The 107,823-nt window shown below is 43.0% G+C and overlaps 2 protein-coding genes across 4 annotated transcripts in view; one reads left to right on the top strand and one right to left on the bottom strand.

Annotated features, from left to right (window-relative positions):
• Positions 1 to 31,411: 31,411 nt before the first annotated feature.
• EMSY (EMSY transcriptional repressor, BRCA2 interacting) lies at positions 31,412 to 99,630 on the bottom strand. Of its 3 annotated transcripts, none has more exons than XM_060771243.2 (22): positions 99,528 to 99,630; positions 84,776 to 84,884; positions 81,067 to 81,166; positions 80,178 to 80,252; positions 79,665 to 79,846; positions 77,989 to 78,141; positions 75,089 to 75,348; positions 73,347 to 73,641; positions 72,860 to 73,168; positions 70,632 to 70,781; positions 65,830 to 66,003; positions 64,179 to 64,214; positions 62,216 to 62,352; positions 59,843 to 60,040; positions 56,988 to 57,186; positions 53,747 to 53,911; positions 52,341 to 52,496; positions 48,160 to 48,219; positions 46,401 to 46,555; positions 42,712 to 43,260; positions 36,418 to 36,933; positions 31,412 to 33,184 (listed from the first exon to the last, which is right to left on the bottom strand). In XM_060771243.2, exons 2-22 carry the CDS (start codon positions 84,843 to 84,845, stop codon positions 32,993 to 32,995), a joined length of 4,131 nt encoding a protein of 1,376 aa, XP_060627226.2. In that variant the 5' UTR covers positions 84,846 to 84,884; positions 99,528 to 99,630; the 3' UTR covers positions 31,412 to 32,992. The 3 variants fall into 3 exon arrangements, 2 of the variants coding, with proteins under 2 accessions (XP_060627226.2, XP_060627227.2); XM_060771244.2 differs by having other exon boundaries at positions 59,843 to 60,016; XR_010909618.1 differs by lacking the exon at positions 31,412 to 33,184 and adding an exon at positions 40,504 to 40,598 and having other exon boundaries at positions 36,845 to 36,933.
• A 7,378-nt stretch (positions 99,631 to 107,008) lies between these two features.
• The window catches only part of THAP12 (THAP domain containing 12), a 17,314-nt gene continuing 16,499 nt past the window's right edge, over positions 107,009 to 107,823 (top strand). The window contains exon 1 of the mRNA XM_060771246.2: positions 107,009 to 107,153. Within this exon, the coding sequence (XP_060627229.2) occupies positions 107,065 to 107,153 (89 nt within the window). The 5' untranslated portion in view covers positions 107,009 to 107,064. The remainder of the gene's footprint in view (positions 107,154 to 107,823) is intronic.

Genomic DNA, 107,823 nt, shown 5'->3' with positions numbered 1-107,823 from the left:
GAGTGAGAAGCTCCTGAGCAGGAGGCCTTGCGTGTGATGCGCGCAGTTGGTATTCACTTTCTGTTAAACACCAAATTCCCTGAAGTTTTATATGGCCATGAATCACAGCGAGATATCTTCAGCAGACAGACTTCTCCAACTCCATCACAAATGCCAAGATTCCTGAGGATTAAAATACTGACCCAGGCCAAACGTCGGACAGAATTCATTTGTCTCTATCTCTTGAATAAGCTCTGCTTTGGGTGCGGTTGCGTGTTGCAATGAGCCGCAATATTGTGATATAAAGGATAACAGCACGTTAGGCCCAGGATTCTTCCATTTATATGATCATAGAGCTGGAAGAGACCCCCAACGGCCATCCAGACCAATTCTGCCATGGAGGAAGACACAACCAAAACACCCCTGACAGATGTCCATCAAACCTGTGTTTCCACAGATATATAAACCCCACTTGCCTCAGACCCCTCAACCTCTGAGGATGCCTGCCATAGATGCAGGTGAAACGTCAGGAGAGAATGCTTCTGGAACATGGCCAGACAGCCCGGAAAATTCACAGCAATTCAGAGACACCAACAGCCCTTACCATCGGGAGGTTTTGCTTTGTGTTTAGGTGGAATCCCTTTTCCTATAGTTTGAGTTCTATTTACTTAGGTGATCCCTCGTTTTCTGAGGATGATTGTCTTCCAGTATTCTTGTGGGTCCGTATGTGGCTGTGGAGCCCTATTCTTGCTCTGCATCTTCTTCCGCAGTGAGGGCATCGGTTTCCAGGTGGAAGGCGGTCTCGGTCGGGGTTGGCTTGACGCGCCTTCTTCTTGCCATGCTTCTCCCTTTCGCCCTTCATTTGTGCCTCTTCAAATTCTGCAGCACTGCTGGTCACAGTTGACCTCCAGCTGGAGCAGTTAAGGGCCAGGGCTTCCCAGTTCTCAGTGTCTATGCCAAAGTTTTTAAGGTTGGCTTTGAGCCCATCTTTAAATCTCTTTTCCTGTCCACCAACATTCCATTTTCTGTTCTTGAGTTCGGAGTAGAGCAACTGCTCTGGGAGACGGTGGTCAGGCATCCGGACAATGTGGCCGTTCCAGCGGAGTTGATGGCGGAGGACCATCACTTCGATGCTTGTGGTCTTTGCTTCTTCCAGCACGCTGACGTTTGTCTGCCTGTCTTCCCAATAGATTTGCTGGATTTTCCAGAGGCAGCGCTGATGGAATCATTCCAGGAGTTGCATGTGACGTCTGTAGACAGTCCACGTCTCGCAGGCATAGAGCAGGGTATAGCACAATATTTTCTGTTAGTCATGGGGATTTTGTGTGGGAAGTTTGGCCCAATTCTATCATTGGTGGGGTTCAAAATGCTCTTTGATTATAGGTGAACTATAAATCCCAGCAACTACAACTCCCAAATGTCAAGGTCTATTTTCCCCAAAGTCCACCAGTGTTCACATTTGGGCATATGGAGTATTCGTGTGAGTATTTGTGCCAAGTTTGGTCCAGATCCATCATTGTTTGAGTCCACAGTGCTCTCTGTGAACTACAAATCTCAAACTCAAGGTCAATGCCTACCAGACCCTTCCAGTGTTTCTGTTGGTCATGGGAGTTCTGTGTGCCAAGTTTGGTTCAATTCCATCGTTGGTGGAGTTCAGAATGCTCTTTGATGGTAGGTGAACTATAAATGCCATCAACTACAACTCCCAAATGACACAATCAATTTGAATACTGCAACCCCAGCAGTATTCAAAGTTGGGTGTGTTGGGTATTTGTGCCAAATTTTGTCCAGTGAATAGAAATACATCCTGCATATCAGATATTTACATGACGATTTCTAACATTAGCAAAATTACAGTTCTGAAGTAGCAACATAAATAATGTTATGGTTGGGGGTCACCACAACATGAGGAACTGTGTTAAGGGGTCACAGTGAAGTCAATACGGACTTCAGGAGGGTCTCTCCAGTAAGAGAGACCCCTAGGACCACACCAAAGAGGGTCCGCAACTTTGGCGAGGACAGAGAAGACGAATTCCGGCGATATTAAAATAATAAAATTCCGGGGTCCCCTGACCAAGCTCTTCCCCGAAGTCCCCTGGGGGAACCGCATCAAGTCCTCAGGTCCAGAGCTGGGCAGAGGCGAGAGGCAATGGGGCGCAGGGAAACAGCAGCAATGGAACCGGCACATTTGACAATCAGCTGTTTCTAATAAAATATATTCTTAAAACTTGAGAGGTTATTTCCTGAGCGTAGGGGTCCAAAATAAGAAAAGCGAGATGGCAGATAGGGTTAGAATTTAGTGCAGAAAAATAAGTCATTAAAATGGAGCCGTTCTGCCATTTTGCGAATACGGAGATCTGAAAGGAAAAACTCCGTATCCGCGGTTTCAAGCAGCGCAGATCCGGCGTCCCTGGAACGCCACAGGGAGGCATTCCGGGCAGGCTCGCAGTCCCCCGCGTCCTGGAAAAGGTTGAATTCATGCATTTAGTTAGGGAAGGGCATGGTTTCACCCTAACTTTCCACGTAAAGCAATGTTTACCAACCTTCCTAAGAAGTGACACAAAGTATCAAGCTAGAAAGTTAAAAAGTTGCAATTTCAAGTATCTTTATTAGGGGAATAGTTACAAAGTTAGGGCTTGGGGGAAAGTGAGAGAAAGGCATAGAGGTTTGGTACAGTCCCTGTTTGAGCTGTCTGTTGGGGCACATTTCATCAGTTTGTCCCAATTTGGGCTTCCAGGAACTGTGGAACTCTCCGCTGCGAGTCAGACCAACTTGAAGGCGGGGGCCTCTGCTGCCCTCGATGACAACAGCATTAGGAAGGTTGGTAAACATTGCTTTACGCGGAAAGGAAGGGTGAAACCATGCCCTTCCCTATAGGCTCAGGCTAAGGATTCTCGAAGTTGTAGTCTAAACAAGAGGACCATGTTAATATTTATGACGTATAGTTCCTCTCTGAGAGAGCAGAGAAGGACTTGGTTTGAAGGAGCTTGACATCAGCTCGTCTGATGTTAAGCTGGTTTAGTGGCGGAGACGTCATTGTAGCCGAGTAATCTCCAGTTGCAGGATTTAAAAACCCATCGCCTTGTTTGTCGTACCTCTTTAGCAAAACAAGCTTCCCTGAAAGTTAGATCTTTATCCAGTTTCGGGATTTGTGGCGCTTACCCTGACGCCAACTTCCACCTTTTCACAATACGGCTATTTTCAAACCAAAGCAAACAATGACACAGGCTAGTTAAACACAGGCCGGCTACCTCGGATCAACGGGGTTGCAATGAGGGATGGGGCGAATGCCAAAGATGGCTTATAGAGTCATAGAAACATAGATTTGGAACAGACCCCAGGGTCATCCAGAGCACAATTCAGAGGCCAAGGATTCTGGGACTTGGAATACCCCTTCTGGTTCTTCTGCCCACCCGGAACAGAAGTATTTTTGAAGACTGTCTTCTTTCCGACATGCTCTGCTCGGCATTTCCTTCTGAAACCAAACCTCTTCATGTGGTTTCCCTTCTCCGCCGCCAGTCCCGTATTCCATTTCCCGTCATGCCTCTCCTGCCGCCTGTGACTCAGGTGTGTCTGTGTGCGCACGAGATTTCATGCGCTTGGCCCGTCTGTTTCACGTTGTTGTTTCCAGACTGTTCCTCTGATAATAGGCCCAGAGGGGAATTCCCTCTGTGATAGAATCATACAAACTTATGCACCAGCTGTGCCCGTACCTTGGGAAGTCTGATCTGGCTACAGTGGTCCACACTCTTGTTACATCCCAAATAGATTACTGCAACGCACTCTACATGTGGCTGCCTTTGAAGACTGTTCAGAAACTCCAACTAGTCCAACGGGCAGCAGCCAGATTATTAACTGGAGCGACATACAGGGAGCATACCACCCCCTTGCTGTGTCATCTCCACTGGCTGCCGGTCCACTTCTGAATGGGCCGAAACTAACAAAATGAAGTTTAACAGTGACAAATGCAAGATACTCCACTTTGGCAGGAAAAACGAAATGCAAAGATACAGAATGGGGGATGCCTGGCTCGAGAGCAGTACGTGTGGAAAAGATCTTGGAGTCCTCGTGGACAACAAGTGAAACATGAGCCAACAATGTGATGTGGCGGCAAAAAACGCCAATGGGATTTTGGCCTGCATCAATAGGAGCATAGTGTCTAGATCTAGGGAAGTCATGCTACCCCTCTATTCTGCTCTGGTTAGACCACACCTGGAATATTGTGTCCAATTCTGGGCACCACAATTCAAGAGAGATATTGACAAGCTGGAATGTGTCCAGAGGAGAGCAGCTAAAATGACCAAGGGCCTGGAGAACAAGTCCTATGAGGAGCGGCTTAAGGAGCTGGGCATGTTTAGCCTGAAGAAGAGAAGTCTGAGAGGAGATATGATGGCCATGTATAAATAGGTGAGAGGAAGCCACAGGGAGGAGGGAGCAAGCTTGTTTTCTGCTTCCTTGGAGACTAGGACGCGGAACAATGGCTTCAAACTACAAGAAAGGAGATTCCATCTGAACATGAAGAAGAACTTCCTGACTGTGAGACCCATTCAGCAGTGGAACTCTCTGCCCCGGAGTGTGGTGGAGGCTCCTTTTTTGGAAGCTTTTAAGCAGAGGCTGGATAGCCATCTCTCAGGGGTGATTTGAATGCAATATTCCTGCTTCTTGGCAGAATGGGGTTGGACTGGGTGGCTCATGAAGTCTCTTCCAACTCTTTGATTCTATGATTCTATGATTCAGGCTAAACATGCCCAGCTCTTTAAGCCGCTCCTCATAGGGCTTGTTCTCCAGACCCTTGATCATTGGCCAAGTGTCTGGGGCTTCTGGGAACTGAAGTCCCAAACTCCTGTACTTGAGTGTCCCTTTGGGTTGTACTATCGCCTTTCAGTCTTCTCTTCTGTGGTTAAGCCAGATATGCAGAGATTTTGGTTTCTGGAATCCAATGGTAGATAGATAGATGGATAGATAGATAGATAGATAGATAGATAGATAGATAGGGGTGGGTGGACGGGTGGACGGATGGACGGACGGCCAGCCAGCAAAAAGCAGTGGAAAAAGCTGCCCCAAATGAGACGGAATGGAGAAAGGGATGCTAAATCAATCCTGAACTTCCAAGAAAGTTTATGAGTTCCTTGGGTCTGAGCAGTCGTGCAGCTATTTTGTTTTATGAGTCCATGACACTCTTGCAAGCAACAGTAGCTTGAATTCGGAGACCTCTATTTTTGGACAGGCTGTTGAGGTTCAGACTGCTGTTGTTGGATGCCTTCGAGCTGATTCCAATTTATGGCCATCTGAGGTTTTCTTGGCAGGATTCATCCAGAGGAAGACTGCCCTGGCCTTCCAGTTGGGCTGAGAGAGTGTGGCTTGCTGAGCTTGGTTGCTCAGGGTTGTCACAGATCAGAAATAACATGGGTTGCATCTGTGCTGTAGACTTAACGGCAGTTTGGCATCAGTTTAAGTGCCATGTGTCAATGTTATGCAGTCTTGTGAATTGTAGCCTTCCCTGCCAAATAGTGCTTGTGTGTCTCCAAATGGCAACTCACAGGATTCAATAGCATGGAGCCATGGTGTCAAACTCCATTATTTCTATAGTACAGATGCACCCTTAGTTGCATAGATGCTCATGATAATTATAATATATTACAATACATTATAATATATTATAATATAATTATATTATATTATAATTATTATATTATATTATATTATATTATATTATAATTATTATATTATATTATAATTATTATATTACATTATATTATTATATTATGCCGCATTATCACGGGGTGCCTGCACCCTACACCACTGGAGAAATTACACTGTTTAGCCAGTATTGCACCACCTGACATCCGCCGGGAAGTAGCAGCCAATAGTGAAAGGACCAAGGCAGAGACATCTCCAGCTCATCCCCTGTTTGGGTATCAGCCAGCACGCCAACAACTTAAATCTAGAAATAGTTTTCTAAGATCTACAGAGACACTCACCGGAACACCTCAGCAAGCGAGAGTCCAAAAGTGGCAGGCTCAAACCCAGAACCTCAACCAATGGCTGATACCCAATGAGAGACTCCCCGCTGGGCACTCAGAAGACTGGGCGACTTGGAAGGCGCTGAACAGACTGCGCTCTGGCACCACAAGATGCAGAGCCAACCTTCAGAAATGGGGCTACAAAGTGGAATCCTTGACATGCGAGTGCGGAGAAGAGCAAACCACTGACCACCTGCTGCAATGCAACCTGAGCCCTGCCACATGCACAATGGAGGACCTCCTTGCAGCAACACCAGAAGCACTCCAAGTGGCCAGATACTGGTCAAAGGACATTTAATCAACTACCAAACTCACAATTTTCTTATTTTGTCTGTTTTTTTGTTTTTGTTTTTTTGCTTTGTTCTGTTAGAAATGTAATATAATCGACTGGTTGCACTGACACGACAAATAAATAAATATATTATTATATTATATTATTATATTAGGGAGCCCTTGGTGGCACAGTGGGTTAAACTGCTGAGCTGCTGAGCTTGTTGACTGAAAGCTGGCAGGTTCGAATCCGGGGAGCAGCGCGAGCTTCCACTGTCAGCCTCAGCTTCTGCCAACCTAGCAGTTCAAAAACATGCAAATGTGAGTAGATCAATAGGTACGGCTCTGGCAGGAAGGTAATGGTGCTCCATACAGTCATGCCAGCTACATGACCTTGGAGGTGTCTATGGACAACGTCAGCTCTTCGGCTTAGAAATGGAGATAAGCACCAACCCCCAGAGTCGGACATAACTGGACTTAATGTCAGGGGACAACCTTTACCTTTTATTATTATTATATAATATGTTTGGGTTTTTTTGTAGTGTCAGGAGCGACTTGAGAAACTGCAAGTTGCTTCTAGTGTGAGAGAATTGGCCGTCTGCAAGGACGTTGCCCAGGGGATGCCTGGATGATTTGATGTTTTTATCATCATTGTGGGAGGCTTCTCTCATGTCCCCGCATGAGGAGCTGGAGCTGATAGAGGGAGCTCATCCGCCTCTCACCGGATTTGAACCTGTGACCTGTCGGTCTTCAGTCCTGCTGGCACAGGGGTTTAACCCACTGCGCCACCAGGGGCTCCCATATAATATGATAATAATATTATATATTATTAATAATAATATAATATAATATAATAAGATGAAACCATTGATCCTATCCTCAGCTGCTGCAAGAAAATTGCACAGACAGACTACAAACAGAGACACAACTCTGTGGCTCAAATGATTCATTGGAACTTATGTCACAAGTACCACCTGCCAGTAGTAAAGAACTGGTGGGATCATCAACCTGCAAAGGTCGTGGAAAATGAGCATACAAAAATACTGTGGAACTTTTGAATCCAGACTGACAAAGTTTTGGAACACAATACACCAGACATCATGATTGTGGAAAAGAAAAAGGTTAGTATTATTGATGTCTCCATACCAGGTGACATTCGCGTTGAGGAAAAACTATAGGAAAAACTCAGCCATTATCAGGACCTCAACATTGAACTGCAAAGGCTCTGGCATAAACCAGTACAGGTGGTCCCAGTGGTCATTGGCACACTGGGTGCCGTGCCAAAATATCTCAGCCGGCATTTGGAAACAATAAACATCAACAAAATCACAGTCTGTCATCTGCAAAAGGCTACCTGACTTGGATCTGCGCGCATCATTCGAAAATACATCACAGAGTCCTAGACGCTTGGGAAGTGTTCGACTTGTGATTTTGTGATACGAAATCCAGCATATTGAGGTCGTTAGCTGTGATATACTGTGTTTTTGTGTCAATAATAATAATCATAATCATAATCGAAGTATGGATTGTCGATGCTGCAATCCCAGGTGACAGCAGGATTGAAGAGAAGCAACTGGAAAACCTGACACGATATGAGGATTTAAAGATCGAACTGCAAAGACTCTGGCACAAGCCAGTCAAGGTGGTCCCAGTGGTGATCGGCGCACTAGGTACAGTGCCTAAAGACCTTGGTCTGCACTTAAACACAGTCGGGGCTGACAAAATTACTATCTGCCAGCTGCAGAAGGCCACCTTACTAGGATCTGCATGCATTATTTGCCGATACATCACACAGTCCTAGACACTTGGGGAGTGTCCGACGTGTGATCCAATACAACAGCCAGCAGAGTGGCTGCTGTGGACTCATCTTGTGTTTCAAATAATAATAGTTTATTTATAACCCGCCCTCTCTCCTCGAAGGGTCTCATCATGCTGATGTTTTCCCACAAGGGATTGCAAGACATGGAGATTTCCCACTTTGCTGCAAGAATTCAATTGGAATCCAGGGAATGAGGCAAAGATGTGTCAGAACTGACTGGTGGTCTAACCTCTGAGTTGTTCCTTTTCACCTTTAAGCCAGCTAGAATTCAAAGAATTCCTGTAGACATCCAACTGCAAGGTGTTGCTTGGAAAAATGGACTGAACAATGAATGTAGTTTTGACACCAAACTTTAACTGCCAAGACTCAATGATATGGATTTCTGGGATTTGTAGTTTGGTGAGGCACCAACACTCTTTGGGAGAAGTTACCACCATTCAAGGACATTGATTTGATCTCGCTGCATGGCAAGATGTGGTTGGACTGGATGGTCCTCTGAAATCTTTTCCAGTTCTCGGATTCTGTGATGCTCTGATTTTGCCTCCCCATAGTTACAGCCCTGTTACAATCTATATAAATAAAAAATGCATCTTTAACTGTAGTTTGTGAAGGAGATTGCAAAAGGCCTCGCTGTTAAACTACATTTCCCACACTGCTCTGCTGCTCATTAGCCAAATTGGCTGAAGGACCCCAAAATAGCTGTCTGTAGCAGTCTTCATCAAAATATAAAATAAACTGATCAAATCTGCAAAGATGTCTAAAGAAGGGAGCAAAGCAATAAGCAACTTTTGCAAAGCCAAAAGAACATAAACTGTTTAAAAATCAATCATTTCACTTTGGCTTGATTGCCATGAACAAGGCACTGGAGAAGCCAGCCACAGCCAGCCAGCCCTTTACGTCAGTAAGTAATGATAAAATAAAATGATTGATTGCACCTGCAAATAGGAATAAACAGATGGATGTGTCTTGAGAGTCCCCTCCAACTCAGGAGAGGAAGCAAACGGTTGTGAGGAGAGTTTGGATGGTTCCTTTCTGCCCAGAAGAAGGGGGTCAGTCTAGATGTCCCTTATAGAATCATAGAATCAAAGAGTTGGAAGAGACCTCATGGGCCATCCAGTCCAACCCCCTGCCAAGAAGCAGGAATATTGCATTCAAAGCACCCCTGACAGATGGCCATCCAGCCTCTGTTTCAAAGCTTCCAAAGAAGGAGCCTCCACCACACTCTGGGGCAGAGAGTTCCACTGCTGAACGGCTCTCACAGTCAGGAAGTTCTTCCTCATGTTCAGATGGAATGTCCTCTCTTGTAGACCCTTGATGGGGTCTGTACTATGATTTCTGTTCTCCACCAATTTAACACAGTTTGTGCCACACAAACAAGATTTCTGGAGTAGAACAACTACTTTCAAAGTAAAGACCACCCAATGAAACAGGAAATAACACTTTCAAACCAGGAACAGATTTTCTTTATTACTAAAACAATGTTTTTTAATTAAAAAATTGAAAATTCACCAAAAATCCCTGGAGAAGTCAAAGGTTATGATATTTGGTGAGCTAACAGTGGTCCATGTGTTCTACCACTGTAGCAAGTTTTGACAGGATTGGTCCAAAAATGAGGGAGGGGAATCCATTGAAGTTTCCCCAGTGCCGGTGCTGTTTTGTTCCTACTGCGCATGCGTGTCTGCATGAACAAATCGATTTGGAAGTTTCGGAAGTTTTGGATAGTTTTGAAAAAAAATTGGGAAAAATTCAGAAGTGACTTTAGAATTGAACCACCAGCACCCTCTACATCAGTGGTTCTCAACCTTGCTAATGCCGTGACCCCTTAATGCAGTTCCATATGTTGTGGTGACCCCCAACCATAATATTGTTTTCGTTGCTACTTGATACCTGTCATTTTAGTACTGTTATAAATCGTAATGTAAATATCCGATGTGCAGGATATATTTTCATTCACTGGACTAAATTGAGCACAAATACCCAATATGCCCAAATGTGAATGCTAGTGGGGTTGGGGGGGGGGAGGATTGATTTTGTAATTTGGGAGTTGTAGTTGCTGGGATTTATAGTTCACCTATAATCAAAAAGCATTCTGAACTCCACCAGCGATGGCTTTAAACCGAACTTGGCACAAAGAATTCCCATGGCCAACAGAAAACACTGGAAGGGTTTTGTGGGCATTGACCTTGAGTTTGGGAGTTGTAGTTCACCTATATCCGGAGGAGCACTGTGGATTCATGCAATGATGGATCTGGACCAAACTTGGCACGAATACTCAGTATGCCCAAATGTGAACACTGGTAGAGTCTGGGGAAAATTGACCTTGACATTTGGGAGTTGTTGTTGTTGGGATTTATAGTTCACCTACAATCAGAGAGCATTCTGAACTCGACCAACAATAGAATTGGATCAAACGTCCCACACAGAATCCCAATGACCACCAGAAAATACTATGTTTTCTGATGGTCTTTGGTGACCCCTTTGACATCCCCTCATGACCCCCTCAGGGGTCCCGACCCCCAGGTTGAGAAACACTGCTCTACATCCAAAATGAGTTTTGAACCATTTTTTAATCAATCAAGCCTATTAAACTGCATTCATTCTACAGTGTAGATGAATTCACAGGCACTGAAATCATTAGAGTTCCAATTGAAAGTGGAATGGGTGGGAACTTGAGCCATCTGCGTTCTTCCAATATTCACATGGCTTTTTCTCCACTCAGTCTTCAAAGCTCTGGCCCCAGACAACGGGTCAAGAAATATGGGAAACTGCTGCCAAATCAAGGCTTCCCAGTCCCGCCTTTACAGTGTCTTAAATAGAAAATGAACGGTCTAATTTTTCTCAATTTGTTCATGCTTTTCCCCAAGGGGTGCCCATGAGTCTGTTGGAAATGTGGGCTAAGCCTCGAGGCTGGGTCCCCTCCCTTTCTAAGATGCGTTCCTCCACTCCTTGGGGATGCGTTGTTAAAGCAAACAACCCAGCAACGTGATCCTTTTCCTTCCTGCAACATTGGAGTGGGCCGAGGTCCCTTATCTGCATCAACGAAGCAAAGGGGAGACGGGGTGAGACGAGGCTCACATCCTGTGGGGGCACATCTGGCTCGAGTCATGGAAAGAGGCGCTACCCAGGAGCATGACCCATGAATCAGCAGCGCATTAGTGCGCCGGAGACAGAACAAGGCTGCTCCTGGCTTGGAAAGCTGTGGATCTGGGTCAGAGTGGCTGGGCAAGGAAAGCTGGACGTTTGAGATCCTGAAGAGCAGGCATTTCCATGTGAAGCTTTCCGGGTGCACTCTTAGAACCATAGAATCCTAGAGCTGGAAGAGACCTGGTGGATCATCCAGTCCAATCCCCTGCCAAGAAGCAGGAAAATCACATTCAAAGCACCCCCGACAGATGGCCATCCAGCCTCTGTTTCAAAGCTTCCAAAGAAGGAGCCTCCACCCTACTCCAGGGCAGAGAGTTCCACTGCTGAACGGCTCTCACAGTCAGGAAGTTCTTCCTAATGTTCAGATGGAATCTCCTCTCTTGTAGTTTGAAGCCATTGTTCCATTGTGTCCTATTCTCCAGGGAAGCAGAAAACAAGCTTGCTCCCTCCTCCCTATGACTTCCTCTCACATATTTATACATGGCTATCATGTCTCCTCTTGGCCTTCTTTTCTGCAGGCTAAACATGCCCAGCTCTTTCAGCCGCTCCTCATAGGGCTTGTTCTCCAGACCCTTGATCATTTGAGACACCCTCCTCTGGACACATTCCAGCTTAAGAGTCAACATCTCCCTTCAATTGCGGAGAGATTTGTGCCCAAAGTTTCCATGGCTGAGTGGGGATATGAATCCAAAGTCCTAGTCCAAGGCTCAAACAGTTATGACATCTCGGTTCTCAAGACGCTTTCAGAGGGAGCTTAATATTTCTGTCTGCTGAAAATCAATGGATTTGCTTGGCAAAATGTGTCCAGAGGAGGAGTGCTTTTGCCTTCCTCTGAGGCTGAGAGAGTGTGACCTGTGAGTTTCCATTTCTGGGTTTGTCTATATCAGTGCAGTTCGACACTGGATAGATTTTTTTTTGTCGTGTCAGGAGCGAGCTGAGAAACTGCAAGTCATTTCTGGTGTGAGAGAATTGGCCGTCTGCAAGGACGTTGCCCAGGGGACGCCCAGATGATTTGATGTTTTATCATCCTTGTGGGAGGCTTCTCTCATGTCCCCTCATGAGGAGCTGGAGCTGATAGAGGGAGCTCATCCGCCTCCCCCCGGATTCGAACCTGTGACCTGTCGGTCTTCAGTCCTGCCGGCACAGGGGTTTAACCCACTGTGCCACCGGGGGCTGGATAGATGTCGGACTGTAACACATGGATTGAAAAAACAACCATCCTTTCATTGTTGAAGGCTTTCATGGCTGGAATCACTGGGTTGTTGTACATTTTTCAGGCTGTATGGCCATGTTCCAGAAGCATTCTCTCCTGACGTTTTGCCTGCATCTATGAGACTTCACAACCACTGAGGATGCGTGCCATAGATGCAGCCAAACAAGAGTAGAGAATGGTTCTGGAACATGGCCATACAGCCCATACAGCCCCGTATGAGGAGCTGGAACTGATAGAGGAAGCTCATCTGCCTCTCCCGGGATTCGAACCTGCGACCTGTCGGTCTTCAGTCCTGCCAGCACAGGGGTTTAACCCACTGCCCCACCGGGGGCTCAGTTGTGGTGCCCAGAATTGGACACAGTGTGATTCCAGGTGTGGTCTAACCAAGGCAGAATAGAGCATGGGGAGCATGACTTCCCTGGATCTAGACATTTTCTTTCTTTTTAAAGATTTACTGTTATTCCATGGAATATGAGTCTGATTCTATAGGTTGGAAGAGACCCCCAAGGGACATCCAGTCCAATTTCATAGGAACACACCATCAAAATGTTCCCATCCAGTCAATTTCGAAGCCTCCAGAGAAGCAGACTCCCAAGCATAAGCATATTCCATTGTGAAACAGGTCTTACCACCAGGAATCATTTTCTAATGTTTAGATTAAGTATCTTTTCCTGCAATTTCAACGCATTGCAGGAATGTTTTCTCCTTCCTTAATATTAGGTAAAGGTAAAGGTTTCCCCCTGAAATTAAGTCCAATCGTGTCTGACTCTGGGTGTTGGTGCTCATCTACATTTCTAAGCCGAAGTGCCGGCATTGTCTGTAGACATCTCCAAGGTCTTGTGGCCAGCATGACTGCATGGAGCGCCGTTACCTTCCCACAGAAGTAATAAATTATTACTATAAAATAGTAATAATTTATATTATTACTATTCATATTATAAATAGTAATAATATAGAATAATAATATCATAGTACTAGCCGTCCCCTGCTACGCATTGCTGTGGCCCACATGGGGGTTCTGTGTGGGAGGTTTGGCCCATTTCTATCATTGGTGTGGTTCAGAATGCTCTGTGATTGTAGGTGAACTATAAATCCCAGCAACAACAACTCCCAAATTTCAAGATTCTATTTCCCCCAAACTCCACCAGTGTTCACATTTGAGCATATTGAGTATTCGTGTAGAGTTTGGTCAGATCCATCATTGTTTGAGTCCAGAGTGATCTCTGGATGTAAGTGAACTACAACTCCAAAACCAAAGGACATTCTCCTCCAAACCCTTCCAGTATTTTCTGTTGGTCATGGGAGAACTGTGTGCCAAGTTTCGCCCAATTCTATCGTTGGTGGGGTTCAGAATACTCTTTGATTGTAGGTGAACTATAAATCCCAGCAACTACAACTCCCAAATGACAAAATCAATTTTTTTGAGTGAAGGACATACATTGGGTTGTTAGGTGTCTTGTGTCCAAATTTGGTGTCAATTCGTCCAGTGGTTTTTGAGTTCTGTTAATCCCACAAACCAACATTACATTTTTATTTATATAGATTATTAAAATAGCAATAAATAACCCAATAATCCGGGTATTACCATCCTTCCTCTACTATTGATCTACTCACATTTACATGTTTTCAAACTGCTAGGTTGGCAGAAGCTGGGGCTGATGGCGGGAGCTCACGCCGCACCCTGGATTTGAACCTACGACCTTTTAGTTTAGCAGCTCAGCAGTTTAACCCACTGCGACACCAGGGGCTCTTCCTTAATATTACATTCTTTTTAATATTTAAACATAGCTATGATCCTCCCTTAACTTTCTCAATGCTTTGGAGTCTCTCTCTTGGGAGTTTTTTTGAACAGGCTGGATGGCCATCTGTTGGGAGTGCTTTGATTGTGTCTTCCTGAATGGGGTTGGATAGCCCTTGGGGTCTTGTCGAACTCTAGGATTATACATAAACCCCTTTTTTCCCAGTTTCCAACAGACCTCACTACCTCTGAGGATGCTTGCCATAGATGCAGGCGAAACGTCAGGAGAAATGCCTCTAGAACATGGCCATATAGCCCGAAAAAACCCCACAAGAACTGAGATTATACATATTATTTGGTCCTTGCTTTTTTTCATGCATATGCATGAAAAAAGCATACTTATGCATCAGGACCTGATGGGGTGTATGCATCAGGTCCAAGGAGACGGCTCATGATGTTTATATTACCCATTCCATATTATTTTTGCAAACTGCCTCACCACCAGCTTTCTCCCTGGTCTGCTGGTGAAACACATCATGAAATCATTGGCATGATATAGGCTGAGTCAACTGGTACATGCGTGCAATTGCTGGGAAAAAATGACACAGCTAGAATTTTGTGCAGGATTTTGCAGACCTGACTCAGGGGTCACACTGACATCATTGCAACTTCAAAATTGTGGGTTGAAACACCAGAAAAGATTGGGGCACTCCCAAAGCCCTTCCTATACTGGCATTATATTTTCTTTCCTTGAGTTTTAAAAAGATATAGACAATGAAAAAGGGAAGGAAAAAAATGGAAAGGAGGAAGGAAAAAGGAAAAGAAAAGAAGGAGAAGAGAACGAAAGGATGGTTAGGCAAATTCTCTCACACCAGAAACGACTTCAGTTTCTCACGTCGCTCCTGACACGACAAAAAACAAACAAACTGAAGAGAGATATTGACAAGCTGGAATGTGTCCAGAGGAGGGCGACTAAAATGATCAAGGGTCTGGAGAACAAGCCCTATGAGGAGCGGCTTAAGGAGCTGGGCATGTTTATCCTGAGGAAGAGAAGGCTGAGAGGAGATACGATAGCCATGTATAAATACGTGAGAGGAAGTCATAGGTAGGAGGGAGCAAGCTTGTTTTCTGCTTCCCTGGAGACTAGGATGCAATGGAACAATGGTTTCAAACTACAAGAAAGGAGATTCCATCTGAACATGAGGAAGAACTTCCTGACTGTGAGATCTGTTCAGCAGTGGAACTCTCTGCCCTGTAGTGTGGTAGAGGTTCCTTCTTTGGAAGCTTTTAAACAGAGGCTGGATGGCCATCTATCAGGGGTGCTTTGAATGCAATTTTCCTGCTTCTTGGCAAAATGGGGTTGGACTGGATGGCCCATGAGGTCTCCTCCAACTCTATGATTCTAAACATTGCCAGTTTTCAAGGTAACTCTTTCACCCTGAGATTCCTCCCACTGAGCCTGAGAATCTTGAGGTCTGGGAGCTTTAATCCCCAAGGGTTGTTCTTTGGTCTCAGGCATTGGTCCTGGTATCTCAGAGCCTGGGATGGTCCAAGTATGGCAACTCTTCTCAGAAAAGTTGAACGAGTTCTGGTTTGACAAACAACATGGACTGCACTGGGTATGGAAAAGCAGGAGGAAATCTTCCCATTTGGAGAGTCAAGATCTAAGCAAAGCAAACATTTCTCAAAATAAACACAACAAGCCTGGGAAACAAGACATCCGAACAGGAATTCAGCTTCCTAGGGTGATGTTTGTCATCTGCTTTGAAGCCATGAAGTCACGTTTATTCTTGGGCTGAGATTTACGGCCCTGGCCGAGTTCCTGAGGCTATTTATACAATGTGTTCTTCAAGGCAAAGGACAAGTCCCATCCAATGGAAGGTGCCTTCAGACAAAGGATTTTCTTCTCTAAAGTAGGACACATGGAGTGGGCAACCTATGGTCCTCCAGAGGTAGTTAGACTTAAATCCCATCTCCCTAGACAGCGACGTTAATGGTTTTGGACTGCAGTTCAACATCTGGCACCCAGCAACTACAACTCCCAAGCGACAAAATCATTTTTTTTGAGTGATGGTCACTCCTTGAGTTAGTAGGTGTCTTGTGGCCAAATTTGGGGGCAATTCGTCCAGCGGATTTTAAGTTATGATGTCACTCAAAACGAACAGCATACACATACACACACACACACATACACACACACACTAGTTGTCCCCTGCCACACATTGCTGTGGCCCAGTCTGTTGATCTGGAAAATAAAGTGATGAGAAAGTGTTGGTTTCTAATATATGTAATGTCTTGATGCTTGTGGGTAAACAGTATTTCTTGCTGTTTCTTTGTCAGTGTTGATGTGGAGAGTGTCTGGTTTGCCCACCCTGGAACATGCAACATATCATTGTCCTTCTTTAAGGGTCCCTTTCAAATCTATGATACTATATCTCTCTGTGTGTGAATCATATCTATCTATCTATCTATCTATCTATCTATCTCTCTCTCTCTCTCTCTCTCTGGCTGGATGGTTCTTTGTCAGGAGGACTTTGATTACATTTTCTTGCCCTGATGAAGGGAGTTGGATTGGATGGCCTTAAGTATTTTCTGTTGGTCATGGGGGTTCTGTGTGGGAAGTCTGCCCCGATTCTGTCGTTCGTGGGATTCAGAATGCTCTTTGATTGTAGGTGAACTGTGAATCCCAGTGACTACAACTCCCAAATGTCAAGTACTATTTTCCCCAAACTCCATCTGTGTTCATATTTGGGCATATGGAATATTTGTGCCAAGTTTGGTCCAGATCCATCATTGTTTGAGTCCACAGTGCTCTCTGGATGTAGGTGAACTACAACTCCAAAGCTCAAGGTCAATGCCCACCAAACTCTTCTAGTGTTTTCTGTTGGTCATGGGAGTCCTGTCTGCCAAGTTTGATTCAATTCCATCATTGATGAAGTTCAGAGTGCTCTTTGATTGTAGGTGAACTATAAATCCCAGTAACTACAACTCCCAAATGTCAAAGTCTATTTCCCCCAAACTCCATCTTTGTTTATATTTGGGCATATGGAATATTTGTGCCAGGTTTGGTCCAGATCCATCATTGTTTGAGTCCACAGTGCTCTCTGGATGTAGGTGAACTACAACTCCAAAGCTCAAGGTCAATGCCCACCAAACTCTTCCAGTGTTTTCTGTTGGTCATGGGAGTCCTGTGTCCCAAGTTTGATTCAATTCCATTGATGGTGGAGTTCAGAATGCTCTTTGACTGTAGGTGAACTATAAATCCCAGTAACTACAACTCCCAAATGACAAAATCATAATTTTTTGAGTGATGGTCACTCCTTGTGTTGTGAGACGTTTTGTTGCCAAATTTGGTGTGATTTCGTTCATTGGTTCTTTTGTTTTTAAGGTACTCATTATGCACAGAGCATAGATAGATAGATAGATAGATAGATAGATAGATAGATAGATAGATAGATAGAGATAGAGAGGGAGAGAGATAGAGAGGGAGGGAGGGAGAGAGGGAGAGAGGGAGATAGATAGATAGATAGATAGATAGATAGATAGATAGATAGATAGATAGATAGATAGATAGATATAGAGAGGGAGAGAGATAGAGAGGGGGAGAGAGAGGGAGGGAGAGAGAGAGGGAGGGAGGGAGAGAGGGAGATGGATAGAGATAGAGAGGGAGAGAGATAGAGAGGGAGAGAGATAGAGAGGGAGGGAGGGAGAGGGAGAGGGAGATGGAGATGGAGATGGAGATGGAGATGGAGATGGAGATGGATAGATAGATACAGATAGATAGATAGATAATTCCTGGGGTTGGGCCAGATGGCCCTTGGGGTTCCTTCCAACTCTTGGATGCCATAAGGGAGTGTTCTCTCCCAATCTTTTTCTGAAGCACGCAGGCTACAAACCAAGAAAACAATAACCAAATAACCCATGATGTTTGTTTAGACTCTCTCTAGATGCAAACCATTTGTTTCCTCCACATGACGCTCCCTTTTCATGTTCCAGCCTCTTCCCTCAATGCCTTCCCTTGCCAGCTCCGCATGGTGCCGATTTAGGCCAGGGTGAGATATTCATTTCTCCATTTTCTCCAGGAGTTTCCCATTATCTGGCTCAAACCTGTCCCTTTTCCTTCCACCCAGCACTCGTGCCTATTTGTAAGGGTTTTATTTGTTTTATTTTGCAAAAGAAAGCATGTCTTGCATCACTTTTTCCAAACAAATCAGTCTAATGGGAGAGAAAAAAACATTTAAAGTCCCCCAGATGCAAATGCTTTACAAATAAGCAATGAAATGCTGTTTTGGGCAAGAGCTCAAGAACGAGGATAAATAATCAGCTTGGAGAAATTAAACTTTCTCAAAAGGCAAGAAAGAAGATACAGGCATCGACTCCTTTCCTTTCCCACACAAAGGGAGCAAGGCTACGCACTTACTCAAAACGAGGGGCCAACGTGAAGGGAGTGACATCGGAAAACTGAAGATTGCAATCTAGTCTGGGTTTGCATTTCATTTGACCAGTTTAACAGCCAGATGGAATCACTTTGAAGACGGGGATGCAAGACGGCAAATGAAGATTTTATGTTTCTTCCATGCTTCTTTCCAAGTGTAAATATCACCCGCTCCCTTGGAAAAATCAAGATAAGACATGGTGCAGTTGACCCACCCGTTTACACTTTTTGACTTTTGCAGATTTGATTGAAAATATGATCTCCAGGAATGTCTAGGTTTTCCACTGGGATGCCATAATCAACTTCTTCTAGTTATGCTGGAGGACCCAGACTCTTCCTACCTAGAGTAGGAAGAGTAGGAAGGCCATCCAGTCCAAACTCCTGACAAGAAGCAGGAAAATCACATTCAAAACACCCCTGACAGATGGCCATCCAGCCTCTGCTTAAAAACCTCCAAAGAAGGAGCCTTCACTAGGCTTGATTGATAAAAAATGGTTCAAAACTTGTTTTGGATGTAGGGGCACTGGTGGTTCAATTTGGAAAAAATTCCAAATTTTTCCGATTTTTGTTTTGGAACTTTCCGAAATTTTGGAATTGCTTCGTTAATGGCAGACGCGATTGGGCAAAAGCCCTTCTCCCTGCCCTGGTTCTCTGCTGCCCTGCTCTTCTTCCCCAAAAAGAGCAACAACACAGTAGGAAAAGTAGGAAAATTGGGTTTATATATCTGTGGAAAGTCCAGAGTGGGAGAAATAATTCCCCATTTTCGGGCCAAATAGCCCAAAAAACCTACAACAACCCAGTGATTCCGACCATGAAAGCCTTCGACAATACATAGACCTCACAACCTCTGAGGATGCCTGCCATAGATGCAGGTGAAACGTCAGGAGAGAATGCCTCTAGACAATGGCCAAATAGCCCGAAAAACCTACAACAACCCAGTGATTCCGACCATGAAAGCCTTCGACAATACATAGACCTCACAACCTCTGAGGATGCCTGCCATAGATGCAGGTGAAACGTCAGGAGAGAATACTTCTAGAACATGGCCATACAGCCCAAAAAACCTACAACACAGTGATTCCGGCCATGAAAGCCTTCAACAATACAGTGTTTGCAAAGGGTTGTTGTAGGTTTTTTGGCCTGTATGGCCATGCTCTGGAAGCATTCTCTCCTGACGTTTTGCCTGCATCTGTGGAAAGCATCCTCAGAGGTTATGAGAATGCTTCTGGAACATGGCCATACAGCCCGAAAAACCTACAACAACCCAGTGATTCCGGCCATGAAAACCTTCGACAATAACAGTGTTTGCAAAGGGTTGTTGTAGGTTTTTTGGGCTGTATGGCCATGTTCTGGAAGCATTCTCTCCTGATGTTTTGCCTGCATCTGTAGCAAGCATCCTCAGAGGTTATGAGAATGCTTCTAGAACAGTATTTCTCAACCTTCCTAATGCCGTGACCCCTTAATACAGTTCCTCATGGTGTGGCGACCCCAACTAAGGAATTATTTTTGTTCTTACTTCATAACTGTCATTTTGCTACTGTTATGAATCATAATGTAAATATCCGATAAGCAAGATGTATTTTCATTCACTGGACCAAACTTGGCACAAATACCCAATACGCCCCAATTTGAATACTGATGAGGTTGGGGATTGATTTTGTCATTTGGAAGTTGTAGTTTCTGGGATCAAAGAGCATCAAAGAGCATTCTGAACTCCATCAACGATGGAATTGAACCAAACTTGGCACACAGAACTCCCATGACCAACAGAAAACACTAGAAGGGTTTAGTGGGTGTTGGCCTTGAATTTTCGAGTTGTAGTTCACCTACATCCAGAGAGCACTGTGAACTCAAAGAATGATGGATCTGGACCAAACTTGGTATGAATACTCAATATGGCCAAATGTGAACACTGGTGGAGTTTGGGGAAAAAAGACATTGACATTTGGGAGTTGTAGTTACTGGGATTTATAGTTCACCTACAGTCAAAGAGCCCCTTGAACCACACCGATAGAATTGGGCCAAACTTCCCATATAGAACCCCTATGAACAACAGAAAATACTATGTTTTCTGATGCTCTTTGGTGATCCCTTTTACACCCCCTGGGGGGGTCTTGACCCCCAGGTTGAGAAACACTGTTCTAGAACATGGCCAGACAGCCCGAAAAACCTACAACAACCCAGTGATTCCGGCCATGAAAGCCTTAGAAAATACAGTGTTTGCATACATTGAACCATGTAAAAGCATCACTATCTAAGCCACTTATGCAGACAATTTAAGATTTTTGAGTATTTGGGATATCTGGATAAGGGATGCTCCATTTGGAATAGGCTTTTAAGAAAACGTTGCAAGGCTATCTCCGTCCTTCATTGTGGGTCCCTGCACTGGAATCCAATTCTATGTTTCTCTTGGCATAACAATGCAAGGAAGCATGTCTTGTTTTGACAATTGAAATGGTAGCCTAACCCTCGATTACTGGATTACTGTGTACAGGAGGCTGATGCTCTATTATGGAAGATCAGGAAAGGGGAAATTCCATTCTTCGGTGTGAAAAAACGTCAGAGGGACAGCACAGTCTTTTGAACCACAAAACATTCTTCCTTTGGATCCATGCTTTTAAAATAAACAACAAAGGAAGAAAAGGATGTGGAAGACATAGCTTTTTCAAAAGGGATAAACCCAAGGGAATACATTGAGGAAGCTTGTGACTGCAGTGTTTGCCTAGACCATGTCATATTTGTTTACATTTCTTTTTATAGCTTCCAAGGAGCAACATGATGCAAGTCATCTGTTATTTGGAAATGTCAGAGATGCATGTAAATTTTAAGAATTTTACATGCCTCTCTGGGCGCATCTACACTGTAAAATTAATGTTGTTTAATACCACTATTTGGGGGGGGGGGGATATTTTTTGACAACTTACATGCCTTCCCCAAAAGGCACCGACCAAGAGCAAGATGGATGGATGGTATCCTTGAAATGACTGGATTGACCTTAGAAGAGCTGGGGGTGGTGACAGCCGACAGGGAGCTCTGGTGTGGACTAGTCTATGAAGTCACGAAGAGTCGGAATTGACTGAACAAATGAACAACAACCCCAAAAGGGCTTTTGGGACCAAGGGCAAGATGGATGGGTGGTATCCTTGAAGTGACTGGATTGACCTTGAAGGAGCTGGGGGTGGTGACGGCCGACAGGGAGCTCTGGCGTGGACTGGTCTATGAAGTCACGAAGAGTCGGAAACGACTGAATGAATGAACAACAACCCCAAAAGGGCTTTTGGGACCAAGGGCAAGATGGATGGATGGTATCCTTGAAGTGACTGGATTGACCTTGAATAAGGCTGGGGGTGGTGACGGCCGACAGGGAGCTCTGGCATAGACTGGCCTAGGAAGTCACAAAGAGTCAGAAATGACTGAACAAATGAACAACAACCCCAAAAGGACTTTTGGGACCAAGGGCAAGATGTATGGATGGTATCCTTGAAGTGACTGGATTGACCTTGAAGGAGCTGGGGGTGGTGACGGCCGACAGGGAGCTCTGGCATAGACTGGTCTAGGAAATCACGAAGAGTCGGAAATGACTGAACAAATGAACAACAACCCCAAAAGGGCTTTTGGGACCAAGGGCAAGATGGATGGATGGTATCCTTGAAGTGACTTGATTGACCTTGAAGGAACTGGGGGTGGTGATGGCCGACAGGGAGCTGTGGCGTGGTCTGGTCTATGAAGTCACGAAGAGTCGGAAATGACTGAACGAATGAATAACAACCCCAAAAGGGCTTTGGGAACCATAAACATTGGTCTCTAAACCTGTCACACCTGTTGACTCTGCTCTATAACTAGTCAAATAAACCCTTGTTCCCCATCAACTTCTGAATATCTAACTATAAATGATGAATTCTCTTGACCACCCACAGCATTCATAGAAGAGATCTCACAGAGTGTGGGTGGTAGACGATTGTGTTTCCTCTGTCCCCTAGCTGCAATCTTTTCTCAGAAAACAGGAATAAGGGCAGCCAAAAATCCCCCATTATTGTTTGCAAAGAGCTAAACCTGGGTTGTGGAGAGAGAGAGAAAGGGGAAGGAAGGGATAGGAGAGGGATTGGATAAAAAAAGAAAGTGTGGAGAGGAAAAGAAAGGGAAGGAAAAGGGTTTGGCAAGGAAAGGGAAAGGAAAGAAAGTAAAGTGAGGGGAAAGGGTTGGATAGGAAAGAGCTAAGAAGGGAAGAAAAAGAAAGGGTTTGGCAAGAAGAGAAAAGAAAGGAAGGAGTTGGATAGGAAAGGGAAAAGAAGGCAAGAAGTAAGATAGGAAATAAAGGGAAAGGAAAGGGGATGGATGGAAAATGGAAACAAAGGGAAGGGAAAGTAAAAGAAGGAGGTTGGATAGGGAAGGATATAAAGTGGAAGGAAAAGAAAAGGAAAAGGGGGACAGGGTTACACTTCCTCTGAAGATACCGGTTCACAACTTGGGAGTGATTCTGGACTCCTCGCTGAGCTTGGAAACCCAGGTCTCAGTGGTGGCCAAGGGAGCTTTTGCACAATTAAAACTCGTGCGCCAGTTGCGCCCATACCTTGGGAAGTAAGACTTGGCCACGGTGGTCCACGCTCTTGTTACATCCTGAATAGACTACTACAATGAACTCTATGTGGGGTTGCCTCTGAAGACTGTTCGGAAGCTTCGAGTGGTCCAACGGGCGGCAGCCAGACTGCTCACTGGAGCAACATACAGAGATAGGAGGTCTCTCCTATTGCGTCAGCTCCACTGGCTGCCAGTCTGCTACCGAGCACAATTCAAAGTGCTAGCTTTAGCCTATAAAGCCCTAAATTATTCCGGCCCAGTTTACCTGTCCGAATGTATCTTCCTCTATGAGCCCGCAAGGAGATTAAGATCTTCTGGGCAGACCCTGCTTTTGATCCTGCCTCCTTTGCAGGTGCGACCGGTGGGGACGAGTGACAAGGCCTTCTGAGTGGTGGCCTCTCGGCTGTGAAACTTCCTCCCCAATGAAATCAGATCAACCCCCCTCCCTCCTGACTTTTAGGAAAAGGCTAAAAATGTCGATGTTTGACCAAGCATTCAATGAGCAATCTATCAGTGCAATAAGAAAAGATAAAATAGTGTGACAACAAATTGGAATGACCACTGACTATGATATTACGGAATGGCTTTCGTAGTAATGATGATGTTTTTTGATGATGATGTTTTTTTGTTAATGATGGATTATGGATTATTTTATATTGTGTCTTGTATTTTGAACCTTGTTCTTTCTATGTTGTACACCACTGTGAGTCGCCCCTGGGCTGAGAACAGCGGTATATAAGCAAAGTAAATAATAAAATAATAATAATAATAATAATAATAATAGATTGTGTGATTTTAAATAATTGGTTTTAAGGTTTTAATGCTTATGCTTTTATTATGTGTGTTTTCTAATTGTCGCCTATATATGTAAGTTACCTTGAGTCCCCTAAGGGGCAGAAATGTGGCAAATAAATAAATAAATAAATAAATGGTGTTGAATGGGAAAAGCAAGAAAAGCGAAGGGAAAGGGGTTGAAAAGGAAAAAGGGAAGCTATTGAATAGGGAGGGGAAGGAGAAAGGAAAAGCCACACAGCAGTTTTACGATAGTGTGCTTCTATCTCTGCACTTGCTTAGCAACTTGTGTATGTGTATGAACTTCAAAAAGTTCAGTTGTGTATTGTTTAACTATTCCTTTGGTGCAACTGAAAGCAGCACAACCACATGCTCTTAAACGTTCCCAATTTGGCAGAAACAATCCAGATTTCCACAGTCCCACATTTTCAGCCACTTTGAAGGAGCCCACGGTGGCACACTGGGTTAAACCCTTGTACCAGCGGGACTGAAGACCAATAGGTTGGAGGTTCGAATCTGGGGAGAGCGCAGATGAGCTCTTTCTGTCAGCTCCAGCTCCCCATGCAAGAACATGAGAGAAGCCTCCCACAAGGATGGTAAAACATCAAATCATCCAAGCATCTCCTGGACAATGTCCTTGCAAATGTCCAATTCTCTCACACCAGAAGTGACTTGCAGTTTCCCAAGTTGCTCCTGACACAAAAAAAGCTGCTTTGAAAACATCCTTGCTTTTTTCTCTTTCTCCTGCTTTACCTCTTTGTCCTCAGAGTATTCCAGTTGTTGAAAAATGAGTTAAAATGTAAGTTTTCCAAGCTGTTTTTGAACAGTGCAAGATGCATATATACACTATGGAATTAATGCAGTTTTAAACCATGTTAACTGCCATGGTTGAATGCTATGAAATTCTGGGAGCTGTAGTTTGGTGGGGAACCAGTCGCCTTTAGCAGAGAGGGATCGAGGCCTTGCAAAACTACAACACCCTTGATTCCATTGGATTCAGGCATAGCAGTCTATGGGTGCATCTACACTATATAATAAATGCAGCTTGACACCACCATAACTGATGTGGAGTTCTAAGGTCTTTTTGCCTTCTCTGCCAAAGAGTGCTAGTGCCTCAGCAAACTACAACTCCCAGGACTCCAAAGAAGTGAACTATGACAGTTCAAGTGGTATCAAACTGCCTTCCCTCTACGGTGGGGACACATCCTTGGCAATCGGTCCCATAGTTAATGCAGATATGCAAGTATTTTGAGTCATGAAAGTTTAAATTGGTGTCAAACTGCATTCATTCTTGAAATGCTGATGGAAGGGATGCCCTCATTACCTGCTATTTCTTTTTCAGTTTCTCCTATGACTGAATGTAACCCTTTGTGGGGGAAGAATCCACTCTTACTTTCAGCGGGGTGTTGCTAATTTTAGAAGTTCATCCCCTCCACAAAGTGCAGCCGCCCCTGTGATTTCCTCTGTGACGCGGCTGCTCCGTGGTGGCACATCTTGGTGCACCGTGTGGGTTGGTTGTTGGTTCCACTTCCCCCGTGGTTTTCCCTAAACCACCTCATCCACATCGAGGTCATTGGTAAGTTCACCCGACTCTCATTTCCATGCTGGGCCTTACGTTGTGACATTTCATTGTGGGTTTTTATCACCACTCAACATTTGTGGTGAGACACCTCGGTTAGACATCTTTCACTCATTTCGTCCTATCCGAATGGGTTGATAGAATCACAGAATTCTAGAGTTGGAAGTCACTGTGTCCAGAGGAGGGCGACTAAAATGATCAAGTGTCTGGAGAACAAGCCCTATGAGGAGTGGCTTAATGAGCTGGGCATATTTAGCCTGAAGAAGAGAAGGCTGAGAGGAGATATGATAGGCATGTATAAATATGTGAGGAAGCCACAGGGAGGAGGAAGCAAGCTTGTTTTCCGCTTCCCTGGAGACTAGGACGCGGAACAATGGCTTCAAACTACAAGAGAGGAGATTCTATCTGAACATGAGGAAGAACTTCCTGACTGCAAGAGCCGTTCAGCAGTGGAACTCTCTGCCCCGGAGTGTGGTAGAGGCTCCTTCTTTGGAAGCTTTTAAACAGAGGCTGGATGGCCATCTGTCAGGGGTGATTTGAATCTTGGCAGGGGTTTGGACTGGATGGCCCATGAGGTCTCTTCCAACTCTTTGATTCTATGATTCTAAGTGAACCCAAAGGTCATCCCATCCAAGTCCATTTTGCCTGGCAATAAGCCTCAATCCGGTCCATTTAGTTGGAGGAAAGTTCTGAGAGTGCCTTGGACTGCGAGAAGATCCAACCAGTCCATCCTCCAGGAAATAAAGCCCGGCTGCTCACTGGAAGGAAGGATACTAGAGACAAAGTTGAAGTCCTTTGGCCACATCATGAGGAGACAGCAAAGCCTAGAGAAGACAATGATGCTGGGGAAAGTGGAAGGCAAAAGGAAGAGGGGCCGACCAAGGGCAAGATGGATGGATGGCATCCTTGAAGTGACTGGACTGACCTTGAAGGAGCTGGGGGTGGTGACGGCCGACAGGGAGCTCTGGTGTGGGCTGGTCCATGAGGTCACGAAGAGTCGGAGACGACTGAACGAATGAACAACAAACAACAACAAGCCTCAATCCAAGCACTCCTGACAGATGGCCATCCAGCCTCTGCTTAAAAACCTCTCAAGACTCCACCAGACTCCGCATAGATTGCATACCCACTGTCAACAGTTCTTACTATCAGGAAGTTCTTCCTAATGTTGAGGTGGAATCTCTTTTGTGATGTAATTTGAATACATTGCTCCATTGTGTCCCAGTCTCTAGAGCAGGGGTCCTCAAACTTTTTAAACAGAGGGCCAGGTCACAATCCCTCAAACTGCTGGAGGGCCAGATTATAATTTGAAGGAAAAAAAACATGAATGAATTCCTATGCACACTGCACTTATCTTTTTGTAGTGCAAAAAACACTTAAAAACAATACATTAATTAAAATGAAGAACAATTTCAACAAATATAAAATTATTAGTATTTCAATGGGAAGTGTGGGCCTGCTTTTGGCTGATGAGATAGGATTATAGTTGTTGTGTGCTTTCAAGTCGTTTCAGACTTAGGTTGACCCTGAGAGAGGGCCGGGTAAATGACCTTTGAGGGCCGTATCCGGCCCCCGGACCATAGTTTGAGGACCCCTGCTCTAGAGCATCAGATAACAATCTTGCCTCCTTCTCAGTGTGGCATCCTTTCAAATATTTACACATGGCTCTCATGTCCCCTTTTCAACTATCTCTTCTCAAAGCTAAACATACGCTTCTCAGAGAGCTTGGCTTCCAAACCCTTCTCTGGACACCTTCTATCTTGTCCATCTCCTTTTTGAATTGTGTTGCCCAGATCTGGACAGTGTTACTGTAGGTCAGTGGTTCTCAACCTGGGGTCCCCAGATGATTTTGGCCTTCAACTCCCAGAAACCCTAATAGCTGGTAAACTGGCTGGGATTTCTGGGAGATGTAGGCCAAAAACATCTGGGGACCCCAGGTTGAGAACCACTGCTCTAGGTCAATGGTTCTCAACCTGTGGGTCCCCAGATGTTTTGGCCTTCAACTCCCAGAAAGCCTAACAGCTGGTAAACTGGCTGGGATTTCTGGGAGTTGTAGGCCAAACACCTGGGGACCCACAGATTGAGAACCACTGCTCCAGGTGAAGTCTGACCAGACTATGACTTCGACACTAAGCTCCTATGAATACAGTCGAAAACTGCTGCTGCATCACATTGTTGACTCAGGTTCAGATTGGGATCTATTAAGACTCCAAGACCACCTTCACTTGTAATGTTTTCAACCCAGGCATCACTCATCCTGTATCTATGCATTTCATTTGTATTGCCAAAGTGTTTTGTATTCTTGTAATGTGAATCCTACACTCCAGCTACATTGGCTAAAATAGACAAATCACAACAAGGTATTTGCTGGAGGTGCAGGAAACAGAAAGGGACATTTCTCCACATGTGGTGGACCTGTGTGATCATACAGGAATTTTGGGATAAGGTAATTAAGGAGACAAATAAAATGTTACATAACAAGATAAAAAAAAAAGCCCAGGACTGTGTCTGCTAGGTCTACAGAGAGAAAACAATAATCAAAAGGACCAAGAAATATATCTTTGCTTTGCAGCGCCAAGATTGACCATAGCCAAAGATTGGAAAGGGGAAAAAGGTCTAACCAAAAAGGATTGGAGGGAAAGAATGTGAGAATATATGCTAATGGCCAGACTAACTTGTAACAGGAGGAATAAGAGTAATGAGGACTTTCTAGAAAAATGGAAGTTGGCCATGGCATATCTGAATAGAGAGTCAGTAATATAGAGGAGCTCCATTAGGAATTTAGGTTTACCATGAATAGATAAATAGGCTTAAAGGCTTCATAGTGTTTCGGTGCGGGAAGTCATGGTGAAGGGTGTGGGGATGAGGGTTTAGTTTGTTTAGGATAGGGGTTTTACGTTGAGTGTAAGGTCTGGGGTATGTGTGTAAAATGCCATGTGCTGATATCCTGAATGTTATGAAAAAATTTAATACTAAGCTCTGACTGAAAGCAGTGGAAAACAGCCAGAAATAGCAAGTTTATGTGTATTAAGATATGTAAACGATAATAATTTGAACTTAACGTTAAAATTAACTGATTGATTGAATAAGGTAGAGAGGCATGTACACGTCAAAAATATTGGTACCTGATTATATCTGATTTGCCACGGTTTGCTTTTCTGTTATGTACCATAATCAAAATAAACAGTTTTAACAAAAAAAATCCTACAGTAAACGGCTGAGAGGAGATATGATAGCCATGTATAAATATGTGAGAGGAAACGGCAGGGAGAAGGGAGCAAGCTTGTTTTCTGCTTCCCTGGAGACTAGGACGCGAAACAATGGCTTCAAACTACAAGAGAGGAGATTCCATCTGAACATGAGGAAGATCTTACTGACTGTGAGAGCCGTTCTGCAGTGGAACTCTCTGCCCCGGAGTGTGGTGGAGGCTCCTTCTTTGGAAGCTTTTAAACAGAGGCTGGATGGCCATCTGTCAGGGATGCTTTGAATGCAATATTCCTGCTTCTAGGCAGGTTGGACTGGATGGCCCATGAGGTCTCTTCCAACTCTTTGATTCTAATGAGGTGATCTCCCCAACAAATACAAAAGGGCACAAAAAACATCTCTTCACAAAAGCATGTCAGCATGACATAAAACTCAATTTCCTGCTTCATCTTGGTTCTCTCCTCCTTCGTTCTTAGACTGCTATGAAAAAGCAAGAGAGCAAAGATCTGTGGCCACTCTTTAAGGCATATGGAAGATTTGCAATACCTTTTGTGACACATTTGCTAGTGGTAGGACTCTAGGGGCCCCCAGAAAAGTTTGCAAATAATAAGAATAATAAACTATGAACACCTCCCTAGAAATCTCGAGGCCTTTCAACACAATTCTGTGGTCAACTTCTGCCAGGAGCTGACTAGATTCCTAGAGGTGTTCTTTCTACATTCTCTATATCAGGCATGGGCAAATTTGGGCCCTCCAAACTGTTGGGAATTATGGGAGTTCATGTCCAAAACACCTGGAGGGCCGAAGTTTGCCTATGCCTACTCTAGACATCTCAAGATTCTCCAGCATGTTGACCATAAACTTGAACTGGAGGAACTAAGGATTCCTAGAAAGAATATGTTAATCAGATCCACAAATAATCACATTTGCAAATGGACATTTGCAAAAACCAAACACACCAATGTGGAGCTGACTATATTTCCCCAAAACCGACTATGAAAATGGCACCCCTGCAGTAACAGCAAAGGCAGGGCCTTGGGGCACATATACCATGTGCCAAACTGTCAGAGACAATACCTATTTCAACAAAGTCAACTCAGGCCTGCACAAGCTTTGGTCCTCTGCGTGTTTGGGCCTCTAACTCCCAGAAGCCCTAGCCAGTTTGTCTAATGGTTGGAGGGCTAAAGGTTGTGCAGGCCTGAGCTGGAAGACCAGGACTATGACAACCAGGTGCTAATGGTGAATGGACATATTTCAAACCATTCTGAGATTGCTGGGGATCCTTGGGCTAGATCCGGCAAGGAAAGGTGTCCAAGGACGACAGGCTCCTCAGTGTGGGAAATGAAACAACAACACCTCCCCATGGCTGAGTCGAGCACAGCCAGAGGCCAGAGATGAAAAGAAGGAAGCCTTGCCTCTGTTTATGTACTGTCTTTGTCAACTTTATAATGGCATTGAATGTTTGCCATATATGTACCTGCAACATGATCCGAGTCCCCTTGGGGAGATAATGCGGAATATAAATAAAATATATTATTTGTGAGATAGGGACTAAAATCTTTGCTTAATTCTTGTGTGACAAATTTATCTCCCAAAATCTTCCTACTGGACAAAACTATAAAAGGCTATTATGTTTGCACCCTCTCCATTTTTGTCCCAAAACCAGCAAGTAACTTTTTGTGTAAAATATTGTTTTCTGTGCCGAGTGTCCAAAGTGACATGGAAGTGCCTCATTCAACACACCATATGTTGTTGTTGTTGTTCATTCGTTCAGTCGTCTCCGACTCTTCGTGACCTCATGGACCAGCCCACGCCAGAGCTCCCTGCCGGCCGTCACCACCCCCAGCTCCTTCAAGGTCAGTCCTGTCACTTCAAGGATGCCATCCATCCATCTTGCCCTTGGTCGGCCCCTCTTCCTTTTGCCTTCCACTTTCCCCAGCATCATTGTCTTCTCTAGGCTTGCTGTCTCCTCATGATGTGACCAAAGTACTTCAACTTTGCCTCTAGTCTCCTTCCCTCCAATGAGCAGTCGGGCTTTATTTCCTGGAGGATGGACTGGTTGGATCTTCTCGCAGTCCAAGGCACTCTCAGCACTTTCCTCCAACACCACAGTTCAAAAGCATCTCTCTTCCTTCGCTCAGCCTTCCCTAAGGTCCAGCTCTCACATCCGTAGGTTACTACAGGGAATACCATGGCTTTGACTAGGCAATGGATCTTTGTTGCCAGTCTGATGTCTCTGCTCTTTACGATTTTATCAAGATTGGACATTGCTTTCCTCCCAAGAAGTAGGTGTCTTCTGATTTCCTGGCCACAGTCTGCATCTGCAGTAATCTTTGCGCCTAGAAATACAAAGTCTGTCACGGCCTCCACATTTTCTCCCTCTATTTCCCAGTTGTCAATCATTCTTGTTGCCATAATCTTGGTTTTTTGATGTTTAGCTGCAACCCGGCTTTTGCGCTTTCTTCTTTCACCTCGAATAGAAGGCTCCTCGGCTCCTCCTCGCTTTCGGCCATCAGAGTGGTGTCATGCACACCATATACAAAATAAAAAACAAAGACCACCGAACCTCCTTGTTTTGGATCAGAGAAAAAATTGTGGGACTAACACAACAGTAAGGGGGGAACAATAAGAAGGGAAGTCTGTAAGGCTTGTTTTATAAAGGAACAGAACAACCAAGAGATGTTAAAGAATGGCTGACACTGCCATCTACAGGACAGCCAAATGCTACACATCGAATATTTTAAAGGACGACAAAGTATTTTTGGTGTTGCATTTCAGCTCCCGGCATGTTCTCTAGAGGCTGTTTAATTACAAAACTCTAAAATCACAATTTAAAAAATATTGACACAAACGGTATTAGAGCCTTCAGAGAAGTTCTCCTTCAGAGGAGTATTTCCGCAAAACAACCCCCCTCCCCTCAAAAACATAAAATCCAAAAACAAACGCAGCCAGTTCAACAGGGAAGTGTGTGTATATACAGGATATGTCAAAAAATCTTAAAATGTTTATGTATAATGAAATCTATACAAAAAGATTTAAAAACTTGGTTCCTATGTACAATATTCTTTTTTTTTTCTTTTATAAAAAGAACCTCAAAGTCTTTTTGTCACCAAGAGGGGTTTTTTTTTGTCTCATCTGGCCGCTCTCTAACCATCGCAAAAGATCCCCGCCGTCTCACTTGTGCAAACCAAAACAATAAGGCTGAGCAAGATCACTTCAAAAACAGAAGAAAACTATCTATAAAAAGGGCAGCTTCTACATCTTTTTTTAAAAAAGTCCTCTAAAGAGTCATTAAGTAAAGTTCCTTTAAAAACCAAAAAAAAAAAAAATGCATGTTAAGAACAAAACACATCTCTCAGTGTCTCCAACCGCCTCTTGGATTTTCAATGCCCTCGTTTGGAACAACTGTGTTTTCGGTCAAGATCCGTTGCTCTCATTTCGCAGCTGAAAGACAAAACCGTTTGCTTTACACACAAGTCTTTAAGGTTACTGGGTTTTCTTTCGCAGGAACTGGAACCCCCCCTTAACATCTCAATAAATAAAACTTTGTCAGCAAGGGAGTAGGTAGACATTTTTCAGGGGTATGTCTGTGAGAAGGAGAAAAATATCTCTGAAGTCACGCACTTCCCCCTCATCCTGGAGGCAAGATCATTCCTTTTTCCAAAAAAGCTAACCCTTTTCAAACAAGTGAACATAAAACGGTGCATCGGTACAGAAAAGCAGGAACGCTCCCTCCTTTAAGGTACGTAGGCAGCAAAGAAATGCAGGTATTGTGGGTTATTTTTCCCCAAAGAGACCTGACAAAAAGTCTCTTTGGGAAGATTTCTTCCACTGCAAACAGTTATTTTCTCTCTCTTTTGGAACAGGGGTGGGATACACTAGGAAAACTTCAGTAACTGGTTCAGAACGACATGAAAAAACTTCAATATACCTTTAAGGGAAAGAAAAGCACGTTCTTTGTCTTCTCGGCTTAGAAATATACATTCTCTCGTCATAAGCGTACTCTACAACGGCAAGGTTGCCTTGCTCGGAAACAAACCGTTTTGTGATCCCTGTCTTGCCGACGATGCGTTGGCACCTGGTGTGTCCAAACACCACTGATCCGCAAAGTGCTTTTGAAGAATAATACAAGGTTGTGTCTTGGGCGCAAAGGGCCAAGACGTTGCTACTCCTGTGTGCGTGTGTCCGTAAAGTGCGCCCCGGCACTCTGGGTATGTGCTACGACGGGTCCAAATTCTGCGTGGGGCTGGGCTCCATCCCGTCCTCATTGCCGCTGTCAATGTCCTGCTCCATCACTGTCTCCTCGTCGTCGAGGCGTTGGCTGGTGAAGTTGTTGAGCTCCAGGAGACCGCTGGGTTCCACCACCACGTTGGAGGTGGAATGGCACGCCACAGAGTACTGGGGGATTGTCTGGAAGAGAGAAGAGAGCAGAGTCAACAGGGGGGAAATGATGCAAAGCCCATTGTTGGGATTGAGAAAAGATACAGAATGGGGGACAATGCCTGGCTCGAGAGCAGTACATGTGAAAAAGATTTTGAGTCCTCGTGGACAGCAAGTTAAACATGAGCCAACAATGTGATGCAGCGGCAAAAAAAAGCCAATGGGATTTTGGCCTGCATCAATAGGAGCCTAGTGTCTAGATCTAGGGAAGTCATGCTCCCCATGCTCTATTCTGCCTTGGTTAGACCACACCTGGAATATTGTGTCCAATTCTGGGCACCACAATTCAAGAGAGATACTGACAAGCTGGAATGTGTCCAGAGGAGGGTGACTAAAATGATCAAGGGTTTGGAGAACAAGCCCCATGAGGAGTGGCTTAAAGAGCTGGGCATGCTGAGCCTGAAGAACAGAAGGTTGAGAGGAGATATGATAGCCATGTATAAGTATGTGAGAGGAAGCCACAGGGAGGAGGGAGCAAGCTTGTTTTCTGCTGCCCTGGAGACTAGGACACGAAACAATGGCTTCAAACTACAAGAAAGGAGATTCCATCTGAACATGAGGAAGAACTTCCTGACTGTGAGAGCCGTTCAGCAGTGGAACTCTCTGCATCAGAGTGTGGTGGAGGCTCCTTCTATGGAAGCTTTTAAACAGAGGCTGGATGGCCATCTGTCAGGGGTGATTTGAATGCAATATTCCTGCTTCTTGGTGGGGGTTGGACTGGATGGCCCATGAGGTCTCTTCCTATTCTATGATTCTAAGTCTTAGTCCCTTTCTGTTTTGCTTTCATCAGAATACTGTGTCCAGTTCTAGTAACAGGGAAATATTCGATGCCTATATAAACAATGAAGAGCTAGATATAGATCTATAATTATATATACTATATATCATGTACCTGGCTGTGGTGCAGCTAGCTGGGAGCTAGCTACATTAAATCACTACTGACCGTGAGGTCATGAGTTTGAAGCCAGTCTGGGTCGGAGTGAGCTTCCAAGCATTAGTCTAGCTTGCTGTCAACCTATGCAGTTTGAAAGACAGTTGCTTCAGTCAAGTAGGAAATGTAGGTACCGCTTTATGTGGGGAGGCTAATTTAACTAATTTGCGACACCATAAAACCTTTCAGCAGTGTGTAGAAAAATGAGGAAGTACTCCATCAAAGGACTCAGTGTCACAATAGACGGTGAAGCTGGAATCGAGCATACCCTCATGAAGCTGGAAAAGCTTGGGCACAGATGGAATGTTAAATTGCATCGGTTTCTGACTATATATGTTGTATGTCTAACTGGCATTGAATGTTTGCCATGTATATGTGCATTGTAATCCGCCCTGAGTCTCCTGCGGGGTGAGAATACTGTAAATAAATAAAATAAATAAATACTAATTTCACATGTCCATTTTCCCCTGAAACATTTGCAAATCCCCTCTCTCTATATGTGCATTTCCCTCCTGCAAAACTCGCACGCTCTTTACATCTATATTCTAATGTTTGTGTATATTTATAGTTTGTTTTTATTCTGGCATCGAATGTTTGCTGTATTTCTGTAGTGCTCCGCCCTGAGTCCTCTTCCTTGTAAGCCACCCTAAGTCCCTTCGGGAAGATGGTGGTGGGGTATAAAAATAAAGTTGTTGTTGTTGTTGTTATTATTATTATAAACTAGTTGCCCCCCTGCCACACATTGCTGTGGCCCAGTCTGTTGATCTGGAATATAAAATAATGAGAAAATGTTGGTTTCTAATATATGTAATTTCTTTATGCTTGTGGGTAAACAGTATTTCTTGCTGTTTCTTTGTCAGTGTTGATGTGGAAATAGTCTGGTTTGCCTCCTCTGGAACATGCAACATATCATTGTCCTTCTTTAGGCATCCCTTTCAAATCTATGATACTATATCTGTGTGTGTGTGAATCATATCTATCTATATCTATGGCTGGATGGCTCTTTGTCAGGAGGGCTTTGATTACGTTTTCTTGCCCTCATGAAAGGAGTTGGACTGGGTGGCCTTCAGTATTTTCTGTTGGTCATGAAGGTTCTGTGTGGGAGGTTTGTCCCAATTCTGTCGTTAGTGGGGTTCAGAACGCTCTTTGATTGAACTATAAATCCCAGTAACTACAACTCCCAAATGTCAAGGGCTATTTCCCCCAAAATCCATCTGTGTTTATATTGGGGCATATTGCGTATTCATAGAATCATAGAATCAAAGAGTTGGAAGAGACCTCATGGGTCATCCAGTCCAACCCCCTGCCAAGAAGCAGGAATATTGCATTCAAAGCACCTCTGACAGATGGCCATACAGCCTCTGCTTAAAAGCTTCCAAAGAAGGAGCCTCCACCACACTCCAGGGCAGAGAGTTCCACTGCTGAACGGCTCTCACAGTAAGGAAGTTCTTCCTAATGTTCAGATGGAATCTCCTCTCTTGTAGTTTGAAGCTATTGTTCCGCGTCCTAGTCTCCAAGGAAGCAGAAAACAAGCTTGCTCCCTCCTCCCTGTGGCTTCTTCTCACATATTTATACATGGCTATCATATCTCCTCTCATCCTTCTCTTCTTCAGGCTAAACATGCCCAGTTCCCTAAGCCGCTCCTCGTAGGGCTTGTTCTCCAGACCCTTGATCATTTTAGTCGCCCTCCTCTGGACACATTCCAGCTTGACAATATCTCTCTTGAATTGTGGTGCCCAGAATTGGACACAATATTCCAGGTGTGGTCTAACCAAAGCGGAATAGAAGGGTACCATTACTTCCTTATTCATGCCAAGTTTGGTCCAGATCCATCATTGTTTGAGTCCGCAGTGCTCTCTAGATGTAGGTGAACTACAATTCCAAAATTCAAGGTCAATGCCCACTAAACCCTTCCAGTATTTTCTGTTGGTCATGGGAGTTCTGTGTGCCAAGTTTGGTTCAATACCATCGTTGATGGTGTTCAGAGTGCTCTTTGATTATAGGTGAACTATAAATCCCAACAACTACAACTCCCAAATGACAAAATCATAATTTTTTGAGTGATTGTGTAGTGAGACGTTTTGTTGCCAAGTCTGGTGTGATTTCGTTCATTGGTTCTTTTGTTTTTAAGGTACTCATTATGCACTGAGCATTTTTATATATATAGATTGACTCCTGCACAATTCTTCACTGGACTAGCCATAAGCCCAGATCAAATTGGTGGGCCCCACTGATTGTATTTGCCAGCCCAATGGATATATGCACAATTTACCTGGATTAGGATCTCCGCAGGCATCTCCTCCGCTTTCTTTGGGGCAATGTTCTGGATGCGAATGAACTGGCTGGTTGGAGGCGGGACGATTTGCTTCCTCTCCTGCAGAGTGGGCCCCACGCCTGGAGGACTCGAGGCCGAGTCCAAACGTTTCACCTGCTGGAGGACGGATGCTGCCATGGCCGAGGCAGTCCCTATGGTGGCCACCCTCAGCACCGAGGTGGTTGACGGTTCGACTTCACTCGACAGGGTCCCGCACGGAGAGGTTTTGCTGCTGGCAGGCTCCACGATCACACGCTCCACGCTGGGGTCAATCTGTGCCTCCATCATGGACATTTTCAGTATGTCTGCCATAGCTGTCTTCGCAGGCACCTGGGCGGGAAATAGGTTCGGGAGCGGTGGTGCCAACTTGGGCACTGAACCGACACTGGCCACTTTGGACACTGTAGGCGGCTGGTGCCCTTCAAAAGTTATCTTTGTAACAGAGGATCCTTGAGTTATTATAGGCTGGTGCACCTGAAAATCAAATTTGGGTTGCGCATGTTACAGGTGGGAAATTGGATTGCTTTGCTTCGCTTTGTTCTGAACTAAATAATAATAATATCAATAACGGGTTGCTGTGAGTTTTCCCTGCTGTATGGCCATGTTCCAGAAGCATTCTCTCCTGACATTTTGCTCACATCTCTGGCAGGCATCCTCAGAGGTTGTGAGGTCTGCTGGAAACTAGGAAAGTGAGGTTTATATATCTGTGGAATATCCAGGGTGGGAGAAAGAACTCTTGTCTGCTTGAGGCAAGTGATATGCAAATGCACAGGAATAAGATCTGCATTGATCACCATCTTGTTCTTCTTTCTGGCAATGCATTTTCAATCACCCAACACTCTTATGGACCAGCCTTTGAATGTTCTACTTATAGATTCTGCGAAAGGCTTCCAATTATTTTGAAAATATTGTATTGTACCGGGATTGTGGCGCAGCTGGCTGGGTGTCAGCTGCATTAAGATCACTACTGACCGAAAGGTCATGAGTTCGAAACCAGCCCGGGTCGGAGTAAGCTTCCAGCCAATTGTGTAGCTTGCTGTTGACCTTTGCAACCCAAAAGACAGTTGCATCTGTCAAGTAGGAAATTTAGGTAGCGCTTATGCGGGGAAGCAAATTTAACTAATTTACGAGGCCATAAAAATCTCCAGAAAGCATGCAAAGAATGAGGAAGTACTTCATCAGTGTTGCAGATAGACGGTGAAGCGACAGCTCCCCTGGTGGCCAGAAAATTGGAATGTTAAATAGCCTCTGACTGTCTGTCTATATGTGTTGTGTGTCTATGGCATTGAATGTTTGCCATGTATGTGTAAATTGTAATCCGCCCTGAGTTCCCTGCAGGGTGCGAATGGCAGAATATAAATACTGTAAATAAAATAAATAATATGCCATGTCCAGGTTGGCTCATCAACTGATCTGCTATGACTGATTTCTGTGGCTGAAGTAGTCTGTAGTGCCTTTCATGTTCCTTGATTTGTGTTTGGGCACTGTGCTGGGCACAGCATATTTTTTTGAGAAGACAAATGCTGGACCACTCTAACAACCACCATCTCAGACAACACAGAGAAGTCACTGAAATCCACAAGTATGTGGACAATTTCAACAGAAAGGAGGAAACGTTGAAAATGAACAAAATCTGGCTACCAGGATTAAAAACCTCTAAAATCAGGAGAGTAAATAAAGAACAACACTCTAAAAACTCCTCTGTTGCGTCAGCTTCCCTGGCAGCCAGTTTGCTACCAATCGCAATTCAAAGTGCTGGCTTTAGCCTATAAAGCCCTAAACGGTTCTGGCCCATCTTACCTATCTGAACGTATCTCTCCTTGTGAACCATCTAGGTCGTTAAGATCGTCTGGGGAGGCCCTGCTCTCGGTCCCACCTTCTTCACAGACTCGGATGGCGGGGACAAGGGACAGGGCCTTCTCAGCAATGGCCCCTTGGCTATGGAACGCCCTCCTTAGGGATATCAGATCGGCCCCCACCCTTCTAACATTTTGAAAAAAAAGTTAAAACCTGGCTTTTTGAGCAAACTTTCCCAAATGCAGTGTAGCAGACAAACTGTGATTTTCGGAACGACTTGACAATGCAATTGGGTAATGATTTTAGTAATGAGACGTTGTGGATTTATATTTTTATCGGTTTTATTTTATTTTATCAAATGTTATTTATGCTAAATGTTGTAATTGCTCTTTGTTTTGTAGGCATCGAATTGTGCCATTTGTAAACTGCCCTGAGTCGCCTTCGGGCTGAGAAAGGTAGTATATACTGTATATACTCGAGTATAAGCCTAGTTTTTCAGACCTTTTTTTAGGCTGAAAAAGCCCCCCTAGGCTTATAATCCAATCAATGTTATTTATTATTTTACTCTGTAATTAGTATTATTTTTATTAGATTTATTATTATTATTACATTTACATCATTTTACTCTATTATTATTTTTATTACATTTATTATTTTACTCTATTATTATTATTATGCTCTATTGTTACTGCTATTATAGTTATTATTTTACTCTATTATTACATTTATTATTTTACTCTTAGTATTGTCATTATATTTATTATTTTACTCTATTGTTAATTTTATTATTACATTTATTATTTTACTCTATTATTATTTTTGGAAGGATATGTAAGCACATTTACATTGAAGAAGGTTAGAATGTTGGTTTAATCAGAATTCGAAAGTTTTATTTTAAATTACAGATTTATGTAAATATTAAATACTGATGCCTCAATTAATGTAATTTTATTGGTACCTATTTTTATTTTGAAATTTACCATTTGCGGCTTCATTTCCCACCCTTGGCTTATACTCGAGTCAATACATTTTTCTAGTTTTTTGAGGTCAAATTAGGTGTCTCGGCTTATATTCGGGTCGGCTTATACTCGAGTAAAAAGGTAAAGGTAGTCCCCTGACATTAAGTCCAGTCGTGTCTGACTCTGGGGTGTGGTGCTCATCTCCATTTCTAAACCGAAGAGCCGGCGTTGTCCGTAGACACCTCCAAGCTCATGTGGCCGGTATGACTGCATGGAGCGCCGTTACCTTCCCGTCAGAGCGGTACCTATTGCTCTACTCACATTTGCATGTTTTCGAACTGCTAGGTTGGCAGAAGCTAGGGCTGACAGCGGAAGCTCACGCCGCTCCCCAGAATCGAACCTGCGACCTTTCGATCAACAAGCTTAGCAGCTCAGTTCTTTAACCCACTGCGCCACCGGTCAGTTACTCGAGTATATACGATAAATATGGTTAATAAAAGTAAATATAATAAATAATAAATAAAAACAGGGGCATTTCAGACATGAAACAATCAGGGCCAGCTAACACTCCCTACAAAGGATTCCCCCAGGCAGGAAGCAGCCAGACCTTGAAGCTGCAAGGCTTTGCATTGCTGATCAAGGTGATTAATTGCAACATTCACACTTGCCTCCAACAGACAAGAGTTCTTTCTCCCACCCTGGACATTATTCCACAGGTATACAAACCTCACTTGCCTAGTTTCCAACAGACCTCACAATCTTGGAGGGTGCTTGCCATAGATGTGGACGAAACGTCCGGAGAGAATGCTTCTGGAACATGGACAGACAGCCTGGAAAACTCACAGCAACCCAGTGACTCAATAAATAATAACAATAATAATAATAATAATAATAATAATAATAATAATAATAATAATGGAATAGAAACACACCAGCAATACTTTCTACAGAAAAAAGAATGGGAAATTCAGGATTTTAAAACACAAAATGATACCAAAAAGTGGGGAAAGGGGCAACTAAGACTAGGATGCCAAGTTAGAATTATGCCAAAGTAGTCCCGTTTTCCTTTGGGATTTACACCCCGCAAAGCAAGGCCCTGGTATTTCCCCCTGTGCAAGGTGCCTAAGGACAACCGCTTTGTAGGAGAGTGATTGATGGTCAAGAGGGGGACTATTTCCTTTTCCTTCGTTCCCATTTGGTTTTGGCCCTTCCAAGGAAACCGAGATTGCTCTTCTAGGACAAAAAGTTACTAAGCCGAGGGTGATGTAAACTACAAAGGAAGACGTACAATGGAGATCCTTAGACTGCCGCCGGGCGTTCGTCTTTATTTTCCATAGAAATTAAAAAAGGGTATTTACGGGGACGAAATCAATAACTTTATACCTAAAAAAAAGAAGAACAAAAAAGAAAACAAAGAAAGGGAACAAAATTAGGAGTGGATCCAAGCAATCAATGGCAGTCATAATGACTTGTATTTAGGAAAGGGTCCCACTAAAAGAGCTTCAGATTTGACAAGGTGTCTCTATTCATTGCCTCAGTAACTATCGGCATATCTCTGTTTTCAGTGATAATTTGAAACAGATCCTTCCCTTTCTTCCTTCAAGGACCAATTACAAACTTTCCTGTTTAGACAGGCCTTTAGTCATCTGCCGGGAAGTAGCAACCAATAGTGGAAGGACCAAAGCAGTGACATCTCCAGCTCATTCCCTGTTTGGATATCAGCCAGCATATCAACGACTTAAATCAAGAAATAGTTTTCTAAGATCTACAGAGACACTCGCTGGAAACACCTCAGCAAGCGAGAGTCCAAAAGTGGCAGGCTCAAACCCAGAACCTCAATCCATGGCTGATACCAAATGAGAGACTCCCTCCTGGGAACACAGAAGACTGGGCGACTTGGAAGGCACTGAACAGACTGCGCTCTGGCAGCACGAGATGCAGAGCCAACCTTAAGAAATGGGGCTACAAAGTGGAATCCACGACATGCGAGTGTGGAGAAGAGCAAACCACTGACCACCGCTGCAATGCAACCTGAGCCCTGCCACATGCACAATGGAGGACCTCCTTGCGGCAACACCAGAGGCACTCCAAGTGGCCAGATACTGCTCAAAGGACATTTAATCAACTACCAAGCTTGCAAACTTTGTGTTTTGTTTGTTTGTTAAAAAATGCAATACAACTGTTTTGTTTGCTCCTGACACAATAAATAAATAAATAATAATCCTATTATAATAATCCCTATTATAATAATAGCAAATGCAATTAAGGCCAGGATTGAAAAATCATCTGATGACCCAAAATGCAGACTGTGCAATGAAGCTGATGAAACCATGGACCATCTCCTCAGTTGCTGCAAGAAAATCACACAGACAGACTACAAACAGAGGCATAACTCTGTGGCCCAAATGATTCACTGGAACTTATGTCACAAGTACCACCTGCCAGCAGTAAAGAATTGGTGGGATCATAAACCCGCAAAGGTTGAGGAAAATGAACATGCAAAAATACGGTGGGACTTTCGAATCCCGACTGACAAAGTTTTGGAACACAATACACCAGATATCACAATTGTGGAAAAGAAAAGGTTGTGGTACTTGTGACATAAATTCCAGTGAGTCATCTGGGCCACAGAGTTATGCCTCTAGGTTCTTGTGGGTTTTTTCGGGCTATAGGGCCATGTTCTAGAGGCATTTCTCATGACGTTTCGCCTGCATCTATGGCAAGCATCCACTACCTCTGAGGATGCTTGCCATAGATGCAGGCGAAACATCAGGATAAATGCCTCTAGAACATGGCCCTATAGCCCGAAAAAACCCACAAGAACCTAGTGATTCCAGCCATGAAAGCCTTCGACAATACAGTTATGCCTCTGTTTGTAGTCTGGTTTGTGCGATTTTCTTGCATACCAGGTGACAGTCACATTGAGGAAAAACAACAGGAAAAACTCAGCTGTTATCAGGACCTCAAAATCGAACTGCAAAGGCTCTGGCATAAACCATGTTTTGTTTGTTTGTTTAAAAAAATGCAATGCAACTGTTTGGTCTGCCCCTGATACGATAAATAAATAAATAAGATCTTTAGTGAAGGAAACTAAGTTGGAGAGATGGATAATAAACACCCTGTGTTCTGAGCCAATGGACTATGACACTAAAGATCAGGCTTTGAATCCCTGCTCAGCTATGGAAACCCACTGGGTGAACTTGGTTGGGAAAGTCAGCCCCAAAGGAAGGCAAAGGCAACCCCTCCTCAACAAATCTTGCCAAGTAAGTGCCTTGACAGGTTCATCCTAAATCAGAAACACTTGAAATACACAACAGCCAAAACAGAGGACAATAAAAAAGCCCTGAAGCTGGGCAGTTGCTATGCTTCCTTAACTCTGTCCACACAAAGCATCAATGCACAAAACCTATGGGTGCAACGTCAAGTTGAGAGAGCACCACAGCTTAGTCCAACTAGAACATCAGCCTTCCTTCTTTGACCCAAAGACCCCCATTACCTGGCTGGCCGGCTGCTTCTCGGGAGCGGCAGGGAGCTGCATTTGGCTCTGGGGCTGGACGTAGATTTTTTGTGCCGTGGGCGCCTGCTGGAGCTTGGGCAGCTGCTGGGTGGTTTTGACCGCCAGGACCTGGACCACAGTCTGCTGGGGCTGGGCCACCAAGGTGGGCAACTGCCTCTCCCGGACGATCGAGTGGTGGGTGGGCTGCTGGGTGTCCATCTTGGGCTGCGTGACGTCTTGCTGCACCGGAGCCAGCTTCTGGTGCCGGATGGAGAGCTGGGGCATCTGGGGCAGTTTGTGAGGGAGCTGGTCAGCCTGGAGGTGGATGGTCTGCTTCTGCTTGGCTTGGAAGCACTGCAGGGTCTTGACCTGGAGCTGGGTCTGCTCCAGCTGGGGCTGGCTCAGCTTCTGCTGGTTCTGCACCTGCGTCAAGGCGGAGCGGTAGAAGAGGCCAGTCTGAGGGTCCAGGGTGTCCATCTCTTCCACCTCGCCTTCCTCCGTGCCGAGCTGCTCGCTATGCTTGGTGAAGGCCGTGTGGCTACTCAGAGCCTAGGTGGACAGAGGACAGGTGAGTCAGGAGGCACAAGAGCAAACACAAGGGCAAACACAAGAACCTGCACAGAGCATGGATGGAAAATGTGGTGGCCATCAGGTATGGAGGGACTTCAATTGCACCAACCCAAGTTACAAAGGGATAATTCTTTGTTTAGGGAGTTTTATCATTACCTTTGCAAGGTTTTTTTTTGGGGGGGGGGGGGGTCTTGAAGGGTCTTTTTGGGTTCAAGATGGGTTGGGCTATTTTAGTTTGGGTCTCAGTTCTGGATCAGGGTGACCTACAAAACGCTATACGGTTCCAGTCCAGCGTATCTGTCCGAACGCATCTCCCTCTACGTCCCACCCCGGAGTTTGAGATCATCTGGGGAGGTCCTGCTCTTGACCCCACCGCTATCACAAGTGAGGTTGGTGGGGACGAGAAGCAGGGCCTTCTCAGTGGTGGCCCCTCACCTGTGGAACTCACTCCCGGGGGAAATTAGGTCATCAACATCCCTCCTCTCCTTCAGGAGGAAATTAAAGATGTGGTTGTGGGACCAGGCCTTTGGGCAATCTGACAACTAGATAAGGACAACCAGACGACTAGGACTGACAGGACTGACAAAGTGGAATTGGAAATTGGACTATGAGATGGCGAACACTGACCGTTAATTAGGTGTAAGTGGTTTTTATTGGTTTTATTGTTGTAATGCAGAAACTGTTGCTAACTGTTAATTGCTGCTATGTTGTTTTATACTACTGCTATGTGATGCCGGCATCGAATTGTGCCTTTGTAAGCCGCCCTGAGTCCCCTCCGGGGTGAGAAGGGCCGGGTAGAAGGAACCGAAATAAATAAATAAATAGGTCAAGCAAGACCTGTGGACTAGACAAGCTCAAGACTTTGAGTTTATGTGAAATCAGAAGTCCTCTGCCTTCTGATTTTCTGGGCAGGTAAAGTCTGTCGGCATCACTACGCAGGTGTAAAGAATAGTGGAGTGTCATCAGTTTTCTTGTTATTATTATTATTATTTTACTGATATAAAAGCACAGTATGTCACAGCAAATGAGATCTCTATGCTGGATTTCATATCACAAAATCACAAGTCAAACACTTCCCAAGCATCTAGGATTGTGTCATGTATTTCCGAATTATGCACGCAGATCCAAGTCAGGCGGCCTTTTGCAGTTGACAGATCGTGATTTTGTCAATGTTTATTGTTTCCAAATGCCGGCTGAGATCTTTTGGTATGGCACCCAGTGTGCTGATTATACTGGCTTATGCCAGATCAATTTTGAGGTCATTATCATTATCATCATTATTATTATTTGATACACAAGAATAGTAAACAGCAAACAAGATCACTATGCTGGCTTTTGTATTGGATCACACGCCGGATACTTCCCAAGTGTTTAAGACTGTGTGATGTATCGGTGAATCATGTGTGCAGATCCCAGTAAGGTGGCCTTTTGCAGCTGACAGGTGGTAATGTTGTCAGCGCCAATTGTTTCCAAGTACAGGCCAAGGTCTTTAGGCACTGCACCCAGTGTGCTGATTTTTTTAAAAAAACTTATTTTTTTAATTTTTTTTGTCGACACCAATATAATACCTTAATAAACGATCATTACTAGAAATTCTATTACTAAATTACATAATGAATACATATCACATACTGTTTTCCTAATGCTCTTATCTGTCTCCCCTTCACCTTACCCTTGTGTCTGACAGTTTGGTCCAGATCCAGTATTGTTTGAGTCCACAGTGCTCTCTGGATGTAGGTGAACTTCAACTCTCAAACTCAAGGTCAATGCCCACCAAACCCTTCTAGTGTTTTCTGTTGGGGTCATGGAGTTCTGTGTGCCAAGTTTGGTTCAATTCCATCGTTGATGGAGTTCAGAATGCTCTTTGATTGTAGGTGAACTATACATCCCAACAACTACAACTCCCAAATGACAAAATCATATTTTTTAAAGTGATGGTCACTCCTTGTATTGTGAGACATTTTGTTGCCAAATTTGGTGTAATTTCATTCATTGGTTCTTTTGTTTTTAAGGTACTCATTATGCACAGAGCATTTATATATATATAGATTCCAAGTAATTTCTTCTAAATAAACCCCATCAGCTCTTTTTCTTTTTCTAGTTTCCATTTTAAAATTTGATCTAGGGCTGTTTCAGGGCCTTCTTTTTTCTTCCACTTAATAATCCTTTGTTTCAATCCTTCCAAAGAAGCCAATTACCTTGACCACATTTACCCTTTATTGACTCCCAATCCTTAATTGTCCCATCTGAGTTCAAGAGGTCTTTTATCAAATTCATTCCGTTCTGTTTCAAATTTGTTATGGCTTTACCAAATGTCTGTTCTTTTTTATCATCAAGAAACCCTATTGGGAGTTTATCTACCCTATTAATTTGTAATTTGTTTTGCCATTTTTTCCAGCATTCCAGGGATGAGATCAATGGTCCCCCTTTACTTTCTGTTAAGGATTTTTTGTCAGCCTGTCCTTTTAAACATAAACAATGGTTCCATCCATTAATTGCTTTTTCAATTCTAGCCCATCTTCTTGAATCATCAAAATCTAATTCTATCAATCTTGTTAACTGGCAGGCATCAAAATAATTCTGTAAATTAGGGGCACCCCATCCTCCATTCTCTTCTGGGGAATAAAATACTGATTTGGGAATTTGATTTTTCTTTGTTCCTTCTATCCAGATTTTGATTGAAGAATCCAATTTTTAAATAATTTTGTTGGGGATACTAAATGGGAGTGCTTGAAACAGAAATAAAAAAATTGGGAGAATCATCATTTTAACATGTTAACCATCACCACTGGGACCACCTTTACTGGCTTGTGCCAGAGTCTTTGCAATTATGATTATGATTATTATAGTGGGAAAGCTTATTTTCTGCTGCTCTAGAGACCAGGACAGAATGGAGCCACGGATTCAAGTGGCAGAAAAAGAGATTCCACCTAAATATTAGAAAGAACTTCCTAAGAGCTATTCCACAGTGAAGCATGGTGGAATCTCCGTCTCTGAAGACTTTTGAGCAAAGGCTGGATGGCCATTTGTCGGGAATGCTTTGATTGTGTATTCCTGCATGGCAGAATGGGGCTGGACTGGATGGCCCTTGCAGTCTCCTCCAATTTTATGGGACCAACCTGTTGCATGATGTGGGTGATGGCACCTGTTGAGGACGCAGGGATGGACTTCACCACGACAGAAGTCTGTGTTGCTGTCTGAGACTGGGCCACATGCTGCAGCAGAGTCCGCTGGGGCTGGGAAGATTGCTGGTGGGGCTGGGCACGGTGGCTCACTGAAAGAAGGGAGAAAAATAAGACAGATATTGTCAATGAGGACATCATCATCATCATCATCATCATCATTTACACTCTGCTTTTTCTATCCACAAATAGTCTCAAAGCGGACTTCTCAAGGGAGGCATCAAATAGTCACCTTCTCAGAGCAATGCTCGCAAAGCAAAATATTTATTTAAAACTTTTATACCCCGATCTTCTCAACCTCCGCAGAGGGACTCAGGCCGGCTAACAACAGAAAATCAATACACAAATACAACTAAAAACATAATAACATCAAATAAGTTAGATATGACAGAATAAATACATAAAGTCAAGTCGCCAAGATAAATTACGTTCATCTCAATCTGCCAGTGTGGTCAGTAGTTAGTAGCTATACCTGAACTTCCCAATCATTCTGAGAATGCTATGTCCCAGAGCCAGGATTTCACTAGCTTTCTGAAGGTCAGGAGGGAAAGGGCAGATCTAATCTCCATCGGGAGAGACTTCCACAGCCAAGGGGCCACCACCAAGAAGGCCCTGTCTCTCGTCCCCACCAGACACAATTGCGAATGTGGTGGGACCGAGAGCTGGGTCCCTCCAGAAGATCTTAGCAACCTTGATGGTTCATAGGGGAGAATCTGTTCGGACAGGTAAACTGGGCCGGAACCATTTAGGATTTTGTAAGTCAACATCAGCACTTTGAATTGTGCTCAGAAGCTAATTGGTAATTCATATGAATAAAATTGAAATCAATGTATTCATGTTTCAATAGTAAGTAGACTGCTTTATTATGGAGGGAAGAACCATGATTCTTAAAGTGACATTCTGGGCATCAATGAATGGAAAACAATACTGATGTCGTGCTTTCTAATAATTCTGTTGATATATTCCAAAGGGAACACAGCAAACCAACACTGCAGGTTCCCCTAAACCTTAAATTCAACAGAATCCTGTATATGTAGCAGATTTTTTTTCCTCCAAGCTCCAAAAAACACTCCAAGATTAAGGAATGGTTATCATGGAAGCTTCTCAACATGTGCTCAAAAACCCCCAAGCGACTACTACAGGTATCATTTCAAACAGCTGCTACAATCAATTGTAGAAGTCCTCCTTTCAGACTTATCTTACTGCCACTTGCACATTTCTGGCAGTACTTTGAAGTGGTTGTTTTGCAAAAACCCAGAATAACAAGCGCTTAGAGCAGTAGTTCTCCACCAGATGTTTTGGCCTTCAACTCCCAGAAAACCTAAACTGGATGGATTAATGGGAGTTGCAGGCCAACACACATGGGGACCCACAGGTTGAGAAACAATGGATTACAGTAACTTTCTAGCTCCCTTTGCTCTCACAAGAAGACTGCAATGAAGCCCACATGGGTGACAGTAGCAGCTGACAGAACCATTATCAAGTCAGTCAGAGCCTTCACGCCTTTGATATGTTTGCCTGACTGCTCATAAGAAGACCCTTCTAATATAAAGATGGCAACAGTGAACTGAATGCAGACAATCAATGCCAGAGTTGGCCAGGACTTCTGCAGAGAAAGTTCCTACAGGTCATCCTGGCTATTTCTGGCATTTTCAGCAATTTTTTTTAAATGCCTTTTAGAAAAAAAACATCTGACCTATGTGATTTTGGAGATATTCTTCTGAATGTGAAGAAACCCAGCGCTGTCCTTCTGAGTCTGTAAATAAAGAAAAATGTTAGAAGTAAGAGAAGAGGCATATTGCTCTGCTTGTCCCCAGCTGGTGTTAACTCAGGCATGGGCAAACTTCGCCCTTCCAGGAGTTTTGGACTTCAACTCCCACAATTCCTCCCACCACTGAAAAGGTCCTCTCGCTCGTCGTCACCAGCTGTGTTTGTGATGGTGGTGGAAGCGAGAGGAGGGCATCCCGGCAGATCTTAAGAGTCCATGTTGATTCATAGGGGGAGATGCGATCATGAAGATAGGTGGGGGCCTGAACTGTTTAGAGCTGTGTAGGTCATAATTGAGACCAGAAACTTATCAGCAGCCAGTGGAGCTGCTTTAATCCTTTGTTTGGAGGTGTTAACAGAAAGGAGGAAACCATGAAAATGAACAAAATCTGGCTACCAGATTTTAAAAAAAATCTAAAATTAGGACAGTAAAATAAAAAGCAGGGGAATTCCAGATAAGATTCAATCAGGGCCAGCTAACGCCTCCAAACAAAGGATTCCCCCAGGCAGCAATCAGCCAGGCTTGAAGCTGCAAAGCCATTCAATGCTATAATTCTATATTTATATTACAAGTAATATTACTAATAATATTACAATAAAATGGTATAATACAATATACTAATATATAATACTGATATTGTACTGTGCTAATAATATATTGTATGTATATATATCTTGTATGTTGCTCCGAGTCCCCTTCGGGGAGAGAAAGGTGGCATATAAATGCTGTAAAATAAATAAATAAATAAATAATCTTGGTAGCCAATTGCAACATTCACACTTGCCTCATTTAGACAAGAGTTCTTTCTCCCACCCTGGACATTATTCCACAGATATATAAACCCCACTTGCCTAGTTTCCAACAAACCCCTCAACTTCTGAGGATTCCTGCCATAGATGTGGGTGAAACATCAGGAGAGAATGCTTCTGGAACACGGCCATACAGCCCAGAAAACTCACAGCAATCCAGTGAGTTCCATTTGTTTTCATCTCTTTTCATTCTCAAACTTGATTAAAAGCCTCGGCTAGCACAGCAAATAGTCCACTGAAAGGCCTACCACACCTAGAATATATCTGGTCTTCCCTTGTCTTCACACAAGAGAATGAGAAAGCCATGTGTCATTAAGGTGGAATGGACTGTACCACTCCAGATTGGGTAATTATATTTTTAGAGTTATTTGAGAAGTACAGACACCATGATTAAGAAGCATGTTTTTGCATTTGCTTTCCTCTGCATAAATAATTTCCTGCCAAGCAGGAGACTTGACTTTAAACATTTGCAACAAATGCAAACCTGGTGCACAAAAGGAAGTGATCTCAGCCAACATATCAGGGTGTGAGTCTAAACTTGCAGGAAGTTATTCTCATACAAGAGAATGAATGGAAAAGGTGAGTTCAGACCTCTATTATGTCACCTCTAACATATGCCCACTTTTAACAAAAGCAAATGGCATTGGCGGTTCTTGAAAATCAGTTATGTCTTGGACAATGGAAATATTTTCTTTTCTCTGCCCTTAACTTTACAAATTTGCAAGAAAGAGAGAAAAAACCTCCACCAACTATTTCCTGATGTTGATCTATAGGGCAGTGTGTAGACATTGCACAAAAGCATATTATTTTCCTGATGCAGCTTAATACATGCCATATGCAAAAGCTGTGGATCACCACTTCCCAGAGCCACTGGCGATTGGGAGGTTTTCCTGGAGATGGAAAAACCACAATATGCAAACACACAAGAGAGCAAACAAGCTCAGGCAACCACACAACTAAGGAATGGCAGCCTGCAAAAACTGTTACGACATCTCTTTTTGAGCCAGGAAACCAGGGCCTGAGTCGGCGCTGAAGCCAGACACAGAACAACACAAAAATATGACGTACAGAAAAAAAGTTCATAGAGTTCAGTGGAAAAGTGAGGAGGAGAAAAGTGTACATGTTTGAAACACCCCTCCAACACACACACATTTTGATGTATACATAGTAAGTCCCAATCGGCATTCAAATCTGCCAGGGGGTCACAGACATAGTGTGGTCATTACATCTCAATGGCAGAAGACAAAGCTTTCAAGTAGAAGAAAAGTTCAGTTCGCAGCACTTCTAGAATGATTCTACACTGTAGTATTAATGTAGTTTGACACCACTTTAGCTGACAAGGCTCAATGTTACAGAATCCTGGGATTTGTAGTTTGGGAGAGCAGTACCACTGTTTGGGAGAGATGGCTAAAGACCTGGTAAAGCTACAACTCTCGGGATTTAATAGCACTGAGCCATGGTTTTGATATGTTTTTGTGTCAAAAACTGCAAGTCGCTTCTGGTGTGAGAAAATTGAGTGTCTGCAGGGACACTGCCCAGGGGACGCCCAGATGTTTTGATGTTTTACCATTCATGTGGGAGGCTTCTCTTACGTTCCCACATAGGGAGCTGGAGCTGATAGAGAGAGCTCAACCTGTTCTCCCTGGATTCGAACCACTGATCTGTCGGTCAGCAATCCTGCCAGCACAAGGGTTTAATCCATTGCGCCATGGGGTGCACCTACAGCATAGAATTAATGTAATCTTGGCACCATTTTACCATTTTAACAGTCTTGGCTCAATGTTACGAAATCCTGGGATTTGTAGTTTGATGAGCATTGAGCCATGGCAGATGCGTCCAGAAAGCCCACAAACAGGACATGAGGACAACATCCCTGCTCCTACTGCTACTTCCCAGCAATTAGTATTCATAGAATCAAAGAATCCTAGAGTTGGAAGAGACCTCATGGGCCATCCAGTCCAACCCCAATCTGCCAAGAAGCAGGAACATTGCATTCAAAGCACCCCTGACAGTTGGCCATCCAGCCTCTGTTTAAAAGCCTCCAAAGAAGGAGCTTCCACCACACTCCGGGGCAGAGAGTTCCACTGCTGAACAGCTCTCACAGTCAGGAAGTTCTTCCTCATGTTCAGATGGAATCTCCTTTTTCCCCATCTCAGTACAAAGAGAGGTGTAACAGATTGTAATTATTACTAGCAAGGGCTCCAGGTTTAAGGAGAATAAGGTAACATGTAGGACATCAACGGTAACATCCAACTCTTTGTGTCTTGCCCAGAAACTAACTGGCAGCCAATGGGGTGATTTTAATAAAGGTTTATTTATTATTTATTTGTATACCGCCCTTCTCAGCCCTCAGGCGACTCAGGTGTTATATAATCACTCCTAGATACACCAGGAATCAACATGGATGCCATTTTTAGTTATTATTGTTTATTTACTGTATTTATATACTACCTTTCCCACCCCTGGGAGGACTCATACTAATTGCAAAAATTCAATGCCAATATACAGTACACAAAGCAATCATAATAACTAATTACTACATATAACTATGAACTTAAAATCAATTAAAACCATTAAGCATAAGACATACATAACATTTAAACTTTCAGACAAGCATAAAATCAACCTAGTATAAGGATCCCCTGATGGCCCAGTGGGTTAAACCCCTGTGCCGGCAGGACTGAAGACCGACAGGTCGCAGGTTCGAATCAGGGGAGAGCATGGATGAGCTCTCTCAATCAGCTCCAGCTCCTCATGCAGGGACATGAGAGAAGCTTCCCACAAGGATGATAAAACATCAAAACATTTGGGTATCCCCTGGGCAACGTCCTTGCAGACGGCCAATTCTCTCACACCAGAAACAACTTGCCGTTTCTAAAGTCGCTCCTGACACAACAACAACAACAAAATCCTAGTATAAACATTAAAATCCCATGATCCAGATATCGTATACCAAAGTCATTCCTAAGTGTCACTGCACATGTTCCTTAATTATTCTTTGCACTCTTTGAAGTTTCCAAACTTGGTGTAGAAGTAGACCAATGTCCAGTGCAATTGCATTTGCTATCATGTGAATCTATTTCATGGAGAGAGACTAACATGGCTTGCTTCTCCTACCAAGTGTTAGATTTAAAGCTCTTTCATATTCTAAAAGAGGTCACACCCTGTTTTGTGGATAGGATGGAACAGGAGTCCAAGCCAATCCAGTTCTGCTATGTCTCCAAACGTTTGAATTTGTGTGGGCCAATCCCAAGACAGCCTTCTCTGTCAAAGCTCATTCAAATGTCTTCTTCAACTTACCAGTGGTGATATATTCTGCGACAAGTTCTGACTCCACCACAGCAATGGACGGGCTCTCCGGAGAGTGGCGCTTCTCCTGGGCCATCTGGATGGGGACTGCCATCTGGCTCAGGTCTATCGTTGGCTGCCTGGGCTTCGACTCCAATTTCTCCTTCACTGCTTCACCAGATGAAAAGAGAAGAGATGAGAATGTGTTGTCGAAGGCTTTCATGGCCGGAATAATGAGTTATTGTGAGTTTTCTGGGCTGTATGCCCATGTTCCAGAGGTATTCTCTTCTGACTTCAAAGATTGTGAAGTATACTGGAAACTAGACAAGGGAGGTTTATATATCTGTGGAAGGTCTACATTGAGAGAAAAACTCTTTTGTCTGTTGGAGGCAAATGTGAATGTTGCAATTAATCACCCTGATTAGCATTGCAAAGCCTTGTAGCTTCAAAAATGGCTGCTTTCTGCCTGGAGGAATCCTTTGTTGGGGGGTATTAGCTGGTCCTGATTGTTTCCTGTCTGGAATTCTCCTGTTTTCAGAGTGTTGTACTTTATTTACTGTCTTGATTCTGGTGTTTTTTAAATACTGGTAGCCAGATTTTGTTCATTTTCATGGTTTCCTCCTTTCTGTTGAATTTGTCCATATGCTTGTGGATTTCAATGGCTTCTCTGTGTAGTCTGACATGGTGGTTGTTGGAGTGGTCCAGCATTTCTGTGTTCTCAAATAATATGCTGTGTCCAGGTTGGTTCATCAGGTGCTCTGCTATGGCTGACTTCTCTGGTTCAAGTAGTCTGCAGTGCCTTTCATGTTCCTTGATGCGTGTTTGGAAAATGCTGCTGCATTTGGTGGTTCCTATGTAGACTCGTCCACAGCTGCATGGTCTACGGGAGACTCCTGCAGAGGTGAGAGGATTCCTCTTGTCCTTTGCTGAACATTTTCTGGATTTTCTTAGTGGGTCTGTAGATAGTTTGTAGGTTGTGTTTCCTCATCAGCATCTCTGTGTGGTCAGTTGTTCCCTTGATGTATGGCAAGAACACTTTCCCACTGAGTGGATCACTGGATCCCTTGATGTATACCTCACAACCTCTGAGGATGCCTGCCATAGATGTGGGTGAAACATCAAGAGAGAATGCTTCTGGAACATGGCATTACAGCCCAGAAAACTCACAGCAGCCCAGATGATAGTGTGTTTTCATTTACATTTTGTTTGGAGGACTGAGTTGAACTGATTGTTAATGTTGATCAGGGCAGACCCACTGTGGCCTGAATGACATTTTTGTGGCACCTGGAGTCTCTTCCCCCACTTCTTCCAATCCCCCCCCTTTTAAATGCAGAAATATTTAACAGAAAATGCATGTTAATTTATGCAAGTTAGACAGAGAGGGAAGACATGGTTGGAAGAGGACAGAGACTGCTCACCTGTTGTTTGCTGGAGTTCCAACAACGCTTTGATTGTGGAGGTGGCAGATTGAGATTCACCAGAGACATCCTGGTAAATTATGGTAGGGCTGGAGTCTACAGCAATCTCGTGTTCAGACCAGTCCTGGCTCCGGGATGCAATGACATGAACCACAGGCTGGGAATCTGAGACAGAAGATGGCAGCCTCCAGTCAATCTATGTTAGTTTCTTTGATAAGCTACAACCCAAAATTGCAGAGAGGGTGCAATATTTACTAGTCCCTATTTTTCCAGGTTGTCCTCCTATCCTACTACCACTTTCTAGCTGCTTTTTAAATTATTTACCTTACCCCGTAGGGGACTCAAGGCGGCTTACATATATAGCCAACAACTCGATGCCATGTAAAACATACCATCTATCTATCTATCTATCTATCTATCTATCTATCTATCTTATCTATCTATCTATCTTATCTATCTATCTATCTATCTATCTATCTATATGCTCTGTGCGTAATGAGTACCTTAAAAAAAAAAACTTCTGGGCCAAATGACCCCAAATTTGGCAACATAACTCCTCACAATCCAAGGAGTGACCAACACTGAAAAAAACCCACGAAAACACCTTTAAATTCAAAATATTACTATATTAAATAGACTCATAGAATAGAGTTAGAAGGGACTCTACCATAGTATTGCGGGAGAACAGACAGGAAGGAAGGAGAGAAGAAAGGAGGGAGGGAAAAAGGGAAGGAATGTAGGAGGGAAAGGGGGGAAGGAAGGAAAGAGAGAAGGAGGGAGGGAAAGAAGGAAGGAGGGAAGGAAAGAGGGAAGGAAGGAGAGAAGGAAGGAAAGCAAGAGGGACCAAAGGAAGGAAGAATACAAAGTAGAAAGGAAAGAAAAAGGGGAGGAAAGGCAGGAAAGAGGTAAAGAAGGAAGGTAAGAGAAATAAAAAGTGAAAGGAAGGAAACAGGGAGGGAAGAAAGGAGACAAAGGAAGAAGTAGAGGAAGGGGAAGGAAGGAAAGAGTGAAGGAAGGGTGAAACCAAAGAGCAAAAGAAGTAATGAAAAAAGAGTTAGAGAAGGAAGAAAGCCTATACCATCATGGAATTCCATGTACAAATGCAGTACAGTCCCATATCCAGGGAAGCTGAACTCACAATTTCACTTATACACATCCAAAAATTATGTTCACTCAACACATCCTTAGGTCCCCTGGTGCAAACCTATTGTTATGTTTCCAGCAGAGGTTGACCAGTGTCAAGCTGGAGGGCCTAGAAATTGCCTACAAGAGGTGTCCTCTTTAGCCATTTCCTAGATTTTCCAATGTAAAACTATGATATACTTCTATCAGAAGTTATTTATTCCAATAATGTTTGTTATTTTCTACAGTTTTGTGTTTCTACAGTAAATCTAGGAATGCAAATGTGGGGTCATACTTCATGTTGCAATGCAAAGATTTCATGTCCAAAGCAGTATCTACATATTAAGAAAATATTAGATCTGAGGCATGTGATTATAGAGAATGGCTCCTATAACATCGAAGCATAGACATGCATGCAAGAGAACTGAAATGCCTATACCAGTATCATCGTATCTTGATGAACTGGCTTTTATGTATTTCAGTCTATATGTATTTTAATTTATTGTTGATGTACAATGTTTTAGATTGTATTCTTAGCATTGAATCCTTGCTGTTAGCCGGTCTGAGTCCCTCTATGGAGGTAGAGAAGATCGGGATACAAAGGTTTTAAATAAATAAATAAATTATCAGCCCGTATGACTAAGGCAGGGTGACTGATTGTGGCAATCAGTAATCCAGAAAAGCAACTTTTCAAGTTCTGATGTAGTCCAGCTTGCATACTTCAGCCACTATGCTGTTAACTCTACAAAGGACCAGGACTGTGGCGCAGCTGGCTGGGAGTCAGCTGTATTAAGATCACTACTGACCAAAAGGTCATGAGTTCGAAGCCAGCCCAGGTCGGAGTGAGCTTCTGACCAATTCGTGTAGCTTTTTGTCAACCTTTGCAGCCCGAAAGACAGTTGCATCTGTCAAGTTGGAAATTTAGGTACCACTTATGTGGGGAGGCTAATTTAACTAATTTACGAAGCCATAAAAATATCCAGGAAGTATGCAAAAAATCATCAGTGTTACAAATGGGTAGTGAAGCGACAGCTTCCCTGGTGGCCAGGAGCTGGAATGTTAAATAGCCTCCGAATGTCTGTCTATATATGTTGTGTGTCTATGGCATTGAATGTTTGCCATGTATATGTACATTGTAATCCGCCCCGAGTCCCCTGCGGGGTGAGAAGGGCGGAATATAAATACTGCAAATAAATAAATAAATTGGCAACTCAAGGGATAAAAAAGATAAAAAAATAAAAGGAAATGGAAAGGAATTGACATCCTTTAAACTGTAAGCAAATATAGATGAGTGCCTAAGCCTGCTGGAAGACTTAGGTAGTTGTAATCCAAAGGAAGGAGCCTCCGGTAGCACACTGGGTTAAACCCTCGTGCCAGCAGGATTGCTGACTGATAGGTCAGCGGTTCAAATTCAGGGAGAGTGGGTTGAGCTCCTTCTGTCAGCTCCCCATTTGAAGACATGAGAGAAGCCTCCCACAAGAATGGTAAACCATCAAAACATCCAGATGTCCCCTGGGCAACGTCTTCTGACAACAGAAGCGACTTGCAGTTTCTCAAGTTGCTCCTGACATGGAAAAAAAATTCCAAAGGAGCCAGCAAGAAGTAGTAGTTGGAGCACCGGACTATGACTGGAGACCAGAGATTGAATCCCATCTTAGTTATGTAAGCTCACTGGCTAAACCCTGAGTAATTCACACTACCTCAAACTCAGAAGAAGGGACAGGCAAATCCTTTCTGAACCAAATTTGCTAAAAAATTCACATTATGTTTACATTAGGTTTTCCATAAGATAAAAATATCTTTAAGGCACACAACAACAACAACAACAGCAACAACAACAACATCCAATAAAATGATGTTTCTAAGCGCCAATGCAGGAATGGGCAAACTTCAGCCCTCCAGGTGTTTTGGACTTCAACTCCCACAATTCCTAACAGCCTACTGGCTGTTAGGAATTGTGGGAATTGAAGTCCAAAACACCTGGAGGGCTGAAGTTTGCCCATGCCTGCTCCAACACAGTACTCAAAATACATTATCATGAGCAGTGCAGTTCAGGGGCTCAGATCTCTGGAAAATGCCAAGCCACCCCAGTGATAAGGGAAAGCTATACCAATTTAACCTTGGGAGCCTTGCGAGGATTCTGTTGAGGAAGAGCTGCTGTCGGTGTACACCTGGGGCTCTTCTTTCACCTCCGGCAACAAAGCGTTTCCGGCCTCCACCACTCGCGAGGCCTGCTGCAAAGTCTCCGTGACCAGCTGCCTCGTCTGCTCACTTACCACCGTCGCTTGGAAGGTCACCGGTTTTGGTTTGATGAGGACCTAAAGGTCAAGGAAGCAAAATATGTCAATGCATAGATTTCATGACAATATCAGGGTGGAGAGCACAGATTTTACACAATATCCACAATATCAGGGTGGAGAGCACTGATTTTGCCCTTTCTTTTATTAGAAAATCCATTTTGCTTCAAATCTTAAGGAGAATATAATCTAGAACAGTGTTTCTCAATTTGGAGGTCGGGACCCCTGGAGGGTTGTCGCGAAGGGTTTTCCATAGGGGTTCTGTGTGAGAAGTTTGGACAAATTCTATCACTGGGGGGTTCAGAATGCTTTCTGATTGTAGGTGAACTATAAATCCCAGCAACTACAACTCCCAAATTCCACTGCTCTCCCTGCTCTACTTTCAAGGCCCTCCAAATCCACCCATGTCACTATTTCCAGGTAGCCAATAAATAGAGGAAGAAAGCAACCCTGGTCTGGTCATCTTCTCCATCTGCTGCTTGTCTTGTTGCCTGTTGGGGGCAGGCTGATTGTGGACTCCTCTCCCTTCTTCCGGCCACCTCCCACCCCCTCTGTGCCCAACACCCTCTGCCCTGCCCTCCGCTGCCCCTTCTCCCTCTAGGAGATTGTAGGTGAACTATAAATCCCAGCAACTACAACTCCCAAATTCCACTGCTCTCCCTGCTCTACTTTCAAGGCCCTCCAAATCCACCCATGTCACTATTTCCAGGTAGCCAATAAATAGAGGAAGAAAGCAAGACCACCCGATCGGCCGGCAGATGCCTCCGAAGGTCCCTGGGCTCACCTAGGCCCAAGGAAGTGCTTTCTGATTGTAGGTGAACTATAAATCCCAGCAACTACAACTCCCAAATTCCACTGCTCTCCCCGCTCCACTTTCAAGGCCCTCCAAATCCGCCCATGTCACTATTTCCAGGCAGCCAGGAAAGAGAGGAAGGAAGCAAGACCACCCGATACCCGGCAGATGCCTCCAAAGGCCACTGGGCTCACCTAGGCCCAAGGAAGTGCTTCTGGATTACGACTCCCAGCAGCCTTGGACGTGCCTGCTGAGGCATTCTGGGAGTCATAGTTGATAGTGTATATCTCAGCACAGCAAGGCAAGGAAACACATCTCCTTGGTCTAACAGCTAATTTATTACACATTATTTACACTAGAAGCTAAGCAGAACATAAAACTTGCTTCCATCTCAATCGGCAGTCACATCATTCAGAAGAACATGTTGTTATCAACAATTAGTCCACACCTCCTTACATTCCAGAGTACGACACACTAGGCTGCATCCATTGCTCTCCGCACTAAGATTTATGATTCTCTAGGAATGCCGATCTTTTCATGATCCTGTTAACTCTAAGATCTTCCGGGGAGGCCCTCCTCTCGGTCCCACTACCGTCTCAAGTGCAGTTGGACGGGACAAGAGAGAGCACCTTCTCAGTGGTGGCCCTCCATCTCTGGAACGCCCTTCCAAGGGAAATAAGACAGGCCCCATCCCTCCCCTCCTTTTGTAAGAGCTTGAAGACCTGGTGGTTTCAACAAGCCTTTGAAAATGGCCAGTTCTAACTCAGCCCTATATATTGTCAAATACGGCCTTATTCTTCCTACCAATTATCCAGATGATTTCCTCTAGTCGGCCCTGGAATTAACAGCCACAGACCGGTACCTAATATTGTTGTTGCTTTCCATATCATTGTATTTAATTCCCGGGCCCCCTAGAATTTTTGGGCTTGCACAAATCTTGGCCCGGCCTTTTAAATTTTTTAAATTGCCTTGAATAGGCAGGAATACTTTTAATATATGTGTGTTATGGCGACAATTTTTATGCATATTTTGTTTTGTTAATCTTATGGTTATGTTGTTTTTACTTTGTATGTGCTCTGATTTTTACTTGGGAACCACTCTGAGTCCCCTCGGGGAGATAGAGCGGTATATAAATAAAGTTGTTTATTATTATTATTATTATTATTATTATTATTATTATCCCTTTCCACACAGGAATTACACTCGGCACATTGCATTACATAGCATTACATTCTAAACATACAAACACTTAACTTTGAAAACTACATTACACTATTTCAAAACACATCAACAATCCCCCTCAGATTTCAAAGTTACTTAGCAAAAAACAGTTAGAATTGTGTTGGAAGGGGGGTAGTCTTATATGGTGAATATATCCCTAACTCTATATTTTAACTTGAAAAGTTGGGGGTCGTCTTATATGCCCAGTTGTCTTGTACACTGGAAAATATAGTAGCAACACTGCAGAACCAGTACGGTGTACCAGTATGAGTACTGGACAACAAATCTGGAAGTCAAGGTTTGAAACTCACTGGGTGGCTGTGGGCAGATCACACTCCCTCAACTTCAGAAGGTGAAGCTTCTTTGGGCAGGTTTTGCCAAGAAAATCCCATGATATGTTCTCCTTAAGAGCCACTATGCCAGAAATGGATTGGAGCACCCAACAACAACCAAGTAACAGTATCAATGCCCTCAATCTACCCCAGCAGAAGACCAGTGGGCCGTTTCTGCCTCCATCTTTCCTTCTCAACTGTCCTGTGTGTATGAGCTTGTCTTTTAATATTTCAGTAGCACATTGATGTATCTTTCACAAAACATTAAGGCTGTTTTCCCTCTCCATTTCCTCTGAATTGTCTTCACCAACCCAAGTTCATAAGCATATACCTGTGTTTTTCCTTGCTGCCCATACACAATTTTGGTGGGGATGATTTTGGTGGCCGGCTGGACGGCAGACCCAAGTCCTTTGGGTTGCGTGACGATCATTTTGGTGATGGGTCTGCTGGCAGTGAGGATGCCTGGTTTCGCTCCCGCAGGCACGGCTTGGATCGTTTTCTCTCCCTGAGAACAAAGTGTGGAGATTCGCTTTTAAACGAATCCACAGACACAAATAAGTTCCCATTGAAAGCTTTATGTAGTTAGGTTTAATTTCTTGGGGTAATTGAAACCCACTGCTTTATAAACATCTTTCTGATATCCATTTAGAGAACATTATTAAAAACATCATCTATAAAATCATCTTCAGTGAATAAGGTGCACATAAGACATAAATGGACTTTGTGTCCCATCTCCAAAATATCTTATTGTGTACATACTGGTATTCAAAATCTGAAAAAGTCCAAAATCCTAAACATTACTGATCCCAAGTATTTCAGATAAGGGATACTCAATTTGTACTTACAAGAACAAATGGATGTATGGATTACTACCAATGTTTTGGGGCTAATATTTATGGGCTCTTCTTCCAAGACTATCTTATGAAATAGATTTTACAACTTTGCCACACGCAAAGGTAACGCAGTGCAAAGATAGAGTAAATGCTCCATATATATGGCACTCTAGGTTTACTCTCTGGTATCTCCATTTAAAAGGGATCAGGAAGAAAATGATACAACACTGCAGAGCTGCAGCCAATCACAAGTTAGATGCCTTGGCTTCGTAGAAACTGGGGCTGGGATGAGATGTGACTGCTCTGCTTGGAAGCTACGCGGTGGTTTTCTCCACATAATCCACAAAAGAGCCTCAATACAGGGTTGTTGTAGGTTTTTCAGTCATGTTCTAGAAGTATTTAGAAGTATTATCTCCTGACGTTTCGCCTGCATCTATGGCAGGCATCCTCAGAAGTAGTGAGGTCTGCTGGAAACTAGGAAAATTGGGTTTATATATCTGTGGAAAGTCCAGGGTGGGAGAAAGAACTCTAGTCTGTTGAAGCTAGGTGTGAATGTTTCAACTGGCCACTTTGATTAGCATTTGATGGCCTGACACTTTTAAGGTGTCGCTTGTTACCGCCTGGGGGAATCCTTTGTTGAAACCATGAATATGAACAAAATCTGGTTACCAGTATAAAAACAACTCTAAAATTATAACAGTAAATAAAAACAACACTCAAATACAGGGGAACTCCAGACAAGAACCAGGAAGAGCTAATATCCTCTCACCAAAGGATTCCCCCAGGCAGTAACAAGCATTGCTTCTAATACCTCTGCCCAGTTGTGCTGCTCAAATTTATTTATCTATTTATTTTATTTAAGGTACCGTATATACTCAAGTATAAGCCAACCCAAATATAAGCCCAGGCACCTCATTTTACTACAAAAAAATGGAAAACGTATTGACTCAAGAATAAGCCGAGGGTGGGAAATGCAGCAATTACTGGGACATTTCAAAATAAAAATAGATACCAATAAAATTACATTAATTGAGGCATCAGTAGGTGAAATGTTTTTGAATACTTACATAAAACTGTAATTTAAGAACTGTCCAACTCTGATTAAACCATTATTCTAACCTTCTTCAATGTAAATGTGCTTACGTATCCTTCCAATAATAATAAAGTAAAATAATAAATGTAATAAAAATAATAGAAGAAAATAATAAATGTAATAATAACAATAATTAAAGTAAATTAATAAATGTAATACTACTAATAACAGAGTAAAATAATAAATGCAATCATAATAATAAATAGAGAAAAATAATGGAAATGTAATAAATAATAATAATAAGAGTAAAATAATAAATGTAATAATAATAATAATAATAATAATAATAATAGGAACAGAGTAAAATAATAAGCAACCTTGACTCGAGTGTAAGTCTGAGTGGGCTTTTTCAGGCAGAAAAAGGAGCTGAAAAACTCGGCTTATACTCAAGTATATATGGTATGCTGCCAATCTACTTCTGGCAGATAATAAGGGCGAAGGTGATCTACTTGGTAACCTGGACATCAAGGGTAACATGTAGGTAACATCAAAGGTAACATCCAACACTTTGTGTCTTGCCCAGAAACTAGTTCGTTGACATCCAATTGGGGTGATTTTAATAAAGATGTTATATAATCACTCCTAGACACACCAGGAATCAATATTTTTGCACTCTTTGAAGTTTCCAATCTTGGTGCAGAAGTAGCCCAATGTCCAGTGCATGAAAAACCCAAGTATATACTGTATATGCTAATTTTCTCCCACAGAAAGCCTCAATTTAATGTTTCAGGCAATCACAAGCCATGTCCTTGAGACCCACAAAATCATCCTCGCTTACCCCTGCATTTAGCAACGTTGTGACCACATTTTTTCCCGGAAGTCCTTGAATGGTGGTGCCTTTTCCCGTTGTCTTCTGCACGACTATCACATTGGGTTTGGACGTCACAGGGATGGTTGTGATTTTGGTTGTGGTTCCTTGTTTAGAGAAAGGGAAGAGAAGGATAGGAGATGTGATCAGAAAGAAAAGTAAAGTTGCAATCCATTTATGGATCTCACTTAGACATTCTTTTCCCAAATGCCACCCACCCGGGCACAATTTAAGGGAACAGGTGAACACTAGGAACCAAGAAAATTCTCCATGCACAAGAAGTTATGTGCAAGTGTTCTCCAAGGCAGAGAGAGACAAGCTTCTCAAGAATTCCTTATCACAAGGATAGCAGCTAATTCCTTGAAGATTACTAGTGCCTACATTTACAGGGGAATGGCAAAAGAGCATCAAGACATTGGGTTCAGGGGAGATTGTTAGGCCTCTGGACATAGAATAAAACAAATTGATCGGTAACCAGGAGGAAAAGGGGACTAATGAATTTCAAGACAAGGTAGTCCCTTTCTCTCCAGTCAAGCCCAGATTAAAGTTATAGGTCATATGGTTATTTATTTATTTATTTACTTACTTACTTTATTTTTATCCTGCCTTTCTCCTTATAGGGACTCAAGGGGTCTGTCTGGGACAAATTACCGTATATACTCGAGTATAAGCTGAGTTTTTCAGCCCTTTTTTAAGGCTGAAAAAGCCTCCCTCGGCTTATACTCAAATTAAAGTTTTTTATTATTTTACTGTTATTATTATTATTATATTTAATATTTTACCTGAATTATTATCATTACATTTACAGTAGAGTCTCGCTTATCCAACCTTCACTCATCCAATGTTCTGTATTATCCAACGAAGTCTGCCTCCCACCCGGATCCACAGTTGTTTCAATACATTGCAATGTTTTGGTGCTAAATTTGTAAATACAGTGATTACGACATAATGTTACCAAGTACTGATCTACTTTTTATGACAATTTGTTGTAAAACATGATGTTTTGGTGCTTAATTTGACATGTAATAGGCTTTTCCTTCATCTCTCCTTATTATCCAACATTTTCGCTTATCCAACATTCTACACTGAAGATGATTTGCATAAGCAAAACTCTACTGTACATTATTTTACTCTATTATTATCATTCTATAACATTTATTATTTTACTCTATTTATTATTATTATATTTATTATTTTATTCTATTATTATTATTACATTTACATTATTTTACTCTATTTATTATTATTATTACATTTATTATTAATTTTATTATTGTTCTTATTACATTTATTATTTTACTGTATATATAATTATTATTACATTTTTATTTTACTCTGTTATTATTGTTATTATTACAGTTATCATTTTATTCTATTATTATTTTCGTTACATTTATTTTACTCTATTTATTATTAATATTATTAAATTTATTATTTACTTTATTATTGTTGTTATTACATTTATTATTTTACTTTATTATTTTTATTATTTTACTCTATCATTATTAGAAGGATGCGTAAGCACATTTACATTGAAGAAGGTCAGAATAAAAGTTTAATCATAGTTTAACAGTCTTATCTTAAATTACAGTTTTATGTAAATATTCAAAAACATTTAACCTACTGATGCCTCAATTAACGTAATTTTAGTGATTACTATTTTAATTTTGAAATTTACCCATAGCTGCTGCATTTCCCACCCTTGGCTTATACTCGAGTCAATACATTTTCCCAGTTTTTGTGGCAAAATTAGGTGCCTCAGTTTATATTCGGGTCTACTTATACTCTAGTATATATGGTAACCTTCAGAGAAAAACAACGCAAGCAAAACTATAACTGTGTGGAAGGGAGGAAATGGGTGGGTAGATCCTGAAACACTTGTGGGGAGAAGTCATATAAAGGGAGATTGGAGAGGATTGCAAGTTTTGGATACCTTTTTGTTGAAAATAGGTCTTCATCAAGGAGTTACCTTTAAAAAAAAGGAAAAATAAAACCGCTTGGTCTACAAACATTGGCACACGCTTGGCAAGCTGCCAGCTTTTGTTTTGGGAGGGAAAGGGGCTTTTGGACACAAAAATACGGTAAACCATCAGAATTCACTTACTTTAAACTATTAAAAAATGGACTTCATATCCCCACATCACTACAAAGACATTCATCAGTATTTCTACATCCCTAACTTGCCACCATGGAGTCCATGGTTGCAATCCTACACGCCTGCAATATAGTCTCACATTTGATCCATACTTTCAAACCACTGTCACTTGCCATCACACAGCCAAATGACTTATCAGGCATACGTTGCAACGTAAGCATTGTGGGGGGATGTCATAGCCACAAGTGCAAGAAAAGGGGAGAGACTCCGTGCATCAAGCCACTCTGCATCGCTAAGTGCCCATCAGACAGTCTAGGGGTCTCATTTTTTATTCTGACCTCTACATCAGAGACACAGGACACCCCATAAAGTGGAAAAACCACAGATAAATAACATACTTTTGTTCTTTACTTGAGAAAACACCTCTCCAGGAATCTCTAGGACCTTGAAGGCAATTTTATAGTCAACGTCTGCCAGATCTTGAAGCTGCAAGACCATTAAATACTAATCAAGGTGGCCAACTGCAACATTCACACCTGTCTCAAACAGACAAGAGTTCTTTCTCCCACCCTGGACATTCCACAGATATATAAACCCCACTTGCTTAATTTCCAACAGACCTCACAACCTCTGAGGATGCCTGCCATAGATGCAGGCAAAATATCAGGAGAGAATGCTTCTGGAACATGGCCATGCAGCCCAGAAAACTCGCAGCAAGCCATCCATCATGTTGCAAAGGGAGATCAAGTACCAAGACACAAAGGGGTTTTGAACCAGGGACATTCCAGTTCATAGCTTAATCTCTTATCCATCTAAACAAACTATACTTCTCTACTGCTCTCGTAATCGTCCCATACCAGGATTGAAATACTTATATATACAGTAATCCACTTTTGCAGGGGATAGGAGTGAAAGCCCGACCACAAAAATAGGAAAACTGAAAATTTTAGAAAAGGAATTAGATTTTACTTGAGAGAAGGTCATCTAGGGTGACTCTATGGTCAATCTCTGTCAAAAGTTGGCCACAGAAACATGCTGGAGGTTCTAGAAATTCCTAGACAAGTATCTTAGGCATATTTAGGTCCTCCCTATATGGTCAACATCCACCAGAAGATGACTACAGAATCATGCTGAAAAATTTAAGAGAGACTGTATTAATCAAATTCACGAATAATTAGATCCATACAAGTTAAATCCAGAAATGCTGACGGTTGACTGTAGATCCCCGTTTCAAATTGTCAACGGATTGAAAAGATGGTATGACTTTACGGTGGCCTTCTAGGCCTTGCTGGATTGCAACTCCATCCATTCTACTGTTGGATCTGATATCTACAACTGCTAGGACTTGTGGTTCAACATCTGAAGAACTAGTGAACTCATATCCTTATAGTAATGGAATGGGAGCAGCAGTGGACAGCAGAACAAGAGCCATTCATTCAACTACCTCTTACTACACTTGTTTTTGAGAGAAAATGCAGTGTCTACCTACCAGAAACTATGTTGCTACTGATTATTTTGCCCCCCAATGTGGCCAGGGACTTGGGGACGACTGTGATGATGCTGCCGCTGGTAGTTTTTACATAAGTGGCAGCCCCTGGAGTGCCTGTCATGCGCGTCCCGATGGATGGGCTGACCGTTGGACGAGTGTAGGTTGCCTGGGTCCCTGATGGGGAAGAGGAAAAGAGAGCAGACCTCAGTGGAACAAATAATAGAACACCAGTGCAGAAAATCATCAGTGGGATATCAGAAAAACATATCACAAAACAGAAGTTCTGGCAGTGTTTGGAAAAATCAATTTCTACAGTCAGTAGCTTATTTATTTCTCGTGTCAGGGCAACCAGTCAATTATATTACATTTCTAACAGAACAAAGCAAACAAACAGACAAAGTACAACATTTGTGAGTTTCGTAGTTGATTAAATTTATTTATTTTTATTTGCTTTATTTCTATACCGCATTTTTCAGCCCAAACAGGCTACTCAATGCGGTTTATGTCCTTTCATAGAATCATAGAATCAAAGAGTTGGAAGAGACCTCATGGGCCATCCAGTCCAACCCCCTGCCAAGAAGCAGGAATATTGCATTCAAATCACCCCTGACAAATGGCCATCCAGCCTCTGCTTAAAAGCTTCCAAAGAAGGAGCCTCCACCACACTCTGGGGCAGAGAGTTCCACTGCTGAACGGCTCTCACAGTCAGGAAGTTCTTCCTAATGTTCAGATGGAATCTCCTCTCTTGTAGTTTGAAGCCATTGTTCCGCGTCCTAGTCTCCAAGGAAGCAGAAAACAAGCTTGCTCCCTCCTCCCTGTGGCTTCCTCTCACATATTTATACATGGCTATCATATCTCCTCTCAGCCTTCTCTTCTTCAGGCTAAACATGCCCAGTTCCCTAAGCCGCTCCTCATAGGGCTTGTTCTCCAGACCCTTGATCATTTTAGTCGCCCTCCTCTGGACACATTCCAGCTTGTCAATATCTCTCTTGAATTGTGGTGCCCAGAATTGGACACAGTATTCCAGATGTGGTCTAACCAAAGCAGAATAGGGGGGTAGCATTACTTCCTTAGATCTAGACACTAGGCTCCTATTGATGCAGGCCAAAATCCCATTGGCTTTTTTTGCTGCCACATCACATTGTTGGCTCATGTTTAACTTGTTGTCCACGAGGACTCCAAGATCTTTTTCACACGTACTGCTCTCGAGCCAGGCATCCCCCATTCTGTATCTTTGCATTTCATTTTTTCTGCCAAAGTGGAGTATCTTGCATTTGTCACTGTTGAACTTCATTTTGTTAGTTTTGGCCCATCTCTCTAATCTGTCAATATCGTTTTGAATTCTGCTCCTGTCCTCTGGACTATTGGCTCTCCCTCCCAATTTGGTGTCGTCTGCAAACTTGATGATCATGCCTTCTAGCCCTTCGTCTAAGTCATTAATAAAGATGTTGAACAGGACCGGGCCCAGGAGGGAACCCTGCGGCACTCCGCTCGTCACTTCTTTCCAAGATGAAGAGGAAGCATTAGTGAGCACTCTCTGTGTTCGTCCACTTAACCAATTCCAGATCCACCTCACCGTAGTTTTGCCGAGCCCACATTGGACTAGTTTCCTTGCCAGAAGGTCATGGGGGACCTTGTCGAAGGCCTTACTGAAATCCAGGTACGCTACATCCACGGCATTCCCCGCATCTACCCAGCTTGTAGCTCTATCGAAGAAAGAGATCAGATTAGTCTGGCATGACTTGTTTTTGATAAATCCATGTTGACTATTAGCGATGACTGCATTTGTTTCTAAGTGTTTGCAGACCGCTTCCTTAACAATCTTTTCCAGAATCTTGCCCGGTATCGACGTGAGGCTGACCGGACGGTAGTTGTTTGGGTCATCCTTTTTTCCCTTCTTGAAGATTGGGACCACATTGGCCCTCCTCCAATCTGCTGGAACTTCTCCCGTTCTCCAAGAACTCTCAAAGATGGTTGCCAATGGTTCCGAAATGACTTCCGCTAGTTCCTTCAGTACTCTTGGGTGTAGTTGGTCTGGCCCTGGGGACTTGAACTCATTAAGAGCGGCCAGGTATTCCTGGACGACTTCTTTCCAAATTTGGGGTTGGATGTCCTCCAATCCCTCATCCACTCCATCTTGCTGAGGTTGAAGACTCTCTTTTTGTGAGAAGACCGAGGCAAAGAAGGCATTAAGTAGTTCTGCCTTTTCCCTGTCCCCTGTCAGCATTGCCCCATCTTCTCCTCGAAGAGGTCCTATCGCCTCCTTGTTTTTCCTTTTTCTACTGACATAAGAATAGAAGCCCTTTTTATTGTTTTTAATGTCCCTGGCAAGTCTGAGCTCGTTTTTTGCTTTAGCTTTGCGGACCTTTTCCCTACAGGTGTTGGCTATTTGTTTGAATTCTTCTTTGGTGATTTCTCCCTTTTTCCACTTCTTGTGCATGTCTCTTTTGTGTCTTAGCACAGTTAGAAGTTCTTTGGACATCCATTCTGGCTTCTTTGCACTTGTCCTATTTTTTCTCTTTGTTGGCACGGTTTGCAATTGCGCCTTGAGTATTTCACTCTTGAGAAATTCCCATCCATCCGTAACTCCCTTGTCTTTTAGTATCTGTGTCCACGGAATGCTGCTCAGCGTTTCCTTCATTTTTTGGAAATCAGCTCTCCTAAAGTCCAAAATGCGGGTTTGACTTGTCTTAGTTTTGGCCTTCCTTTGTACCTCAAATTGCAGGAGCACATGGTCACTTGCCCCTAAGGATCCTACCACTTCGACCGCATCGATCAGGTCCTCCGCATTTGTTAGGATGAGATCAAGAGTAGCCAATCCCCTTGTTGCCTCTTCTACCTTCTGGACCATGAAATTGTCTGCAAGGCAAGCGAGGAATTTGTTGGACCTTGTACTCTTGGCCGAGTTTGTTTTCCAGCAAATATCGGGATAGTTGAAATCGCCCATGACTACTACATCTCTTTTCTGTGCCTGTTTGGTCAACTGTTGGCAGAAGACTTCATCAAGATCTTTCTCCTGGCTTGGGGGTCTGTAGTAGACGCCTACAACGACATCTTTTTGAGTCCCAGTTCCCTTGATTCTTATCCAGATGATTTCAAGCTGTTTTCAAGCTGATTTCAAGCTGTTTCCCAGATTGCTGTCTTGAATTTCTTCTGCAGCATAAGAGTTTTTGACATATAAGGCTACTCCGCCTCCTCTCCCCTTTGTTCGGTTTCTGTGAAAGAGGTTATACCCCTCGATATCTACATTCCAGCGATAGGAGTCATCCCACCAGGTTTCAGTGATGGCTATGATATCATATTTGTGGTGTAGTGCTAGAAGTTGGAGTTCGTCTTGTTTATTTCCCATGCTCTGTGCATTAGTGTAAAGACATGTGAGCCCCTGGGATCTTCCCTTGAGCTGTTTAATTGGGATTATTGTGCTTTTTGGTACTTTGACCAATATCTGGTCACTTGGAGTGCTTCTGGTGATGCTAGAAGGTCCTCCATTGTGCATGTGGCAGGGCTCATGTTGCATTGTAGCAGGTGGTCAGTAGTTTGCTCTTCTCCGCACTCGCATGTCGAGGATTCCACTTTGCAGCCCCATTTCTGAAGGTTGGCTCTGCATCCTGTGGTGCCAGAACGCAGTCTGTTCAGCGCCTTCCAAGTCGCCCAATTTTCTGTGTGCCCAGGGGGGAGTCTCTCATTTGGTATCAGCCATTGGTTGAGGTTCTGGGTTTGAGCCTGCCACTTTTGGACTCTCTCTTGCTGAGGTGTTCCAGCGAGTGTCTCTATAGATCTTAGAAGACTATGTCTAGATTTAAGTTGTTGACGTGCTGGCTGATGCCCAAACAGAGGATGAGCTGGAGAAGTCTCTGTCTTGGGCCTTTCACTATTGGCTGCTATTTCGTGGCGGATGTCAGGTGGTGCAATACCGGCTAAACAGTGTAATTTCTTCAGTGGTGTAGGGCGCAGACACCCCGTGATAATGTGGCATGTCTCATTAAGAGCCACATCCACCGTTTTAGCGTGGTGAGATGTGTTCCACACTGGGCATGCATACTCAGCAGCAGAGTAGCACAGCACAAGGGCAGATGTCTTCACTGTATCACTGTATTCACTGTAGCAAAATAATATGGCTGCACTATATACAAGAGCAAGGTTTCCACAACACAAAGTCTTTTATACTTCCTTCTTTGCTTCCACGCTGGGCTTCTTTCTCATGCAGGTAAAAGGCTCCACGGAGTCTCTTCTCACACTAAACTTACACAGGAACTTCACACAATAGCCTTTTACACATAGCAGCCTTCACACTGGAGCTTTACACACAAAGCCTTCAACCTGGTGATTCTATCACTGAAGCTGTCTCACACCAGGCCTCTCACACACTGAGGCCGACTAACTCTGAGGCCTACCTCACGCTGAGGCTTACTAACACTGAGGTTTACCTCACATTGAAGCCTTTTCATACTGAGGGCAACTAACACTGAGGCGTATTAAGCTACAGACACTCCTTATATTGATCTACAGCTTCTACTGAGTCATTGCATCCCTTTAACCCTTTCAGTGCTTGACTCACATTTTTGTAATTAAAAACACCTAGTTAATTTCTAATATTTCTGACAATAACTAGAAGGTAACACATAAAACCCCATGTACTCTCCATCTTGCTAACTCAGCGGAATTTGTACTTGCAGTTGAGGGCACTTAACCTGGAGTTACCCTTAAAGAAAGGTAGTAAGGAATTCAAGCAGATCAAGCGAAGAGATCCTGTGTATTTCATGACCTCTGATATCTTACAGCAGCAGGAAAAAGGCACTTACCAGCAGGGGCTGTGACCAGTTTGGTCGTCATGATGGTCCCATTACTGCTCACCACCATAATAGGTGAATTGCTACTGCTGGGCAAGGTCGCCGTGACGGGCTTGGGCAGGATTTTGCTGGGCTGAACTTGCTGGGTTATTATTTTGACACCTAGGAAAGAAATTTCCAACAAGAGGTCCATGTTTTTAAGTAGCAGGAGAAAGCCTCCTCTGCTCCCAGGCCTATGTAGTAAAAGGACCATAACAGCTTTTACCAAACTCACCATCTTCCACCTATAAAAAACACAATCTTTTTTCCAGGAATCATCATGCATCGATGTGCGCCTCTCAAAATTGATGCAACTGTGAACCTGTGTTATTGAAAAGATCTCTCTGGACTCTAGCTCTGAAATCCTACAATCAGTTCTGATGGAAACTAAGGAAGAGGACATCCTTCTCTGTCACCCATCAACTGAAGGGTTTGTTTACCCATCACTGTGGATGAGCATACTGAAGGAAAGAAAATGAGACATAGCTTTTTTGTCTAGCAATTTAAGCGAGGGCCACGACCACAACTTCTGACAGGACCTCACAACCTCTGAGGATGCTTGCCATATATGCAGGCGAAATGTCAGGAGAGAATGCCTCTAGAACATGGCTATATAGCCCGAAAAAACCTACAACAACCCAGGAATCACAGAATTATAGAGTTGGAAGAGACCTTGTGGGCCAACCAGTCCAACTCCCCGCCAAGAAGCAAGAAACTTGCATTCAAAGCACCACTGACAGATGGCCATCCAGCCTCTACTTAAAAGCTTCCTAAGAAGGAGCCTCCACCACAGTCCAGTGCAGAGAGTTCCACTGCTGAACAGCTCTCACTGTTAGGAAGTTTTTTCTAATGTTCAGGTGGAATATCCTTTCTTGTAGTTTGAACCCATTGTTCCATGTCCAAGTCTCCAGGGCAGCAGAAAAAAGCCTGCTCCCTCCACCCTATGACTTCCCCTCACATATTTATATATGGCCCTCATCATGTCCCCTCTCAGCCTTCTCTTCTGCAGGCTAAACATGCCCAGCTCTTGAGGCCACTCCTCACAGGGCTTGTTCTCCAGACCCTTGATCATTTTAGTCGCCATCCTCTGGACACATTCCAGCTTAGAGCCAACCTCTCCCTTCAATTGCGGTGCCCAGAATTGAACACAGTGTGATTCCGGGGGTGATCTGGCAAAGTCGGAATAGAGGGGTAGCATGGCTTCCCTGGATCTAGGCACTAGACTCCTATTGATGCAGGCCAAAATCCCATTGACTTTTTTTTGCCACCGCATGACATTGTTGGCTCCTCTGGACACATTCGAGCTTGTCAACATCTCCCTTCAATTGTGGTGCCCAGAACTGGACACAGGGCGATTTCAGGTGTGGTCTGACTAAGCCAGAATAAAGGGGTGGCATGACTCCCTAGAGCAGGGGTCCTCAAACTTTTTAAACAGAAGGCCAGGACACAGTCCCTCAAATTGTTGGAGGGCCAGATTATAATTTGAAAAAAACATGAATGAATTCCTATGCACACTGCACATATATTTTTGTAGTGCAAAAAAACACTTAAAAACAATACATGAATTAGAATGAAGAACAATTTCAACAAATATAAAATTATTAGGGAAGTGTGGGGCTACTTTAACTAAATTAACTAATTTATGAGGCCATAAAAAAAGACTCCAGCAAAGCACTCCAGCAAAAAAGCATGCGGGGAATGCGGAAGTACTTCATCAGTGTTGCAGATTGACAATGAAAGCGACAGCTTCCCTGGCGGCCAGAAAAAGTCAAATAGCCTCTGTCTATGTCTGTATATGTTGTATGTCAAAAATTGGCATTGAATGTTTGCCATATATGTGTACACTGTAATCCACCCTGAGTCCCCTGCGGGGTGAGAAGGGCGGAATATAAATGCTGTAAATAAATAAATAAATTTTGGCTGATGAGATAGGCTTATTTTTGTTGTGTGCTTTCAAGTCATTTCAGACTTAGGTTGACCTTGAGCGAGGGCTGGGCAAATGAACTTGGAGGGCCTCATCCGGCCCCCGGGCCATAGTTTGATGACCCCTGCCCTAGAGCATTTCTTAATGATAAAGAACATAAAGTAACAATCTTGTCGATCCACCCTTTTTACTTGTCTGTTTGTCCTATTGAGGGTTATTGTCCCCTGCACTTCCCCAACACTGAGCTCAGCCTTTTCAAGTACCCATTTAGAAGTACCTGATTCCTGCTTGATCTGGATGGTGGGCTTAATGCCTTGTGGGAGGGGAGACTGCTGTGGGGTTGAGGGCTGTGGCTGCGGCTGCGGCTGCTGCTGCAGAGGGGCTGGGGGCTGTGGCTGTGCGGCAGGCGAGGCCGGAGGTAGCTGCTGCTGAGCCTGTTGCTGTAGCTGCTGTTTGGGGGACGGCTGCGGCTGTGCTAGCTGCTGTTGCCTGGGAAACTGTGCTAATATCTGGGTTGGTGTGGCCACCAGGCTCTTGGGGGAAGGAAGCCGAGCCGATGCCACTTTGATAGCCGACGTGCAGACACCTGAAAGGGAGAAACCAGGAAAATCAGTCTTCTTCAAGGGGATGACTAGTACTCTATAAAATCAAAGGCCTTCCATAGAAGATGATGTAAATATGTGGCCTTTCAGCTGGCAGAGACCCCAAAGGCCATTCAGTCCAACTCCATTCTGCTATGCAGGAATGAACAGCTGACAACTCACCCTGTGCTACTGTGGACATAACCACCGATGGCGTTGAAGATACCACAGTGGTCACGGCCACCGTGCTGGGAGTGGAGGAAAGGGTAGAACAGGTCCCGGTGGCGGCACTGGTGGTGGTATTGGTGCTGCTGCTAACCAGAGATGACTGGGAAGCTGTTATGACCACAGGCTGCTTCTGGGTGGTGGAAGTGATGACAGACGTGGGGACAAGTTTGGTGACGGCAGCATAGTTGTGGGACTTGGAGAGGATGTTGGGGACAAAGGTTGAACTGGGAGAGGTGGTTACAATGATTACCTGAAAAAGGAACAATAAAAGCATTTGTTTATCACACTTGGGGAATACAGTAGTGCTCAATACTACACCACCTTTGTCACTGTTTCTAAGGACCCGCTCCAAAATGGACCACAACTATTCACACCACCCGAATGAGGACAATGCTGACTCATGAAGCACTGCTCTTATTTCCAAGTCGTTTTGTTGCAGCACTGTCACATGGCTAGCCCCATATGACACCATTCTCTCAGCTGCATTTTTAAAATATCTGCGTGTGAGCCCCCTTGCATTCGAAACTGGCAGACAATGGGACATAAGCACAAATAAACATGTTGAAGGCTTTCATGACCAAAATCACTGGGTTGCTGTGAGTTTTCCGAGCTGTATGGCCATGTTCTAGAAGCATTCTCTACTGACGTTTCACCCACATCTGTGGCAGGCATCCTCAGAGGCTGTGAGATCTGTTGGAAATTAGGCAAGTGGGATTTCTATATCTGTGGAAGGTCCTGGATGGGAGAATCAACTCTTGTCAGACTACAGAGAGGAGCCGCTGAAATCCACAAGAAGCATGTGGACAATTTTTTTTTTCGTGCTTGGCAGGGACGAGAGACAGGGCCTTCTCAGTGGTGGCCCCTCGGCTGTAGAACGCCCTGCCTGCTGATATCAGATCGCCCCCTCCCTGCTGGTGTTTCGGTTTTTAATTGCCCTATACTTGTCTCGTGATGTTTTGTATCGATGTTGTTCACCACTTTGAGTCACCTGAGAGCTGAGAAAAGCGGTATATAAATAAAGTAAATAAATACATAAAATAAATTTTAACAGAAAGGAGGAAATCATGAAAATGAACAAGATCTGGCTACCGGTATTTTAAAAAAGCCTCTAAATTCAGGACAGTAAATAAAGAGCAACATCCAAAAAGCAGAGGAATTCCAGACAAGAATCAATCAGGGCCAGCTAACACTTCCCACAAAGGATCCCAGGCAGGATGCAGCCAGTCTTTGAAGTTGCAAGGCTATTCAATGCTAATCAAGCTGGTGAATTGCAACATTCACACTTGCCTCGAGCAGATAATAGTTCTCCCTCCCACCCTTGACATTCCACAGATACATAAACCTCATTTGCCTAGTTTCCAACAGACCTCACAATCTCTAAGGATTCCTGCCACAGATGTGGGCAAAACACCAAGAGAATGTCTCTGGAACATGGCCATACAGCCTGGAAAACTCAGAAATAATATTATAATAAATAATAAAGCAACTGATAAATAAACGAATTCCTAAAACAGTAAGGGAAAACCTATGGCCTCTCAAATACTGGTGGAGTCCAAATCCCTCAAACTTTGGCACTGCCACAACCTCCTCAATATCAAGACACACAACTTTTATCTTAATAGTTTACAGAAAGCGGAAGAGCTCAGCTGTACAAAGGAGTAAGAATGCAATGGAGAGCAATCCCCACATAACCCAACCTTCTGGGTGGTTGTGTTGGTTGTCTGTGTCGATGGCTTGGTGAAAGTGATCTTCACAGGGGACATGTGGGGCGGCAAGGAATTGGCAATGCTCTGCATGATGCTGCTCATCTTGGGGCTGCCGCTGACAGGCACCGTGATGGTCTTGGTGACAGGTGTGGCAGCCTTCGGGACCTCTTTCAGGAGGACGGGAGAGGAGCTCGAGGAGTTGGTGCGGCGCCTCTTGCGGGGCTTCTCGTCGTCGTCTGAGCAGCTCACGCCTGCGATGGGACATCCATACACACACAAGTTAGTGTTGCCACACAGATGCATCACCCTTGGAAAAAGTCACTGCTGTGCTACCCTAATGTTGTTCTTCTATGTTGCTATTTTCTAAATACAGTGACCTTAAACCCACTGCATGGCATTTTTTGAGGGGCAAGATCCATTTTGAGAATGTTTGCCATTATCTTCCTCCCAAGCCGAGATATTACTACTCAACTGAGGGTTTCAGAGCCAAGTAGGGATTTAAATCCTCATCTCCAAAACTCCTAGTCTAAAACTGAAATCACTACACCAGTGATGGGCAACTTTTTGCGGTTGGTGTGTCAAAATTCACCAAAAACCTGAGCATAACTTGGGTGGGGTGTCACTTCGAGAGAGAGAAACATAATTTTGCAATATTTATAGTTTAAATAAGAAAAATGTATAATCCACGCTGAGTTATGGAGTGAACAATGCTCAAATGTGAAGATGTTAAATTTGTAGAGACTTTTACAAATTTAAGGATGGAATTAGTTTGGCTCTTATAAGGTGTACTTCTCTGTATGTGGCCGCATGTTTCTGCGTGTCATCAAAAATAGCCATGCGTGTCAGTGCTGACACGAGTGTCACAGGTTCACCATCACAGCACTACACTATGCTTCCTTGTCTGAATACTGCAATTAATTATTCATTGCAGAATGAACCCAGTAGCAGTTAGTTCAGTTGGCAGGTGGAAACCACACAAGGTTGAAATACTGTATTTCATTTATATCTAAGTCTAGAAACTTTTGTAAAAAAAATTGACACAAAAAGCCCTGTGTTACCTTAACCTATGGTCAGTGTAGGTACTAAACCCCGAACCTCAACCAATGGCTGATACCAAATGAGAGACTCCTTCCTGGGCACACAGAGGACTGGGTGACCTGGAAGGCACTGAACAGACTGCTCTCTGGCACCACGAGATGCAGAGCCAACCTTCAGAAATGGGGCTACAAAGTGGAATCCTCGACATGTGAGTGCGGAGAAGAGCAAACCACTGACCACCTGCTGCAATGCACCCTGAGCCCTGCCACATGCACAATGGAGGACCTTCTTGCCGCAACACCGGAAGCACTCCAAGTGCTCCAAGGACATTTAATCAACTACCAAACTCACAAATTTTGTATTTTGTCTGTTTGTTTGTTTTGTTCTGTTAGAAATGTAATATAATGGACTGGTTGCTCTGACACGACAAATAAATATTTATTTATTTACTGCATTTACATTTATATCACACCTTTCTCACCCTGACTCAGGGCGGCTGTCAAAAAAGGTGCAGCTTGATGCTACATATACATACATAGAATTAAATATATACATTAAAACCAAATAATTAAAACATTTCAAATAATTTAAAATAAACAGCAGTCTGACAGTTGCCAGCTGATTTTAAAGCAACTGAAACTTTCTTGTAGTGGTATCTGCAGCTCTGTTTTCCCACAGTTCCCATGTTCTTCTTGGTCTCTGTCACCAAGAATTTAAGCATGCATTTTCTATTAGTCTTCATCAGGGGAAGTCTTCTTTGTTAATTCTGTGTCTAAAGTAAACAACCTTAACTTTTTATTCAGTGTAGACTGTTACTAGCAGTAATCCAGGCTTTTTAATAGCCTTTCATACAGTTCTTAAGAAACTACTATTCCACCAACTCAGTCTCTAATAACAACAGCAGCCATGGTTTTTGCTAGTTTACATTCTTTTTGCAAATGTGAGTAGATCAATAGGTACCGCTCCGGTGGGAAGGTAACGGCACTCCATGCAGTTATGCCAGTCACATGACCTTGGAGGTATCTATGGACAGCGCCAGCTCTTCGGCTTAGAAATGGAATGACCACCACCCTCCAGAGTCGGACACAACTAGACTTAATGTCAAGGGGAAAATTTTATATAACTCAATTCTTCTGAAAAGGGGAGAAAAAAAAACATTTATTCTGTTTCCAGGGCTCCTTTTACTCATTGCTCAAGTGGATCACCTATTTCAAATATATTACTCTATTTACAATATTCCTTCACTTTTGTGCAAGAGTAAATCCAAAGAGGCTTTCAAAATGTGAATATCAGTTCTGTGGTGCAGCCGTCTGAGTGTCAGCTGCATTAAGATCACTTCTGACCACAAGGTCATGAGTTCAAAGCCAGCCCGGGTCGGAGTGGGCTTCCGACCAATTGTGTAGCTTGTTGTCGACCTTGGCAACCCGAAAGACAGTTGCATCTGTCAAGTAGGAAAATTAGGTACCACCTATGTGTGGGGAGGCTAATTTAACAAAATTTACGAGGCCATAAAAAAAAAAGACTCCAGCAAAAAGCATGCGGGGAATGCAGAAGTGCTTCATCAGTGTCGCAGATGGACAATGAAAAGCGACAGCTCCCCTGGCGGCCAGAAAAAAAGTTAAATAGCCTCTGACTGTTTGTCTATATCTGTTGTGTTCTTTGGCATTGAATGTTGCCATATATGTGTATATTGTAATCTGCCCTGAGTCCCCTGCGGGGTGAGAAGGGCGGAATATAAATACTGTAAATAAATAAATAAATAAGTTGTAAGGTTATTCCAAGCTAACAACACTGCAATGTTCAGGTCCTTCAGAGCCTGGACTCCAAACATCAATTTTCCCCAGGATACTTACTTTTGACGTAAACGGCACTTCCACTTGGCAGGACAACAACATTAGATGCTGGACTGGCGGGCCTGGGGGACTTCACTGTGGCAACACTACCGCTTGGGACTGGGGTGGACGTTGGTGTCGAAGTGGTACTTGTGTAGGAATAGCAAACCACCACTGTAGAGAACGAGAAGACAGAACCTGATACATTAACTGAGAAGGGGGGAATGTGGTTTTCTGCTCATGATTTGGATGCAATCCCACCATTCCTGGACAATGGCTATGTTGGTTAGGACTGACAAGAGCTGCAGTCCAAAAACATCTGGGGATGCCCACCTTTGTCTCATAGGTTTCACACTTGTGACAACTTAAAAGCCATGGGTCTCCTTTTTAACAACTTGATTTTAAATTTAAAAAACTGCATGTAAATATTTTTTTTGCATTCATTAAAGACCAGAGAACTCTAAATGTTCCTCTAGCAACAGTAAGAATATCCCTGTGGGCAGCAAAATCAGACAAATCCAACTGGATGGCCCCCCACAAGGGTCGTCCTCCAGGGGCAAACCAAGAATGAAGTCTCTGAACAGACTCAGAAGTGGAGTGGGCAGATCAAAAGACAACCTGGCTAAATGGGTCTGCCTAGAAGAATCGTTCACCCTTTGCGACTGTAGAGCAGAACGAACAACTCAGCATCTGTATGCTTGCCCGCAACGTCCTGCCTCATGCACAAAGGAAGAACTGTTTAAAGCTACAGACAATGCAGTTGCTGTTGCCTGTTTTTGACTAAAACTATTCACTAGTTTTGACTAAAACTATTCTGTTGCTTGTGATCCCTTTGTTTTATCAGCTTTAAACTTATTTATTTATGCAATGCTTTTGACACAAAATAAATAAGAAACAACAGAGAGCCAAATATATTTCTGTACAATGAAAGAGAAACTTAGGATGGAAATCTAACAGGAATTATACACACACACACACACACACACACACCCCTTACTATTGTTCACAATCCTGTCAGAGCAGCCAAACCTCATCTTCATCTGAAGCAAACCAAGGCTCTACCATAGCTGCTGAGGATCACCTTGTTATCTCCCCACTTGAAGGGAGTGTCTGGGACCCCATTTACACTGATCACTGAATGCAATGTCAAACCAGAATGAAAGAAAATGCTTTCTCATGGAGATGATTACACAGGAAATCCTGGAACCAGTTTGAGGCCCGCATGGTGATTACATAAAGTATAGAGAAAAAAAATATATACACTAATGGCTTTCTTTCACAATTTTGTGAGTTTCTGTGTAGCCACTGCAGACAAATGGTCAGTGGAGATGGGGCCTGGGATTTCCCATTCTACTCCCATACACTAATCACTGTGAGAAAACTACACAGAGTTGAACTACATGTCCCTACATTTCCTTACAACTCTATGATTCTATGAGAGGAATGATCAAACTTGCGCCCTCCAGGTGTTTTGGACTCCAATTCCCACAATTCCTAACAGCTAGTAGGCTGTTAGGAATTGTGGGAGTTGGAGTCCAAAGTACCTGTAGTGCCCAAGTTTGCCCATGCCTGTTCTATGATAATACCTGGAATGTCACAAGATTACCAGTCTTTCCAGAAGGTTTAATCAGTGTCCCTTTCACATATTTCAACCAGCATATTCCAATCCCCAAATATCCAAAGAGATGCCAACCTACCTTCACCTTCCTTGCTTGCTGTTTCAGCAGGGGATGGGAGAGAGGCATTGTGTTGGAGAGCTGCATTGGCAACCGCGTTTGCTGTAACTGTGAAAGCTGTCTGGGGAACCAGTCGTGGCATCAGAGGGACCAGCCGACGTCCTTCGATAGACCATTCAGAAGAGCTGTTCGGCCCAGACATGCTGAGGAAAAACACATAGTCTTTTGATGCCTTCATTATACTTCATCACGTCTTCATTATACTTCAAGAAATTCAGTGGGTCACATCCTTGGTTCTCCCCACTAATTGTCTGTGTTTGTTTACAACTCTGACAGCTAAAAGGCATTGTGCCAAATTGACCTGGTGAACTTCATCACTCACAATAATTTTTGTAAAAATCAAACGCTTCACCTATTAAGCTGTATCATTGCAAAACTGTATTACTAAGCTATAAGCCTAAAACATTAAAAATGACCATGTTGTGATGAAAGTATGACAGAGTTTTAAAGGCTTGAATAAGACCTCTGACTTACTTATGTGCAATTGTCGTGAGTCGCTCATCGTTGACTGCCCTCCGCACTTCAGCTCGATGCCTTTCAGTTGAAATACTGTTGAATAATGCCAAACAATTAGACAAAGAAGTATGAGTTTTTATAGTAAAACTTTTTTTGTAATCCAAACCTCAAAAGAAAATCTACCCTTGGGACCCAATGCTCTCTACTGGGACCTCACTACTGCCTACACGGGATATAGATGTTGTGAATTATAGCACAAGAACAATTAGAGGGTGGGATTACACTCCCAGTCAAGATCCAGAATGTGTATTTGTATCTGTAGTTCTATCTATTATTAATCTTTATTTATACCCCGCCTTTCTCCCTGTGGGGACTCAAGGTAGCTAATAACAAAGGAAGAGGCTCATGGCTGCTGCGGTGAAATCTCTCTCACTCACTACTAATGGAAGACAACCACTACGCTTTCAATGAAAAACAGCAAGTATAATCAACCAGCTTTTTTTTGCATTGAATTATGTTATTTCTATTATCCATCCACATATTCAAAGACCCATAACTATAGCATATAAGAATGTACAAGGAACGTTGCAGAATAGGGACTTCAGAAAACAAAACAAAACAGAGCTTTTCATTTCAAGCTTTCTTCATATACAATTTGATGAGACCCTGTTACATTATGGGTTTACATGCTTTTCTTGGTATGTTTTTAATTTTAAGCTGTTTATTACTATAGCTCTTTTAATTCTGAGACAGCAATTCAGAACATGAACTACCAAACCTCAAACAAACCCCTTACACTGACATTTAACCATATTATATTTTAAACATTCCTAACTTGGCTTCGTTGCAGAGTTCTCTTCCTAAGGAATGGAGTGTGTTGTTGACCAGCACAAGAAGCTTGATTTACCTAAGTACTTTGGAGAGTTCTCCAAGGAGGTCTTTCTTCTCCTTCGTAAGATCCCCCTGTGCTCGCAAGGCACTGATAACCCCAGCATAGGCCTCCAATTCTATAAAAAAGAGACGGAAAAGAAAGGTTGAAATTAAGAACACCACTGAGTAAGGAAAAAAATTCTACTATATATACTCAGTTATAAGCCTACCTGAATATAAGCCAAGGCACCTAATTTTACCACAAAAAACTGGGAAAACGTATTGACTCGAGTATAAGCCGAGGGTGAGAAATGCAGCAGCTACTGGTAAATCTATATAAATAAAAATGTAATGTTCGTTTGTGGGATTAACAGAACTCAAAAACCACTGGACAAATTGACACCAAATTTGGACACAATACACCTAACAACCCAATGTATGTCCTTCACTCAAAAAAAATTGATTTTGTCATTTGGGAGTTGTAGTTGCTGGGATTTATAGTTCACCTACAATCAAAGAGCATTTTGAACCCCACCAACGATGGAATTGAACCAAACTTGGCACACACAGAAAATACTGGAAGGGTTTGGTGGGCAGTGTCCTTTGGTTTTGGAGTTGTAGTTCACCTACATCCTGAGATCACTGTGGACTCAATCAATGATGGATCTGGACCAAACTCTACATGAATACTCTATATGTCCAAATGTGAACACTGGTAGAATTTGGGGAAAATAGAATCTTGACATTCGGGAGTTGAAGTTGCTGGGATTTATAGTTCACCTACAATCACATAGCATTGTGAATCCCACCAATGATAGAATTGGGCCAAACCTCCCACACAGAACCCCCATGTGGGTCACAGCAACGCGTGGCAGGGGACGGTTAGTTTCAAAATAAAAATAGATACCAATAAAATTACATTAACTGAGGCATCAGTAGGTTAAACATTTTTTAGTATTTACATAAAACTAATTTAAGTTAAGAATGCCCAACTCTGATTAAACCCTTATTCTAACCTTCTTCAATGTAAATGTGCTTCTGTATCCTTCCAATCATAATAAAGAGAGTAAAATAATAAATGTAATTAAAATAATTATAGAGTAAAATAATGGAAATGTAATAATAACAGTAATTCATAGAGTAAAATAATAAATGTAATAAAAACAATACTAATAACAGAAAAATAATAAATAACCTTGACTCGAGTATAAACCGAGGGGAGCTTTTTCATCTTAAAAAGTGGGCTGAAAAACTAGGATTATACTCAAGTATATACAGTGACAGTAGAATCTGCTGCCTCACAGTATGATGGAATATACTTCTTTGGAGGCTTTTAAAAAGAGCTGAGTGGTCATTGGTTGGGAGTGCTTTGGCCATGTCTTCCTTTGTGAAGAAGAGAGAAGGATGGCCCTGGGGGACTCCTCCAACTCTATGTTTCTGTGATCTGCTACTGGAACCTCTTAAACAGAAATATGAACCTGGCTTGCAAAGCATGTGCTTTGTCATCACACAGTGACAATGCTTTCCCAGTACGAAATAAGAGTTATGAAGGCTCCTCTGAGTCCAACATACAAATCCATGGAAGAGGCAGCTTGCTGTTCCTTTGTAAGAGTCATTGGCTTGGAATCTTCCCTTTCAAGTCAGCCACATCTGGAATTGATCAACCAGACACAGTGCTGTACTAAATGCAACTGTAATGGTCAATTCCAAAGCAGTAGGATTACGAACCCTTATGGGAAGTTGCCAGTGGCTTACTCAATGCTGCCATAGGTTTCAGCACTTCCCCAGTCAGTTCTCTTGGGAGATTTATTCCATCATACCTGGAGACTACTAGGTTGTGAAGGACTTCTCTAACACAACAGAAGAGGAATAGGGACTGCTGAGTTTCAACACAGTTTCAACCAGCACATTAAAAGGCACCTGGCAACTGGGGTTCGAAGACTTGGCACTTAATATGAATTATTCTTGTTACACTGACAGGTCAAAAACACTCGAAATTAATCTTGAAGACACAGATTTTATATACATGCCAGCTGTACCGCCACGCGTTGCTGAGGCCAACCTTCCCTCTTTCTCTCCTTCTTTCCCTCCTTCCTTCACTCCCTCTTTCCTTCCTTCCCATCTTTCCTTCTCTTCTTCCTTCCTTCTCTATCTCTTTCCTTCCTTCCCTTTTCTTTCTCTTCTGCGGTCTCTCTTTTTTTCCTTCTCTCTTCCTTCCCTCCCTCTTTCTCTACATCTTCCCCCCTTCCTTCGCTCCCTCTTTCCTTCCATCTTTCCCTTTTTTCTTCCTTCTCTCCTTCTCTAATTTTCCTTCCTTCTCCTTTTCTTTCCCTACCTCTTTCCTTCCTTCTTTCTCTCTTTGCTTCCATGCTTCCTTCTCCCTTTCCTTCTTTCTTTCCCTCCCTCCCTCTTTCTTTCTTTATTTTTTTCTTCCCTCCCCTCCCTCTTTCCTCCCTTTTTTCTGTATTGTCATTTAGCTTTTCATCATTTAGCTTTTGGGGGCTTTTAAAGTCCCTTCTGCTGTGTTTTTCAGTGTTTTTTTATGAGTGAAGGACATACATTGGGTTGTTAGGTGTCTTGTGTCCAAATTTGGTGTCAATTCCCCCAGTGGTTTTTGAGCTCTGTTAATACCACAAATGAACATTACATTTTTATTTATATAGATGCCAGAAGCAGTTTGCTTAAAGATCACTGTTATTACCCCGAACACAGTCATTTCTGATTTAAGGAGCTAAAGAGGACAACAGATGAAGAGTACATGGTTACTATTAAACCATGTTTAACATCTATTACTGTTTTAAGTGGGATGAACAACTAAGTTGGGGAGGGGGTAGGTTGCAGAGGAAGTTTCAAAATTTGAAAGAACTTAAACATTTAAGTAGATAAAGCTGCTTAAGCATTTACCAAGAGGCTTTTTAGGCTTTATTTGCAATCCAACAGTACAGCTGATAACATCATTAACAACAGCATGTGGTCAAAAATGCAGGCAGACAGTCCAAACAAAAAATTTGGAATATCGTTTTCTGAGCAAACATAATGTTCAGATATGCCATATTGCATGGTCTCATAGCATTTACAATATTTTATTGCAATCAGCAAATGTCAAACTAAATCTTGCTCTATTGAATACCGGACAGATGAACCAAAATCATTTCTCTCTGTATAGTATACAAAAACAAGAACTTTGAGATTAGGGCTAGAGAAACAATTAAGAGCATATACAGCACAGTACACAGTAACTCCCCCACCCCAAAAAACCCCCAATACATTGCAAAAAACCACTCCTCCAAGAACACAAGACATGAATACATGAAAGCACAGCACTCCATTACCTCATTTTTCATTATTTTCCAATGACTATCAATTTGAACAGCACGGGAATTCTATTTTGCTAGTGCCCATAAGGTATTTCCTTGCTTGTATTACTTTCATGTCAACTTTATTTTAATTAAATAATATTTGGGGTGGGGGTGGGGTGCTGGACCACTTCTCATTGTGGGAAAGTGAAACCACAGATACAGAATCTGAAGATATAGGGGTCTTACTGTATTTGAATGCGAGACCATGAAGGAATAATACAAGGGAGGTCCATAAAAGGTTAGGAAAGATCTCTGCCTGAAACTGTGGTCCAACATCACTGCCAGTCAATCAGCAGAGTCAGCAGAATCAGAGTATTCATGGGCCAATGGTCTCAAGCAGATGCCAAAGGACAAAGACTCTGGCGCAATAGGTTCTCCTCAACATACCCAGTTTACGAAGGACCCTTTTGCATTCATCCCTGCTGAGATCCAGAAGGGTCGGCCACACGACAGGCATCCTTCCTCCACTGATGTGCTCCCACAGAGCTCAGGCTCCCTGCAAACACAAAATACAAGGAAAGAGAGTGAGGGAAGATTTTCATTGCAGGCTCTTTTGAAGACTTAAGCACTGAAGCAGTAACACCCACATGCACTGCTCATATAACTAAAGAATAACTGAGCTTTTTCAAAACCATCAGTTATTGAAGCCTCAGCATATGATGCTATGCTGTGAACGGAAGGAAGAGGACTATGGACAAGCTGAGCACACCCAAGGCAGAGATTGTTATCACGAAAGGTAATTTTGCAGAGACAGGCAATTTGTGACTTTTCAGATGTTGCCAGATTGCAAATGCCACCATCTCCTCATCACTATGTATGTTGAGCAGGTCTGATCTGAGCTGCAGTTCAAGAAATCTGGAGGACACCAAATGCCCTATTGTGGCTCTGCAATGTTAAAAACTGGAATTAGGAATTGTTTTGGGGAGTGTCTGAGACTGCAAGGATTCTATGCTTTGCTTGCATCTTTCAACTGCATCAATATTAGCCGACAACACTACACATTACATTTTCACAAATGTGGAAAATTAATTTGAGGATTGGTCAAGTGTTCTGATTTAACATTCTGCCCAGGTACCTTGAAGAGGAGTTCTCATAGGTCATGAACCAGCATTAAAGAAAACAAGGCAATAACATAACATCTCACCCTCACCAAAAGCAGGCACAGTCAATAAAACATCACAAATCTTAACTGTCATACATCAGAATGGGATCTATTTATTATTATTATTATTATTATTATTATTATTATTATTATTAACTTTATTTGTACCCCGCTAGCATCTCCCGCAGGACTCGATGCGGCTTACACGGGCCGAAGCCACAAAACACAATACAATAGAAAACATAACACAACAATAAACAAGCAAATCAAACAATTAAGCAAAATAACCACAATGACAATACAACAAGACACTATTAAAACTGGTTCGGCCAGCGCAATGGGGTACAGGGTTAAAAGTGCTGGGATGGCAGGAGGAACGTGGGATTAAGTGCGGTGTGCAGCAACATTAGTTGTGCTAAAGTGCATCTAGGACTTGGGATGGGGATTCCTAATCTGCGAAGGCACATCGGAACAGCCAAGTTTTTAGGTTCCTTCTGAAAACTGCCAGAGTAGGGGCCTGACGAAGCTCTTTTGGAAGGGCATTCCAAAGTCGGGGGGCCGCCACAGAGAAGGCCCTGTCTCGCGTCCCCACCAAGCGCGCTTGCGACGTAGGTGGGATCACGAGCAGGGCCTCCCCAGATGACCGGAGTGAGCGTGTGGGTTCGTAGATGGAAATGCGGTCACGCAGGTAGGGTGGTCCCAAACCGTTCAGGGCTTTGTAGGTGAGCACCTGCACCTTGAATTGGGCTCGGAAAATAAATGGCAGCCAGTGGAGCTCCTTGAACAAGAGGGTTGACCTCTCTTGATAATGAGCTCCAGTTAGCATCCTGGCTGCTGCCCGCTGGACCAATTGTAGTTTCCGAGCCGTCTTCAAGGGCAGCCCCACGTAGAGCGCATTGCAGTAGTCCATTCTAGAGGTGACCAAGGCGTGGACCACCCCGGCCAGATCTGCCTTCACGAGGTACGGTCGCAGCTGGCGCACAAGTCTCAGTTGTGCAAAGGCCCTCCCGGATACCGCCGACACCTGAGCCTCAAGTGTAAGCGAAGAATCCAGGAGGACACCCAAACTGCGGACCTGTGGTTTCAGGGGGAGTGTAACCCCGTCCAACACAGGTTGCCACCCTATACCCCGATCCGGTTTACGATCGACCAGGAGGACCTCTGTCTTGTCGGGATTGATCTTCAGCTTGTTCTTCCTCATCCAGATCGACATAGCGGCCAGGCACTCGTCCAGCACCCGAGAAGCCTCCTTGGAATTAGGTGGAAAGGAGTAGTAGAGTTGTGCGTCATCCGCATAGAGATGGCACCCAACTCCAAAACTCCGGATGACCTCTCCCAGCGGTTTCATGTAGATGTTGAAGAGCATGGGCGACAAGATAGATCCTTGCGGGACCCCACAGGTCAAAGGCCAGGGGTCCGAGCAGGCGTCTCCCAGCTTCACCATCTGGGTGCGTCCCCCCAGGAAGGACCGGAGCCACGACAGAACCGTGCCCCCAAGGCCCATCCCGGAGAGACGACCCAGAAGGATACCATGATCGATGGTATCGAAAGCCGCTGAGATGTCCAGGAGAACCAACAGGGTCACACTCCCCCTGTCCAGCTCTCTGCGGAGGTCATCCACCAAGGCGACCAAGGCTGTCTCGGTGCCATGGCCAGGCCTGAAACCAGACTGTGCCTGATCTAGGTAGTTGGTATCGTCTAGGAAGCCCTGGAGCTGCGAGGCGACCACCCGCTCCAGCACCTTGCCCAGAAAGGGGAGGTTGGAGATCGGTCTGTAGTTACTCAGCACCGTGGAGTCAAGGGAAGCTTTTTTGAGGAGTGGACGAACCACTGCCTGTTTCAAACCAGATGGAAAAATCCCTTGCTCCAACGATGCATTGATAATCAATACAAACCAGTCAACCAACCCCTCCCTGGCTGATTTAATGAGCCAAGAAGGGCATGGGTCTAGAGATGAGGTGGTCGCTCTCACAGCCCCAAGAATCTCCTCCACGGTTTCAGGAAGAACATGCCTAAAAGAATCCCACAAAATTGGACAAGCAGGTACCTCCGTCACCTCTTCAGGCACTGCGATGGAATTGGAGTTGAGCTCGAGGCGTATCTGGGCGACTTTATCTGCAAAATGGTGTGCGAAATCGCGACACCGAGCTGCAGGGTCGTCAGGGACATCCTCCACTGCAGGTGGGTGGAGGAGTTCTCCCACGACCCGAAACAGCTCCGATGATCTATTTGCTGCAGATGCTATACGAGCGGTCGTGAATGACTTCCTGGCCGCCCGTATGGCCACGGAGTATGCCTTAAGAGAGGCTCTAGCCCGTGTTCGATCAGATACATCTCGAGATTTCCTCCATTTGCGCTCTAGCCCCCTTCTCGTGTGCTTCATCACAGCCAGCTCCTCGGTGAACCAAGGAGATGGCCTGTCACGACGCAACGAGATGGGGCGTTCAGGTGCGATCATATCTAACGCCCTGGCCATCTCCCCGTTATAGAGAGTTACCAAGGCGTCGATAGAATCGCCAGGCTCCAAGGCAGGAAGAACCCTAAGATTCCTCAGGAATCCATCCGGATCCATCAGTCTCCTAGGGCGGACCATCTTAATTTGTCCTCCACCCCTGCGGAGGTTTAGGGTCGCAGTAAGTCTAAATGTGATCAGATGATGGTCAGACCATGACACTGGAAGGATGTTTTGATCTTCCACTCTGATCAATTCGTTGTCCGCCACAAAGACAAGGTCGAGAGTGTGCCCAGCTTGATGCGTGGGGCCGGATATTATCTGTGACAGTCCTATGGCCGTCATGGTGGCCATAAAGTCCTGAGCTGCGCCAGATAAAGTGGTCTCGGCGTGGATGTTAAAGTCTCCCAGCACCACCAGACGCTGGGAGACCAAGGCCGAATTAGAGACCACCTCCGCTAGCTCCGACAGGGAAACTACTGGGTCGCGGGGTGGGCGGTACACCAGCAGGAACCCCACACTGTCACGGCTCCCCACTTTCAAGTGGACACACTCAAACCCAGAAGCCTGTGGGACAGCGCATCTGATCACGGCGATGGATTGCCGAAAGACTACTGCGACCCCTCCTCCCCGCCCCCCTTGTCTGGCCTGCTGATGCACTCCAAAACCTGGTGGGCACAGCTGAGAGAGGTTTACTCCCCCCAGCTCGTCCAACCAGGTCTCGGTGATGCATGCCAGATCCGCCCTCTCATCCAGGATCAAGTCCTGGATGGCCGCGGTCTTACCATTAACGGATCTGGCATTAATCAGCAGGACCTTAAGACCGAGGGGACTGCCAAGGAGCCTACCACTACCTACCTTCTCCAGGGTCGCAAGGACTCTGTTGCGCTTCTCCCTGGGGTATCGGTGACCCGCAAATCTCCTCCCCCACACGACTTGGATGGCACCCCCCTTCCTCCGGAACATTCCCCCCCCCTGCATGGCCGGGATCTGTAACTAGTCAGCTCTCAGAAGAAGGAGTCGGGCTGGGGAATAATCTCCCTTGGGCGTTGGGAAGGGATGTTTCTGATGATGAGGTAGATAATGAAACATCAAGGGAGCTGAGTGGACTGAATAAGGGAAGGGTTCTTCCCCTTATTCCCCACAGTCACATTTTGACATAGATTTCACATAGAACTAGCTTTCCAATATATTAACACTGAAAACTGAATGTCTATCGTTTATTTTTTATGACATTTATATGCCGCCTTTCTCACCCCGAAGGGGACTCAGAGCAGCTTACAAGATATATATACATACAATATATTATACTATTAGCATAGTACAATATCAGCAATATATATTACTATATTGTACTATACCATTATATCATAATATTATTAGTAATATTACATATACAACAAAACATATAATTATAATACCATATTATTAGTAATATTATATTGTATTACATTATAATATTATACATATATGTATATACAGTATATTATATTAATAGCATAGCACAGGAGACAAGGTGGAACTGTACCCTGGTCCCCTTTCTCTTCACTGTGGCCCACTGCAACAGTTGGTGTTGATGGGAGGGGTCCCCAACTGCTGACATATGCAGGAGACAAGATGGAACTGTCCGCTGGCCCCCCTTCACTATGGCCCAGAGCGGCAGTTGGTGCTGTGGAGAGGGGTCCCCAACTGATGACATATGCAGGAGATAAGATGGAACTGTCCCCTGCCCCCCCCCCCTTTCACTCTGGCCCACAGCAGCAGTTTGTGCTGGGGAGAAGGGGTCCCTAACTGATGACATATGCAGGAGACAAGGTGGAACTGTTCCCTGGCCCCCTTCTCTTCACCTCTGGCCCAGAATCATAAAGTTGGAATAGACCACAAGGACCAGGCATGTAGCCGGGGGGGGGGGGGGCTCGAGGGGCTTCAGCCCCCCCCCCCCCAAATTCTCATGGTGGTTCACGCAAAGGCCTTACTGATGCATTATTTAAATGGTTATGTTTATTCATATCATGATCTGATCACCATACTCAATATATCCTATATGCATGGGGGTATTGGGGTAATGATACAAAAGGTTTGCTAGGCTCAGCCCCCCCCCCCCCCCCCAAAACGAAATCCTGGCTACGGGCCTGACAAGGACCATCCAGTCCAACTCCCCACCATGTAAGAATGAATGATCAAAACACTCCCAACAGATGGCCGTGCAGCCTCTGTTTAAAAACCTCCAAAGAAGGAGACTCCACTGGACTCCCAGGCAGGATATGCCACTGAACAGCTCTTATCAGCAGACACTTTTTCTTATGTTTAGGTGGATCTCTTTTATTAGGAATCCATTGTGTTTCTAGAGAAGCAGAAACCAAGCAGGCCTCCTCCTCAATATGCCATCCTTACAAATACTTAAACTTGGCATTCAAGTCCTATCTCAATCTATCATAAATTCTATCCAGTAGTCATGTAGGGATCTTTTTTAAAAAAAGACAAGTGGCTGCTTGATTTTTTTTTTGTTTCCTTGTGCTGATTTACTTTATTGGAGTAACAAAAGATTCCCATAGTATTTTTCAGGGAACCATGTCATGTAGCAGAAGTGACATGCAGATTCAAGAAATGTCGGTACAGCACAATCCCCATACCTGCAGAACTGGTATCGCAAATTTCTATTAGTAGCATCCCCCCAAAATCTTTTGTCTAGGTATTTTCTACCCCCTTGGGGAAATTCAATAGTATGCTTCCGGTGGAAGTTACTACAGTCACGCTAGCAGACCTAGAACATTCTGGAACAGGACATATCTCTCTAGGAATTTTCTAGGTCTCGTGGGGCAATTCCATGGTAACCTCCAGCCAAAACATGCCATTATCTGGAGGACCTAAAAAGGGAGACAACATATTCTGTCAGATGAAGGTAGATTAAACTGCAGTTATCAGTCCCATGGGTTAAATTGTATGTGACAAAATAAGTCAGCTCCTGTCATTTTCACTGACCAACTTTTGAAAGTCAGTACCATACAGAGGATATCACACACACACACACACACACACACACACACACGAAGACTGGTCAGTGGTAAGAACATGAAAGAAACGTCTGCTCTTATTGAAAGAGAAAGGCTGAGGTTCTAAGAAGACTGAACAAAATAGTATTGCTGAATGATGTTCGGAAAATGGGCTGATGGGTTATTATTCCCATCAATGGCTAACCACATACCTGTGGAAAACTCATATGCAGAACACATATGGATTTTTACCTCTTAGCAGAGAAGAGAATCAAATTTCAGACTTTTATAACTCTGTACTTATTCACAACATGAATGAGTGCTCCTTCATTTTGGGAATATCAAACATTTACACTGTCCGGTTTCAGAAAGGAAGTATGACAGCAACACCAAAATCCAGCAATGAATAAAGGACAGGGGCTTATGACATTTTAACACTACCCCTAAGGAAGACAAAGAATTACATTATAATATTATAAGGCAAAGTGTTTATATTATAAGGCAAAGTGTTTATACCAGCATCACAAAGCCAAGTCAGAAGTGAGATTGCAGAAATGAGTATAAGATACATTATATATGATTAATTCATATCAAGCAAACCTCAGGCTTTCACATAGTCTCTTCCCTCCAATGAATCTGGTTTCATCAAACCATGGTTTAACAATACATCCAAATAATTAGCAAACTATGGATTGCAAACTATGGATTGTTGCTATTGTGATAATGACAACATATATCCCACCCTTGATTCAAGGAATTTGTGTTGGCACACCCAGCTGGTTTCCTTTTTTGGAAAATAAAAAACAATCACTTCTTTAAGATCTAATGCAGTGCAATGTAAGTATAAAGTGATGCACATTTATGGAAAAATATCCTATATTGACATATAAAGTGATCAGCTTTGAATTGGTCACACCTTTTAAAAAATGTAAAATGATATTGCATGCCCAGGAAACAGAAAAAAGGAGAACACAAATAATCCAAAGAAAGCATAGGGCTTTTTTTAAGCTTAGGAAAAAAAGAAAAAGATAAATGTGCATATATGGTGTGCAAAAATGGATGAAGTTGCATTTTAGCCCCTTAGATAATGGTTGAACTCAGAGTAGGGATGTAAATCTTTACTCATTTTTTTCTCACATGAAAGAATAAATCATTTCAGACGTTCCTTTTCCAGCGGCAAGATTACAGTAGTTTTTTGCACATTTTTTTCCAATGACTTTTCAGCTGTTAGGCCTTTTTTTTGCCTCCCCCCCCCCCCCCCCAAAAAAACCCGTTTACAAAAAAAACGTTTTGCATGAGACAGACTCCAACAGATCAGGAGCATATACGAGGAAGGAGAAAATAGACCAACACTTTGGCACAAATAATTATTTGTGCAGAGTAAATCTTTTGTCCCTTGTGTTTATGCAGAAGGAAATAGAGACATGCAACTCTTTACTGTGAACATATATAAGTGCCTTCAAGTTGTTTGTCAATATATGGTGACCGCATGAATTTTATAGGCCTTTCTTAAGCAAGGAATACTTAGAGACAGATTTACCAGCTTCTTCTTCTGAAATACAATCTATAGCTTCTGGTATTCCTTAGCAGCCTCAAATTCAAGTACTAACCATAGCTTACCATGCTAATATCACACTGGACGTGGTGACTTTAGGGACTAAACTTCATATACCACATGAAATGTAATTTCTGGTCTGAACAGTTAAAAAATTGAGTATCATCTTCCTCCTTGTCCTTAAGGGGAAAATTCAAAAGTGGCCATTTGGTTGGTAAAGAAAAAAGGCCCAACAGTCAATGCATTCATTCAGTGGAAAGGAAACCTGAGTTGCACTCAAACAGAACTCAATTCTGAACTAATTAAGAAATGAAATTCCAAGCCATCCATACTTTACAGATAGCAACATTAAGCAAATATAAAAACCAATCTGAGCAATATTTAAGAGATTTTCTTCTAGCTCAAGACTCCCTGGGAGGAGAAGCTGAGCAGCTATAAAAGCTTCTCAAAAGGGAAATTAAAAAACATAAAGCACACACAGCAACTAGGAGAGAGGAGAGGCAGTTTTTAAATGGCATTATGGTTATGGTGCATGGAATCTGTTCCTTCTTTTGTTCGTTCTAGAGAAACTAAATCTGCTGATGATGACAACTGAACCTAAGCACACATCTCTCTAGGAAAGAATGAGCTTGGGATAGAAATTGCAGCTTGCCTATCCTGTGTTTCAACTTATTATTAATTTGCAATCAGTTCCTGTTTTAGATTATATAGACAGTCACTTATCAGATAGCGAATGGTGATACTTGTTTTTATTAATTATAAAAGCCAAATGTGATGTTATTAACTGTTAATTGTTGTATTTCATCATTCTACTTTCACTTGACTTAGCCGATGGTTTGTTGACCGAAATAAAGACTACTGATTGACTGACTGAACAGGGCCTGAAGACCCCAGATCAGGAGGGAGAAACTTATAAATCTACAGATGATATTAAGAGTGCATGTGTTTGAGTTTCAGTGTTGGGCTAGACTTCTGGGAAACCAGAGTTCAAATCTTCAATCAACCATGGAAACTCACTGGGTGACCTGAGCAGGTCAGACTCTTTGAGATTCAGAAGAAGGCAATGGCAAGGTTGTTCTAATAACACTTCCTGAAAATCCCTGTGTTAGCGTTTACCTTATGTCCAGACACAACTTAAAGGGACACGACACATTTGATGCAATGACTTCAGGTGTGAGGGCAATGTCAAATGTGTTATCGAGGGAGCAGGGCTTTGGTGCCCTCAACTATTTTTACCTCTTCCCGTTGCAAGCAAGAATGCAAATAGAGGCAACACATAATGTATGTAGATTGCATCATTACCAGCCCTGCAACCAGCAGCCTTGTAGCAATATAAATTGTAAATGCACATCCACAACATATTGTTTCATAAGTCAAAGCCAGAATCACGATGTTCCATTTACTGCAAGAGTCAAGCTCCAACCTGCCCAACTCTATCACCATTAAAACAGTTGAAGGACTACTGACATTTCCGTCTTAGATGTCTTGTTGCCAGAATACACGCACACACACGCCCACAGCCATACATTACAGCAGCCAGAACGTGATTTGACTTGGGCGAGGGCACACTCTTGAAACGCCGTGCAATGTGGAAGTGCAGCTGTGAGGCCTGCAGGGCATGGATAAAGACTCTAGATTTGGCACTGCAAAACAGTAACCGCAGAAAATCAAAGGACTGGGAAATGCTAAGCAGCAAATTTGCTTTTCTATCGACTAAGGATTTTCTTTTAAATGAACAGTTTTATTTTAATTAATTAAACAACCGCACTTAGCATACACTTACTCATTACCAAAACCATTCTTTTAACACATGAAAAGAAATGAGAGGCAAAAGACCATTCTTGCAGGAAAAAAGGACTTTTTAGTATACACTATGTCTCTTCAGAGTTAGCTTTCACAGTAAAAAACACAACAGTGCCAAAACTGAGATAAAAAACAAAAATTAAATAACTGTGCACCCTCCATTATGAGGTTCATAGATTTCAGTCTTTGCCCTCCATACACCAATTAAGTAACAGAAGGCCCTTCCACACAGTCATATAATCTAGAATATCAAGGCAGAAAATCCCACAATATCTGCTTTGAATTGGGTTATCTGAGTCCACACTGCCGTATATTCCAGTTCAAAGCAGATAAGGCAGAATTTTATTAAGCTGTATGGAAGGGACCTAACTGTACAACTGTGTATATGTCAATTGAACAGCCTTTGCTCATCAAACCTCTGCCTAAAGATCTTACTTGATCTGTTCACGGGGTTCACTCCAAATTCAATTTCATTCTGTTCTGAGTGGATCCAGCAGGAAGCAAACACATTATGGGGTCTCTTGCTGAATAACATCTGCAAACTAGACCCCCCCCCCCAAGAAAAAACACCATTCCATTTTTAGGTAGTAGGTCCATAATGCTGTGAAGGGACGAACGAAAGGAATAGATTATAATTTGCGTGGATACAAAAACTTGAATCCCGATTGCAGATGGCCCCAAACCTTGCGCAGATTAATTTTATGCATTTTTACACCAGTGCTATTCGTGTGGAGAATGAGGGAGCTGGGTATTAAGCTTGGAGCTTAAGCTTGGAGAAAAGAAAGTTAGAAGAAAACATGATAGCTATGTTCAAAATATATGAAATAATGTCATATTGAGGAGGAAGTAAATTTATTTTCTGCTGCTCCAGGGAAGAAAATACAAAGCAACAAAGTATGGGAAAACAGATTCCACTTACATATAAGGAATATATACACACACACACACACACATTGATGAGAAGAGCTGTTTAACAGTGAAATATGCTATTTGGTAATGTTTAGAGTCTCCTTTTTAAGCACAGGCTGGATTGACATTTGTCGGAAGTGCTCTGACTGTCTATCCCTGCCTGGCAGAAGAGGTTGGACTGGAAGATCTTTGTGGTCTTTTCCAATTCTATGACTGACAATTCTCCAACCCCTTAATGTGCAAGTGACCAGAACTGTATTTGTGCCCCATTGTCTGCAAGTAATTGTTTTCATTCCTGTAAATCCTATATGGACCCCTACCCAGTGGCTTGTGGACTGGCATCAGTTCACAAATTACTACTTTTGGCAAAAACTATTTTACAAGAAATTCAAGTAAGCAAGTGCTGGATGAAATCCTCTGGCTCGGTGAGGGATTGAAACATTCAATGCCGGCTGCCTTACATAAACGAAACGCCGAATCTCTTTCAACAGCTTATGAAAAGAGAGAGAAACAGAATGATTTTTCAGTCCCACTTCTCTTGGAATCCCAGCTTAGCTTCTCCCTTTGTCATTTATGTTAAGGGCAGGAACAATTATGGTTGATGTGAAGACAGATGATTGATGTGAAGGAGAGAAAGGATAGCCAGAAAGAAGGAAGTGCAATGCTACGGCCAACAAAAGCAGAGCAGAAAAGAAGGCCAGAAAAGGAGAGGGGGGAAGGAAAGGTAGGAATCTTGTTGGTATAGAAAAAAAGTATGGCTTCCAGCCAGCAGTGCACATACATGGTAATGTGAGGAGGGGGCAAGATGGGAAGTGATCTAAAGCAAGAATGGAGGAAAAAATGCAGAAACAAGGGGACAACTGGGGCAGGATGAAGAAGAAAACAGTATTTTTTTTTCTCCATCTCTTCACCATTACACTTCCTCCCCACTCAAACAAATCAAGGAATATGTGAAGACACAAACATAAATATGAGAAAGTTAACCAATCATGAATGGAAAGGGGAAAAGATACAACCATTGTCTCCCTTCTCCTTAAAAATGAAGAAGAAAAGGGAGAAAAGAGAGGAAAGGGGTAAATTCAGACAAATAAAGAGAAGTGATAATAGATAATAGAAACATAAAACTACATACATAATGAAGTAGCAGCCACCAATCTGGGGGTTAGAGACAATATCAATTTTTCTCTTCACCTCCCTATCCACCAAAAAGAAAAACAAGGAATTGAAAAGAGAAAGACATATTGCTTGGCTGGAAAGAGTGGCTGTTATCAGTCAACAAAGCAGGGTGGAGGAAAGAAAGAAAAGAAGAGAACTATGTTAAAATCTGGTGGCTGAAGGAAGGAAGGGAGGGAGGCTGGTTGGTTTCCTTTTCTCTAAAAAAAAAAACATTAAGGGGAAGGGAGCAACATTATCATCCAATGGCTTAAAGAAACAAGGAAGGAAGGTTTCCCCTTTTCACAGAATCAAGGAGGGTGAGGAAAACCACATTATAACCCAATGGCTTGAAAAAATAAAGCTTTGAAAAACATAATAAAGAGTCATTCCATGATATTGCTACTAGTTCTGATATTAATCTCATTCAGTTGCCTTTTACAATAAAGCTACTTCAAAGCATGTTGCAGCAGGGGAAGAAATTCATTTGGATTTATAATGCTAAAATCCTATAAAACCAGCATACCTTTTTAAATTAAAAAGTGTTGATGTTGGTCTAATTTGCAAAGCGCTTAATGGCTTTTATTGTATATTTGTACGTGTACATGTATTGATTTTGCATTGTTGGACCTTGTATAGTTTTAATATGTTAGCTGCCTTGACCCCCATTACCAGTGGAAAGACTGGATGATGATATTATTATTATTATTATTATTATTATTATATTTCTTAATTGTCTGTCTCCAAGGACTGAGGTGGGGAAAAGCAACATTGAAACACATTACAGACGAGCAATTAAAAACAGACAATGCAGTTAACATTTCAGTTCAAAAACACTTATTTAATCAAACTATATTGAAACAACTCATAATTCCTAATCTGTCTTTATCTATGAATATAAATGAAAATATTGATGATCTTCAATTTTTCATACATGGATTCATCTCTCTTCGCTTCCCTATTTCTCACAACAAAGGCCAAAAAGATGAAGATTTGTCTTTTCTTGTGCCAGGAGGGGAAGGGAAGAAAGATGAACACAGGCCTGCAAGACTGAGTCAATGTTATTGTTTCAATTTTAATTTACATGTCATTAGTATTGGTTTTTAAATGTTTGTTCTCTCCTTTTTAAGATAGATATTTAATGGTCTTCTTTTTTCTAGGTATTTTAACTACATAGAGTCTTGAGGAAAGGCAAGTAAAGAACAACACTTATTGATTAATTATAAGTTATCTGTATTATTATATTATACATTATCAGTCTTATTTAAAAATATTTTATTATTTATTCTATTATATATATATATATATACACACACACACACACACATACATACACACATGCAGTGTACTATTAGTCTTACTTTACAATCATATTATTGTATTGTCGAAGGCTTTCATGGCCGGAATCATCCTCAGAGGTAGTGAGGTCTGTTGGAAGTAGGAAAAATGGGTTTGTATATCTGTGGAATGACCAGTGTGAGACAAAGGACTTTTGTCTGCTGGGGCTAACTGTGAATGTTTCAGCTGATCACCTTGATTAGCATTCAATGGCTTGGAAGTGCCCGGGGGGAATCCCTTGTTGAGAGTGATTTTATGTGCCTGTTTGTTTCCTCTCTGTTGTTTTGCTGTTGTGATTTTTGAGTCCTTTAATACTGGTAGCCAGATTTTGTTCATTTTCATGGTCTCTTCCTTTCTGTTGAAATTGTCCACATGCTTGTGGATTTCAATGGCTTCTCTGTGTAGTCTGACATGGTGGTTGTGAGAATGGTCCAGCACTTCTGTGTTCTCAAATAATATGCTGTGTCCAGGTTGGTTCATCAGGTGCTCTGCTATGGCTGACTTCTCTGGTTGAAGTAGTCTGCAGTGCCTTTCATGTTCCTTGATTCGTGTTTGGGCGCTGCGTTTGGTGGTCCCTATGTAGACTTGTCCACAGCTGCATGGTATACGGTAGACTCCTGCAGATGTGAGAGGATCCCTCTTGTCCTTTGCTGAACGTAGCATTTGTTGGATTTTCTTGGTGGGTTTGTAGATTGTTTGTATGTTGTGTTTCCTCATCAGCTTCCCTTTCAACAGGGGATTTTCCCAGGCTCAGCCAGGCCTTCAAATGCTAATGAAGGTGATCAGTTGAAACATTCACACCTAGCTCCAGCAGGGAAGAGCTCTTTGCCTCACCCCAGCCATTCCACAGATATATAAACCCTTTTTCCTAATTCCCACAGACCTCACAACCTCTGAGGATGCTTGCCATAGATGCAGGCGAAACAACAGGAGAAAATGCCTCTAGAACATGGCCCTATAGCCCGAAAAAAACCACAAGAACCTATATTATTATGCTTGTTATATATTATTATATTATTTTATATACTATCAGTATTATTTTACAATTATTTTATTATTATTATATACTATTAGTCTTGTTTTACGATCATTTTATTATTATTCATTATATATTATCAGAATTTTATTATAATATACATTATGTTTATTGTACATTATTATATTATGATTTTATATCCTATCAGTATTATTTTACAATTATTTTATTATTATTATTATTATTATTATTATTATATACTATTAGTCGTATTTTACGATCATTTTATTAATATTATTCATTATATATTATCAGAAATAATATTATATATTATGTTTATTATATATTATTGTATTACTTTATATACTATCAGTATTATTTTACAATTATTTTATTATTATTATTATATACTATTAATCTTATTTTACGATCATTTTATTATTATTATTCATTATATATTATCAGAATTTTATTATAATATATACTATGTTTATTATATATTATTATATTATTATATTATATACTATCAGTATTATTTTGCAATTATTATTTATTATTATTATATACTATAAGTCTTACTTTACTATCATTTTATACTAACAGCACGAAGGTTGTGTGTTAGAGATGACCAGCAGCATTCTTTCCAAATTAGGGTAGGGGTCCCTTTAAGAGGCCTGGTCTGTTGATGTGCTTGGCCAGCCTCGGTCTTGCCTGTCTGCTCAGGCGGCGGATCCTGAGGGCAAGCCTCCACTCCAACCTCAAAGGCGCCCGGAGAGAGCCTCTTCCTCCGAAGCCTCTCCTTCGCAGCGTCTCAAGGGCTTTCCCTTCCCGCCCACCGCCTGCTTTCCTCGGGACTCACCTTCCACTCCTCCCGGAGAGACACCATCGCTTCACCGGCAGCAGCCTTGGCGTTTGTTTGATGGAGCCCGCTGACGGCAACCAAGATGGCCGCCCGGAGGCGCGCTCTGCGCAGGCGCAACGCAGCCCCCGCGGTACCCTGGGGGATGTAGTCTCTGCTTCGTCCTAACACGCATGCGCTCTTCTCTCCCAGCGCTCCTGCCATTGTGGACGGACAAGGGAGTGGTGACGTCAAGGAATCTATGGGCGGAATGAGGCTAAAGAGGGAGCGCTACTACCGTACACTTCGGGTTCGCAGTCGATGTAGGCAGTCTCTGTTCACAAATAAGAAGACTATTGAGGATGATAATAATGATAATAGTAATGATGATAAGAATAATAAAGATAATTATTATTATGATGATCATAATATTGATGATAATAATAATAATAATAATTGATAATAATGATGATAATAATATTGATAATATAATAGATAATATTATCATAATATTGATGATGATAATAATAATAATAATTGATAATAATGATGATAATAATATTGATAATATAATAGATAATATTATCATAATATTGATGATGATAATAATAATAATTGATAATAATGATGATAATAATATTGATAACATAATAGATAATATTATCATAATATTGATAATAATAATAATAATAATAGATAATAATGATGATAATAATATTGATAATATAATAGATAATATTATCATAATATTGATGATGATGATAATAATAATAATAATAATTGATAATAATGATGATGATAATATTGATAATATAATAGATAATATTATCATAATATTGATGATGATGATGATGATAATAATAATAATAATAATAATAATTGATAATAATGATGATAATAATATTGATAATATAATAGAATCATAGAATCAAAGAGTTGGAAGAGACCTCATGGGCCATCCAGTCCAACCCCATTCTGCCAAGAAGCAGGAATATTGCATTCAAAGCACCCCTGACAGATGGCCATCCAGCCTCTGTTTAAAAGCTTCCAAAGAAGGAGCCTCAACCACACTCCGGGGCACAGAGTTCCACTGCTGAACGGCGCTCACAGTCAGGAAGTTCTTCCTCATGTTCAGATGGAATCTCCTCTCTTGTAGTTTGAAGCCATTGTTCCGCGTCCTAGTCTCCAGGGAAGCAGAAAACAAGCTTGCTCTCTCCTCCCTGTGGCTTCCTCTCGCATATTTATACATGGCTATCATATCCCCTCTCAGCCTTCTCTTCTTCAGGCTAAACATGCCCAGCTCCTTAAGCCGCTCCTCATAGGGCTTGTTCTCCAGACCCTTTATCATTTTAGTCGCTCTCCTCTGGACACATTCCAGCTTGTCTCTTGAATTGTGGTGCCCAGAATTGGACACAATATTCCAGGTGTGGAATTAATATAATTATAATGTAATTAATATAATCATTTATTATTTATTTATTTACTTTATTTCTATACCGCTTTTCTCAGCCCTCAGGCGACTCAAAGCGGTGAACAACATCAGTACAAAATATCACAAAACAAGTATAGGGCAATTAAAAACAATTATCACATAATATAATATAATTGATATATTGCTCTGAGGATCTGGTACGATAAGAAACAAAGATGGCAGGGACCTAACAGAAGCTGAAGAGATCAAGAGAAGGTGGCGAGACTATACAGAAGATCTGTATAGGAAGGATAATAATATCGAGGAGAGTTTTGACGGTGTGGTGAATGAATTAGAACCAGACATCCTGAGGAGTGAGGTTGAATGGGCCTTAAGAAGCATTGCTAACAACAAGGCAGCAGGAGACGACGGGATCCCAGCTGAACTGTTTAAAATCTTGAAAGATGATGCTGTCAAGGTGATGCATGCCATATGCCAGCAAATATGGAAAACACAAGAATGGCCATCAGACTGGAAAAAATCCACTTATATCCCCATACCAAAAAAGCGAAAGACTGCTCCAACTTCCATACAGTGGCCCTTATTTCTCATGCCAGTAAGGTAATGCTCAAGATCCTGCAAGGAAGACTCCAGCAATACATGGAGCGAGAGTTGCCAGATGTTCAAGCTGGGTTTAGAAAAGGCAGAGGAACGAGAGACCAGATTGCCAATATCCGCTGGATAATGGAGAAAGGCAGGGAGTTTCAGAAAAACATCTACTTCTGCTTCATTGACTATTCTAAAGCCTTTGACTGTGTGGATCATAATAAATTGTGGCAAGTTCTTGGTGGGATGGGCATCCCAAGCCCCCTTCCCTCTCTCCTGAGGAATCTGTACAAGGACCAAGTCGCAACAGTCAGAACTGACCACAGAACAACAGACTGGTTCAAGATTGGGAAAGGCGTACGGCAAGGCTGCATACTCTCACCCAACCTCTTTAACTTGTATGCAGAACACATCATGCGAGGATGTGCGGGGCTTGAGGAATGCAAAGCTGGGGTGAAAATTGCTGGAAGAAACATTAACTACCTCAGATATGCAGATGACACCACTCTGATGGCCGAAAGCGAGGAGGAGCTGAGGAGCCTTCTAATCAAGGTGAAAGAAGAAAGCGCAAAAGCCGGGTTGCAGCTAAATATCAAAAACACCAAGATTATGGCAACATGATTGATTGACAACTGGGAAATAGAGGGAGAAAATGTGGAGGCCGTGACAGACTTTGTATTTCTAGGTGCAAAGATTGCTGCAGATGCAGACTGTGGCCAGGAAATCAGGAGACGCTTCCTTCTTGGGAGGAGAGCAATGTCCAGTCTTGATAAAATAGTAAAGAGTGCAATTTGTTGTATTTGAGATCGAGCTGCATCTCCTCCCTGGACGATCAGCCAAGATGGACAGGGATCAAGAAGGCTGGTTGTCCTCCTTCCTTGCCACAACAGCTTGTCCACACCAGCAGAAAAGATTAATAAATGTGCTTTCTGCTCTGCTACAGAACACCTCTCCCAACAGACTAAAAACATAAAAATAATGTATGTACACATCTGGAAATACCTTTAAAGGAGGGGAAAACGCAACAGCAAGTACCTATTTGAATCCTGATTGCCTCATATTGAAGGAGGACTAATCATAATACCATGTAGTGGGGTTTAGAAAAGCTTTCTCACAGTTCATATGAAGCATGTGTTTTACTTAAAAACTCATAACTAAACGGGAGAAACCCATTCAATGATTCAAAGGTTTGGATCTGGATATTCTATTATACCCATTTTTTTTATCGCAAAAGGAATACACACTTTTTTGCAAGATACGACTTTTTCCTTAGTTCGTTGCTAAAACAATGGCTAGAAAACAAAATGGAAGAGAACTGGAGATCCAGTTTTAAAATGTCATGGGGAAAAAGTAAAAGAAAAATACCCCGCAGACAATAAAAATTGCAGTACAAACTTCTAAAAGTATTCTAATTTTTTATTCTAAAAATAAAAATTGCAGTACAGACTTCTAAAATTGCAGTACAGACTTCACCACGTTCCCAGCAATGAATTCAAGATTTTCTAATAATAATAATAATAACAACAACAATAATAGGTGACAGCAGGATTGCAGAGAAACAACTGGAAAAGCTGACACGATATGAGGATTTAAAGATCGAACTGCAAAGACTCAGTAAAGGTGGTCCCAGTGGTGATCGGCACACTGGGTGCAGTGCCTAAAGACCTTGGCCTGCACTTAAACACAATCGGCGCTGACAAAATTACCATCTGCCAGCTGCAGAAGGCCACCTTACTGGGATCTGCACACATTATTCGCCGATACATCACACAGTCCTAGACACTTGGGAAGTGTCCGACGTGTGATCCAATTCAACAGCCAGCAGAGTGTCTGCTGTGGACTCATCTCATTGTGTTTCAAATAATAATAACAAAAATGACACAATTTGAGGATTTAAAGATTGAACTGCAAAGACTCTGGCACAAGCCAATTAAGGTGGTCCCAGTGGTGATTGGTACACTGGGTGCAGTGCTGAAAGACCTTGGCCTGCACTTAAAAACAATTGGCGCTGACAAGATTACCATCTGTCAGCTGCAAAAGGCCACCTTACTGGGATCTGCATGCATTATTAGCCGATACATCACACAGTCCTAGACACTTGGGAAGTGTCTAATGTGTGATCCAATACAACAGCCAGCAGAGTGTCTGCTGAGGACTCATCTTGTTGTGTAACGGCGCGTCTGTCCCCACTTGTATGTGAATGTATAGCTAAATTATTATTATATATATAGTAATATTAGTTTTAATAAATAATAAATTGTGGCAAGTTCTTAGTGGGATGGGCATCCCAAGCCCCCTTCCCTCTCTCCTGAGGAATCTGTACAAGGACCAAGTAGCAACAGTCAGAACTGACCACGGAACAACAGACTGGTTCAAGATTGGGAAAGGCGTACGGCAAGGCTGCATCTTCTCACCCAACCTTTTTAACTTGTATGCAGAACACATCATGCGAGGATGTGCGGGGCTGGATGAATGCAAAGCTGGGGTGAAAATTGCTGGAAGAAACATTAACAACCTCAGATATGCAGATGACACCACTCTGATGGCCGAAAGCGAGGAGGAGCTGAGGAGCCTTCTAATCAAGGTGAAAGAAGAAAGCGCAAAAGCCGGGTTGCAGCTAAACATCAAAAAAACCAAGATTATGGCAACAAGAATGATTGACAACTGGGAAATAGAGGGAGAAAACGTGGAGGCCGTGACAGACTTTGTATTTCTATGTGCAAAGATGACTGCAGATGCAGACTGTGGCCAGGAAATCAGGAGACGCTTCCTTCTTGGGAGGAGAGCAATGTCCAGTCCCGATAAAATAGTAAAGAGTAGAGACATCAGACTGGCAACCAAGATCCATTGCCTAGTCAAAGCCATGGTATTCCCTGTAGTCACCTACGGATGTGAGAGCTGGACCTTAGGGAAGGCTGAGCGAAGGAAGATCGATGCTTTTGAGCTGTGGTGTTGGAGGAAAGCTCTGAGAGTGCCTTGGACTGCGAGAAGATCCAACCAGTCCATCCTCCAGGAAATAAAGCCCGGCTGCTCACTGGAAGGAAGGAGACTAGAGGGAAAGATGAAATCCTTTGGCCACATCATGAGGAGACAGCAAAGCCTAGAGAAGACAATTATGCTGGGGAAAGTGGGAGGCAAAAGGAAGAGGGGCCGACCAAGGGCAAGATGGATGGATGGCATCCTTGAAGTGACTGGACTGACCTTGAAGGAGCTGGGGGTGGTGACGGCTGACAGGGAGCTCTGGCGTGGGCTGGTCCATGAGGTCACGAAGAGTCGGAAACGACTGAATGATTGAACAACAATATTAGTTTTAAGCTGCTGGCCAGAAGACAATTAGCTGGGTTAAGACAAGCCATTTTAAAGCGTTTTAAAGACTGGATTCCTGTAAGTGCTGACCATTCTTACTTTGGATTGTTTTTATGGATATAATATATTATATTATAATATATTATAATATATATTATATATATTATATTATAATATATATTATAATATATGATATAATATAATATATAATATAATATAATATTATATATTATAATATATTACAATTCCAACAACAATAAGAACAATAAAGAATCCTAATCTATATAGATCCACTACCAAAGGGAAGAAGAAAAGAAAGAAATAGCAACCGGGAATGCTTATATGAAGAGAGACGGAAGAATCTCTCCCCCCCCCCCCCCCATCTCCCTTACCCCAACCCACTTATATCCCATCCACTGTTCCGCTTTCACCACTTACCCTCCCTCCCTTTCCCCCTCTACCCCCCTCACCCTAACCACGTTTTCTTATTGTTGTTAAAGAAAAAACATTAATAAAAATTTATATTAAAGAAAAGCACAGTATAATACTACAGTGTAATATAAATGTGATAGAAAACTTACTTAGAAACTTACATAGAATCATAGAATCATAGAATCTATGATTCTATGAAATGTGATAGAAAACTTACCTACTTACTTACTTACTTAGGCGATCCCTCGCTTTCCGAGGATGATTGTCTTCCAGTATTCTTGTGGGTCCGTATGTGGCTGTGGAGCCCTATTCTTGCTCTGCATCTTCTTCCACAGTGGGGGCACCAAAATCTGTAGGTCCTTGCCTAACTCCTTCTCTCCAGGAGTAATGTTTTGTAAATCAAAATCTAAGATGTCATGGTTTTCACATTGTCAGTGTCAGGGTTGGCTTGATGCACCTTCATCTTGTCATGTTTCTCTCTTTCGCCCTCCACTCATGCCTCCTCGAATTCTGCAGCACTGCTGGTCACAGCTGACCTCCAGCAGGAGCGCTCAGGGGCCAGGGCTTCCCAGTTCTCAGTGTCTATGCCAGAGTTTTTAAGGCTGGCTTTGAGCCCATCTTTAAATCTCTTTTCCTGTCCTCTAACATTCCGTTTTCCGTTCTTGAGTTCGGAATAGAGCAAGTGCTTTGGGAGACGGTGGTCGGGCATCCGGACAACGTGGCCGGTCCAGCGGAGTTGGTGGCAGAGGACCATCGCTTCAATGCTGGTAGTCTTTGCTTCTTCCAGCACGCTGACGTTTGTCCGCCTGTCTTCCCAAGAGATTTGCAGGATTTCCCGGAGGCAGCACTGATGGAATCGTTCCAGGAGTTGAATGTGACGTCTGTAGACAATCCACGTCTCACAGGCATAGAGCAGGGTTGGGAGGACAATAGCTCTATAAACAAGTACCTTGGTCTCCCTACGGATGTCCCGGTCCTCAAACACTCTCTGCTTCATTCAGAAAAATGCAGCACTCGCAGAGCTCAGGCGGTGTTGTATTTTGGTGTCGATGTTGACTTTGGTGGAGAGGTGGCTGCCAAGGGATCGGAAATGGTTAACATTTTCTAATGTTACACTATTAAGCTGTATCACTGGCATTGGAGAGGGGGTGGCTGGTGACTGCTGGAACAGCACTTTGGTTTTCTTGATGTTCAGTGACAGGCCAAGCTTCGTGTATGCTTCTGTGAAGGTGTTTAGAGTGGCTTGTAGATCTTCTCCTGTATGCGCACAGACGACATTGTCATCAGCATACTGGAGTTCTATAACAGATGATGTTGTGACCTTGGTTTTGGCTTTCAGTCTGCTGAAACATGCATATAATATTATACATGCATATAATACAGTAAATATATGTATAGATTCATGATAACTAATATATCTAATCTAAAAATACAATAAAATATCTAATATTTCAATGCAATACAAATATGATAGGAAGATAGAAGTGGTATGAAACTGCATGAATGCTACAGTGTAATATAAATGTGATAGAAAAGCAGAAGTGGTGTCAGTCTGCATCAATGCTTTTGACAGCTGGCTGGCTTTGCTGTGAAAGCAGCCGCTTTCGCACGGATCCCGGAAGTTATGCGCGCGGCGCGTTTTCCCTTTCCTCTTTGAACTCTAGAGCGAGCCATCAAGACCAGGAAGGCGGGCTGCGAGAGGAGGGCGGGGAGGCGTCGCTGTCTTTTTTTCAGGGCGCATGCGCGCTCCCCGCCGTGACGTCACCACCCTCCGGTGCAGGCCTGCTTCTTCCCGCGCCGAGGATGCCTAACTTCTGCGCGGCCCCGAACTGCACCCGCAAGAGCACTTCCGCCGACCTGGCCTTCTTCCGCTTCCCCAGGGACCCCGTCCGGTCAGTTCAGGCAGGAAAACCGAGAAATTAGTCATTCCCCACTCTCCAAACCCGCATTCACACGTTACGATGCGTGTTTGGCAGGAAACACGCGTGTTAGGGGGAAGAAACTTAGTGGGGAAGGATCCCAACGCGGGGGGAATGCAGAAAAGCTATTGCTTTGGCCTTGACCTGGGTTCGGCACCCGTATTCACACGTTACGTGTTTAAACATGCGTGTTTGCTGGGGAAACACGCAAAATGGAGTTGGGGAGAAAGGAAAGATTTGTGAATACCATTATTCAGAGCCAGACCTTGATTCATATGTATCCCCATTCACACGTGACGGGGATGCAGATGCGTGTTTGCTGGGGAAACACGCAAAGTGGAGTTAGGGAGAAGGAAAAGACTTGTTGATAGTGTTATTTAGCGCCCTATCTTGATTCACACATGAGGGGGATGCAAATGCGTGTTTGTTTGGGAAACACAGAAAATGGAGTTAGGAAAAGACTTGATATTGTTATTGAGCGCCCGACCCGGGTTCATGTATTCACACGTGACAGGGATGCAAATGCGTGTTTGTTAGGGAAACACTGAAAATGGAGTTAGGGAGAAGGAAAAGGCTTGATACTGTTATTGAGTGCCTGACCCGGGTTCATGTATTCACACGTGACAGGGATGCAAATGCGTGT

The sequence above is a fragment of the Anolis sagrei genome, chromosome 3 (assembly GCF_037176765.1).
Source record: "Anolis sagrei isolate rAnoSag1 chromosome 3, rAnoSag1.mat, whole genome shotgun sequence".
NCBI classification, from domain to species: Eukaryota; Metazoa; Chordata; class Lepidosauria; order Squamata; family Dactyloidae; genus Anolis; species Anolis sagrei.
Note: the sequence above shows the minus strand (reverse complement) of the source record. Positions and strands in the feature narration are given on the sequence as shown.

Excerpts from the sequence above, each read along its gene's own strand:
- EMSY (XM_060771243.2), bottom strand. The coding sequence starts at position 84,845 with ATGCCTGTCGTGTGGCCGACCCTTCTGGATCTCAGCAGGGATGAATGC. Across the intron at positions 62,353-64,178 it reads GACCTATTTTCAACAAAAAG|GAACCACAACCAAAATCACA; the intron begins GTATCCAAAACT and ends TCTCTAAACAAG. Across the intron at positions 53,912-56,987 it reads ATCCTCGCAAGGCTCCCAAG|ATTCCCAGCCTGTGGTTCAT; the intron begins GTTAAATTGGTA and ends CTTCTGTCTCAG.